Source organism: Rissa tridactyla, chromosome 7 (genome assembly GCF_028500815.1).
Source record: "Rissa tridactyla isolate bRisTri1 chromosome 7, bRisTri1.patW.cur.20221130, whole genome shotgun sequence".
NCBI classification, from domain to species: Eukaryota; Metazoa; Chordata; class Aves; order Charadriiformes; family Laridae; genus Rissa; species Rissa tridactyla.
The window spans coordinates 48648653-48756764 of record NC_071472.1 but is presented as its reverse complement, the minus strand read 5'-3'; the positions used below and the strand labels follow the sequence as shown (position 1 = coordinate 48756764).

Genomic DNA, 108112 nt, shown 5'->3' with positions numbered 1-108112 from the left:
CTGTTTTATTAAAAGATTAAATTTACATTTTAAAAAGAAATATACTGATTTATTATTCAATTATGATAATCTTATTGAAGTGACATGAAATTCATGACAATGGGCTTTATTCTGTCCAATTTCTGTCCTCAGTTATCCACAGGCAATCGGGTTTGCCATTATTTAGAACTGTGCAAGATCACACACACACACACACAGGCAAGCACCATTCTGGAAAGACAAATCCGAGACACTGGATTTCAGCTTGATCCTAACTTTCCCCAGAGAAAGCGGGTTTTCAGGTCTGGGGCTAGGGCTGGATCCAGCGCCTGCCGCGATACAGCCCTTGGTTCAGACCCAAAGGACCCCTCCAAATCTCACTGTCACAGGAAACAGAAAAAGGATTTCAGAATACACCAATTTCATCCCACAGCACAAGTGAATGACCTTCGAACAACTTGAAGCAGGTTGAATTTACATTTTACTTCAAAAAAAAGGGAAAGTACATACATGAGGGGAGAATGGGGTGAACAACAATTATCTGAAACCAGGTTTCTACCATTTTTACCTACAGTTGCCAACTGCGTTTGAGTCAGCAGGGCTCTTGCCAGCTGTCACACACTTGCTTACAATATGAACAGGATTGTGGATCAAAGAAACATTTTCAAAGTTGAGGCCCAAATGGAAATAGTAAGATATCATACACAGTGTAAGTTTATAGTACACAGCATTTTTTTTTTAAATGACATAACGCAACAGCAGGAAGGAGTAGTAGTAGTTAACAGTTACTAACACTAGAATAATCAAATTTGTATGTTATACATATACAGCAACTAACTGCTTTACAAAAAAAGCAAAATAATACAATATATTGTCACATGTATTTACAGTGTAGTAAATATACTTTTCTGTCAAATTTTACACAAAAACTATTTACAGGTGAATATACTGCATTTAAAAAAAAAATTGTGGGACCAACACTAAAAGTGACTTTCTGTGGTAAGTTTGTTGCATAACAATAAGACGTGCTTCATTACATTTGGAAAAAAATTAACCTTAGAATGAAACAGAAAAAGCCCTAAAACCTACAACCCAGTTAGGAATAGAGCACTGGAACGCTCCCAGGTGCTCAGTCCACAATATTTATTTGAAATGTTTCCTGTTCTCGGAAACCTCATGCACGTTAAAGCAGAAACATTGGCATAATTAACAGGTAGGTTATGCACTATTCAAATACTACTGAATTATTTTTAAGTCAGGGAAAATACAAACACAAACAAAATGTTAATCGTCTTTACAGTACTTAACTGTAGTTAGTGCGTAATGGATAACGTGTTCTAAACCAGGGGTGTCAAACATACAGTCCCCATGATGTAGTTATATGGTCCGCATGTTAAAGATCAGATTTTTCTGAATCTTAAGTTTTCATTTCAAAGTACACAGACGCCACGGCTGCAGTAGCCCGCGCAGCAGCGACTGCCCGGTAGTTTGCAGGCTGCCTAAACAGCGACGGAAGGTCGGAACTCTGAGATCTGTCTCCCGCTCGTTAGATCAGGTTTCAAGCCCACATCGCCACCAGCACCCAACTGCTGATCACTAGGAGCATCAACGGGATGAGGAGAGGAGGGAAGCGGGCTGGACTGGGAACTGACAGTGGTGCTCAGAGGAACGAAACAAGAGCAGGTGGAGAATATTCAAAATGGGAGAAGAGAACAAATATAGAGGATGTGAAAAAGAAAACAAAAAAGGCAAAATAACAGCACTGGCTGTTACAGGGAGCAGGCCAAGTGATGAATGTGACAGTAAGGCACTGAGCAACTAATTACTAATAGAAGTTTAATCATTAAAGAAAGGCCATGTTTTCCCCCTTGATCTAAGCACAAGCTCCCCAACTGCTGGGAGATAACGATCCTGTGTATCAGGGTGCACGTGATCCTGAATTAAACCTTGGCCATCGACTGTAATTATACCCAAATCCACCCCCATTGTCTAACATGTTTGACACCCCTGCGCTAACAAAGTCTGGGTCCTTCTCTGAACCATGCAGTGAAAACATTAAATGACTCCCCCTCCTTCCAGGAAATACAATAAATTAAATTTTGTTGACTTACTTTATGAAGATACCAGTTTTTTTCAGCTGGGACTGAGAGCCTGGAGTAGTTCTAGTTCTCACATGATAGGTAATCACTGTCCATTTTGATTTCACGTTATACGTATTTCAAAGACTACATTAATTCTAATTTAGGGAGACTTCTTTTTTTATATAGGCAATGCAAAATATTGAAAGAGTTGCTCTCAAATGCACCCAGTCCAAACAAAACTGATTTGGTAGTTCGTCTGGAATTACCATTTCTGTTTAGAGAAAATCTGCTCGTAGGAGAAACAACTGAAAGCTGTATTTTTCTAACAGCAAGTTACCTTTACAAAAGAGTCTTTTTTCCTCCTACCTACAAATCTTCAGGCTTCTACAATTCATTGTCTTCAGCAAAACAGAAGGGGCTGGAATGAGCTTCGTTCAGTATAACCAAGTGCAAAGTGGCAGCGACGCTGAAGGTGGCTCTTCGCAATTTGATGTATGAGATGAGAACGGTTTTAATTCAGCGACTCCCAAGTTTTACAAGCGCAGCAGCTTCGGACACGGCCCGGGTCACTGCTCTATTCCTACAGTCAGTTCTACCCTCACAACCAGGTCAGTAACCACATTTCTACTGCAGCTCCTACGCGACCAAGAATAAAGAAGTTTGGTTAATTGCACGATTCTTTGTGTTTTTCAACGTATCTATTTCAGGACTGCTAATTCTAAGTTTTCCTCTTGTTTTGGCAATCTATTTGCATATTAAGTTTGTGTTCATAGTTCTTCCAGGACTGTAAACAAATTAAAAGAAATTAAATTGTTATTTTATGAATCAATACAATAAAGGTATTTTTATTTACAGAAATGTTACATTGTTACTGTGTGAATACATGTGAATTATGTGCTATATCAATAAAATCTGAACACTTAGTTGTACCATTCTCTAATAATTTAGCTGTGGAGTTTGATTTACTGAAAGCCACTAACAAAATTGCACTAGAGGATTTTATTTTATAGAGTGGATATAGTTTGGTTTTTTTCCTTTAAAGCCACTTATAGATTGTTAATTTCTAACACACAACAGGGATCTGAAACTGGGAAGTTTAGCTGTTCTGCAGCAGGAGATCTACTCAGCCCTCAAACGAGCACCCCGGTGACAGCCCCTTTTCTCAGCCTCGCTGCTCGCCGCCCGGATCCAACGCTCTGCGCCTGTTCCAGCGCCGCAGCACCCGGAGCACCCAGCGCCGCGCCTCCACCCCCACCAACATAGCAGCATGTCCTCACAGTCGTTCATCGCTGACACGCGACTGTAGCTGGTAAGTCTTTCACAGTGACAGCAATTTCAGTTTTGTGTAACCCCCCCGTACGAACCCCTACAAACTAAAACCCCCTGAAAGTTCTGCAGGACAGGTCTGACTGCAGACCTCTGTACTGATAGCAGGAATTGCACTGCAAACATTCAAACGTAACCTGGATTTGACACAGTGTCAGTTATTTTTAAATTCATGTACCTTAAGCAAACATTACTGTTTTCATATCACTGCTTGGGCAGCACAAAAGCAGCTTTGCCAAACACCAGCTCCCATTGCTGGAAGTTAATTCACTAATTTTCCCCTCCATACCACAATGGTTATTCTGCCAGGAATTTCTGGAAGGTGCGTACTGTTGGGAAGGGCAAAACTAAAGTATATGCGAAATGGAAGAAAGAAGCAATAAATTTTCAACACTGCTACGACGACAGCATAATAGTCAGTTCTCGATGATTTTCTTTCCACTATACAACCTTTTTAGTGCAGTTAAAGTACAGCAAAAAAAAATTTTGCTTTGGAAAAAAAGCCAGTTTGTCCAGTCTGGTCCATATACAGTCCAAGTACGTGAAGCTATGGTCTGGGGAATGAGAGAGATTCATGCAGCCTCCTTGTCCTCTCAAATTTATTGCTAATTACTAGAAATTTAATCTAATCCAACACTTCTGGTTAATCTCATCGTACTGCGGCTATCCTTAGTTTCTTTTAAGTATGGTAAAAAAAAGTCCACAGCTAAAAATCTTACAGCTTTGAATTAAAACCAGGATTAGAGTAACTTCCCCCGGCTCATAAAGCCACTACCTTGAAAAGTGTGCAAACAGGATTAAGGATTAACACTTTCCTTTAGAGAAGACACAAACAAGGCAGATAACAGAAGCAAGGGAGAACCGTCTATGGGAAATGGCTTTCGTGTTTGGACGAGATACGGTTCTGCAGCGTTACAGAACTCCACACCTCCTTCGGCTACAAAGTCCCTCGGGATCTATGTGAGCGGTTCTGAAACACTGGCTTAAATCAAAAACGGAAAGAAATGAAGGCATTAAAATTCAGGCAATGTTTCAAGAGTTGATCATCTGGCAACACGGCTGACAGGATGGGAACTTTAAAAATTAAGTGCAGCATCACAACCGGTGGGGGCCCTTTGCGAGAGGCCCGCGAGTGTCAGTCAGTCTCCAAAAAAAAAGAAAAAAAAGAAAAAAAGATTAAAAAGAAATAGTCACACAATCTTTTTGATGCTGTGACGTTTGAAACTGCCAGCACTTCGCTGCTTTTGCACTTGGCTTGCAGAGCCGTGGCGCATCCTCCCGCTGTTGGAGTGTCCGGCGGTGGGCGAGAGCTCCACGTTCTCCTTGTCGATCCCTGGGGAGACACAAGGACCGGAGTTAACCTCGCCGCTGTTGCCATCCTCTAACTCAGCGCTGTGAGGACGGCTTTCTCTGCAGACACGCCTGGCAGCACGCCAGCCCTGCGCGGGACAACGGCAGGAAAAACCGATGGTGCCTTTGGATGAGGGAGGCGTCGGTGAGCCCTGCGCGCCACCTGCCCACGCTGGTGTCACCAGTCTGGAGGAAAATGGGAGGTCATGGTCCAAATACTGCTGAATTCTGCCATGCTGACAAGTGGCGGTTCATTCAAAACAGCCTTTGGCAACACAAACCAGCAGCAGTGCCGCCTGCCTGGGAAAGCGCTGCAGAACCTGGTCATGATGTATTTAAAAAACCCCAAAATATTATTGGTAGCAGCTTAGCCCCTGTAGGCAGGTGAGCACCACACAGCTTGCCCATTGCCCCCCACCCCACTGGGGCAGGAGAGGAGAGGAAGAGTAAAAAGCAAGAAAACTTGAGGGTAGAGATTAAAAAACTTGTCTAGTAAGTGAGGGATCAGTGGAAGAAGAAAAGAAGAAAAAAAGCAAACCAAAACAAGTGATGCAAAGGCAATCGCTCAGCATCCCCAAGGGGGAGCCCGGGGCCCAGCCAGGTCCTGGGCGGAGGATGTCTGACCGCCCCAGCGTCCCGCTTCCCTGACTGATGGCTGAGCCTCACGCCGCCCGGCACAGAACAACCCCTGCTGGGCTGGGTCCCTCCAGCCACCTGCCCCCGCGCTGTACCCCGGGCAGAGCAGTTCCTGCCCCACGCCGTTCTGGTCACAAAGGTAAAGCACGGCCCCATGCCAGCTGCTCTGAAGGAAGTTAACTCTACCCAGCCAGGCCAGTACACTATGTTAGCCCAATGACAGCTATCTTATTGCAGCACTGTAGTATGAAAAATAATGTTTTCAGGATGAGATGTGTGACCCCCCTGTATTCAGTGAAAACCCAGGCTTTGACCACATAAAACACCTCCACATGCTAAAGTGCGATGCCTGCTCGTACAGATCTACACACTCACCTATACACACAGCGTATCAGACTTCAACATGACTCGTTCAAATAATCTTTTTTTCCTCCCCCTTAAAGTTGCAGATTGAATTTGATGTTAGATTTATCTGTCTCCAACAATAAAAGACAAAATACATTGGCCTATGGGCACTGGCTGATGCGTTTCCATCTCTGCTACTTTCCTGCGACTGTATGAAAATAGACAGGGGTATGAACTGTGCACTGAGTTCACCTAGTCAGCTCTTAAAACAGAACAGGAATTTTATTTAATATGAGAAACGGCATACATAAATGTTCACGTGGCAGATGAAGGGTTCCCCTCCGCGCACAAAGCATTCGCACCAGTATCCGTACCCACTGAAAACACAGAATGAAAGCCCTCCAGGCCACAAAGCCCTTTCTGTCTCTAGTTCTGAAAATGAGCAAATGGAAGAGTTTGACTCAAGTCTCTTCTGGCTTTTGTGTTCTCTAGGAGGAAGAACTGACAGACTGTCAAATCTGTGGGCTTCTTCCAGCCAAGAATCAATGACTGCCATTAAACAGGGCAATGGCAGAGTGAGGAAGGCTCACGTCTGAGCCTGTAGAATTCTGCTGCAACGGCAGAGGCTGTTTCTTGCTACCAGAGAAGATTCGTGTGTATTCAGGTACCTAAAACTCCCCTCAACACTGAATCTTGGCTCACTGTAAAGATCACTGAACATACATAATGTCCAAGTCAATGTTTGGAGGACTCTCGTTGCCAGGAGGGATGGAAGGCTTTGCTGGCTGACTCTGCCTACAGCAGAGACAGAACCAACGCAGGTACCCATTTGAAGAGTCAAGTGTCAAAGTGCAGATGCCAATTATAATGATTTAAACCCTGGCAAATTGCGAATAAAAAAAAAATTAAAAAAAATCAACAATTAACGAGGACAAGTAAAGAACAGTTTTCTAGGCAGGGTGTTAACAGGAAACACAGAAGAGGTGAGTCTGGAAATCTTTACGAGAACTGCCCGTGCGCAAGTTCAGCTCCACTGAAGGCAGGCGGCCGCTGACAGCGCAAGACGAGGATGAAACCAGACAGGCTTTATACCTGTGCGCCTGTACTCTTCTGGGGAGCTTTGGATGTTCTCTGCAGGACAAGGTAACTCTTACTATGTTTTGCTAAAAGAATAACATCAAACAAACCTCAAAAATGAACTGTTTTAGTGTAAACTTCATGCTGACGTGACGACAGCACATCAAAGCCTTGGGTTACGAGCTGCGATTCTCACAGCTTTGGACTCAGTAACTGGAAGATATAAGAGCAGAGACTTCTCTTTAACGCAGACATGCTTCCAATCAATTATTACTTTTATGCTGATGCTACTGTGAGTTAATCATTCCTGTAGCAATACCTTAGTGTAGCTGTCACGTTATTTCTGCACTGAAATGAGTATGACGTGTTTAGCAACACTCTCAACACTTACGGTACGTGTGCAGCATTGGAACGAAGAGCAGCAGGGTGGTTTTATGCAAGAGGCTAAAAGTACAATCAGCAGCAAAAATTAGGATGTCTGACAGTCAATAAAAAGGTTAGAAAAAATCCTACTACTGTAAATGGCATCTCCCATGGTTATGTCCCATTCCTACAAGAAATTGATTCTCATTGGCATGAGCAGAACAAAGAATACACTCCCCATCTCAGGCACGTATAGGGACAATTTTAAAACTCCCGCCAGAAGGTGGCTGCAGGGTACATCATCCTTCCCCTCCGTGCATGGGCTGAGCTGACAAAACCCACAGCCTACCACCTGTGAAGGGGAAGCAACCCACGGGTGCGAGCAAAAAACTCTTCTGCAGCTTTTCCTTATTCCTCCATATCGAAGCAGAAATCAGAGGGTGCCGAGTACCCATTTCACTGAGCTGCTGTGTGCGGCAATTTACTCCAAACAACTCGTGCCCGTTTTCCAGTGGTGTGTAATTAAGTTAACGCTGAATTCCTGTGCATCTACAGAGCTCACATGAAATAGTTCTTTGTTTTAGCTTAATACCCGCAGCAGAGTAATTCACATACCATTCGCTTCTCTATTCCCAAATTGATCTTGTTCTTAGGGATGTAAGTGACTTTCTTCTCCTGCTCTATCACCAGGTATTATTAGCATCACACCAGAAAAGCGACAGCTTAGCACTTACACTGAAGCCATTCCCGTGTCAAAGGATCAGGAAACCACTCCTCATGCCACAAGCCCAACCCTAAAGCAGACCAAGCATATTTCGTGCAAATATGATGAAAGTAGAGTGTACCTTGATGAGGAAGCTGCATGAAAACTGCAGATTTAGAGCAAGGCAGAGAAGCTTCACCGACACAAAATGAAAGAAAAAATGTAAGTGAATAATGTCCATGACAAGGGGAAGGGGAGGGAAAGGAGAAGAGATGATGACAGACAAAACATTTACAAACAATGATCTCGCCCAGCTGTTGCGAGCTGCACGGAAAGACTTTTTTCATGGATCTGCAACTTAGTATTGTAACCATAATAAACAACTCACTTGGCTGAAACTGTTTCTGTAACTCAGTGTGATGAAGTAATTCAGCACCACTAGATATTTGATTTTCTTGTTCAAGTGCATGACAGATTTGCATCCCTTATTAGTCCCATAGTTGCCTTGCTCTTTCAACAAATCCTGTGGCCCACCTTCATATTCTATAATTCTATCCCCAATGATTTTCATCTTGGCAGATATTCGGTCTTCCACTGCTTACTCCCTCGCTCTTGTCTCTACAGTGTAAAGTGTAGAGCAATGACAGCGCCACACACTAGGCACGGCTAACGAGAACGCAGAATTCACGTATGCAGCTATGGAGCTGTATAAAGTGCCAAAAGACCAATTACATTTTTAATACAATTAAACAGCTTAAAAAGCAAAGCACGTTTTATGCAAAGTTGCACTGGTTAACCTGAGAGTTTAAACTAGTGAAATTGTGCACTGATGAACGTGGAGCAATGTAATAAACACGGGATGAAGGAGCAAAATGGAAAGCTCCATGTTGTGACCTGGTCCACAGTTTGTGAAAGCTGGAGATCCCCCGATCAAACCCCAAGTCTCTGTATTCAGATTGCTAGAATGAAGTGAGAATGCTCAAGGAAACAGGCAGGACACTAATAAATCATAGGAAACGATGGGAAAATACCACCTTGATTATACATTAAGCACAAGGCTTTCATAAAGTGGTAATCGCTTAAGGCTGTTTCACAGTAGCTGAAACACCTACTGAGGCAGATTCTTCATACAGATGCCTCCAGTCTGGATACACAAAAATGGAACCATCAGTAATCTCCTGGGCTTCATATCAGTTTTTTAAAATTTAATTTCCAAGCAAACCATGCAGAGTGTCATAAACGCATCATTACAGACTGACTAGTACTGAACAAGTTCCCAGCTCCCTTTGTGGAGACGAGTTCTTAACCAGCCTGTGACAAAAGCCATCTGTTTGCACAACACTTGAAAGAAATTTTTGAAGAGCTGGATTAATTCCTTCCTCTTAGCTAACAAAGGCAGAAGGAATAGAAAGTGAGGCAGAAGGAAGGAAGACATTTATATTGCAAAATGCTATTTTTGCTAGTACAGGGCCTAATCCTGCATCATCACTTCATCCTTGCAAAAAAGAACTGCTGGAGTTGCCTCTGATGCCACATTCTAAATGGAAGGACGCTGCCCATAGTGTACTTACTTTCACACTGACAGCAAGGTCTTTTTTTTTTTCTCTTTAATTTTATCTTTCTCCCTGTTCTAATATCACAGATAATTCTTAGCGGTGTATTAAATAAGAAAGTTTCTATCAAACCACTTTCCTTTTCCGTAATCTTGGTTGTTATCTGTACCTGCAGTCTATTAGGAGTTTTTATACAGAAATATTTCTCTATATAGAATGAATTGCATGACAATATAATACAGTGGCTGCATTATATATTCATAACATATCATGGATATTGCAAAATGTTAAGTAAAACAGCAGTCTTTAAAATGACTTCAAACTCAACTTTTACCCGTTCCTATTCCGGGATCCCAGGCCGGCAGCAGGGAGTCCCTTTCGGGCCAATGCTTTCACTCAGGCAGGAACACAAACCATGGAACAATGGCAACAACCGGTTCCTTTAGGCTAAAAGTGCTATTAAATGAAGTATCAGAGAGCAGGGTAACAACTGTGGAAAACACGCATCACACCTCCTCCTCTTACTTGGGACAATATTAAAAAATGTAATAAATCATCCTGAACTGGCAGGAAACTGGAAAGCAAAGCCTTTTTTGAGTATATTTAGACTGATAGGCATCTTGACATATAATCCCAGAACACAGCATCAGTATTTCAAGAAGGTGATCTCCCCAAATTTGAACAATTTAAGTTGGCTTCTCATGCTGGCAGAAAGCAAGTTGTAATCACTTCTCACTGCGTGAAATAAAAAAAGAAAACACTTTTCCCATGTGACTCAAACACAGAGCCCTGTCTTGCCTGCCGCAGGCTGCAGCTCGTGGTGCAGGTGCCATGCCCACCAAGCTGAACCAGAGCACGCGCAGCGTCCGAGAGCACAGCGATCACCTGGAGGACCAGACTTCCTGACTAGAGCTAAGTATGGCTGAGCAGAGCTTATCTCAGCGTGAGCAGAAACCAGTAAACAGGCGAGTGGAAAAAACCAAAACACTTCTGTAAATATTATACCTAAATGCAAGTGGTTTCTAGTTTCCCATCGAGGTTAGAAACAGAGCAGAAATAAAAGGTCGATTGACTTCAGTGTTCAGAACTGCAATAGTTAAATCATCACTTAAGAAATATCACACATTATAATTTTTATGACAAAAAGGAGTAAAGAATTTCCTCAATATACGAGACACTAATCCGAAATCACTTCAGGAAGAGTCTTCAGGCAGATTTCTCTGACATAAATTCCATTTCCTTCCAATATTTAATTTCCTCTAGCTTATGCTTCATCTGCTATACTGAGTAATTTTCACTCTCTTTTTTCATTTTTCTCCCTGAAAACCTGCGCTGGTAAATTTAACCCCTGCACCTCCCTGTAATTCTCCTCTCCCCACACCAGAAGGAATTTACTGGTTTTATCCACAACTCTTCTTTTCTTGAACGTCTCCCTTTTATCATCAGCAGATTCCTGTATCGACAGGTCTCTGTCTCTGAACTGAGCCACTATTCCATACGTACCTTTGGGAACCCTTTTCTCTTCGCGGCAGAGTTTTGAGCTCTGTCTGATGCAGCCTACGTGAGCACAGTCCATTGAACCGGAGCCAGCCCAGACACGCTCTTCCACAGCGCAGATCTGCACTGTTTTTCCTAGTATGTGCTACCTTGTAGTGCCCAGACAGGTATTATTCTCCTTGCAAAATATCATGATTATATATTTACTTTAATTAATTTTCAAGGCCCCACTGTTGCATGTGTTCCACATTAAGATGCAGCTGTTACTGGTTCTGATGCACTCAATGCCATTTCCTTCACGTATGATGACTTGGGAGACAGCTTTTGTGCTGGACAAAATCCAACATCCGAAATACCAGTGTAACAGCTTAGTAAGCAGCTTAATATTCATTTGACTCAAGAATGCAGTGATGTCTGATCCACAAACACATCCGAAGAGACACCAAGACTGAGTATTTGGCTACAGAACCAGTAGATTGAGTCCATTTCCCCTCCCTGTGCAGTCCCGGAGCAGGTACTGACCTGGGGAGTGCTGGGACGTTGCGAGCGAGGTCATGGAATTAGACAGGTTGAGGTTCGCAGTGATGCTGAGCTGGCTCTGCACGGCGGGAGGATACGGAGATGTGGGTGTCAGGAGAGATTCTTCACTCGTTTCCTCATCAATTCCAGGCAAATACGTGTCAATCAAGGCATCAAGGAACTTCACTATGAGCTCAGCATAGTCTGGGATTTGTGTTTGCTGGGGGGAGGGGGGGGAATAAAATTAAAAATTCTTTCTTTTCTTTCTACTTCCCCGTCAATATAAGCTCTGCCCCAGAACTCACTCTAATATCACACTGTTTTAACTACAGAAGTGAGCCTTATGCTACTAACGTGCTCAGATGAATTCTATGTCTTGTGATTTAGCTGCGCGTTGGAGCACCAACGTGCTTTGTACAGCAAACGAAGGCAAAACACTCATGAACTTACATGTAGGGCACTGCGCTTACCTTGGAAAAGGGGCCAGCAAACCTCCATAGCCCATTAAACCCAAAACCTACAACAACAAATGGAATGTTACCACAACAGCACAGCTCTCAATGCACAGGAAACTACTAGCAAGGAGACGTAAAACGACACTTGGATTTACTTAGCCATGGAAACAAAGTATTTTCATTTGGAGATGCAACACTAAATTTTGTCCAAATCATACATAACGTAAAATTTAGGCATTTTAATATGCATACGAAATACGTAAGTTGTAAAAACCTCAAAATCTCAGAACCGTCGTACAAGAAAATCTCGATGGTATTTTAAAAGGTAAATTTAGCGTGTGAATACACATCTCATTTTAAAAAAGATGTCAACATTTAAGTTTTTCTCAACTGTCACCTGTTGTTATGGATCTTCCTGGAAAGTTTTTCAGTAAGGAGCTTAAAAAAATATTTAGGTTTTAAGTGTTCAAGTGTCACATGAAAGTGGAGCTTGGGCACTGAAAAACAAACATTACTCTATGGAATTTACCAATAATTAAGTCAACTTCTAACTTACAAGCTTAACTTAAAACTCATCATTTACCACCACCATTCATCTTTCGTATTTCTTTAAATTGGTTAGTGGAAACAGAATACTGAGTTTCAGCTTCTTTTTACTCATGTAGACGGTGTAATACTTTTAATATTCGGTGCCCAACGGCAGCAGGCAGTTTTAATATTCCTGTCAGTAGGGTGCGGGGGTTTTAATGTGCAAACTCTTATTTACTAGGATGTATGAAGTTGGAGATGCCGCACAAGACTGACTGACTATTCTATTAGGGCTGCAATAATTCTGAAACATTTTCAGTAGTAAATCTAGCTTAAAATACAGCAGTTTAAAAAAAAAAAAAATAGGAAAAATTATTACTCTGTAGATAGGAAGTTTGGTATTGGGGTGGAGACTCTTCGTGGTAGACAACACTCTGAACAATCCCATGAATTGGATTCAACAAATTCGGATCCTGGCACAGCGATAAAAGGGTATTGATCTTGGAATCCAATAAATTATGCCTGAAGAAAACAGAAGTGGCTTATTTTTTGTCCATTAAATAAAATAAATCTGCAGTTCCCAACTGACTTTAGCAAACAGCAGTTGAGGTGGGATTTTTAAGATCTCGTCATGATTTTAGAAGTAGAAAACAATTCTCATGTATTTTCAGCAAGGACTCTTACGATGTGTAACCTTCCAAAAAATTGTACTAACAATATAACCCATTGAAGCATTTACCTAGCACTTTAAATTGCAAATATTTTAATTATTTTCAACCCAAAAATTATTCACTGGATTTGTGTACATGTCAGAGCTGGAATTTCAAAGGAGTTTTTAAAATTTGTGGGGGGCACTGTCTCATTTGAGCTCCCTCGCAGAACTCCCGCCTGGATTTTTTTTTTGTTTTTTTTTTAATACAAATGCCAGTTACTTGTAATTATGGTTTCAGTAACTCACAGAACCCGTCTGTACTTTGACCATCACTTTATAAAGGTAGCATTATTTCTAAATCATGCACAAGTCAGTTTTAGAAGTCTACTCATGCTAATTTCAGATAGTTTCCCCTACATGTATTGACTCCAGTGAATACTACTTTGAACTGCCATCTAAAGAAATACATCCAACGAGTATCTTGACCTACACTTTAGATCCGTTCTGATACAACATTCGAGGTACTTATGAAAAAACCTGAGTCTGACTGGGGTGAAAACAACATTTAAGAGACAGTATATATTGACTTGCATGGAAAGGCACATGAGCACGTTAAGACGCAATTTGATTCCGGGCAGTATCAAACCGGTGACAAAGCCGTGCTACATCGCCAGACCCGAGTGACGGCAGAGATGATGCCGACAGCCTTCGGGAGAAGCCGGGGGCCGAACAGCCCAGCTCCCTCACGACAGCGGGATGGCGTCTGCCCACGCTCTGCCAACCTGCCTGAAAATCTGACGCTGCAGAGCGAGCGCTTCTGAGACCATCTGTGGCAGCGGTATCTGCGGGTGCCTATTCCAGTGAGAACGTTATATTCATTTAACACAGGGAAAAAGGACAATTCTCAAATTGCTACGGGCATTTGCCTCGACGAGCCATGGCCAGATTGCAGCTGGCAACCCAACGTGAGTACATGCCTTGTACGCGCTTGTCCTGGCCCAGAGACCTTCTGAAGGAAGGGCCAAACCCAGAGTTTTAGATACTTACACAACAGGAAAGACCTTTGGGAAGACAACACTGGCTTCTGCTAAATACTCATACAGAATCCGCTGGTCAAACTCATCAGTAGTGTACTTCACTAATGTCGCCTGTCATAATGTAAAGGATGAAATTAGCATGCTTCTAATTTAATTAGAGCAATTATAGGCTTTATTTGTTGTTGCAGTTTAAGGTTTTATGACTTCTGAATAGCAGAAAGCAGCGTTACAAAATGTCCTCTTTGGAAACGGAATAGTTGTTTTAAGTGTATGTGGGAAACAATAAAAAACGTTGGTAATAAATAGCTTCTATTTATTCTGGCAAAAAAATTTAGCCAGTCAGTTTTTGCCAAAACTGAGCCTTTTTGAATTATATCAGGAAAGGAAACCGTATTGGTACATCTGAAGAGAGCACTATCAGACTGTACCTAAATTTCTAGTTAGTCAACCTCTAAACTCAATTATGCTGGGATTCCAACAATTTTCACTACCAAACTTTGTAAGTATAATATATAACATCAGTTTATTATATAAAAGTAGTTTGTGTTAAAAATCTGCCAGAAAAAGGCAGAATTGTTGGACATGTTCTGCAAAACAATACAGAATAATGAAAATTCAGTATTTGATCTCAAAGAGCATTTAAATCCATTTTAAAAGTGATTTCTAGAAAGTTTGAAGAACGGCAACGAAAGAATAGACTTGCTCATCACAGCGATTCTGATCCACGTGAATTTAGAAACACTGCAAGGAACATGGATGCTTCTTTGGAAGACAGAATCAGACAATAAGAGACAATACACAGAAAGGAGCTTACAAGAACTGTAAGCAGCAGCGCTTGAATTTTTGGGTCAGTCAGAACTTCTTCATCTAGGAGGACATTTGACTCAGAAACAGAAACCTTTCGAAGATGTGGGTGTTGCTGCGGTGATATTCGCTGGGTTTCTGCCAGATAAAAAAGAGCAACTCATCCAAAGCAAAAGAAACCCAAACCAAAATAGAATCAGCTCTTGCACAACAAATCCAGTCATATGCAAACTTCAGAGTTCACCAGCCTTTTCCTAAGGTAGGAAAGCAACAACTATGCCGTAATACCAGCAGCATAGACCGTTACATGGGATGTACTACCAGATGGTAAACAATAGCCCCAATTTTCTCTTTGGTGAAATACAGGCCCAGGGGTGGCAGCCTTTGGCGCTCAGGCAGCAGACTGACGTCGGATACACGAGAAGAACCCTGGTCTTGCATTGCAATTGGGGATGGGGGCACAGGAAGCAGATGTGGGAGAAGATGAAGAGAGGCATTCTAGGCATTGAGGTCCCGTTCCATCTCCTGCAGAAATTTGCAGCTAGGGCTCATTAACTTAAAAGGGCCAAATCTTATTTATCTCACTTCACTCCTGTATGCAGTACTTTGTAGCTGCCGCTTATTCTGTGCCTGCAAACTGAGCAACTCTAATTCAGCCCTCAGTTGCCAGTGATAGGGAAGACTCTGCTCTCCAGAAGCCACTGTTAAGAAAGATATTTCTCCCTTACCTTGTAGTAACCTAGGCAAATAAACATTGAATTTCGAAAGAATCCTTTGTATATATATACAAAGCATTTATAATTAGTATTATTCTTAAAATGTTAGTCCTGTTTCTCACCCATTTCATAATCATTTTCGGCTACTCTCCTCATTTTGGGAGGCGTTGTGATTCCAGATTCCATGTCTTGCCTTTTAGGAGCCTTTGTGTCCGATATCAAATGGTCAAAACTTTTCCTTGTACCTAAAAACAATTTATCAGGAAATTAAAAACATTAAACCTAAATCCATATTCTAAGTATTTCTGATTTTCTGGCCAAGCTACTCTCCTATCTACAATGTACTGATAGGAATCTGGGGACATTTTCACCATTTTCAGGGATGGTAGAGAAAATACGATCACACCATGCCGCTCTCCATCACAGTTTCCAAAATGCTTCACGATACAGATGAGGAAAGCATGCAATTTATTCAAATATGGAAGCTGTGGGCATGCTGTGGTTTCCTGGTCAACACATCACATCGAATAAACATGCCAAAATGTGATTACTGAAAAGGAAGCAGTAATAGGATTGTAATGACAGAAATGTCCCTCTTCTTCCGTCTAGGCCGTATAATGTAAAAGGGCAACCACAAGTTACGCGAAGCAACTCAGCTTGTTTCTCCGATATTAAGACTTTGCTTGTAACCATGATGCACCGAGAAGCCATGAATAAAAATCAGATTGCTTCCAAAACATCTAAAATGTTTTGGGACCATCTTTTCTAGCACAGGACAGAGTATTCAATATAGTAGCTGAGCTAAGGTGTTCTGCTTCTCCACTCTGTCGGAAGAGGGCTGGTGGCAGAAAATTGGCACTATCAATCTTTGGTCTCTGGAATATCTTTTTTTCTTCCTTTCAACACGCACATTCTGAACGTCACTCTTGCTTCCCCCTCTTCGTGACCAAAGGAACTGAGTTAGTCCTGCGAGTTAGCTGTACAGCGTTCTCTAATTTATGTTTTGTACAAACTGCAGATTTTCCTCTGAATCAGAAATAAGCACTTTACGTCAGAATAAATACAAGTATAATTTTTCTCCAGTAACGCTTCCTGAGGTATTCTGTAGACAAATTAGTAAATTAGTTATCTTAATAACCTAGAAGCTTTTTAGTGTTGGCTTGTGAAGGCTGCCCCATATCCAAACTCATGGATTTTCGTGTTCGAGGGCTTATCTGTCCCACTGTCGGGTAACTGGCAGCCAGATGTCTGTCTGACCCCTTTGGTGATGACCATGGTTGATTTTCCTTTAGTGTCCTGAAAGTGCAGAGAAATTAAATTAAGAAAATCTTTACATCTGTGCACATTTAGGCATAAGTTTTTCAATGAGCCAAACTATCCTTTATTAAACCCATCTTTCCTAACAGGTTAGTCTCCCAAAAATATATAGTAAGAAATAGTAATTGCTTGCAAAAATGTCTGAGCTAGTGAAAACTAACAATCTGATATGCATGTAATGATCAAGAGATAAAAAATAAAGCCATGAAAAGAACACAAGCAAATCGGCCTATGAGGCAAGATGAAAGATATTTAATAATCAGCTACTCGATACTGGATGCTAAAAAGACAGGTACTGACTAAAGTGCTCCCTCTTGAGAGAAGCCGGCTCTCCAGGTCACCTCTAGGCCAATTCCTTGGCTTATCCCTGTGCCAGGCTACAAGGTGTCAAGATTTTCCAATGACACCGACCAAGTGATTACTTAATACATGCCTTGAAGCTCTTAAAAGGACAAACAAAACTTTCTTCTAAAATATAAATGGAAAATGAGGTGAAATTAGGTCTTGTAGAAAGAGGTTAGCCAAGAGTTTAAGAGCCTCCAAAGCAGTTAAGCCCTGAAATAGCTTTATGGATCTCAAAATTAAATCTATGGGAATCTGATACTCGAATTTCTCTGTGACTCTTGCTCACAGGATCAGCAGCACATCCATCTGGACCCAACAGCAGAACATGAACCTGGCTTTACCAATGTGGGTTTCGGTGTTCAATATACCAGAGGTTACCTTTAGATAACTTACTAAAGTAAACAGACATTGAAATTTGGATAACTTATCTAAAAGTTAGACAACCAACCTATAGCTAGTGTCACTGTGATGTATGGGATATGTATCCATAGGAACATTTTCCATTGAAACGTCTGTCAACAAGAGAGATTTCCTATGTTTTAGGCTGCAGCGACTTCGAACCTCCTCAGATACTGTCAGCAAAGCTAAAAATTCAAAGAAAGCTAACATAAGTTTTCCACAGTAGGAATACATTGAAGAACGTAAGCAATATTCTATCAATTTAGGCTTTTTACTTAGTACAAAGAAAACCATGGAGATGTAATTACATCTTATTGAAATGTACTGATTAAAAAGTTGGTCATTTAAAAAGAATTCTATTCCCCATCCAGTTACAACTACATGATTTAGACATTTGCTCTCACATGGTCACAATTTCTATTTCTAGACCACTAGAAATGTCAATGTTCTAAGAGACGCACTTAAACCAAAAAGCCTTCAGCCTCCCTGAAGTATTTTCCAAGTTGCCCGGCAGGGCCCGTGCCGGCACGATTCACCCCCCAGACCGCTGGAACTGCTGCACCCCAGCCCAGCCCCTTCTCCAGCTCCAGTTACAAGTTCCCTTTCTGTTGGTACAATTTTATCAACCTAAAACCATAAGAACCCCCACAATAATTCATTCCTTTTCAGTTAGCACAAATGTAAAAGAAAGGTCGTTTGATTATCTTTACCTGCGAGGTACGCCACGCTCTGGGTGTTCACCTCAAACTTGTCACAGTTCCTGTGTTTGTTAACCAGAGCCAGTAGTGTGTGTAAAATCCTTACTGTTCTCGCTACAGTGGTAGGAGAAGGATGCCTGTACCCTAAGAAATGAGGTTAAGAAACCAAATATGGTATTTAATTTTAATGCATACTTACGAAGCATTAATATTTTGAAAATGTTTATAAATGTTTTTCAGCACGTTCTCAGGAAACTTCATTTAAATGGTAAGGAAGCACAATGCTAACAGAAATTGCACATTCGAGACTAATTTTTTTCTGTCCCTCCCCCACAAAATCACATCATTTCAAATGTCTGTGCATACATTATGTCTATTATCTCACAAATCATTCTTGTAAAAGAAACAGTGAGTCTGAACACAGGCAAACACACGGAGAAAGACAGTGTAACAGGGGGAAGTAGTAAGAACATGTCTGTGGGAAACCTGGCAAAGTCCTTTAGTCAAAGAACATTTAATTCCGTATCTACTCCGTGATCCAAGTTACTTAAGATCCACCGCCTATTCTCTCCCCTTTACCCTTGTACTTATTTTTATTTCTGAATTAAGAGCGTTCATCAGAAATGAACAGCCAGGTGTGTTCTTACCTTTCAGCAGGTGGCCCACTAGTGCGAAGTTGAAATTGGAGTTAAAATTTAGCCCAACAAAATGATCCATCTGTTTACAGTGCCACTCCAGCGGCCTCCTGATCTCCATAAACACCTCTTCTGGGCTCTGACGCAGAAAAAATCAAGTACAGGATATCTCAAGTTGGTTTGTTGTTTTTCTGGTTTTGTTCTTTTTGGTTTTTTGGGGTTTTTTTGTTGTTTTTTTAAAGTGACAAAACAGTCACTTTAAGAGTTTACATGACAATAGCAAACACATCTACACATCTCTGTTCCAGTTTAGAACAGAATAACAAGAGCTCCATCTCTACAGCTTAGTTTTACCGTTGATATTATGCAAGTGAAACGATTTCTAATGCAAATTTCAGTTTTAGTTGGTTAACCACTATCCATCAGGACAAAGAAATTTTCTTCTTTTTTAACTGCTTACATAAACTCGGGGTTGGTCACAGCCGATCGCTAACAGCTTACCTTATCATTGAAGACACGGAGGCTATCCAAGGTGTGCAGGTTCTGCTCGAGCAGTGCAGTCCCTGCCGAGTAGAGGTTGACTTCATCAAGCTGCAGTACGGCCATGGCCACCCAGAAAAGGGCCTTGTGCATAGGGGAGTCCTGGAAGGAAAAGGAAAAGCCACAACTTCACTTTCAAGGCAGTTGCTGTAGGTCAAAGACAAGCAAGACCGATGCATTCCTGTCCTTCCTGCAGCGGGTGCTGTCCTCAGCCACCCCACTCCACCAGGACAGACGGACACACGGGCCTGTAGTCTTAGTGCACTTAACAGCTCAACAGCAGAAAGCAAATGAATTTCAAGCCTTTGCCTCCCCCAAAGCCCTTTCTTCACTCTTATATTCCTTCCCTTGCTCACAAAAATGTCAGACGCATGTTGCCGTACAGCAGACCGAACAGAAATGAGTCTTTTGGTACCAACTGGAGAGCAGGTGTTGAAAACAGATCACAGTTCTGCATGTGTAGCTGGCCAGGCAATTCCTGCTCCAAATTGAAAAAGCATGCAGGGAGAACTGGCATTCAGCAGATTCTGGGTCTCTTAAACCACAGATTTTTCTGGGAACAAGTTTTATTCACTAACAGTAAATATACGAGGCTCTTCAGTCACAGCATAGCCATTGGTACGCTGATCAAGTAATGCACATGAAAGGAGCACACAGATGGCCAACTAATACTGGATCGGGTACAACTAACGGTTACTACAAGCCGTGATCTGAAAAGCACAGATTAGCAATCAAACATTTGAAAGCCAAGACTGAAAATGTTTTGGGAAGAGTGAAGGCACTGCCTGTATCGCTCTGGCCCCGTTTGACGAAGCAGAACGTTCTAACGCGTTTCTGAAGCCACTGCACAGGTCCCACATACAAACATCTGACATTGCCCATATGGAGCACTTTCGAGCGTGACTCACAGTAGTGAAGCGTGAACTTCAGATACCACAACACTTACTTATATTTTTGCAATTATACCCATAATTATAATTTTCATTTCCAAAACATGTTCTCTGTTTACTCAAAAAATCCAGTTGTTTACCTTATTAAGAAGGGGCTGCAGCTTGGTGAGTGCTATGACTGTAGCTTCTATTAGAACTTGGCTATTGTAATTATCTGGGCCTTTTAAACAGCTCTCAAGTCCCTTTTAGTAGGAAAAAAAGGATAATTAAAAATACAACCATAATTAGATTTTGCTTTGTAAAAAGAAGATCAAAGCTCTAAACAATAATTGTTGCTCTCAATTAGTTTACAAAGCTTGAGCTCATTTTAAACCAGTTCTCAAGGACTTTTCCAAATGGAGATTTACACAGAAGTGATACATCTATTGCTGAAAGCAACTGCACAACGTGTATTAAAAAAGTCAGGGTGTAGGACAGGGTGAAAAAATTACAGAATAGCATCTTCAGATGCTGTTCAATTAAATTTATGTCCATAAAACTCTAATAAAATGCTTAACGGAAACATCTTTAGCACACTGCTTACCTGCTATGGAACACAAGCTTCTTTAGAAAATACGGAACGTCGCTACCAAGGCGAGCCAGTCTGTTTCAAAGTTTTCTTATATGAATGCCTTGGTCTTTATTATATTTATTTATAACACATTAGATTATTAACTTCCTTTAAAAAAAGGAAGTTGTGAATCATGGGCATGCAGCTAAATGCCTTAACACAAAACTCCACATTTATTTAAATGCTGAACTTCTGGATCAACCTCAGTGTCTCAAATTTTAAACTCAGTATTGAAAACTATTGTTACTCTAGAAGTCACAGCACTGATGAAACTTATTGCCACCGAATCAATTTAAGGTCTATGGGTCTATTACCTTGCTAAGAATTCGGATTATTTGTTTTATTTGTCCATGAGACACGCGTTTACTTATACAGCCGAAGACAACAAGTGCTCGCGGCTGCAGGGATGGGTTATATTGGAATGCAAACCTGTGAAGGAAGACAGTACACTGTATTAAATAAATGTACAACAAATGGGCTGTCCAGCAAGTTGAGAATTCTAAATATACGACACAGGCGGGCAGGGGTTATGTTTTGGGATGCACAACATACTTTTGAGCTAGTTCAGTCCACTGGTCCAGCCACTTGCACGTCGGAATGTCCCTCATACAAGCCTGAAAATAATTATATCAGTGAATACGTGTAACGTTACGAAAAAGTCTTTTTAAAATTCAGAATGTACAGTTATTTTAGTTCTCAGAAGTCAGCCACTTAACTATTGATTACCGCGTCATGGGAGGCACCTCTCACTACTCTCCTGCCTGTAGAGCGTAAGCAGTGCCATTTTCCCTGAGGGATCATTCCTTTCGTGTGGAACCACGTACCTCCATGATCTCCAGCAAAGCTTCGGTAACAGTTTCCAGGGAAGTCAGCGCAAACGTCTCCCTCTCATAGGAACCAGGCGAGAAGGACCTGTCTCGGTAGCTGGATCGGAAGGCGATGACCGCGGCTGATTTCACTTTGCTGATTCCAAACAGCAAATAAAATTTGGGCAGAGAGAACTCGGTCAAGCTCAGCCTTAAAACTTGCTTGGTCTCCTCTGTTGAATAAATTTTTACATATTAAACCACTGAAATTCAATCCATATTTTAAACACTCTGAGGCTCACCCTCCCATGAATACAAGAGTAGATAATCCTCCTACACGTCACTCTGCACATTCCAACACTCTTTTTTTGCTATTTCCCCCCGAGAACGCCCCAAGTGTGGGCTGCTGCACAGACTGCTGGAGTCCGCCACCAGGAAGACGCGTTCTAAAAACAGGTAGAAAGAAACTCATTTAACGGTGTGGTTCCGTGAGACTTCTCCTCACGCGGATTCAGAAAATGGAAACCTGGAGGGTTCCTGCTTTGAAATACCAGCAGTACTGGAAGTTCAAACTGCAATCAAATTCTGCTTTTGGCTCTGGCACTGCAATGAAGAAAGCCACTTAAATCAGAAGAAAATGACGGCCCTGCTCCTAGCACCGCATATTTTTACAATTCTGAACTTCCCGTTCATTTCAGTGTACTTCAAACTCATTGTTTGAACAGGAAGGCTTGCCCTTCCCTCTGTGTGTCAAGGCAAAGCTTTTCTTTATACGTATATATGTGTGTGTGTGTGTATATTTATACAATCACTCTGTCAAGATACATAGATATAAAATGAGCTTTCAGATACTTTAAAAAAAGACAAGATTACATAAACTTTTAATTTTTTTCAGCACAAAATCTAGCCTGGTTTTATACTGTACTTCTGTGGTAAGAAGCGACAGCTACATATTTGCTAATACCAATTATTTTAGGACTGCTAAAATACAGCAGTATGCAAAATACCTGTTTTAACAGTATAACTTCACAATTCCCTTATGTAATCGATATTTTTGTTACCACATTACGCAACCATTCGAAAGATGCACATCAGCCAGTTTTAGCACAGACGTATTTTCTCCTGTCTCTGCATTACAGGAACTTTCTGGCACTTACTTTCTTCTCTTTTTCTAAAACCCGTTATACAAACAATTTACATTATGCACCTGCTCTAAACCAGACAGTCATTTGTTAATTCCATACTCATTTGTTGTAGATCAGATCCTCATTCTGATCTGTGTGTGGGCTGAACAACAACGTGGTCTTTTCAAACTCTCAGAATAGTTTAAAGAGAGAAAAACAACCCAAATACTTCTTCAACAAGCTAAGGAGCAATCAGCTAAATTGAAAATCTGAAAAAAAGCCTCTTACCACTGAAGTGAAGCTGTGAGCAAGTGCAAAGAGAATGGATGATGTTGATGACGAGCCCGTGAGTGGAAGCTCTGAGAGAAAGGGGACCAGTGGCCACCAACAAAGTGACTACGTGGAAGAGGTAGGGGAGATGGGCAGCCACGTCCAGGGAGTTGTTAAAGGAGAGCATCAGCATGTAACGGGCCAGAATAGCAATGTCATCCCACATCAGGTGCTGCTCCAGCGTAGGAGTTGGCGACAGGCAAGTCTTGTCGATTATTTTACACATCCTTCCAATCACCTGGAAAGAGAACAACCATTTCGTTTCACTCGCACGAAGAGCACAGCTCAAAACTTCGGTAAAAACAATTTAACATTGGAATTGTTCTATTGCTTGCAACCTGTTTTATCATGGTTTTGGAATCATTGCCTGTAGTGAGTTATCAGACAGCATCTCAGTGTCACATTGTTATACAAGTTGACATTATTATATAAAAGGAAATTAAAGCAAAGAGGGAACTCACTTTGCTCGAAACCAATTTGACGTTTCCAGAAGCAAGCGCTACAGCTGTGTCTGCCATAACCTCCGCCTTTATGGATCCTAAGCCCCCTGTGGCACTAGTTTTGATGAAACTGTCCAGCACTACGTCAAGGAGATCTGTTATCTATTAAAGAAAAAAAATAATTCCTTTTTTATCAGTCAGATTAGCTTTATTTTTCCCCAGAAAACCACCTTTTAAACAGGCAATCCTTCATTTTTTCAGCTGAAGATGCATAACTATCATAAATTGAAGCATCAGTTTTAGTGATTTGCTATCCTTTTGGAAAAAAGTCCAATGTAAATATCAGAAGTATAAAGATTAATTCCACCAGGTTTTACTCCAGATCAAAGTGCTTCATAACTGTGCAGAAACTATAATTTGGTTTGTATTATTTTTATTTTTTTTCCAATTTAAAGTATAACTATTCATAAAATGCTGAACCTAGTAAGAAGACACAGGGGAAAAAAACATAATTCCAAGAAATAAGCAGGATCTTGTCTGTAAAATATTTTGCTTAGACTACTAGCCGTACATGAATAGAGCTACAAGTAAAACAAGTTTCTTCTCATGTACAGAAAAAAAAAGAGAGAGAAATGTATACCGGTAAGATTCAAATCTGTCCAAGCGCACAGAGAACTGTACATGTAATGTGCCGGCTAAGATTAATGCTATTTCGGTATTGGTTCAAATTCAGTTCTCATTATATTATGAAAACGGTTTGAAATTTTAAGTCAATGATAAAATTTCCATCGACTGCTGTGGAATATTAATCTTTTAATTTTGTCTTCTCCAGATTTACCTTTTAACAGACTTTCATACTGGACATAACAGTCATATTGCTCTCAATGGGATTTAAGCTTTCAAAATACATTGATTATTTTTTTTTTTTAATTTTGCTTTTGGCCAATTAGACCAAGCAAGAAAACGCCCTCATGCATCCATTTGACAGTTCTTCTGCATTCTCGGGGATGCTGGGCTGCATCAGTTTGGATGCCAGTTAAAAAAAATAAAAATAGTATGACAATGAGAAAGTCGATACAAAGCTTGTGAGCAAGCCTGGCCGCAGCAAGTAAAGCTGGTCTCGTTTGCCTAAGCACCTCCTTCATGGGTGGCAGAGATGATGTCAGCTTTGATGAAATAATTACCAAAGATATTTAATTTTCAATTCTCAGTGGGGGCCAGGAACACATTCCTAGAAGCCAGAGCTCATTGATGATTTTATGAAGTATTTTACAGAATGGAAACTCCAGAAGGACTCGCACACTGCTCTCCAAGCAGCTAATACACTTAGGTCACATCAAGATTAATTTTATTTTTCTGCATTAACATTTAAGTGGTTAAAAACTCTATAATCTGCTTACAAACAAAGTGCAATAAATTATGCAGAATTTGTACCTGTCCAAGACTTCCCCATATCTTCGCTTGAATGGAAGGATACATCTGCTTTTCGTTTATTGTCATTGTTATAAGCTTATCAAGAATAGCAGTGACCCGCTGGCGCTTAGCATCATCATTGTGTTTACAGAACCGGACCAGATTCGACAGCCAGGGAGTCATATACTCCAGACAAAGATGTTTCAGTTCAATACCTGAAATAAAAATCCACTTTGTAACACAGAAGCAGCACCGGTCTCTATTTGTAAGTAAATTATCATTTGTGAGCGCTTTTCAGTTCTACTGTCTAAAATAATTACTACCAGAGCCGAGCAAATAATACTGGGCAAACAGATAAGCTTCAAAAAGAAACATACTCTAATAATGACATCCAAGAAACGTCTGTAGGGATCTGGCAAGGAGATGTTGACATTTTAATATCTTATTAAGAGGTGTGACATAAAGATGTGTACATTCAGTATTACGCGGGACTACTGCAGATAATTTCTTTTTAATCTTGAGAATGTATTCTAAACAGCTTCCAACAGTAGTCAGAGCTGTGCTATGTCTGGAAAAAAAGGATGACAAAAGTGGTGCAACAGAACCAGATTTACAATTGAGAGATACAATCAATCTGAAAACATTAATTTTGATACGACTAAAGGACCCTGTAACTCTTCAGTGTACGTATCTGCTCGAGTTTAAAGCTTCACTATCATGGACCTCAAATTTTGACTTTGTTCTGCAATATTCTCTACTCTACGAATCACTAACAGCCTGGCAGAGACCTCTCCAAAGGACTCACTGTGCAAAACTACAAACAGCGATCTATTGTGATCTCTCTGAATGAACTGAATCCTCGAAACAAATGAGATGCCTAGTAAAACTTGTTAGAACATTAATTTCAAAGTGTAAAACGCACTTGCCTCTTTTTTTTTTTTTTTTTTTTTAAAAATCTATTTCATGGGAAAGTGCACATTCAGGCACGGAAAGCAATGATCTTCTCCAACAGACACCATTCCAGTTTGTGAAACTGCCTGGCTCCAGAGGATTACACAACTCGATTATTAGGAAACAGACATAAATGGATAATCTTGAAAACAGCTAAAACAGCTCTAAAGAAGCACTTGCGAGTTAAACTGCTTGTGACTCTGACACGAGGAAGCTTAACTGACTACGCCAGACAGCTGCCAACTTAGATCTTTTCAAATTCACAGTTAGCATGAAGGAATACCAGTGTTACTTACTAGATTTGCTAAATCCAGAAATACACTCCTCCAAGAACTCTAAGGTAAGGTGTGGTTCGTTAGCTGCAAGAGTCTTACTAATAGATACAATAAATAGTGTGTTGTTGGCAGGAATACACAGACCTGAAGTTTCCAGTAACTGGCCCTCAATCTTTAAATTAAAGGTACAGGTTAAGGCACAGAGAAGATTATAGGCAGCAGACCTGTAACAAAGCAAGCAACGTGACTTGTAATAGTGTTCTTGTACATTTTAAAATATATACATTACACCAAGGCATCACAGTAGTAGTACTGACATATTAAAAATAAAATCAATCCTGCCGTATAAGCGATTACATCTAAACCCGAACTTCTTCCCTGCACCAGGTAAGATTCAGAGACAACAACATTTGCCTTGGAGGAATGAAAATTACTCTACTCGCTTTAAACAATTTCTGGTGATGTTAAAGAGTATGTTTGAAGGACTTGAAGGACACGTGAAAATCAAATTACATCAAAAAAATCAAATGTACCTAACAAACATACACTGCAAAGCAGAATAATTTCTCCTTGTAAAGAGAAATTAAGCTTCCTATACGCCTTCAGTTACCCAGTTACAGTCTGCCTGCACCTACAGAAACCTCAAACTTTCTTTATATTAAAAAGTACATCTTATGGAGCTGTGGTGAAAGAAAGATTGTTTTGTTCAAGAGGGATTCGCTAACACTAAGAAAACCTTGGAAAAAAATTCACATTTTTGCCCAAAGTTGATATGAATTGAAAAGATCTGTACCGCAGACTGGGGTCTGAGCTCCCCAGGTTGAGCAGCGCGATGTTCAGGAGTGTCCCAGGGACGTCCTTCGGGCGAATTTTAGTGTGCTGCGGGATGGAGTCGGGCTGGGAGAGCTCCCACCGGGTCCGTATGTGAATGATGGACCTAACGATGGCTTCGCACTCCTGATGCATGAAGGTGAGCGGTGTGCCTTGGTTGGCAATGGTCAAGGTAAACTGGTTCTCATCAACAAGACATATTTCCTCGATTTCCGAGGCATAGTATATATCATTTAGAAACACTGTCTGTCCCAGGACTCTAGTCCGCTCTGCTGACGTCACCTGCACAGCTGTGGACCCAACCTTAGAAAGAGAACAGAAAAGTGGCTCAGCACCTATTGTTAGCAATACAAAGAGAGAAAAGTCTGACACTTCTAATTTTATGGAGATAAATGTATGAAATTTTATACTTCCTAAAGAGACATACTAATAAGTTGTGACTTCTCCTCAAGACAGGAGAATAAAGAAACAGTAAAATCACACTCAAATCCTTATAAAAATACAACAGTTAACTAGGAACAGCGTTAAAAGGACTTACTTTAATAGAAACTTTGGTGTCTTTATGAGCCAGTTTGAGAGCATTGTGAAATACTTTCAAGTCCTCCTCCAACGCCAAGGTAGCCGCTGGGAGCTTCTGCTGGTCGTGCTCGATGTGCTCTGCCAGCTTCCCCGGAGAGTCTATGAAAATAAGCCTTTTGCTTCCTTTCAAACCTGTCAAGAGCCTTTCATGGTATTTGGTGTATTCTCTGACCCAAGAGTTACAGTTATAAATAAAAACCGCTGAGACATTTTCGTAAGCGAAGCCTGGAAAAACTACAAACCATTTAGAAAGAAAGTCTGTTTTAAAGCGATTACTGGGGCCAGCGTGTGTGAGGTCCACTACAATTTCATATGGCTTTGCATAGTATGGCTTCAGAGTTAGCAGCACGTGGTATATCAATAAATCTCCGTTGATCTGACCAGTCTTGAATCTGCAAGAAAACAAGACAGACATTGTTGGGTTTGCATTTTAGATCCACATTACAGACATTTGAGCGATGTATTACACATACTACTGCTATGCTAAACCAGACTGATCTTTCACATAGTTCTAAAAAAACCATCCATCAAAGCAATGACGCTGGACCGGCGGCTGCAGCCTAAAGGCATCTGCTACTGTTCCACCACGCCACACGCCAACCAAGTCTGGTGCCCAGTACGATGAAGCTTGATTTGGGATTCAACTCAACTTCATTTTCAAGTGCCACGCGACCTACCACCGCCAAGCAACCTCCAGGCAGACAGGAGGTTCATTCGACTAACGGGAAAAATAAAATCCGTGCTGGAGAGCAACAGTGAGTGCATCAATTGGATCAAAACTGGATTACATGAAAAGAGCTCAGAGTTTCTTTTAAGATGAAAGTACAAGTCCCTCTAGCTGTCTTTTTAACCTCTCTAGAGATTCAAGTTATATCTACTTTTATATGTGGAAAAATAAATGTATTTCAGAAGTCATAATAAGATTAAGCATCCACATACCAACTTGTTCAAAGGGTCTCAAAGTCATTTCATTTGCTACATACTGCAGCACACTAACACTTGGCAGAGTGTTCCTAAGAATGGGCAGTCCTCTGAGGATCTGTCTACAAAATAACTCTTTCCAGAAAAAAAATCAGATTATATATAAATATTAAGAACCTTTTATTCTTGTCTAATGATTCTCTGAATTTTATGAGTGATCTGCTTAAAACAAGTCCCCCCAGAGTTAGCAGAGCAGACAAAATTCTACTGGGAGGAATTAATTAAAAATCAAACTCAACAGTAGCTCGTGAACATCGAAGGAACTTTTAAAAACCTGCCACCCTTTCAAGCTAGGATGGGCTCAACCCTTTCAAGGCAAGTCAACAGGCCAGGGAAAGAGCTCACAAATACTGTGAGCACGTATGTAGTTGTGAGCGTACTGGGACACCGCTTTTGGTAACACCCAAGGTAAAACCCCTGAGCGTAGGATATCGGAGGAGACAAACTTCATGAGCGTAGAAAATCTGTCTGCCGAAGAGACTTTTTTTCCCCTTGTTTTACTTCCTGTTGTTCGAAGAGCTAATTTGGGCAAGCTGGTGTTTTTCCCCCTCTAACGTGTCATGGTATAGTTGTTACAAAAAGGAAGTGTGTCATCTCTGTGGTTTTAGTTCTCCACTTAGAGTAAACGACATGTAATTTCAGTTACAGATTTGCTTAAAAAATACCAGCATTGCCTAAATCTACTTGCTTTAGGTTAATGGTCATTCGCATCCCAAGAGCAAATATACGCACAAAGACATTTTATTGTTAAAGGATTAACTATCTGAAACATCACGTTTCTTTTGGCTACGTCTTGGCAAGGTAAGTACACATTTTCCTTCTCCTATTTTAAGTTCCACTTCAAAGTTTCTTAGATTTTGTAGAAAATGATATGCAAAAGTATTTTTAAAGAAGTTCAAGTACCTGAAAAATAGTAACAAACTGTAAAAATATTATCTCCAACTGAATTAAGGAAGCTGATATAACTGTATTTTTAGTAACGTTAAAGGTTATTCATAATCAGACTCCCCAGCGTGACCAGTGACAGTCGCTACTCAGCTCTGTTGTTCCTACGCACTGCAGATCCTACTGTGCGCTGACAGAAGACCCTATCAATACCTAGGCACAAAGGCTTGAACTAAAAAGAAAAAAAACCAGTTCTTTAATGATCAGCTCCTTTGCTCTCACAATTTTAAGCAAAGCCCTTAGCATCGGTTTGTTTATTTTTAAGAAAAGCACATCTGGTCTAGAACGCTACAATGAACACTGGACTCACTGTACCCTCGGAGGGAGCAGGCAGAAAGAGATCTGCAGCTCTCAGACAGTGACATTAAACGTTGGAGTGTATCTGTGCCGGCAAACGCAGCTCGGTTCTGCATGCAGAAACTTTATGGGAAATGTGTTGTGTTTCCAAAAAAAAGGCTTTGCTGGTTTTGCTTTTTTTTCCTTTTTAAAATATGCTACAAGGCATCATCCAGGCAACCTTTACCATACAAAGATAAATTCCCTGTGAGCTGTAGTTGATTACTAAGGTGGTTTCTAGTTCAAACTCAACAGTAAGGATTCATCTCAGAATGGAGTTTAATTTTATGTTACGGGTGAGCTGCAAAGTAAAAGATACACATATCTTTAGCTGCTCCTTTGTCACATAGAAAGGGACACCCATCGTCTGCTCCCGGGTTACACTCCGGGCACGTCACCCCTCGCTCTCCCGCAGGACACCAGCACCGCAAGGGGCTGCTGTCTGGATGCTGCCAGGTAGGTAAGCTCTCCCCTCGGATTTTTGGGAGCGAATATAGCAAGTTCTTTGGTAGGCATGCTAAATTTGACTACGATAAAAGAAACATTGTCTGGAACATTTCAAAATTACCTAATCTTACCAATTCACCGATATGCTTTGTTACCTTTACAGTAATAGCTTCAAGAACAAACGTATTTATCCAAACAGCACTGTTCCTTTTGGTCATTCTCTATAGGATTTATATGTGAACCAAATGTAGACTGTAACACTCAAAGGACACACTTTGTTCTGTTGATGGAGACAGGTGAAGGAGAGACATCGCCTGGGATAACGAGCCTTAAGCTCTGCACGTGTCTCCGACACGCAGCCCGGCCGAAGCAGCAGCGGTTCACTGCTCGGCTGGTCTGTCACTATTATTTTGAGGTTATTATCTCAGTACCAGACTGACCTAAAGATCAGTTTCTTGCCCTACAGACAGATTCAACAGGTACAAAACTGAATACCACACAAATGTAAAGCGGAACACACTCATGGTAATATAATTTGCGTAAGTATCTCAGGCATTTTAAAGAAAATGTCACAGTCTGTAGCATGTTTGGGAGAAAAATTTGAGAAGTACATTTGTGATAAATAGCCTTTTGTGCAATAAAGCAGAAAAATTAGAGAACAAAGCTTTTCCTAGGTATTTATGAAATCCTCCAGTTCGCTGTGCTGTGCCCCAAACTGCCGACACTTAGAGGAACATTTTAGATTTAACGTTTTTCACTCAACCATCTTTACAAGCATGGTTACACTTCCCACATTCAGGGGAACACAGGAAAGTAAGAAGCAGTAATCTGCAAACTTCACCTGGGTTTCTCCTTTCACTGTGTAAAAGCAGAAGTGATGAGCTCACAGCTGTAATACGGCCAGCGTTACAGAGGAGGAACCGCCACCGAGCCCGTCTCTACCTCACGCGGGAGTTAGTAGGAAACGCTTTCCTTTCTCTCTTTGCTCCATGTTCTTTTTTAAACCTCATATATTTTCTATAAACCTCAAACTGTCAGAAGTTTGAAACAACCTCTTCCTTCAGAATATCAAGTACTTGAACTTGTCCTCCTACATCCACTAAAAATGAGGTCAAGTTACATTTTTTTTTTCCATCAAAAAGGCTGCTGCCCGCTGTTCCCTCAGAAGTCTGATTCAATCCTCTAAGAACCAGCATTTGCTAAACTAATACCATAATTTGTATTTTTGCAGGTGACTAAATAGGAAGATGAAGACAAAGAGACATAATAAACCACACTTCATCTTCCCTGTCCTGATAATCTCTTCTTTGTGTTTGCAAACAAGTGCAAACCATACCAATTATCCTTGGGTTATAAATGAAACCTGGAACCCTATCAGCCAAAACCGAAGCGGAAGCCAGAACGTAACAGAAGCCAACACAAATTCTCCTCTGAGCATCAATTTCAGCAGCAAAATGACTACTTTTGAAATGCAGAACAGCACCCTGCAGTCCTTATCCTCCACAACGGCCCAAAATTCAACATTTTCCCCCACCAGAAGTGCTGTTTCAGCAGCTGGAGGACCCAGGAACACCAGCAAACCCAAGAGCACAATGACAAAAGAAACATGTGAAGACAATAAGTCTCTTGTACTGATTTGTTTCATTATAATAGCAGTACTTGTGCTTATCTGCACCTTCTTATTTCTGTCAACAGTTGTAATAGCAAACAAAATGTCCTATCTCAAAAAAATTCAGCAAGGAAAACGTCGGCCCAGGAGCAATGGCGATATTCTGGCGACTAACAGTTTATGGCCAACTGCAGCAGGAACGTGGCAGAGGATGCCTAAGGAGACAGCGGGAACCGAACTGATAATGCAAGACTTAATAGCAGGGAGGGATGCTGCGATCCAAAGGAAAACTGATGATGAAACTACTGAGAAACTCACTAAAGAAACAGATAATGAACAGGAAAACAAAGAACCCTTAAAGACACACAAACCCATTTTAACCAATTTTGTAGTTGAGATTTAACTCACAGGTAAAAACTCATCTTTTGTCTTTTTTACATCATTAATACGAGGCAAAAAGTTAGCTTTCAAGTAACAACATGAATGTTAACACAGGAAAACTAAATTCAGGTCTTAGGGGTTTTTCGTTTATGATAGTGAAAATGCTGTAGCAACCTGTAGATCTAGAAGGCAATAAGATGGTGTTAAATAGCTTTTTATAAATAATGGCAAGACCGGTTTTACTTCTTTGACCAGAAACCATGGTGAGAGAAGCTGAACAGGATAAAACAAAAGGACCGAAGTTTGTCCATTCTCAAAGATCATGAGGAGGAAAAAAAAAGGACTGTTAGCCTAATAAACATACCATCCCACCAGGTGCTACACAGCCATAGGCAGGGCGGGATTTTAAGAAAACCATAACTCAGTCACAACTTCAATGCGACTACTGAGCCAGGAACCAGCCTCTCTCAAAACGCTCTTTCAGGTTTTTCCATCAAGGACTTCTTAAACCAGCTTAATAGCTTTTGAACCAGATTGAGATCTGAATCATGTTTCGACTTTGTGTATGAGTATATGAAGCTTGTATTACATGTTAGAATATGAGAACTGTTTCAATTTGTTATCTCCAATAAACTAGCAGTATCAATTTTTAAATAACCTGGTACTATTTCTCCAAGTCAAAATATTACAAAAAATATTAAAGAAGGCATTTTAGAATATTATATTCCTACATTTGCTGAAGGTCAGTAAAGGTCTCCTCTGATGACTAGCTGTGATCTCTTGCATCACGGAAACATCCACACAGAAACACACTCCACTTTGTCCTAAATACAACCAATTAGAACATGCCAAAAATTTCTTCAAGAACCACAACAACTTTTCATTTCTTTATTCCCAGAGAGACCTGATTTTCCCCATATTTCTGGGGAGATGTCTGTATCTGGCCCTCACTAGAGCAGAGCTTTGTTACTTTAAGGAAACACAAGAAGTTTTGCACAAGCTCCTTGTGTTTAAAGAAGATGTGTTGCACCATGGCTACAAGTGTTAAAATTGCAGAGTGACAAAGTTCTAAACATCCCGGGCACCTGTAGTAAACATTTCTGACACAGGAGATGGTTGTCTGAGTTTGAAAGAATCAGGACATAAGACTGCATCCTCAATTCACCTTCCATTACATCACCATAAACTTAGCTGGAAGGGCAGGTCAAGAAACCACAGAGGAGCAGAGAGAAGACAGTATTCGGGGAAGCCAAGAGAGCGCAAGATCTCAAAAACCACACAACTGCCTGTGACAAAGGTGGTTTGTGTAGCAAGGAAGATAAAACTGGATGAAGTTTACAAGCTTAGCCCAGAGCTGGGAGTCATTAGAAAATAAGTTCATTGGAGATGGAAAAAAAAAAAACCAAACTAGACACCAAAACCCAACTACAGGGCAAATTCCAATTAATCTTGCCACAAACCACGTATTCAGACCTTAGAGGTCACAGGGAGGAGGCCCAGCACACACCGCACAAGTAGAACGGGAGGACGGGGCACTACCTCAGGCATTTCTACAACATGAGGAGAAAGGCTGGGAGAAGAATAAGGGCAAACTGTGACAAATGGTTGAGGACAACCCAGTGCCTCCAGGAGATGAACTGAGAACATCTCCCACTGGTGACAGAGAGAGCAAAAGGGCAGGGTTGGGGGATGCTGCACTACATTTGCCTTTTCCTTCCCCAAAATGACCATGAGCACAGGAGGGAACAGCAGAGACTGTGCAAGTACTAAAAAAAGAACCTGAGATAGCAAAGATGAGAACCTAACCTGGTGTAAAACCGCTCACTGCTTGGTAGGTAACAGCTAAAACAGGAGAACGAAACCCACAGTTAGCCAGCCTGCCCACAGGAACACAGTGGGCAGGAGGTTAAAGGGGGAAACCAGAAGGGTCATGAAAAAAGCAGGCAAAAAAGGAAAGAATCACAATCGTATCAGTGTAAGGAAGGAAGGAAAAACAGGGAGGAAAAAGAACTGTCAATGAGGTGGGAACTGTGGCAAAAGATAGGTGGAGACGCTGCGGGCTGAAGAGGATGGGGATGAGACGAAGGAATCAGACAAGAAACTGAGTCATAATGTGAGTACAGGATCAGGATTTGGGTTTGCTGCAGGAGCAGGGAGAGTCTGAAAAAGAGAACTAGTGCAAGCAGAAGGGGGACAGAACAGGAAAAGCAGGAGGAGATGAAGAAGTGCAGAAGGATCTGGCAGTAGCTGCTTGGCACTGGCAGAAAACACTTGCAAAATGCTGCGAGGACGTATTTGTGCAGGTTTCTTTTGGCCAGGCAGCCTTTCTAGGCAAAAATGCTCAAGGAGACAAAAGTAAGTAGTTTGGGTTACACAAAATGGTACGGACAAAGACAGACAGTGGGAGAAGAGCTGCCCAGAGAGCACAGCCCGCCGCTAACGACGGCAGCAGGTACCGAAGCTGTCCAGGCGGAATAACAACACGCAGAGCAGGGGCCGGACAAGAGTGGAATCTGCAGTTATCTGCCTTTCCACGCAACTACAGAAATGAAGATGCATAAGCAAGCCAGCACCCTGTAATCAGATAGCATTCTATGACTCACTGTAATGAACCTACGGTTGCTTTTCCACTAATAAGCATGACAGCACACCAAACCCACCACTGAAATTAAATCAGTAAGATTCAAATCCAATCCAAACTTGCATAATTTTTGATTCGCACAGAAGTTAACTATAACTATTTTCAACAGACAAACAAGTATTTATGAATTTCTACATAAAGCACAATGAATTTCTGCACATACAGGACAAAAGCCACAAACATTTAAATATTTGAGTCTCATAAAAGCGACAGAGCTGAAAAGTTCGCTGGTAAAGCATGCAAGCTCTGCGATAAGGCTCTTAGTAATCTCCCAACTCTTGACACTTCCTGCAGCAAGTGTTGATAAACTTCCTCTTCAGCTGCAGAAACCTCCTTCAACATGAAACGAGCCATTTTAAGCTGCTTGACTTTCAGCACACGGTCTGTCCGTCTAAGGCTTCAAGCAAAACAGACGATGCTTGCTTGATAGAAGACAAATGTGCAGGTAAGAATCAACTTCAAGATGGAAAGGCTTAATATTTGTATTATTTGGTCTGAAATGGAACCGCACTCTGTATGTCCCAACTTCAGGGTGTATTCAAAGCTCTTGTTGAATGTCTGTATCTTAAAAGTATTCGGGCTTCAAACACGTGTTCTTTGATGTTGCTGCTGTGAACCATCATAAACTCTACATGTAATTATTATTTGACTATATTTTGAAAAGATGGGAGCAGAATGAAAATTAAACTGAATCACTTTTAAACTGTTATAAACCTTACACAGTTTAGATCATAATGTTCTCAAGAAGCATTCATTTACTGCTCATAGGTGTTTACACTGTTACCTCAGAAATTTAATTTTGTATATTTGTAAACCCACAAAGATTTACGCATATTAATTTCCCAGAAACAGCTTCACATGACTAGCATTATAGTAACTAATAAATTAGCTCAAATTGTATAAAAGTAACTTCAGATAGAAAAATGCTATGTAGTGGATGTATTTTATATTATTTATTTCATACAGGGACATTCAGAGACCTGACCTCTGAACAGTAGAAGAAGAAACCGAAATCTGTTTCATGCCAACAACTTAACACAATCTCCTCCGTTATAAAAAGTCTTCCACATGCAGGAATTTCATTATGAAAGAGTTTAAAATCAGAATGCTGTTCCATCACAGCATCGGTATTTGGAAACTTTTTAAAAATTATTACACTCTACCCTTAACTGATGAAGAAAGGCAAGAACAGGAAATAAGTTTAAGAGAACCGTAAAGAGCCTTTCACTTAGGTCTCGGCTTATACCCATGAAAACAGGACAATTTTCTTTACCCATGACAATCCTGTTTGTCAATACAGCTGGGACTGTTTTGTATTTTGTTCCAGGCCCATAACCATTTACATGACAGATAAATGTTGCTTTGAAACACCGTTAGAACTTCTCTGCTGATGCCTTTTTCTGATAAGGTGAAAAAAAGGTAATAATAACCAAGACATTGTTTTTTAAAAAGTCACTTAATTAGAATGATCAATGATGTTGAAAATCGGCTTGTTGTTTGTAAAGTCAGCGTCAAACCTCCTGATTTTGCAAAAGGGAACAGACGTGAAATTTTAACCATTGGGTCTAATATTTTCACTACTATAGTATTAATGTAAAATTGCCTGGTGTCAGTAGGGTATAAAAATACAACAAACGCGTTTTTCAAGTTAATATGTTCTCTTTCATTCCTGCTATAGGAGAGGACATATTTAAAGAGGCTGCAGCAAAATGGCCAACAAGCACCTAATACTGATTCTCTTCTATGGAGAAATCTGGAAATCGCTTTCTACAGCAACTCCTCAAAACGTTTCCGTGAACAGAAGAAATGCCAACACCAGTATGAGGAGTCCAAGAGCAGAGAAAGCCCCTCTGTACGCATTGCAAGCAGCAGGACCCCCTTCACACAAATCCGGCGGAGCACTGGCTGTTACGACACCGCCTCCGTTCCCCAAAGCACAGGCAGAACCAAGCGATGGCGGCTGGATAGCAGCACTGATAATTGGCATCATTTTGCTTAGTATGATAATGGCTATTATTATAATTCTCCTGTGGAAATGCTGCAAGAGGCCAGTTCATGTTGATTCCAATTGGGCAGGTCGCTCTCCATTTGCGGATGGAGACACACCAGATGTCTTCATGGACGCTCACCAGGCTACCAAGCGTTCTTCAGTTTTATTTATGTTACCTTGGAAATGGAAACAAGACACAGCCCTACAGCAGGATCCCACTGCATCGGAGAAACCATCCCACTGCGCTGCCAGCCAGGAAAACAGCCAGGCGCCTCCACCAGCCGAAGACAGCTCGGTGGCCGGTGTTTCCAAGCCGGGTGCCTCTCCAGCTCCCAGCACCGAAGCAGCAAGCGCTGCGCCTGACTCCTGTCCTCACCCAGCGGCTTCACCCGACTCCCTGGATCTGCCACCTCCCCCCGACTGGCTCAGGGAACCAGCTGGGGATCAGCGTTCAGATGGCAGCAACTGCCAGGAATTGCCTTCAGAAACCGAGGAACCGCTGCCCCCACCACCCGAGCTACTTATTCAGGAGATTGAGGAACCACCGCCCCAGCTGCCGCAGCCGGAACAAGCCTTTGGAGGCTGCCAACATTGATGGCCAGCATACTTCACTTTTTTCTTAAAAGAAGTATTCTTCTAATAAGTGAAAAAAGGAGAAGCTGGTGCAGGCGAGAACAGTGAGACCGCAGCACGGGCACTCCCCCAGGGTTTCTTAACTTCAGCTTTCACAAAAGGGAACAACCTGCTTCTGCCTGAAGCAAATAATTTCAAAATACAGCACAGATTGGATTGTGCCCGCTGGTTACTGTCACTTGTGAGTCCAGATTTCAGAGAGTACAGAAGACAGAGTGTGCATACCTCTGTGTTTGTATACATATATATATGTATACAACATATATATGTATGTTACATATATATATATGTAACATACACAGACATGGAGCTTTCAAGAACCAGTACAGCATTAGAGGTACTCTGAGCTTCTCAAAATTGTTTGTTCTGCAAGGCTGTGTAAGAGAATGCAATGAATTCAAGTTAATTTTAATAAAGCTTTCTAATTCAAAGATGTTTTGGTCACTTAAAGCACAACTGAATATTTGCCTAGATACAAAGCTCTGAATTCAAAACAAAGTCTATATGCCTGGACATGTACATATCGTCTTTAATACAAAGGCCTGTTTTCTGCATGTGACAGGGTAACAACCTGGTAACAACGGACTACAGGGGTCTGAAACAAATCCTCCCAACAGCCATCAGTGGTTCTTTACCAATAGCAACAAGATTTCCTTCGGATCAAACATTGCCAAAACATTTACTGGTGTAAAACCTCCAGTCACTTCCCACTATCTGGGGTGGTAAAGCAGAGAACGGTGCGAGTAAACAGTTACACAGTGGTCTCTAAAAACCAAAATGGTTTCAAACACCTGAAGAACAAGTACAAAAAGGCCTTCTTTTCCCTAAATACTTTTGATTTTTATAGATAAAACAGAAACAGTTTGCAGACCACCCAAGCAAATGATCAGCAGAACTAGCTGCGTGCCTTCAGTAGTTTCTTCCTCTGAAGGAGTATTTTCAGAGTGCACACAGTATTATTAATATAAACCTTAAAAATTAATTTCATGTTGGATGGATGTCAGTTTCCTTTAACTCAAGGTGTCTAAGTGCTTTACGTGTTCCTTTCTGGCCCTGAGGAAGCTCACAGGCTTGTCTAGAGCCGGGCACTTTGATAAGCTAACTTCTTGCTGGGAAGCAGAAAGGTGGTCTCAGAGGCAAATTAATTAATTTTTTTTAATCACTATTGAATGTTTAGATTTCTGGAAAGAAGCTGCTCCACGCTGAAGCTGGCCTTCCGGGACATCTCTGCAAAATGGCAGAGTTTGTAGTTTTGAGTCCCTGCCTCGGGGAGGGAATCTATCTGTGCATGTGGCACAGAGCACATGTTTGCACATATCATAACAATAAAGTTCAAAATCTTTAAACTACCACTAAAAATTTAAGTCGTGAGTTATGCAAACGCAATTCTAGGCTGCTGTGCATGCAAGGGACATAGGAAAAGATATTTTCAAAGTTTTCTTACTGTTTATATAAGCTGTAAGATCATGCATGCTTAAAGAATAGCACGCCAATTACACCAAGATTTTTTTAAGGCTTGTTGCATTACACCGTGTTAAAATTAAGAGCATTGTAAACTACATCCACTTTTACCATATTGCTTGGAGAAATTCAGATATAGATTTCCTACAGAAATCTGTAAAATCGTACAAGCTGAGCTATTATACCGGACAATATAGTGACAGCCTGATCTGAGGAGTAGAAAACGGAGTATTTGAAAATTATGAAAAGATTTTCTGGCAGCATAGCTTAAAAAAGCTTGAGATATGAAGCCTAAATTAACGTTAACTTTTATTGCAGGAGGAGAGGTTAACTGAAGGTAAAAAAGAATGAAACTTAACATGACTTTTTAAATAGGAACATTTAAATGGAATCATAGCTTCATCTAAAATAGCCTCCAGGAATTTCATTCGGTGCTGTTTATGTAGGCAACCTTACGTGTTATGTTTTGATGCATTAAACCAGCCTAAAAGACGGATAACGGAGAAGTTAACCGATCCAAATTACAAACCCCAACTATTTTCCTGACTGTGCTTGCTGTGCAAGAAGCGGGAGGCAGCAGCTCCGCCAGCTCTGCAGTCTGCCAGGCAGCGCGGATCAGGTGGTTGCGGAGCCCCCGGCAGCAGCAGTACGATGCAGCTGAAGAGGCAGCACAACCCACAGACGGCAACTGGAGCCAGGCTCCAGAACAAGGCGACCTCTAAGCTTAAATCTCCCGCAGAAATGATGTGCTGATATTGCAGAAGAGATTACGGTAAGTTTTGGGGGGGGGGGTGTTGTTTGTTTTGTTTTTCATCGCAAAAACCTGCTACAAAATTAGAGACAGAAATAAGACTGAAATTATTAGTTGATGACAGATGCTTGCACCAGAAATTTGCTGCAGTGTCAGAGATTTCTAACTAACATTAATTCAGCTTTCAGACATGTGTTACCAGCTTTGAGAATGTAATTACACTATAATAAGGAAAAATAATAACGTGCATGTTAATATGAACGTGGAATTCGGGTTTCAAACTAAATTCATAACAATTTAAGATGTATTGTAACCAATTCTACTTCAGCAAATGGCATGCATGTATGGGGGGGACTGCTACATTACTGCAGAGATTTGTAAAGCAGATCCAGTTGACAGCCATTTTTTCATCCTGTATAAAAGAACACATTATTCCAAACATAATATAGGCTTGAAATCACTAAAAACAAGAAGCAGACATTGTATAACATTTGGAAGAGACTTGCATTTTCGGAAGAAAGCCCTCATTTGAGCTTGAGGGGGAAAGGGAGATGAAAAAACAAGTCTCATTCTGCCAGACAACATGACAGTCTATGAAGGGATGCTTTGTAAAGTCTCTCTTGAACAATTCTAAAAAGGACCGTGCCACAAAGGGGTTTATTGATATTTTTTACTTAATTTCTCCTGCAAGTGGTCATTGCAAAGACAACCCTTACAAAGAAATAAAATATATTACACGGATTTAAAGGGTGTCGTTTTGGTATATTTATTTTCAGGCAGCAATGGAGTACCAGACACTGAATACATCTACCTGTCTGCTGGTCCTTCTGTTTTTCATACCCGCTGTTTTGGGTGTCTGTCCTTCTAACTGTACATGCTCAGGAAACGACAGGAATGTGGACTGTTCAGGCAGAAACTTAACTGTACTGCCACACGGACTTCAAGACAACATTACATATTTAAATCTGTCCTTTAACCAGTTCGTAGATCTCGATCATCAGCTAACGAGATTCACCAATTTGAGGACCCTTGATATTTCAAATAATTGGCTCAAGAATGTTCCTGCTCAACTGCCCAAGTCTTTATGGGAATTATATGCCATAAACAACAACATTAAAGTTCTTCAGAAGCTTGATACAGCTTACCAGTGGAATCTTAAAGTGCTGGATGTTTCCAGGAATATGGTGGAAAGAGCTGTTCTGATCAACAACACACTGAGCAGTCTCAAGTTTCTCAACCTCAGTAGCAACAAACTTTGGACAGTTCCAACCAACATGCCCTACAACATCGAGACGGTGGATCTCTCCAGCAACTTCTTGTCCCAGATACTCCCGGGAACACTGGTGAGACTACAGCACCTCACAAGCCTCTACCTGCACAACAACAAGTTCACGTACATTCCCGACAAAGCTTTTGACCAGCTCCTTCAGCTGCGAGTGGTCACGCTCTATAACAACCCATGGTCCTGCAGCGATAGACAAAATATCCCCTACTTGCTGAAGTGGGTGCAGGACACGGCCGCCAGTGTTATAGGGGCTCCCTGTGCCAACCAGTCTGGGCTTTGGCTGGATGCCACCCCAACCCCAGCAGCTCCCACAGGTACAGACTCCAGCCTCATGATCAAAGGAATGAAGGCAGCAGACAGAGCTACTTCTCCAGTGGCAACTGAACCAACCATAATGACAAGAATGCATAAACAATTTAAAGCTAAGGAGGTGACTAGCTTGGCAACCTTAAGCCAAACCGTGCTGTTCACGAGCACGGACCGACCGCTGCTCCTCTATCCAGAAGACCCGACAACCAGGAAAGTCAGTTCCCAAGAAGCAGCAGCCACACACACCATCTACATCGCCGATTCCACCCAGCTGAACTCCAGCCTGCCGGGCCCAGCAGGAGCACCCACCACCCCCATGACTCTGAGCATCACCAGTGGAATGCCAACAAACTACTCCAAAATGCCTCCAAGCACAACCGCTACCTTCAGGAAAGAGGAATCCACTACAAACGCTCAGAATACTCACGTGCCCTCCAAAGCAAGTATCTGTCAGACATATTTGTTTTATGTTATAACGCTTAATGCGGTGGCAATGTTTATCGGCTAAGAGCTTGTATCTTGTGAAAATTATCGAGTTTATTCCTGTGATACATAGCTGGAGTTAAGACATCCAGGTCAAACAATGAATCACAACACAAGAAATTCAAAGTTCTGACTCTGATCTAAAGAAAATAACAGTTCTTCATTAAAGAAGTGCACACTAATGTCTTGATACTAAGCTGCTACTTATTTTAATATGTCTTAATTGAGTAAAACTAACCTATGATTTTGTTTTTAAAAATGTGCTTATTTTGTATTTAAATTTTTAATTTTACCTGCACAGAATAAAACATCAGAATTTTAAGTACTGATTTCACGTATGATTTTGTCATTAAACAACTGGAAAAAAATAGAAGGCCTGTATCATATCTGCATTGTCTTGCTTGACTTGCCAGTGAGCAATTCTTGTAATATAGCAGCACAGATCCTTTGTAAGTTATGGCGACATGCAAAAGGAAGGGAAAAAAATAAAAGAACTAAACCTAGCTGTTTCACTAATCAGAAGTTATTCCTGAGAAAAATCGCTAGCATGTGTATCTATGTTTGCTTCATATGTATTAGGATATTTTAAATATGAAGAACAACAGTTTTGAATTTAGGAATTAAATATGACAATGCCATGATGTCTGCTAAGAGGGTGTAAACTGAGACAGCAACATGGTCCAGCTTCAGCATGGGGAAAGCGGCAGGGGCTGATAGCTCTTTGTGCTCCGTCTTGACTTAGAGACTGCAGGCAAGTTATTTCTCACTCTCCATATTTAAAAAAAAAAAAAAAAAGAAAAGTAGAGGAAAACACAAGATGTTCAATGCCATGACGCTCTCCAACAACAAGGAGTTATCTACACAAATTAATGAAATGGAACTCCTTAATTTTATTTCAAGTGACATCCAAAAATCAGAAATATTAATGTATTATGCTTAAAAGAATACCGCTAGTCTGCCAGAATGTATCGAACTACTACTTTTTGATCAGTAAAATTAAATATCAGCCAATTTCTAATGCGAGTTACGTAACAAACCAATTAAGCAATTAGTTGTGAAGCTGTCATTGATACAATCCTTGAACCTTGTGACTTTTAAAAAAAATTAATTCAGTCCATGGCATTGAACATGCCCAAATCCTTGCTTTGTAAGGACGAGCATGAGTGGTATTCTCCTTGACATCTGCACCATCAGTGAGTAGAAATAGTTGCACGCATGGTTCTGTTCTCTCTAGGAAAATAATTTAAATTATGTGGCAAAGGTACTCGATATACTACAGATGAAGTTTTGCAAACAGCATGAAATGAAAACTGAAGAACAAGTTCATTGAAAAAGTATTATTCACTTAATATTACAAATCTTTATACAATGTTTTCCATTCATTTCAGGCCATTTAATTTCCAGTTATTGTAGCATGAAGGTGCTGCAAAACCCAGAAAACCTCACTACTGAGACTGGAGTCCTCTACCTACTTCTCCTAGGTGTCCATGAGGGCTGTAGACCATTTACAACCACTGGTATCAGAGAAATCACAACTTTCCAATTGTGAACAGTATTTCTATAACCAGAAATGTGTTTTAATTTCTAACAGTAAATGTTACACAATGAATTTGTACAGTTATTTCATTGGCATTTAAGCAAAAATAAAGTTATGTTTGTATTGAACTGAATTAGTGACGGTGCTTCTTTTCAAATAAGCGTAGTAATATCACTGAATAGATAATACTTTGTTATACAAACCCATTTCAAGCAGACATTTGGCTCAATCTTCATGTCTTATGTGGGGAAATTATGGTTCAATCAAATTATATTATTTTGACACTGATGTATCCCTACTATTGTTGACTAATAAGCTGAATAGATAATAGTAACATAGGGTCTACCCTTCGGAACTTGCAAACACCTAAGGCACGTCTCCATCCACTAGAAAAAGGCAGCTCTTTCTCCCTCTCACGAAAAGACTCTCCATGTTTAACACACAGAAAACTTAAAAAAAAAACAAACCCAAAGACTGACATTTCATGTACATTTTAGGTAGACAAGAACTAGTTATCCAAGTCAAAGTTTAGACAACCTAGCCCATAAGCAGTGTGTGCAGGGTACCTCCCACGGCCAGCAGAAGTGCCTCAGGATATAACGTGGCTACCAGCAGGCTGAGAGAGTTGCCCACTCGCGCAAGTTCCATATGCCTTCCTTAGGTTAAATAATCTGACATGAACCAATAAATTCCACTAACTAGGATCAATATTTAAAAAAAGTCACTGCCTGCCGCTCTCTCTGGACAGACAATGTGTTTGCCAAGTCCTGACTGACTCAGAAACAGCAGCAGCCAATTACCGCATTCAGAACTAGCCATTTCCTAGAATTCTCTCATTCCGAGGGTTTCATCCCCCCCAGTCTAAGGCAGCGAGGTAGGACAGGTCACAGAACGAGATGCTATGACTAAACCGCCTGGAGTTGAGGCAATTACATGCAATACTAAATGTGCCTTTGCTGAAGAATTCAATACAGGATGCCAAATTCTATTGGATGCAAAAAACCTCCACGGAATCAACTTTAAATGCTCTGAGAAAGCCTCACCCATAATGAGACCAGTCAGTGAACAGCAACTCCATGAAAAACACAGTTTTCCAGGAGTTGTTTGGGGCAAATCGCAAGTAAGTCCCCATACTGAATGACTTGCTACCCAGACTTCCAAGCCTTAAGCATGCTGATAAAAACCTGGAAGTGGAAAAGGGGGTGTGGAGTTTTCCAAACGGATGTACAAGACCAGGAAGCCAGGGAAGAGACAACTGCAGGCAGGAGTGACAGTGAGCTGGCACCCCCCAGGGCTAGCGCCAGGCTCCCCGGCCGAACCCGGCCGCTGGAAGTGCAAGCGAAGGGCTGCTTAGCCAGACCGCTTTCAATAAAGCGGACTGGAATTTAGGTTTCCTTGTATTTTTCTGGAATACAAATGAGTTGATAAGGGAGTAGCGAGGAGGCAGGCAAATGTGGGAGTCGTGCACTTGTTGCTTGGCAACGGCGCAGTCAAACTGAAATCACACCAGCAGGCAGGGGTGCCATCGCCTCCCACCAGCACAGCATCCCTCTGTGCTGCTCTACACGCCCTGGTCATCCAATCCATGATCAATATAAAATAATCTATTCTCAGAAAAATTACTTTTTTCCAAAATAACTATCTAGCACCTCAGGACAATATTCAAAATACCCAAAAAAGGTCTAGCACACCTTGTACCAGAAACATGTCTGCTTCGGAAAGGTTAAAATTGCTGAGGCATAGCTGTGATATGAAGCCATAACTCAGAGGTTTGTATTCCTATTAATTAGCTTGAGATGTCAGCTTTAAAACTTATTGGCAGTACTTCAGAATCAATATGTATTGATTTCTTGATCATTTAGTAACAGAACAGGGATTAAAAAGCAGAAGAGCAGTGGCATCGGAAGTCAGGCTGTTGCCCAGGAAACAAAATGTGAAGAAAAATGACAGAAGGGATTAAATTTCGCAGCACAAGAAGGATATAAACTGATCCAGATATATCAGTAAAATGACTCAACAATGCCCTAGCAACAAGATCTCACAGTACCAAAATAAACCAAACCCCAAAAAACCCCCAGCCTGCTGCAAGCCCTCAAACATCCCGGCGGCTCTGATCTAAACAGTCCTTCCACATTTCACACTATAAAAAACGACTTCTGGCTCTGAGCCACAAGACAAACACCGTGAACAGGCACCACTTTCACCACGTCCCGATGGGCAGGAAAGATGTCGGAGCATCATCCCGGGCGAGGCTGGGAAAGGCAGCCTCGCGGAGACAGACCAAAGAACTACATAGCTGCTGAAGAGAAAGCAAGCAATAAAAGGGGAGGGAAAGGCAAGCTACCTTCCACCTAGTAGCAAAGCATAACAATACTTTCATTAAATATCTTGTACCTGGGTAAAACGTACAGAAATCTGCCCCTTACCGTCCCTTTATGAAACACAGAACACTTTTCTGACTTGTACCATGATCACTATGGTTCAGCAGTGATTTTTCATCTTCCTTTGAGGAAATGAGGTTTGTGTTCACTCAAAAATCCCGGGGACGTAGTTTATAAAGCTATTCTATTGAAGACAACTTTTCAGACTGTTAAACTGCCAGGTTTCACAGACAAATTTCAATATACATTCATAACGGAACAACACACTGATTACGATAGTTACACTGGGTAGCTACTGACACAATAAACACGTGGCATCCTGCTTTGTTATTTATACACCAGCTTCATTACGGCCCATCACTGCCTTGTCCAGACTCCGAGCGGTTTCCTCTCAAACACCTGTGTACAAACACTCACCCGCTGAGCTGGCACCTTTTGCCAAGGAGTATCGCATACCCAAATCACAACCAGTATTTAAAGATGCTAACGATCGCAAACTTTCTCAGATAAGGAAGCAAGCAGAAAAAGTTGAGTTATTTGCAAGTAAAGGGCATGAAGGTATCAGTCATAAAATCTCATCATTCTCACCAAAAGCCCTTATGCAAGATTATGAAAAGCAGATTCACCTGGACTTTATAGACTTTATGGGATATTCTGCAGAATAGATTCTATTTCAGAGTTATAAATCATTGGGGAAAAGTTCAGATACATTTTGCTTTCTTCCCTACTTCTTCATAATTAGAGCTTGTGTTATTCAGTATTCCTTTGATTAGCATCAGCTTACGGATTCATTAAGCGTAGAGCTGACAAAAAGCACGGGCACTTCATTCTCCTTCACTCTAAAAGGTACCAGCCGTATTACATACGCTCTCTTATTTCTTCCACCTTTGGACTTACAGGTAAAGTCTTCTTAAGAGCTAGCAGCCAAACAAGTGTTTGACAACTTTCACAGCAACAGATGTCAGAGATGCAAGCATTTCCCCCCTACACTACCAGCCTGAAAGCAAGTGGTTTGTCTTGGGTTTTTTAAAGCATGAACCAACCCTTTGGCATGCCTGTACGAAATTCCAGAAGAAGGAAACAGTTTTGACAATTTATTTTACCTGCCACATTGATACTGAACAGAAGTTTTGTTTGTTTGTTGCTCTGAAAAATCAAAAAAAAAAAAAAAAAAAAAAGAAATGTGAACAGATATATTCATTTGTTGGATCTCCAGTTGCATCCTGGCTAGGAAAACAATTCCACCACCAAGTCAGAGGTTATATTTGTAAAGGTTCTTCAAGGCTTGCTCATGATTTTAACCTCTAACCTGAATTTGACATAAGATATTTTTATTATCCAGTGGTAAAATAATAAACTCTTCCAATCATTAAAATCGTTCCCTAGCGGAAAATTTGGAAATTTAGAAAATTTCTGAGGGGAAATGACAAAAGCCAGACGGTATAAGAGAGTATAGATTTTCTAGGAAAGTAAGTTTGTAACTCAATTTACAAAGTCAAAAGCACTACCAGAAACAATGAAAAACTGTGAAAATTAATAAAACTAAGGATCTACAATTTTAATTAATTGAAAAAATCTTACATGTCTGTTGGGTATGATTTTCATTAGAAATATGTAAATTCCAAGAATGTCTTATTTGCAAACGTGTATTGACTATTTAAATTGCTGAATACAAACAGAAGATACTGCTAAGGAAGTGGTTTCCTCTGTTTGTTTTCATCTTCTCATATGGGTTTGCAGAAGGTTCACCACTGATGACATCTCAGATCATGACCATACTTTCGCCAGAAGCAGCACCATCAATGAAACTGCCACCGTTTTACCGGGAGCAGCAGCGCTAGTACCAGCAAGGAGCACACCACGGGCAGCGACACCGGCACCACCAGGAGAAGCTCTTCCCAGCCTTACCCCAAGAAGCAGCTCAAGTGAGAGCTCCCCAGGGACCAACACCACTCCTCACCAGGCCACAGATAAGCACATCTTGCCACGCAAGGGCACCACGAGCAAGCACCCCACTGCTGCAGCAGCCACCCCACAGGCATCACAGACGAGCACCCCACTGGCAACAGGAGCACCAGGAAGAGCCAAAGCCACCACATGGACTCTACCAGCACTGGTGCCACAGGCAGCTCCACCAGCATGAACGCGGCTACCACCAGCGGCACCAGAAAAAAACCACATTGGAAACAGCAGCAGAAGCAAAACCAAGAGCCCCACTGGCACAAAACGCATCGGCAATAATCCAACCGTGACCATCCACCCAGGAGCTGCCAGCATCCGTGAGTGCCACGCCGAGTCGGGACTCCCACTCCCACCATCAGCACTGGTGAGACCTTCACGGACCCCGGCGGCACCACCGCACACCCCGCCTGTGCCAAACCCGTGGTGCCACCACTGCCAGCCCACACCTCACCAGCAGCACCACTAACAGAAGCCAAGGCACCAGCGACATGGCACAGAGAAAAGGTACCATGGCTCCAACCTTATCTTCATGGTTCTGTCTTCGATTGCACTTGGTTGTGAGCACAACTTTCCTTAAGAGTCTAAGAATGACTTGTAGTAATGAGTGTAATTACTATGGAAACAGTTTTGAACATGCTGTCCTCCATGGATTTAATAGCGCGGTTACTTAATAACTAGATTGAAAGATCAAGTTTCAATTATATTCTTACTCTAGTTCAGCTTTATCATTGCAGACATTAATTTAAATGAAACGACTAGTTTATTTAATTTGTTTATGTTTTATTTAAAAAAAAAAAAGAGAGAATTCTGATTTATTTGACCATAAACTGACTAATATTGACCATGAGCTATTCCGAATTCTTCAATACTGCAGCGTATGTTACTCATTGTTAATGCATCAATGTCTTTCAGAGTAGGGAAGACTTAAAACTTTCAAAATTTTGTCTTATTGGAAAAAACACAGTCTTCTGCAAAGTTCAAATGTCAACATCTGCTTTTCCTATTATTTCAGTGGTATTTCCACAGATCTCAATCGTTTCCAAAACATGGTGGTGTTTTCACTTAGAACACACTGGTGAAACTGAAGCAACATCATGGTGTTGTCTATGTGTGAAACTCCTAAATACCTGTATTACTCTTTAAAATGGGATACAGGGACAACTTTGAGAAATTTTATCCCATATTTTAGCTTGTTACTCATTGTATACTTCACAAATTGAAGATGCTAAAATCTCTGATAAAACGTTAAGAGCAACGTGGTGTAGGTGCAGTTTACTTGAGACAGTGGAAGATTAATAAAATGTATTTAAAATTTCAGCTATTTTTCCACAGAAAACTAGACAATTCTGATTTAGAAAACAATTCAAAAATACTGTCACCAAAATTTAACAAATAAGCTCTTTTCAGATTCTTGTTTGTTACAAAGTTGGTGTCCCTTTCTTAGATACACTTGATACCTTTCATTTTATATGTTTATTTCAGATAGGGAAGGTGAAAGATTCCTTACCGCCGAGCAATGTAGTAGAAAACAGGATTGCCAGCTTTTGATGTCCCAGCTTGGTAGAAAATATTTAATGTTTTCAGTGCTTTGAACTCCTCTTTTTCATGTACCTGATGCCTAAAAAGCAGTACATTGATATCAACTTTTCGCAACTGCCTTTCAAAGAAGAAAATTTTTAAAATAAAAATACATTCCAACCCCCCTTTATTTGTATCTTTAAACAGAAGTATTACGTTCACATGATCTCGAGCCTTTGTTAAATCACAAACATTACTGTTGTCTCCAGTTCTCAATTTAATTTTTGAAATTAAAATCTACTCAGAAACCTAGAAGGTATATGTAGACCCAGCTTTTTAATCTTCCCTGCAAAACAAAAGCTGAAGTCTTAATAACTGCTTCTACAGCCTGACATGCTGAAGTCTAGAAACCCACAAGGTGTGTCCCCTCCACGATAATCTCATTACCTTGTCATAAATTCTTCAAATTTGGAACTAGTGAGATTTAAACTGGACCAATGGGTGTCTGCCACGGGTTTGTGCTCAGGAGGACCCAGGTAGGCAAGGAGAGTAGCCATCTTGTCAAAAGGTCGTCTTCCAACAGCCTTATGGTCCCTAGAAACAGCACATTACTTAAAGGAAAAGTCCTTCTTTACTCAGCAATTCTTATTTTTTTTGCCCACTACTCTTCCTTACCTTGAACAGGCTGGATTTTCTTTTTTAAAATTTAAGGGGTGGGGGGGGGAAAAAAAAAAAAAAAAAAAAAGGTGTTCAACAAAGAAATAAGAAAGATGTCTGTTACACACAGAACAATTTTACAAAAGACAAGACAGACATTGACAGAAAACTATGTACTTGCACAAAAGGCTGGCAGCAAAGGGGGCAGGAAAGATGTTGGGTGTGTTCCCAATAATGACTTATCAATAAGACAAAAAAGTTTCCAAAGGTAAGATTTTCAGCCACAATATTCTTCTCAGTAATAATAACAAAAGCATCCGTAAGTATTTCCTAATATTAATTTCCCATCAGCAACGCCCCTCGTGGTGGCATTCCCGAGCCTCACCTGTTGCTGGAGAGGTACTGCCCAATTTTCTCCTGGTTGTTCCACAGCAGCCGGTGCAGAGCCAGGACATTGCCGTCACTGATGAACGACAGGCTGTGATTGACCGTGTCGCTCGCTGGGCAATCAGATGCGATATCAAGGAAAAACCTAGAGTTGAAAACCAGTAATTGCCATCAGCGTGGATGGGAAATCAGCCCGGCAGACCCAATGTAAATCAAAGGGCTCTAACAACATTTCCCCGCTTGCCCTTTATCCGAGACAGACCCTGCGCACGCGTCCAGAGGGCCTACCTTCGCGCTGCATCAAAATTGCTTTTTACAAAATCATTAAAAGGCCGCATATGTTCTTCTTTTGTAAACAGGACATGGTTGGCAATACTCTGAAGTATCTAAGCAATAAAAAGACGGTAAAGACACATAAAGTTTAATGCACTAACTGCTATGGGAGCCAGTGTAACTTCGCTATCAGAAATACTCATTTTAACCTGTTGTGAAACCTCAAGACAAAAAAAGCCAACAAGGCAAGTAATTCAAAATACGTTCACTTTCAAAATATTTTCTTTTACATACTTTTAACCACTAGAAAATGACTTCCCTTATTTATGAACTTTATTCAGCTTTAGACAAGGAAAATAAATTGTCTTTCAAAACTACCATTAATTAAGTGTTACTATTTCTTCTGGAAAGCAGAGAGACATGTAAAGGCAACAGCATATGCCTGTTTAAAGAAAACTAAAATATCTCAACATTTAGAATAGATCACATAGACAGGCAACATAATTTCTATGCCATTAGTAAGCCTTTTTTTAATTTTAATTTTACAGGAAACAATACCAACTAAGATTAAAGATAGGAAAAATCACTACTTTAGCACTAGTATAAACGTAGTATCTGGCTGCCGTTCTTCTCACCATGCTACAAGTAACATTGGTTTCCTTCTTTGTTTTTAAATAAGGTTAGAAGTTCAAGCCAGGAGCCAGAAGGCATTCGCTCACCTTATGCAGAGTTTTGGCAAAATGTATTTTTCCACCCAGTCTGTTCCCCAGTTACACTGCTGGGAGCTATAGCATTAAAATCCTGATGGATAAACATGGCATGGAAACTGCCCTTTAAATAAACACGATGCTTGCTACCAAAAAATACAAGTTCAACTAAATTTTCTCATACTAGTCAAAGAACAAACTAAATCAGGGAAAAGATATAATTTGGCCAAATAAATAAAAATATTTCTTGATTCACCTTTGACATCAGTTTCAATCCCCTTTCAATTCTTGGTGGAGGCTTTTTATCTAAAATCCCTGCCTCGTAAGGGGAGACGATCGCAGGATTGATGAACCGGAGGAACATCGCACTTCCAACCGCTCCAATGCTGTTCTGAGGAAATCGCTGACTAACCACCTATGAAGTCGAGAATTATAAAGAATATTTTTGCATTAAAGGAAAGGGAAAGCCAGCTGATAAAAAGCCTCGTATGGTAACCCAACTTTAAGCATTGTTTCCACACCAGTCAAGCCCTCCTGCCTCAGCAGGTCTCGCATGGCAGGACACCAGAAGGAAGGGAAGCAAGTGAGGGGCGGGGGGGGCTATGGGGCACAGCCTGGTTCTCCTCCAGCTCTCGGGAAAACTTTCTTGCTAGGGTGAAGTTGCTACAGTAGCTATCGGTCAAAGATAAGAAGGTCTATTTCAGAGTTCCTGGCCCTGAACCCCAGCACCCTGCCACCGACAGTGCAGCAGACAAAGGCCGCGGGCTCCCACGCAGGTGTGCACGGTTCTCCCAGCAAATACAGATCATTCTTTTTAACGAGTGGGTCTTTTACGTATTCGTAATTTCACTATTGATCACAAGAGAGTCTCCAGCTATAAGACTTATGCTGTAAAGTTTCAGGAGTAATTTTGTAGAAATTGCTCATCAGAACCATCACGTCTCAACAGATTTGCCCCAGGGGGAAAGACAGAACGAGGCAGAGCCGAGCGGGCAGGGTCCTCCTCTGCCTCTACAGACACTGTCCAAAGCCACTCAGCAGCAACCTGCCAGAAGAACTACAGCTGAAAATATTATTCTTTGCTATCTAGGAAAAAAAAGTTTTCTGAAAATGTTATGCAAAAAAAGAAGCCTCCATTCTTTTTAGGAAATCCACCCTGTATTACTAAGAAGATAGTCTATTCTCTAGACACCTTTCATTTGACTTCGAAAAGTCTGTTAAAGATAAAGCTCCCTGACAAAAATAATGTTCTTAAATAAGCTACATGTGGTTCTATAAAGATTCAATATCTGTATGTGTATTTTCTTATGAGTAACAACAGTTAATCAAAACAAGTCAGTCTGCCTTTTCACAGAATAAGAATTAGCAAGCTTCGTATTTTCAGTCATATTGTTTAAAATAAATTAAAAACAAACCAACCCCATTTTACTAATATAACTCAAATCATGCTTCTTAAAACTGATAAAGCCATTAGTGCATACATAATATATCAATAATTGCTTTGGTTCAGTAGCAACTTCATTCAGTTACTTGTAATGCAATTACTGATAATATTTTCTTGTAAAATACTAGCTTGCACACAGATTTTGCATTTAAACATGATTACTACTCTGCTCAGTTACAGCAAAAAATAAGGGACTATTTAATAGAAGTCTAAATTTCCATTCTGCCTCGTTTCATTCACACTTTATATTTTGAGGTCACTGCCAAAGAAAAGTCTTAACTTTTAATGACATCACTCTATCACAACCTACATATCCAATCTCTTTACCACAGCGAGTTACTTAAAATGGGAAATCTGCTTTTCTCAGTAAATAAATACAAGTGCTAAATTGTATAGCTTAGTCACAAGGCAAACAAAAGAAAATATATCAGAAATAAGTCATACAAGGCTCTTTTCTTTTCAGTAACCAATATACATTAATTGTTCTTCTCCCAGGATGCAAGCTGAAGTCATCTGCCAGAGCATTCAAACAACTAAACAGACTCAGGTTTTCCCCCAAACTGAAGAAAGCGTTTTGTTTCCGCATTGTTTTTAATTTGAAGATGGTGGCAAGGGTAGAAGATCAGAGTATTAAATACTAAGCAGTAATGTTAAAAATGTCTGTCGTTTACTCAAATAGGCACACAGAGAATATTTTAAATATAACTTAATTCCAGTGTTAATTGAAATGAAAGCTATTTTGTGCCAGAATTAGTAGAATGATTTTACAGTGAGGTCAAATAGACTGAAGTGAAGATGTTTTGAACAAACAGCAAAAGATTTCTGTTGTGCTTTGAAAGAAATGGCTAATAAAAAGGTCTCCAAACTTACTGATTTTTTGTTTTCCTTTTTTTCTTTTACGGTAGCTTTATTCAGTAGAGAGTGGCAAGTTGCCTACAGAACAGAGATGAGCACAAACAAGTCACAGCACCAACTACATACAGCAACAAAAAACCAATGTTGACTTGTACATAAATTACACAGTAAAATGTAACAAACATAACCAACAGAAAATGAAATATATAAACTAAAGACTGATGATGGAGTTTTTATTCCACAATTTTATTACATCTTATTTACAAAGCACTAAATACAAAACAAGCAAATGTTGCGTTTCAATCATTTCTACTATTTCTGGCTAGATTAAAAGTCAAACCACATTAATGTGCTCATGATACACAATATTGGGCATTAAATAGTATATTCAGCTTTCAAATATATTTCACCATCCCCATATAATTTTAATAGTAAAAATAGTAAAGTGTTATACCTTTGAAATACATATTACTTTTAAAATAAATTTAGAGTTTTAAATCTTCCCAATGTTTCTCTGTGTGTCCTTCAATTTAGTTAGATCTGTGAATCATCATGGTAATTACTACTTTGAGAGCTAAACACTGCCATAAAACACTCTGTGGAAAAAGGAAGAAAAAAGGCAGCGGGTCTACATTAATTCATTATCGATTTCCAGCCAAGATACCCGACTTGATTGTGCTTATTTCTGCATTGCCTTTAAATGCAAAGGGTCCCACCAAGAAGCATCACATTCTCCCCCATTTCACAGCAGGATCCGGGCAAAGCCAGAGCCCATCAGCCTCCTGCCCTGCACCCCTCAGGGGGACACCCGGAGCCCAACCCTACGTCCTGCGCATGGGCTGTAAATCAGCATCGCCAAGGGGCCCTACCGCACCCAACCCCCGGAGCTGGAGCAACAGAAAGCCAGCAGTATTTAGCAGTCTGCGAGCAAGCCTGCACCAACGGCTCAGATAATATTTAGGGTATCACCAAACTGGAACTGAAAGGGAATTTCTACAACTTCAGAATGTGACACAGTAAGAAAAAAAAAAAAAAAAAAGTCAGTAAAAGCTATTCCACTAACCAATCTAAATTTAAATAGTTCAAATTTGTGCAGGACCTATTGATATTTAACCAGCAGCACCTCCGCCAAGTCTCTGACTTTGTATAATTTCTACAGAGGTAGGTTCTGAAGCAGCCATATACACACTTTATTTGCCAGGCTATTGCATTTAAAGCAATTAACATCTCCATCTCAATTAAGAAAAATCATGTATGTTTGTGTGCGTTCTACAAAATAGAGCACAGTTTCTCTGTACAAGTTGCTTTGATGAGGCTTGCTGGTGGCCACACGTTACCTGCAGTGAGCAGGGCCAGACACACCAGGGGAACCGTCGGATGGGGCTCCCAGCCAAAAACACTTGCCAGGGCCCTGACCGCTAACAGCTACACCCTGAGAGCCAGCCAAGCACACCGCTCCCATCACGCTCCTACAGCGATTAACACAGCTGCAAAGCATTTACGGAGCACACCTGATGAGAATTTTTTGCACACAAACTTACTTTAACACTCTAAGTGTAAAAAGACACTGCAAAATTCAACCTCAGTTACTCTGACACTGTTGCTTGGGATGGAAGACGTCACCTTATAAAAAAATGAAATTACCTCATAAAAATCACCTATTCGGTTCTTGTGATAAAAATGGATTAATACGCTCAAAAAATCAGATTTTAATTGTACTTTCTTTCAGATAAAGGCCAGACTTCAAAATCTCTGAAATTTGAAAGTACAGAATGAATTATTCCACTATTTGTGTTGATCAAACATTTGTACCCAAATATACGTATTACTAGAAACAGTTAAGGTGGAAAATGTTGAAACTGAGCATCAGTTAATACCACTTGAATATTTGCCAATAAACCATCCCTTTCAGGAGCAAGTTACCCTTGTTACCAAAAAAATGTAAAGGCAAGAATAAAGCCAGTAGAGTTGACCCACTTCCACAGAAGAATCTCTGGCACTGCCCACTGGTGAGTACGTTTTAGTAATTCCCTCTCCTGTATGAATTACAAGTGGTTTGCACAGAAATAACTTTTAGCAACGTATCAGTGAAGTGGTGGTAAATCTGACACATCCCAGTAACAGCGTAGCAAAGCAATTCTAGGAAAAGATGTGGGACAATGCAATAGCAAATAATGGAAGCAACAACTAAGGCCAAGGGAAGCACATTTTCAATAACACTTAAATACACCCCCAGTCAACGTCTGTGAGACTGTGGCCATTTGAACTTGAAGAAAACTAATTGCCCTCCTCATTTTGCATTAAAAAAACCACGCCAAACCCAACCAAAAGAAACCCCAAACCCAAAACCACCCCCCCAACCTCAATATAACCACTGTCAGAAAGAGAAACCAATGCCTTTAGAAGCCATTTATACGAGGTGTTAACAGCAAAACCAAAAGCACATCGCTTGCACGCCTAAAGCCTTCCAACAGCTCACAACCACCACCCAAGTTCCACAACAGTCACAACGTACAATTCACTGGTTTTCACTTCCAGCTTCTGAGAACCGCGGCAGTTGTTGCATTTATTAATACAGAATTATAAAAATATGACTAGACTACACTACATAGATTTTTTTTCTTATTATTCATAATTAGTTCATACATCTTGGAAAATCTATTTTCCTCGCTTTCTTTAGAGCGGAGATTCAGACTCTGTGGTTGAAAAGCCAACAGCTCTTCCACAACGCTTCTCTGAGACCACAGCTCACACCCTCTGCATTCTCCAATGGGGCTGGCTGGAAATTGCCTTTCCTCTGAGCCTTGAGGGCAGCAGTAGTACCCCCCACTGGAATTTTTAACAGCAGCTAAATCCACCAGAAGCACACAAAGAGCATCCCGGGATCAGCAGCCCGTGGCCAAGCTGGTGGAGAGCAGCAGAAAGGGGCCAGGGCAGAAGATGTCAGGATGGGGCCAGGGAACGCAGGGTACAGGAGGCAGCCAGGAGGGTACCGCTGGAGTAGAACTTACTCTACAGAGGACAGTGCACCACTCAGGAAGGTTTCTCCCCTTTAAGGATCATTTAGGAATGGTACCAGAAACAAGCACGGAGAGGGTGGTCCCAGCTTGGGAACCTTCCAAAGTTTGGGTGACAGCACTAAAGTTTCAGCCACAGGCAGAAGTCAGTCTTTGTAATCTGACCCATTAAAAGACCTCTATAAATACTGTGTCTCCCAGATTCTCCTCCTCATATTTACCTGCTGAGTTTCTCAATACTCTGTGTTTGCAAAATGTTAGGTCAGCCGCTTAATGGGAGTACAGCAGCCCTTTGCTGTAGAGCACACTGAGGGCAGCAGGACCTCCGCCAGAAGGTGCTGCCCATAGCAGCTGGAAGAGATTTTACATCATAGACCAAAATGTATTCCTGAGGCATCCTACCTCTCAAATAGATGAATTTCACCTATCATCCTCAAAAGCACTGAGCATCTGCAGGCTCCCAGTGACAAGGCTAACGCTATTTACCAAACCGTATGCCAGTGGACCTCCGCCGCAGTACAAATTAACAGCTTCCCCTACAGACATCCACAGTAACCCAGAGACTCCGCTTTCCGAACGCGACACTGCGTGTGATCAGGATAAACCTGAATGATGCAGCGTCTTCACCTCACCTGCAAGCAATCTTCTTTAGGGACGCACATATCACCACAAACAATTCTCTACCGAATACAGCCAACAGCATTTTATACATCTATATTCTTCCATTATACTCAGCATCAATACACAGTTTCTAAGATTTAGGACTTGTAACTACTGTGGTCCTGCTGAAGACCATACAAGTTTTTTCTTACGAGGATCTTGCATCCTTTCTAACCTGCTTGTCTATCAAAGGCAGAAATTATAAGATTGTGCCCACCTGTAATGAATGACTAAGTAATATTCCTAGAGCAATGACCTGAATAATACATTTCACAGACAATTTTTGGAAAAATTTACTTCAGAGAGAAATGCTCTTGAAGAAATTGCCTATTTTTACACAGAGAAAAACTGTCTAGAGTCAGTAACTGCAAAAGTAGCAATTTTATTCACAAAGTTAAGGTTTATCAACGGTGTGATCCATGAGACTTTTAGATAATTAACTTTATTTCTGATTTAATTGATCCTGAATAAAAAGTAAACAAGTACACTTTCTATATTCAAAACACAGTTTTGCATTCTCTCAACCCAGCAGTGATTTTTTTTACTCATATTTTTCCCCTTTTCCTGCCTTCCCTATAGATGGCCCATATGATAAACTGACAAAGGCAAGTATAAACATTCCCCCCCTAATTAATCTTTATAGTCTCCCACAGAGATGCTAAAGCACAGATTATCACTGCCTTATTAGGTCTGAGTCCCTATCTGTGATTTCACTCCTTTAAAAAAAAATTTCAGTCACCTCCTGAATCTAACCCAAGTCTTAAAACACCACTCAGTCCCTCTGTTTAGGTTCCTCTTCCTTAAAGTATGTCTTGAAGCCACGTAAGAAATGCCCACTGTGTGCCCACTACTGCTCCAAGCTCCAAGCTGCTAGAATTATAAGAACAAACCCCAAAGTTTCGGGGCAGGCAACCGCTGCAGGCATACCTGGTACAAACAATGGCACACACTGCGAAGCTGGGGTGGGAACTCCGAAGAAGAATTAATGATTGCATGAAAAAACTTTTCTGTCATTTGCAAGAGACTCCGCTGGTTCTCTTCAAGGCTTTCTGTAGGCTCCAGCCTGAAATAGACCCACATACGTATGACCAGCAATCAAATAAACATCCTAGCAGTACTTAGAGGTTTGGTAGTGACCTTACTTCCCAGGGTCAATAGAAATCTTACAGAAACACTTATGATCTTTTACGCAAAAGTTTCCATCAGTATTTTAAACCACGTGAGTTACAAATATAAGGGCATTTAAAACACAGTAATAAACAGACAGCTGTAAGTGGGATTCTCTCACACCACTCCATATGAAGACATGCACACGTAATTCCAACTGATAATTGGCATTATCAGTTTGATGATGGTTTCCCCGAAAGGAATTTTTGAGGTAGACGCAGATATTTGAGAGTTAAAACTATTCATAAGAAGGCCTGTCTTTTGGTAAGCTACTCAAAAGACACATACTTAACAGTTTTTCTAAGAGTTAATTGAAAGCAACAGAACAACAACTACTAAATCCAAGTCTTGAAATGATAGAAGAGAAATTAAAGTAAAAAAATTACACACAATATGCACGCATCCATCTCGCTTCTGTAATTAATTCAATGACCTAAAGCAGACGCTCACTGGTACTACTGGAAATACCCACATTAGTGGCCTACACAGAAGTAAGAAGTAGGAGAAGATGTGCCACAAGAGCCGTCTGTCTGCCTTACTCCCTCAGGGTTAGAGGACATGCAGGAAAACTCATCTCCCTGTGTGGGGCAGCTCTGTACAATTCTCCCTGGGTGTAAGGACTGCAGATACAATTAACATGTCTGGTCAAGTAAGGAGTCGAAAAGTATGAAAGTACGAGAAAAATATTTGCAACAAAGGGAATCCCGTTATATTTAAAATGACTGCAAATCGCGTTTACAAATAAATACATTTGCTTCCCCCCCTGAATCTCAAACCTTGTTGGATCCACCTCAAAGCTAACGTGCTGCCATTCAGAGGACGTGATCACGGTCCTTAACAAAGGTTCCAAAAGCTTTTGCAAATACGTAGCACCATATACCTGTGTAGAAAGAAAATCAGAAAAGGCGGCCAGATTAACATAGTAATTCACAGGAACACTCCAAAATTCTCTAAGTGTTAAAAGAACCTGAAACCATTTGGTGTGTTTTGGCATGAGCCAGATTTCTGTAAAACTGATGCTTCTGTATTATAGTCTCACTTCTGAAACGTAACTGTGATCAATTTCTACAAGTATTTTAATTAATTTCCACTTTAGAGGAGACCATAGGTGACTTTAATAACCACAATAACCAGATGGGATTGTGCCTTAGAGCACACTGACTCAGCACTTCCTCTCTGTACACAACTTTTTACAGTGAAATGGAAGCACAAACAAGACTGGAACAGTCTTCGAGCTGCTACTGGCCCCAGACTCACTCATATAACAAAACAAGTCAGAAGTTTAAAGAGCCCTCCTATGACTGAAGATTATTTAGGAAAGAACTTTAAGATAACTAAAACTTTTACAAATATTATCTGTTTGTATCAAATAAGTTATGTTTTCTAAATAACTAATAATCTCTGTTGAAATCTACAAATCTTACAAATGTTTTTGTTACTGCGACCAGTTTTCTTCTTTACAATGCAGAATATACAGATTAGACAAGATTTATGCATTTATTGCCTTGGAAATTTTCAGGAGGACTAAATGCAAGCTTAAGCCTAACTGGTTGAGTCATGAAGTCCTGGCAAAAGGTGAGTTCCAGGAGGATTTGTACTTTTTAGTTGGGTCTGAGCATAAGAGATCCACAAGATTTAGTTTATCAAACATTAAAACATTAAAAGCAGAACTCCCTAAACTTAACAGGTGTGAGAGCTGAGACTAACTTAAACTGAGCCCCAAAGACAGCTCTGTACGATTTTCATCTAATCCAGTTACTTCAGTGCTTAACACCACAGACTGGTAGTTTGGCATTTTTATACTACTAAACTTCTCCTGTTACTGAAGTGATCTGTAGCAGAGAGAAAAAATAGATAATATACCTTAAAACAGAAAGTCATTATTTTACTGGCTAAACTGTTTCCTCGGAAGAGCGTCTGCATGGAATCTGCCAGTTCAACTTCCTTTGAAAACATATTCCAGAGCAGCTGGTAGAGCAAGTGTCGGGAATCAAAGAGCGTGACCAGGACTCGAGCTAGCTCATCCTTAAAAGAAGCAATGAAATATTAGTCTGACTAGCAGTGAGCCAAAGCAAGTACAAAAGAAAAGAATTATGAAAAAAATACCAAGTTGGTACTAATACTTTAAGTGTGCTCTGGAGTCTTGCATGTAAATACCAAATTAAGCATATATAATCTCTCTTTAAATCTTTCCTATGCTATTACTTGTCTAAAAGTCTGCCTCATGATACCCAGTCATACAAATTCAGAGTGGTTAGTCCAGAGAGATAAGCAGTTATTCTGCCGTATAACAAAGCCCAATTCATCTTGCTAAAATCTAAAGGAGCAAATACAGTTCTGTTTGTCAGCATTCCCGCACACACAATAACCAGCCCAAACAGATACATTTATTACAATAACTGTATATAAAATTATTCCTAGCCATTAACTAAAAATTTACTATAAAAATGCAGTTAATAATGGACATCTGACAATTACATTCAGTACATTTTTCAAGGACATACTCAGAAAGGCTAGCTATGATGAACCGTAGGTCTAATCTCTCTTTAGCAGACTGTTGTTACGCTCTCAATGTTTGCACTAATTTTTACTTCAGATCTTAACGTTTTCAAAAATGTAGGAAATAAAATGCGTGAATCGACTTACCCACTGAGAACAAGGCACCACATTGGCTAAAGCCATAGCAATAGGAAGCTCCCCCTGATCACCCATCATTGTAACCAACTCCACCAATCTCTCAAACCGATCTGCTAGCACTGTTTCTGCTAACGTATCAAATTCTGTCCCCTGCTGCAGAATTTTGGTGAGGACTTCCATAAACGTAGCTCTTGTTTGGAGGTCTTTATGATAGCCCAAGCCTGATTAAAAAAACCCAGAACTACTAAGGAAGGTGTAAAAATAAATTAAATACCAATGTCTTCATTATGTATTCATTTATGCACAGTTATCTCTAACTACTTTACCTATTGAGTGCATAAGACCACTGTCCACATTTGCATTGAGTAAATTTGACATAGCAAGAACAGTGCAGTGCCGCAGCGAAGCCAGTCTTCGAGACATCCCACGCTTCCTGCCACCTGTTTGTGCACTTTCATCCTCAACTTCGCTACAATCATTTAGAAGGTTCATAAACAGTGTGAAATATCTAAAGAAAAAGAAGACGACTTGGATAAGTAAAACAGATTCTGCAAAAGCAACCATCTGAAAAAGATCTGCATACCGTAGCAAGTAGACAATAAGCCTCGCAAAAAATCTCGGAACTGCCCCAAGTAATCTTTCTCGCAGCATAGTCCAAACTTTTAAAATGTGTTCTAACAACCAGAAATGTGTTGTAACACCTTCCTAAAAGTTGTACGCAAATTTTCTCAAAGCCAGCAAATGAATTTCACAGGTGTGCCCTTCCAAATAGATGTCTTAAAAGCTATTTTAAGTCCCATGGATAAAAACATAATATCAAAGCAAGCTAATCAATCCCAAGCATATATCTGCATTAAGCAGAAACTAAGCCAAATTTTATTATTTTCTAAATGAAAATGTTTCCATAATCCTAGGAGGCAGAGATCTGTGAAATGGGATATATGAGAGGCAATTCCTGTTTGGTTAATAAAACTATTTCTGCTAGAAAAAAAAACATAGTTTGTAATAAAAGTCATATGGTGCATCTACATAAAATCATTGTATAGAAAAATAGTTAAAAGTCACTATTTACTTAAGAAATAACTGAGATTTTGCTTCCATCAACTCAACACCATCTCCTTCTTCAGGCTGTAGTGGAAGCCCAGCAAGAAGAGAGACCACTGCTTCCATACTCGCTTGGTCCAAATCTCTGAAAAAGAAATTTTTAAGAAGCTGTGAATTAGTTCAGCAGAAGTAGTTCCTCCTTCCCCTTGATCATTTTCCCTTCCAGTACCAAAGTCCCTTTTCCTTATATACCTAACTGCAGCTGAAAAAATCTTTTAAAAAAAAAAATATTCTAGTAAAGCTCTGTCCATCAGGAATAGAGCTACTACACTTCGTGGTACAGGTTCAAGCAATATATCTACTAAGGACAACAACTGGAACCTAAATTTGTCATTAAAAAAAATGAAGCATAAATTCAACACTACAACGTTTGATGATTTTATTCTTCAGAATGCATCATGTGAAGATCTAGCTCTAGCAAACAAAGTGTTCAATCCTAATGCTAAAATCAGAAAAGGTATTAAAAGGAATCAAATAAATTCATTAGATGTAAAAAAGTCCAACCCAAACACCTCAGGAGCGATGTTAGTTAAGACTATGCATTAAATATCATTCTGTTGCTGCTCACCAAAACTGAAGGTTTTTTTTTGTCTTTTCCCTAAAATTGCTACCACTAAAGGAAGTCCACGTGAGCCTGCTCATCTGTGGATATCAGATGCCACCAGCATCACTGTTAGCAACTCAGCACTAGGTTTAATAGCATTCCTTCTTACCTGGTCAAGCATTTCACATCCTCATCTGTTGCCTGATTAGATGTTCCCATAACCCAGTCTGTCAAATACTCCACCATTTTGTTCCTGTTACATATAGATATATTGCTTTAGCTTTGGGGTTGTTTGGTTGGTTTTTTTAAACAACCCTTCCCACAAACACACTTACTACTGTTGGCATCATTCTTAATAATTACAAATTCAGTGTAATAACCACTTGAATCACCACACACTGAAGATGAACTGAACTAATTTTATTATACCAATTAATACCCCAGTCTGTATCACACACAAAAATTCTACATTTGTTTAGTATTCCCACAAACAAAATAAAATTTTAATGCAGCACTAGGCTCCAAATTATTCTGAAGACAGCAGTACTATAACCTATACCAGGAATACTTTTTAAACATGAAACCAAACAAAATTACACTTGTCCACGTTACACTATCCTAGAAGTTATATAATGCAATACTTACCTAAATTTCATTTCTTGGCAAAATGAAAGGTCATCTCTCCTCTCCATCATTACTTCTACTAACTGACATAGCTTAGTTTTTATTTGAATTGCATGCACCAAATTTCCAAGCACACGCACATACCTGAAGAAAAAAAAAAAAAAGACTGATTAAATAATTGATGCTACTTCGCAGCACACGCCCACACGTCTGACAAATCTTTTCAGCTCCATGCTGGAAGCTTCCCGCTGGCTGACCAGCAGACTTGCAGAATGGGTTAGCAAGTGATGGGGCTACATTTTTATATTTTCCAAGTGAGGAAGCCAGCCCTCACAGCAGCTGAAGAGAAGTACCAAATTTCTTCTGGACAAAGAAGTTTTCTATTAGTATAAAATTGAACAGAAATGTACCCTTCAGCTGACTTTTAACCACTAGCACCGTTGCACAGAAAAGAAACCAGGAACGCTAACACGAATGGGCCAAGCCATGGAATGGTTAGTTCTTTAAAGAAATACTTTATCCTACAGTATAAACAAGCTCCACGATTACTTGAAGTTTTCAGAACCATAAGGAGGAGGATGAGAAAATCAGCTGCTCCTTCTTCATGGATGCAAGCAGAAAAGATCAAAACTAGAAGCGTCTACCTTGTTTTTTAAACATATTACTTTGTATAGGTAGGTCAACAGGATTTCTTACCTAACCAGATTTAGCATCATTGTCTCAATACTAGCTTGTCCCAGATGCTCTGAGCTCCCTTCTGTATGATTGTCAAGCAAATTCTTCATTATAGCAATGGTTTGCTCTACAAACTGTGTGTTGGTCTCAGTTAACAAAACCTACGGGAAGAAAATTGGAAGCCTTAATTCTTAACACGCAAACCCAAAAAAGGGTTATTTATCAAATATACGGCAGCATTTCAAAGACTTAATTGAAAAGCATTTTTCTAGTATCACCTAGCCAAAAGAATTCCAATATATGTCAAGGCTAAATATGTCAATACTACCAGCCATAACGATTGTGAGAACATTCTCACAGATTCTGTACTCAGAGTTCACTTCAAATTCAAGAATGTTTTCAATTATTTGATGTTAAGTATAGCCTGGAATCACAAATACAATAATTATCAATACATGCTGTCAAATACAATCACAACGCTTGCAGGTTTTTTGAACTAAACACGAACAGATATCAATTTCATTACTTATGTGAAAGACAAGACAGATGCTTTTCATTAAGACACAAACGTGAAGGAATATATCAACACTTTACCTGTCCTTGAGAATCAAAAAACTTGCTGATGGTATTCTTCAGTTTGTTAAACAGCATTGGATAAAGTGCTGGACTCAACTCCAAACCCACCAGATCTTTAATATTGGTCCGTATCTGAAGTCCCACTTTCTCATGGTTGCAGACCATCAGCGTCAACAATCGATCAATGAATTTGCTAACAGGCGTCTCCGTGTTCCCCTCGGTGGAGACCATAGATATCATGGAGCCCTTGCGCTCGCTGACAGGGCCCATGGGGGGGCTGTAGGTGGCCAACCCTGCGCTGCTGCGGTGCTGCAGGCACACTCCCCCAAGGGCACACAAGAACCCCGTCATGTTGATCCACTCCTGAAGAGAATCTGTGTCAGACAAGTCTATGGAGCCACCCCCGCTGACGTGAGACATTCGTCTCTTAACAATTGTCTTATGAAGACTTTCAGCAACCTGAAAAAGAATGGTGGAAGATGAAATCTCTTCAATTAAACAGATCAGAATTTTAAAGTATTCCGTAACACCTCCTACCATTTACAATTCCAGCCTCAAGAATTTTCTAAGATTCACCTTTTATAGTTCAATTCCCTGCTCTGCACCAGGATAAAGCATATTTAAACCATGACAGCCAGCAGCTCGTTTAAAAACGTCCAGTGAAAGGGATTTCATCATTTCTCTAGTTGTATTCCAGAGTTTTCACTATTCTTTTTTCCAATTTCTTTTTAATTTTTAAGCTCAGCCTCCATCCCCCTCACAGCAATTTAAGTCAAATTACTTCTCGGTCTCTTAGGAAGCACAGTGGACAAATGATTACCATTATTTTTCTGGAATACTTTCATTGAGCTTAAGTCTGCCTACAAAACTAATCTTCCAGATTAAAATTCAATTCCTTAAAATAAATAAGCTTAAATTTTTAATTTCTAAGGGTTGAACCTATGGAAAAAATTCATAGTCACCTGCCCATCTTCCATTTTGGTCTTTGGATAGTTAAGGATTAGTTTTGTAGCTTGTTCCCACTTTGCATGTGTATCCTCCCAGGCCTAAAATAAGATATATCAAGATGTAACTTCAAAACTACTTGTAGCAACAGTATTTTCCGTTTTAAAAAAAAAAAAAAAAAATGCATGCAAAGAGCGTATGAATTCAGAAGAAAGTTTACCTCTGTGTTGCCAGCAGTCGGATGTTCAATGCGTCTTAGTAACGCCATCACTCTTTTCTGAAGAGCTGCTCTCCCTATAAAGGGGCACAGAACATTTAATCAGGTTTTTTGAAAATCCACCTATATCAAATATGAGATCTTTGAAAGTAATTATTTAATTAACAGAGGAACGTATCCCCTTGAAGTGTTTAGAAAAGGATTCCTCTTGTCACGCTTCAAAATCCTCGTGAACTCAGTCATCCAAATTCTCTGCTCTTTCTAGCAATTCCGAATAAGGTATTTCAGTGAAAGCAGGAGTAGCAATTAAATCAAGAATATCAACCTGTTTCAGGAACTCAGACACAAATAATAGTCTTATTATACAGGTCGAAAGGTATTTCACAGATTCATAGTTCTTACCTGTTGACATCATATTGCTAACAGATGCAAATTCCATGAAAGTATTGTAGTTTGGCAAAAAATTATGCACTGAGACTTCATCTACTCCACATCTGATATCTGCTTCCTCACAGAGGTGACGGAAACAGGACATTGCAACAAGGACTGCCTCAATATCCGGGCTCCACAAAAACATGTATAAGGCGACTTCCAATTTTGTTTGGGCTTGGCGACAAATTGGTGTTCCGCTGCATCCTGCTGTGCTTTCCTTGGGAAATGGAGAATTCCAAATTTGGTAATATTGCTTATGAATATGGCAATTTCATTAAAATTCAGCCTTATCCAAATTGTTCTTTAAAACTGCTTTTATTCCAGCAGGAATAAGCAATTCTAAACAAGATCAGCGTTCTTCCATGAACACAACGGCTAAGAACCTGCTCCGTGTATTTAAGAAAATCTTATTGATCCCAGAAAAAAACAAAATTAAAGTTTTGGTTCCTAAAAGACATTCTAAATATCCTCTTCACTTTTTTTTTCCCCTGCAGCTAGAACTGGTAGTAAACTTAGGCTTCAGAAACTTGTCTGTCAAAGGGTATACCTTACTGAAATGCTTGATTGTATGATCCTTCACAGTACATTCAAACTGCATGTGATACTTTCCAAAGTGAGATTTCAGATTTATTAACAACAGACTAACATGTAGGGATACTATGTGCAATCCTAAGAAAAAAGTTATTCACCATTTTAACTTGAAAAAGGTGTGACTTTTTAAAGTCTGAAACATCATTATTAACCAGCACGTTAGACGCATACATTATGTAGGATACAGATGTCTTTTCCTCCTCAGAAATAATTGGTTTTATTTTTTAAAACTACTCTCAAAGTAATTTAATTTCCACTTGCACATCGGTTTTTCTCCCCAAGTGTTAAAAAGAATTATTATCATATATTACTTACCATGGAAGAATTCCCTTTCCCTTTCCTGAGGGTAGCTCCTGGAGCACAGCGAATCATCTCTTCATGGTCAAGAGAAATTTGACTAGTTCCACCTCCAGAGACATCATAAAGGAAGAGAAAGTGGCAGGAACTCCTATCTGATTGCTATCAAGAGATAGAACAAAAGTAAAGAATCAACTTATTTTTCAAAAAGGGTAAGGAGGATAGATTTCGGGAAGGTAAGAAGACCTTCAACATTTACACAGTACTTTTCACACTGGTGCTCTCAGGGCTTTATGAAGTTACCCATATTAATGGTATCTAAGAATATTTCCCCTTAAGAAATTATCTGGAGAGTCATCTTCAAAAAACATCACCTTGAGGTAAGCACAAAATGATGCCTTTTCCTCCCTTTCTTGGAGCCTCCTGAAAGTCCGATAGGCTTCTTGGGTTTACTCCACAGAATAAATACTAACATAAATATGACTATAATTTAGATGTAATTAAGCCTAAAAAAGCCAAGCTCAGGAGTACTGTACATTTTATTCTATACATTTTACATTAGATCAGAAAAGCAGGAACTGAGATTGTGAAGCAGAGGTCTAATAAGAACATTTATCTTTTTCTGATCCTGATACTAATGAACATGCTCTAAGCACTAAGAGGAAAGAGATTTTTAATTACTTCTTAACTGGAAGGAGAAGCATAATATTAAGCATACTCTCTACTTGAAGGACAGTTGATTTCCACTTTAGAGGCCAAAAGTAAAAGTCTTGCTGAATAGATAGACCAGAATGCCTGTGGCCCTCAGCTGCAACACGTGAGATTATATTTTACAAATATATGTTAAACTGGAGATACCAAAGAAGAAAACCTACTACTTGGCATCAACACAGCCAAAAGCTCAGTAACAGCTACTACAGTTGAAAACAGAAAAAAAGGAAAAAGTCATTTAAAGGTAAAATCCTGCTGCTGAAAGAAGACTTTTTAAGCATGCTATATACGACACATGAGATAGCATCCTTCTCATGTTAGCACAGCTACTTTCAGGTCAGATAGAAAAAATGGAAACCCTTTATTTTTTCTACTAGATCTTTAATACAGAAAGTAGTATAGCAAGCCTGGGTTTAACTCTAGTAAGTATAGCATTACAATGTGTGCTTGGTTTGGAAAAAGTCTCTTGAGATGATCGGAAAGAAACAAGGCAGAATTCTAGGACTCACATGAACATGAGATCCAAAAAGAAATTCGATTTCGTCCATGAAGAAGTATATTTTATCATAACTAACTTTCCCTTTTCCTCACCTTGTGGACTATTTCTCTTTGTATTAGGCAAATAGGTATCAGGCACCAGGTTTCTGCGAAACATACATTTTCCAGGCAAGTAAGACAACCTGTGTAGCTAGAGTAAAAAAAATAAAAATAAAAAAACCAACCCTAAACCTAGCTTTGCTTAACAATTCCAATCAAGGGTGCCTCACAAAGCACCGTCCCTCTGCAGAGAGGAAATCAGAAAATGGGAAGTGTAGGTGTAGCTATTAAATCTCTTCCAATCATAAAAATAAACTGGTAAATAAAGGGAGTGACAAAACAGAGAGCAATTCATTTTAATGATCCTAACAGGTAGATGTTAACATTTACTTACTTTGTTTTTTAGAAGAAATTTATTCCTACAGATGAGAATTTCTCGCAGCCACTTGAGGATTTCCGTACTGCTGAGCATCTGATGACTAGTTAGTTTCTTGCAGATATAAAAAAGCATTTGTGAACTGCAGCAAAATGAAATTCAGCATTAGCTTTACAACCTAGTAATAAAATGTTTGAAGATATTACAACATTTCACATAGAAATAGGCAATTAGCATGAATATCCTATACATATACTAGCACGTATACATTTAGAATGTACAATAGATATAATATAGGTGAGTACTTTAAACGACAAGCTCCCCTCTGACCCTTCCCACCGCCCAGCTGGCCTCTGCAGTTCCCTAGAGGAAGTCAAGCGATGTGGGTACTTGTCAGAAGTGCGGACTCCAGGGCTGTCGAGTCAGAAGTCCTCCCTTTATCCACAGAACAGATACAGCACAGACAGTGGCAGTACAAGTTTACCTACACTGCTCTGACAACGTGTCTCAACTCTGTTCTGGAAGGAACACATCTAGGGATGTTCCTTCTTCATATCCATTCAGGCCTCACACTCTCTGTTAAAACTGCCAAAGGGTCCAAATTAGTGTCAATTTTAATGGGTTTTTCCCCCAGCCCGAACAGACCACAAACTCATTTCTACCATTAGAAGTTACAGCAATGAGTTTCGCCTAGGAGGGCTCAGCCCAAGCCCGTCCCCCAGGCAGCCCCGCGAGCCCCGTTCAGCAGTGGCACAGGCCAATTTGCTGATGCCAGTCAGAGCGTTCCTCCTGGATTCCTCTAGAACAAACATCTGTACCAATTCAGACTAGGTCCCCAAATATTTCTTTTAAAAATTGTTTAGCTCATGCAATCCTTAGAAATCCAAGTTTACAGATTCCTATTTTTTGGTTTAGCGCTCTGTGTAATTCTGACTTTTTTGGAACATTATTTTCCTTAATATTCTCCAAGAAATCAGCCACAACAGCTGCTGTGAAGTCGTAAAAAGCAAGATGACTTTAACGAATAAAAATTCTTTAAATACACAGGAAAGATAAATGGAGATCCCACGTCAGAGCAAACTACTACCTTCTTGAGGTGAGGGCTTCAGAGCCAAGAGCATGTCCTCATTTGAGGTAAAACAGAACCAATTTTCTGTTTTGTAATTTTACTTTTTAGCTGGGCAAATCCACACTTCTGGAATTGCTCAGCATTACCCTCCCTCAGCCCCAAAGAGATCAAACAGAATTTAAACAAGTAGTAAACATTTGAATGAGGTGGAAAAATCTCTAACTTTTCAAACTGATTATAATTTCTACACCTTAACATCAGGCTGAAGAGAGTCATTAAGCAAGCCAGAAAAATGTTTGTTATATTTGTTAAATTCATGAAGTATAAGGAAGATAAAATGTTATTATGAACACACATAATAATTTTGACTACAGATTCGTGCCGATGTTGCACAGGTTTCCCAAAACATTCACAGCTATTTCAAAAGAGCAGACAAATCAAAGCAGCTATTTCTCTAATTTACAAAAGTTAACTCACACACCTAATTTCCCAGAACGTTTCTATAGGTGCATCAGGGTTCCATAAGTCGATGCTGTCTAACTGGTGTAGAACTAGCAAGGCCTAAATCCAAAACAAAGTATTTTCACTTAAAGGCAGAAATGTACAGAATACATCAGCATAGGCAGAGAAACAGGTGCAATCACATGGTAATTAGTTGTTTTAAGAACAACAAAAGACATAAATAGCATTTTATATAGAAGAACAAGAGTTCATTGTTGGTCCATGTCAAAAGCATTTCATTTTAGTCTTTATTACACACTTATATAAACCAAACCTAGAAGTTTTACTTTGTATTTCCATACTAGACGCATAGACACAATGTTTTTAGAAGACAGGTTTTGTCTTTAACATTTACTTAATGTCCAGCTGCACAAAAATTAACTTAACCAATCCTACGGGTATAAACTTCTAGTGGCAACACCAAAACATCCATAGTTGAAGCTCTTTGCCAAGGCAGGAGAGGCAAATACTTTGCTCTTTGTAACCATTTTGGCGATTTGTTAGCTTCTCCAGTCAAAGAGAAGCGGGAAGATTTCAGTAGCCTTGGGGTATCCTGTATGCTCTCCATCCCCCCCACCTCCCAGTCACGCAGGACCAACTGCGAGGAAAATGTCAGCCTTTTCCTCACAGCCGTTTAGAAACACAGCGAGAAAGGGTGAGATTGATGGTGTTCTCTGCGAGGATGGAGCAGAGGAACTGTCAAGCTGCAGCTGATCGACATCGGGGAGGAACAGGCCACATTATGAGGTGCAGGTGCTTTTTGATATTTCCTCATAGGCCTTTCCTGCAAAACTCTCAGTGCAGGAGACATTTAGGAAAAAAACCAATAGAGAGCGAACTCTGAGACACAGAACTCCACAGCTAATCAATACTTCAGAGCTGCTACAAAAGCCTTGATTTGTCTGTGCGGTAGTCATTTGGCATGAAGACCATTCCCCCCTTACCTCCATGGCTTCTTGTGCTATATCTGGCATGCTGGATTGCGGAACGAGCTGCACAAGGCCCGTAATTAACTCCGCCGTGCTGCCTTGCGTCTCAGGCCCTTGCTTCCTTGGATTCTAAATAGCAAAAAGGAAAAGCAAGTTTAAGTTGTAAAACTTTTTTATGACTGACCAAGTTACCGACTGCTTCAGAGGCATTCCTGTAATTAAACTAGGTGGATTTCTGGATCTTTAAGAGAGTACTTCATTTTTTATTTTTTAAGCTATGATACTCCTTGCATATCATATCTTTGACAGAATTTAAATATTTTTAAATTAAACAATAAACAGACCTGAGAAAATGGAAGATCTTTCCACTCACTGAAATGATGACTAATTTCCCCCCCCTTATTTTAATTTTTTTCTTCTTGTATTTCCCGATCCTCCCCCACCCCCTGCAGAGTTACAGAGCTTTATTCTCCCTTTCATTGTGTTGCTCTGGTTCTGTACAATTTCTTACAGTTTCTTTTTGGTTTTGTCTTTTTCGTTTGAAAGCATAGAAGCATTATAACCAGAGAAAAAAAATGAGTAGGGAAGTATCCTAGATGCCTAGATGTTTTTAATTTTTATTGATTTAGTGGCTTCAAAAGTAAATTTTACTATAAATGAATAGTATGATATACTTACACACAGCAAAAGCTTTGGATCAGCATGGATCAGTTTTACCAAGGATAACAGCAAGAACTTGTAGCTTCTGGTTTCCAAATCAGTAGGTTTTTCTTTAAATTTAAGGCTTGTCATTTTCTCCTTAAATGTAAGACTCTGATGGAAGGAAAAAAAAAAACCAGTCATTGTCAGTAAGGTACTCTACACAGTAATTATTATTAAACATCCTATGAATTGTATTGATCTTATAATCTACAATTAATGAAAAAGTTCAAAAGTATATAACATCCACTGAAGTATGGTCACATAGCCTTCTACTTGAAAATCTCCTTTTGCATATGCTATCACTTTATTATAGCTTTAAAGTTTCCTTAAGAATTGTTTTAGTGAGCTGCACGTAGACATAAGAAAAGTTTTTGCATAAGAAACTGTGGCAAAAGAAAAATGGATAAAAGGGACAAAAAGAATTTACAGGGATTTTCTCTGGTCTGAGAAAGAAATAAAAATAAATGTTTCCAAATAAGCTTGAATACATGAGAGGGCGGGGAACTTTTCTCCAAAGGCAAAATATTCTCTTTATTTTCTGCCATAATCACAGTCTGGATGATAGCATTTTCATCTCTACGGCCTCTGAAAAATCCACCTTTCAGTTTCCACAAGGTACATTGTGCATTGCTTAAGTAAATAAAAAAAATAGATCTCACTTCATCTGAAAAATCAGTAAACTACTCCTGTGCCAGCCAACTTCCTTGTGGGAAATGGAGGACATTCTAAGTACGTACTGAGCGTTCACATAACGTATTCTGGTTTGACTCCAGTGTGAACTATGTCATGTTCTACCACTGCTGGTCACACAACAGAATGCAAGCAGCAATGTCTGACCGATACGTTTAACAAACAGTCATTCAGCGTTGGCTGGGAAATAAGTGTATATGGATGCTACCAGTCGTAAGGATTTAAAATACTGAGTTTATGCTTCGATCCTACAGTGTGCACAACCCTTCAAAGCAAACCCTGTTGTATGGCAATCAACTGCAGTTTCTTGATCACTACAAAAATAATTTGGATGCACACTAAAGTCTGTGAAAAATACTATATATGTGTGTCTGTTTATATATATACATACACACACATATAAATAAATATATAAAAAAATGTGAACTTGCATTAATTGGTCCGCAGTATGTCCAAAGACAAAAGATTCTCATTAAGGGAATTCTGAGAAGAGGCACATGGCAAAAGAAGCTGATTCGCTTCTGTGAAGTGATTTATTTACTTTACACAATCAAAACTAAAGACTATCAATAAACAAAGACAGGGACCTGACTGCTCTCTGCAAATATATCAAGGGGATAAACACCAGTCTGAAGCTAACAGACAACACCAGAACAAGAACAAATGGGGATAAGTTAGACATAAATAAGTTTAGGCTGGAAATTAGAAAACAGTTCTAACCACCAGAGCGGGCAGATTCTGGAAGAGCATCGTGATGGAAAATTAGGGGGCAGAAAGAAAAGAACAGAACCAATAAAAAGCCTTTCCCTCCAGGAAGGAGCTGAAGTGGTCGTGAGAGGGATGGCCTGGCCCCTGCCAAGCAGAGTGCTGAGAGGTCTCCTCCAGCCCTACTTTCCTGGGTGAAACACGCTACCCCATGGAGCGACTGCAGCGGTAACTATGCACAGAAAAGGCCGAGCAAGGAAAGGCTTTTCTGCGGTAGTTACAATGGGTCATACTTACAGCAACAGAGGCCCACTGCCATGCAAAACAGTGACTGGTTGGCATCTGACCGTGTGAGCGACAGCCGCCATTAAGAACGGAAAATAAGAAGCAGAAGACAAAGCACCACCAATCAATGTCAGAGTTGCCAGAGTTGCTATTTTCTCAACAGATTAATATATACATGTAAAAAGCAAGTTAAACATGTTGTGGCTTTCAACTAAAGGTATTTTGATCATTTGCTTTCATTTGAGAAGCCAATAGGAGTATTTTCATGTATCATTTTAGGCCTTCTTCTAAAACAACCAATGAAGTTCACTTGACACATCGAGAGTCCTAAATAGGAAGTTCAGAAGAAAGGCAACGCAGCTGCATGTGAACTTACTGAAAAAATTTGGATAAACTACAAATTTGAATTTACTCAATATTTTTTCTAAGACAACCAAGAATATTGACTTTATTTCATACTGGTTGAGAAATCTTTTACTTTGTTGCTGTCACCAAGACCAAACAGTCAACTTGCTCAACGGAAAGCAAGCAAGACAAATGAAAAGAAGAAATATTCATGCTAATCATGGTAAAAGCATTGCAGTTTTCAGAAATTATCTTCACATACAGAATGCTTTTGTTTTTCAGATTAAACAAGAATGGACATATTACCTGGCCATTCACACAGCAAGAAAGCTTAAAATGAAGAATTAGCCACAGAGGACAGTTACAGAAGAAATATTTCTATGTTGCCAGTTTAAAAGCAGCATGAAAACTGAGATACATCAGTAACTGGCTAGAAACAGTCAGTCAATACACCAAACCTGCAAAGTTCACAGAGCATGTATGGCTCTCTGTTGCTTTTTGGATTGCAATGTTCTTCCCCCCTCTAGTTTCCAGTCTAAAGTTAATGAATAAAAAAGCTGAAATGGAACGGGGATGCAGGCAAAGCAACAGGTTTGTGTTTTAACAGCTTGTTTAAATGTCTTACCGGAGTCATGCGAATTGCTGGATGTGCCCCGCAGCCCTGGATGGCTTTATGGAGCGTCTCGCTGAACATGCTGCGGAGCTCCATGGAATGGCAGTACACAGCATCAATCCTGGGCCACCAGTCCAGCGCCGACTGGAACGAAAACACAGGAATGCTCAGACCATAAACTGGCAACATATGAGTTAGAGTAGGATTTATTTTATACCTCTAAAAGTTGCAAAAGCTGTAGTATAATTAACCTTTACATGAGTATTTTACACAGTATTACCAATATGTTAATTTTGTTTTCTCACCTCAACTCATCATACTTAAACAAGTTGTAACAGAAGCAGTACTTCCACCTTAGCTCCTTACTATATTACTCTGCTTTCTGAACAAGCACAAACTCTGAAACTATGAATGCAGGAAACCACAGTAGATTTCAGGATATTGAATGCTAGTAATACTTCAAAACAAATAATGTGCACTCAATTCATCGTGATACACTAAACAAGATAGAAAATTGGTATTTTAAGTGCTTGATAATATCTGAAAAGCTGTATTATTCCACCACAGATACACCACCACGTCTACAGTAGCATTTTCTCCCCTATTTGTCAAAGTGTCTAAAAGGGGAGGCACTTTGTTTAAATGTTAAACAAATGTTTAAAAACAAACACTTTTTGTTTTTAAATATAGTGTTTTCATTACAATGTTGGGATAAATTAAATAGAAAACGTTATGTAAATTACGTAAAGCTGGTTACTCAACACTGATTCTATTCTATTCTACAAGAAGGGTCGGAAGGAGGATCCGGGGAACTACAGGCCTGTCAGCCTGACCTCGGTACCAGGAAAGATCGTGGAGAGGATCATCTTGAGTGAGCTCTCACGGCAAGTGCAGGGCAGCCAAGGGATCAGCGCCAGCCAGCATGGGTTTAGGAAAGGGAGGTCCTGCTTAACCAACCCGATCTCTTTCTAAGACCATGTGACCCGCCTTCTGGATGCGGGGAAGGCTGTGGACATTGACTATCTGGATTTTAGTAAGGCCTTTGACACCGTCCCCCACAGCATTCTCCTGGAGAAGCTGGCGAATCATGGCATAGACAAGTGTACTCTTCATTGGGTAAAAAACTGGCTGGATGGCCGTGCCCAGAGAGTTGTGATTAATGGGGTGAAATCCTCTTGGCGGCCGGTCACCAGTGGTGTCCCTCAGGGCTCAGTTTTGGGGCCAAGTTTGTTTAATATCTTTATCAATGATCTGGATGAGGGGATTGAGTGCACCCTCAGTAAGTTCACAGACGACACCAAACTAGGTGGGAGCGTTGATCTGCTTGAGGGTAGGAAGGCTCTACAGAGGGACCTGGATAGGCTGGATCGATGGGCCAAGGCCCAATTGTCTGAGGTTTAATAAGGCCAAGTGACGCGTCCTGCATTTTGGTCACAACAGCCCCAAGCAACGCTACAGGCTTGGGGAAGAGTGGCTGGAAAGCTGCCCAGCAGAAAAGGACCTGGGGGTGCTGGTGGACGGCCAGCTTAACATGAGCCAGCAGCGTGCCCAGGTGGCCAAGAAGGCCAACAGCATTCTGGCTTGTATCAGGAATAGCGTGGCCAGCAGGAGTAGGGAAGGGATCGTGCCTCTGTACTCGGCACTGGGGAGGCCTCACCTCGAGTGCTGTGTTCAGTTCTGGGCCCCTCTGTACAAGAGGGACGTTGAAGTGCTGGAGCGTGTCCAGAGGAGAGCTACCAGGCTGGTGAGGGGGCTGGAGACCAGGTCATATGAGGAGAGGCTGAGGGAGCTGGGCATGTTTAGCTTGGAGAAGAGGAGGCTGAGGGGAGACCTCATTGCCCTCTACAACTACCTGAAAGGAGGGTGTAGAGAGGTGGGTGTTGGCCTCTTCTCCCAGGGGAATAATGACAGGAGCACAGGAAATGGTCTGAAGCTGTGGCAGGGGAGGTTTAGATTAGATATTAGGAAGAATTACTTTACTGAAAGAGCGGTCAGGCACTGGAGCAGCCTGCCCAGGGAGGTGCTTGAGTCACCATCCCTAGACGTATTTAAGAAACGTCTAGATTTGGCACTTCAGGGCATGCTCTAGTGGCAGAGATTGTAGGGGGGTTTTTTGTGTGTGTGTGGTCGGACTCGATCTCAAAGGTCCTTTCCAACCATGAAGATTCTATGATTCTATTTTCTATTTTTCAGGAAAGTATTTCTGAACAGTATAAAAATTAAAGTTGTATTTTACTGACTTAAAGTACAGTAACACACTGAAGATAAACAACTGCACAAACTTTCAAAATACTTTTGGCACTCAGTATTTACTAAAATTTTACGCTGTTTGTATTCATACTCGATCAACTCCCTGAGCAAAGCCACGAGGCCAGCTCCTCCCCTAAGTTCCCGTGTCAATATACTAGGAGTAGTAGAAGGTGGTGTAACAATCTACGTCCTGAGGGCGGTTTTCATTTATCAATAAAGCAGTACCTATTAGAAAACCAGAGACTATAAGACTCATTTATCATCCCACATGAGAGGTATTAAAAGACATTTGTATTGAAATTTTATTTTGGAATACAAGCTCTCAAACTGGGAACCCAACTGGTGGACAGCATGAACAAAGATGTCTGTGTCCCTCCTTATTAGCAAGCAACGCTTGCTGTGCGGATACAGGCAACGAGATTTGGTCTACCATTCACATTGTATTTAACAAGCAGATACTGATCTGAATAGAAGCCGCAGATTGCTGGGTTGATTAAATACTTTCAGAACTTACATTTGTGATTATTCGGTGGAGTGAATTTACCAGTACGTAATGAAATGTTGATGGGGAATTCTGTGCCAAGCAGATCTACAATAAAAATACATAAAAGACACTTAGGAACATCTTTTTCTTTACCATCTTTCTTATCACGCTGAATAACATACCAGAGCCTTTTTATTAAATTGACAGCTGTCAAATCTAAACATGAGAAAGACTAACCGTCTAAGAAAAGATTTATGAAAACATGCAGACATTTATTACTAAGGGTTATTTATACAGTTGAACTTATTTATGAGCTTCCAGCTGCTGTTAGCACATGGCTTATAACTGACAGGTCATCAATAGTATATGGAGAATGACTTACCAGTAGGTAGTGTTCTCACCTTAAAGTGTTGGTTATTATGAGGGTTTATGCGGAAGCAGGAAACTAAGCAGTCAATCATAAGGTCCACATCCGCATTTTGATTGCCTCTTGAAAAAGGTTTGCTTGGATTAAACAGCAAATTCTATGTATTTCAAAAAAATAAAAATATATAAATCAGATACCAAGATTATTCTTGTCTACTTTTCAATACAAAACTTCCCACTGAAAAACACTACGGTATTCTATTAAGGAGAAATTAAAAGTTTATTTCAGTATTTTAAAATCCTAGTTTCTCCATTGCAATTAGGAAACAGACATTTTTACCTTAAGATCTACCACCATGGACTGCACTAGTAGGAAAATGACGGAATTATCTTCCCAGTTGATGTAGGTAGACGCTTTGCACAGTTTAACACACGCAATAGCAGCACTTTCCGTCAGCTGTCTGCTCCCACTGTGGCCTGCAAGTGCTTTCCTGAGATTGTCCAGGAACAGTTTCTGCAGAATTCAAAATAGGAATAGTTACAACCAGAGCTTTGGTCATCTGCGGTCAGGACTTTTAGATCCTTAAATATTAAAACCAAACAACATTGCATTTTCTGATCAGAAATCATGGGCATTGGGATTGCAAAAAACAACTTGATGCAGCATTCTGGAGCAGTTATGTTTATTACAGACATTCAGTTTGAACGATCTAGGGCAATCAGAATGGCAAAAAGGTAGATGGTTGTTTACTCTTAACCGTAATGTTTGCAGCCACATCAAATTCAACATCTGCTACAGGGACTGCAGTTACGGAACACGCAGTACACGCTGCAGAAGCCCAGATCAGTACAATATAGGCCAGCTAGAAGCAACGCTAAGTCTGTTACTGGTGGGGGCAGGGGAAAATCACATCACTAGGATTCAAATCTCCAAGGAGATGTAAAAGTTCTGAAATAACATTGCTTGGGACATAGTATCTGCATGAATTATTGACAGTGAAAGAACATATGTTAGGTGAGAACTTAAAAAGGGTGCAGAAATTTACATATGGAATTGCAATGTACTTTTTGGGCAGGAAAGACAAAATAAAATACACCTGAAATACAGAGTAAGCAGAGACAAGCATCCTCTAGAAATCAGAACCAGAATTCGCATACTTTTCTTCTCTTACCTTGTTCATTTTAGTTTCCTCTACCACATCCTTTGCAATATCTTGGATTATCTCTGGACACAGGACCAGGAGTATGATTTGCAGTGGCCAAACTGCTGCTTTACGTTTTGTGCTTTCAGCAAAGCCATCCACTAAGTCAAACAACTTCTCTGCACAATCTGCATAAAATACAACCCCAAGTTCAAGACCAACTTTAATTATGAAAAGGTAAAGAATAGCTATAAAGGAGCAGAAGGATAGCTCCACCTACACAGAAAAAAGTTCTGTTTTGCACATTACTGGGGATGAAATCAACCCAGTTAAAGACACGGTCTTCCTGAAAATATCGTTTTTCCTCTTTTTGACTAGAGACAAATACAGATGATGTTCTCGTAAGTTTTTTTTTCCCCTGTATCAAGATGAAAATTATATATTTAAAGAGTTGCCATCTTTTGGGGTTTATTTCTTTGTGTTGCAAACCACAAAATGAATCCCTTTAAAAGGTGAGTCAAGAAAGAAAAGAGATAGCAATATACCCTTACTTGCCCTGACAAAGGTTGACAGAAACGTGTTTCTTATTTGCAGGCTGCACAAGAAGCAACGAGGGCACAAAATGCAAGTGAGTGTGGAGATGTCTGAGAAACCAACTTTTGAACGCAATGTCATTTGTTCTGCCTTACCAGCCATATCGGTCTGTGGGGTTTGGTACAGCTTTGTGAATTCATCAGGATAGTTTTCCACCCAGTTCCAAAATGCCTGCAGATAAAACATTTTCATGTTCCAGAGCTTAAAGATATTTTTTCTGAATTATGTATTTAAATGAAGAGAGATTTTACTCTTACTTCTAATCATTCAACATTTCTTGCAAAACATATGCATCGGTGATTCACCAACATATATTTCATTGTAAATGACCAAATTGCAGCTATTGCTAAACTAGATAAAGTCTGCAAATAAGCAATGAAACAAGATAAATATTAAAATACCTACCTTTTCAAGACTGTTGATAACAGCTAACTGAGCTACTTTCTTAAGGGCTTTAAACTTGAATACAGTCTCTGTAAAGGTAAAACATTTCTGCATTTAGAAAAGAAACTTGGTTCCAAAAAGCAACGCAGATTATAAAAGACCCTTGAAGCGCAAAGCAATTTTTAAACCAAAGTCTTTATGCTACTTAAGTATTTTTAAATATTTTGGTATATATATGACTATTTGGAGTAAAACACAGCAATAAAAAGATATACATATGACTACCATTGTGTCATCTCTAACTAGCCACATTCAGGCAAAAATATTTCAAAACACAGGCTCAAATCATACCTTGCAAGAGTCGTTTTAGTTTTGAACAATCCACACTGATGTACTGTAAAAGTTCAATATCATGAACATCAGCATTATCTTCTGAACAAACAGTCAGTTCCTGTAATCTAAAAATATGCAAAGTAAACTAACATCTCAATCAGATTATGTCAGAGAGGTATGAACACATACCTATGAGTCTGTACGTTTGCATAGCAGGGGAATATTATATGATCTCCTCACATAATATGATCTCCTCAGCTAAACTTTTCGAGGTTTAGAAATGAAAGTCAGACCTTGCATGATTAGGAGTTAATACCACAGTCTTATTCCATACTCATACTGAAAATGGATCTAGAAGTACTAGTGATGAGTCTTACAAGATACCAATACCATCTGGTGACAGTCTTTCTATGCCCAAGATCTGCCTAAGTCCTTCTGTTATCACCATACTGTAGCAGTAAACTTGTCATATTTCATCTAAATATTAAACTCATGCAATCATGACACCTTTAGACTACTGCTCCATAACAGCAAGTCTTGCCCCAGCTAATTTCTCAAGAGTAAAGCCGTGACTGATGGTACTTAATATCGCTGAAGTGAACTACAACCGCTCTTTGTAAGCTAAAGAAGCTCCATGTTTTTCTGGCCTAAAGAAATAGGGTGAAGTTTAATCACACCATTTTAAACACAACGGCAGCTTTTCACACTTTTGTATTAGATGATTTACTAAACATCTCATCAGACGCTAAGCCACTAATAACTAAATCGTATGTTCTCACAAACTGAAGATTGCCATGTCTCGTTCCAAAGCTACAGATGTGTTTTAGACATGGAATGTGATTTCCAGTACTACACACAAAAGCAGTTCTTCATTTCTCCAACACCAGGGAAACTTAACAGCCCTCGCTGGGAATGGGAAGGTCCCCACTGCTCTGCTTTTCGTGCCAAAAATCCCCCAGCTGCTGCACAAGGCCTAGAAATATGCCTAAACAGGAAGCACAGGTCAAGAGAGCAGCACCGCTGACTGTCGGCAAGCTGACCCCCGTGGAGATCAGCAACAACTGGGCAAATATTTAACTACTTATGCACAGGCCATCTTGAAGGGAAAAACAGGTTAGGGAAAAGCACTGTTCCACCTCAAATGGACGGTCAGAAGGGGGTTGGAGCTTGAGAACTAAACCATGCTACAGATATATGAAGAAATATAGATTCACGGATGAGATTCAAAGACTGACAAAAAATTCCAACTGAAAAATACTTCCTATAAAAGGAGCAAAAGAAATTGTTTCCATTTCCATAAGCAACAAAATATAATCAACCTATTGAGTAAAACCACATCCTTCATGCTAGCTGCCAAGTCTATGTTCCTGAAACAGAAGTTATTAAAGGCTCTGTAAAAGTTTTTAAAATACTTAAAATTTAAAATCATTGAATAATCTTAGACTGACTTCTAAAATGCAAATATTTTCAAAAACATTGGAATGGAAGTGTTTTTACATTATAAGGACTATATAAATCTTTGTTTCAATTAAATTGACATGCTCCTTGCTATGGGACCACATAAGGTTGCCCAAGGTCCACTTTTAATAAATCAAGGATGATCTTAGCTCTTATCACACATTGTTACAGCTAAGCTACTTCAAACAACTTTCAAAAAACATCAAAGTATTTCAGTAATAAAAAGCTTGATACACAACTCTAGTGGACTGGAAACATTCTGAAGCATCAGAGACACCTGGAACAGGGCAAAAAGAGCAGAGAATAAATGGAAGCCTTGGGTCTATCTCTCTTCTCACTTAGCAGCAAAGACAGTTATTTTACAGTGAATGTGCTGTGAAACTCAAGTCAGTCAGAAGTCAAATGGGTCTTTTCCAACAACTAACAAACAGTCCAGCTGTTTTGTCCCCTTCAGGCATAAGATAGATTTAACATAAAAGCCTTCAAGCAGGAAAAATTAGGAAGGAAAACAGCCTTGGGGCTCCAACACAGCTGTAGACAATCAGAAATTTTGCATTCTAAATTGCTAAGTAAATGGATAAAAGCCATTATCTTCAGCATCCGTTTTTTCCCAAAAATCCTTGCACCCACCAAGAACTTACTCAACTTATTCAGCTGAGCTATCATTACTTTCACTCTAGGATGGCATTTGACTTGTACTTAAGGCAACAGATTAAAGCAGCAACAAATGCAGCTCACAGGAAATATGCTGGCAGCAACCTAGAACGGATACAAAACAGGTTTGTTTTGTAACCTGAAACTCAAGTAAAATTTTGAAAGGTAGAGGGAGTTTCACTGAAGAACTATCTTATTAAATATCATTTAAACAGTTAACTTTTCTGAAATTGGGAAAACTAGAATTCATGACAGCTGTTCTAGACACCAGTATTTAGTAGATTTTCTAATACACTCAGTCAGGCTACTGAAAAACACCTACCTGGTGGAAATGCGGCTGAACACAGCATTGAAGTTATTGCAGCTAAGAGAAAACAGAACCCCAGAGGCAGAATTTCGCAGTTCAGCTGCATGCTGGTTCCCTTCACGGTAAGTGTGGATGAAGTGGCAGATTTCTGGCAGCAACTGTTTTACCAGCATGGTCTCGTCTAGTCGCATGGTGTCCTTTGGTTGCTAAAAAGAAACATTCAGTCTTTCATGAAATTCCATTTTGAAGGTTTGGAGGCAAAAAAACGGAGCATCTGCCACTAGTAGGCACAGGACCTGAATCTGAACTTCTGACTCTGCCTACAGGCTACCCCTGAGCATACTGTAAGTCGTCTACACCGAAAAAGGCTTCTTGCCATTTAAACAATAACCCATATAATTCAAACCATCTTATATTTTCAGTTAAGTCTCCAAAATATGAAGGAACACCAAGTTGATCAATGTCATCAAGTATCAATCAAAATATCAAACTAGTTTTTCAAGTAAAGCACATTTCTGTTTTGACGAATGCACGCTGTTGATCTTGCGGATCAACACTGGAGCAGTGCAGCATTAACTATCTTGGCTTTGAACGGAAGCTCAAAGGGCAAAGCCCCACCCTTACTTCTCTTTTGGGTAGTATTCTAACCACTATATTTTGACAGCAAATATTTTATACAAAAAAAATGAACCGAAAAAGAGGTGCTTCTCCCTTGCTGTTGCCTGGGATTGCTCTATATGAGTCAAAAATGGCTTAACTTTCCTGCAAAAGAAAAATCTCATTTTTGCCAGTTTGCACAGTATGAGACATAAGGAAACTATTTACAGAAGAATTCAAAGTGAAACTTTGCTCTACTAAGAGCAAGTTTTAACAGAAGGGTCAGCATTAAAGTTTTCTAAAATTCTACCCATGAATTTACCATAGGGAATTGGGAAGTTTCAGCGACTCCCACTTAGTTGACCTGAGTCCTGTTGCCATGAGAACTTGATGAAACATTAAGCAAGAACAGGGAGCAAGAAATACTGCTGAAGATATCACAGAACACAACACTCTTTGTATAGGACTTTGGCTCAGTCTTATTAAACATATACTGGCTCAACTTGCTCTCATCTGAATTGACAAAGCAAGAAGTATTCAGCACAATTATAGGCTGTTCAAATATCATCTATCAGGAGAAAAAACACTAAGGTTTCAAACAATACACATATAAGAAATATTTTAAAATAATTATTTTCCAAAATTAAAAGAGTTTTTTTGACTCACTGCATCAAAGACACAAAAAGTGCCAAAAAGAGGTATTTACCTCAGGTGTAAATGCTGAAAATTATTCTGGAAAATGTATTTACCTGGATCGTTTGTGAATTTAGAAGAATTCACAATTATTCAGATTGCTTTAGTACTGTAATAGAAGATATGCCACTTGACAAATCTAACCATAATAAGGTCATTACCTTATAAAGAAAGAAAAACTTCAAAAACTGTTGCAGGGAAACAGCAAAGAGCTTAGATGATTTCATGACATTCATCCAGGAATACAGCTCTAAAAAAAAAATAATTCCTTTCCTGTTAAAGGAATGAACCATTGCAAACGTTGCTCACAGCAAAGCTTGGCTTTGCAATTACACAGCTTAGCACAGTGAGTTGTACAACCGTTCACATCCCAGAGGTACCGGGAAACTGCCTCGCAGCACAGCTCTGACTGGAAACCTCAGCACTGGGCTCCCAGTGGAAGTCTGGACATGGTTAACTAATGTAATCTAGGAAACACCTGCAAAAGTAATCTTTAGAACAGTGATAGCAAAGTTTCTGCTGTATGTACACAAAAAAAAACCTACTTCACCAAATTAAAGTTTTAAGAAATTTAAAGAAAAATGAACACTGTATGCAGGAAACTTACCAGCATAAAGCTTTTACTGAATTACCTGCTACTTTTAACATGATTTACTATCACATTACTTCTTTGGGTTTAGTTGCGGGATGAAAGTGTTTTCATGCATCTATTCAAAAAACACCGAGCAGAATACGCCACAAGCATTCAAGGCTTATAAAAATCTAGCAAAGCGTCAGAACCACATGTAATCCTTCATTTTGGTTTGTGCCTTCCCTTAGTGCAGTTCACACGTGTCTCTGAGTACAGTTTTCTGCAATTCTTCTTAACAAATTATTAAAAGAAAATCATTACTTATAACTCTACAAGTTAGTTGAGTAGTAAGAAGGACAAATTCAGAAGTTTCCTTGAATCTATTTAGCTGAAAAAACCACTAATTTTAGGCAAGAAAAAAAGCACCCCACAAATCCTTAATTTATCGATTATATCAACCACTTGCATTTATAGGAAGTTTTAGTACTTTTTAAATGGCATTAATCCTACTTCACTCTAAATCAGACGAGTTTTAACTTTAGTACCAGTAATAACAGACACGCAAGCATTTGACTTGTCGTCTCCAACTCATTCGATTCCAACTTAGCAATTGCTTATGCAAGCCTACTCACCCCTGCCAGACATTTTTCCAGTGTATCCAAGATAATCAGCTGAGACAGATATAAATTCTTTTCAGCAGTTTCTCCAAATATTCTCTAGAAGTAGAAAGGAGATGGGATTCATCTGAGACACAGAAATGTGACTCGTAACCTATTCAAGTAACGTAGCAAAGTGGCACAGTCAGTTTCAGCTCCTTTACTGCTCTGCTTTTGAGCTTAGAAATCAAGCCAGCAAAAATCAGATTAAAGTAGGAATTAAAATCTCATTGCTGAAGAAATATCTTTGTCCAGACCGCAATGCCAAATCTAGTAAGGAACAAAGAGTTACCGCAAAGTAAGACTGGAGGTACTCTGCAGCCCCACACCTCCATCAGGCCTGTGATTTAATTCAGAAATGAAGGTTATACCTTTTCAGAAACTATTTTGGTATCAATTACTGCTGACTCTTTTCCGATTATATGTTTCATTGCCAACATCTTGATAGAACTGATGTTACACCAAATCCATACCGACAAGCTTATGACAGTGTTGCAAAATTTAGCACAGACCACAGGAAGAAACAGGTGAGACCCTCCAAAGAGACACCACGCTTCAGACCCAGGACGAAGGCAGAATTCCATCGGCTGTTTACGCTAGCACCCAATTCAACTGCCAACAATAGTGACTAGTTCCAGCAATATTAAGACAGCAAAATAAAGCAGAAAAGATTTAGCCAAAAAAATACTGGTACTACTGCCTACATGTGGAACACGTGTAGAAGCCACCCAAATGAAGCTGTATTTTAAACCACGGGAGAGGTGAGCTCAACTAAGTCCAAGTTTCGGCAGAGTGCAAACCCTCAAGATGGCTTTCTAAACGTCAGACCATTATGACAGCCTATTGGCCTGGTTTGTTTCCGCTATAGAAATCCTTCAAAAGTACTGCTGATTCATACAGTACCTCAGTCCATCCAACATAAAAAAATGTTAAGTCTTGCTCCTCAGTGCAAAGCAAACATTGACTTTTTTTATTGACATTTTTAGCTAGGTCTATCCAGATCTATATATCATATAGAGAACCTTGTCTTTACTGTATAGTTTTCTTATTTATCAATCATCTTACACATTCACACACTCCTTCAAGCCTATGGAGTTTAATCAAAATAAGTTCTCTCTCAAAAGGGATTACAGGTAGCTTTAAGCAGCCCAAAATCCCTAGCAGTAGGGCAACCTGTGTTCTGATTTTATCAACCCTTTATAGTGTTCTAGCAGATGCACATCTCTACACAGCTGACATCCAAAAGAGCTCGCTGCAAACTGTCTTACTAAAACCATTAAAAAAAGGTACCGCTAGAGTTTGGCCAGTTCTGTTACCTGTTTGTGGAGATTCCACATGATCACAGATCACACGGCTTCAAAACTCAATGAACTAAACTTTTCTCATGACAAACCCAAAACAGATCTTCATGAAAAAAGAAAAACAAACTGCGTCTTTCTCCTCATAAAGGATTCCTAAACTTCCCATTTACTCAACTTGATGGTAACAGTTGTATTCCTAGAGTGGACACATCGGACATCCACATTCTTTTTTATTCTTTCTAGGTTTCTCTTCTCTCTGGTTCCACTGAGATCTATTTTAAAAGACAGTTTTACTGATGCCGATGAGTCAAATATTTTGAGGGATTTCAGGAATCATTCCACGGTTCCCTTGGAGGCAGAACAAAAACCAGCCCGCAGAAGGGAACCATCTACTAAGACACCTGGCTCTAAAGATTTCTCTTTGGGAACTCGTAGAAAAACCACCTTGAATCTCATCCCTTCACACCAGTGTCCTACCCTCAAGTTTCAACATTAAATGGTTTAATGAGAGGCTGAGATCCGTATCACGCAGTAAATGGAAGAGATGTGTATCACTCCACGTTTGTCATTCACTTTTCTTACTGACTAGTAAGGTATCCCTTTGGAGGTACGAGTCCATAGTGGCGGTATTAGACAGGAGATTGTTTTCAAAGATTTTTCTTACAAGGTTCTGACTGAAATTCATCTGGTTGTTAAAATATATATATATATTTTATACACACACACACTAAAACATTCAAGCAGCCTGGAAAATTCAAACAGCTTAGGTTTTAAATCCTTTTCCCTTTTTTTTCCCCTTCTTCCTTTCCCATGATGATTCCTGGCAGGTGATGCTCTGGCAGGACAGAAGAGGGGGAGAACCCATGGCTATGGTGGTGCCGGGCAGCTCCTTAGCCCTGCTGCACTCCTCTGCACCACCCCAGCCAACTGCAGCATCTTCCCGTGGCCTGGAAACATCCTCCCTCGCATCCCAAAAGCGGCGCATTCTACAGGTACCTAAACATTGCTCAGAGCACCCAGGTACCTTTATGTACCCACTCCTTCGCAAGCCCCACACCGCCCCAGCCCCAGCGCACTTCATGGCTAACAGCGGGCTGCCCTTAAGCACCACCTTCCTTAGATCTCTCTGCCACAACTACCTCACCTCATCTCATCACCTTTCCATGTAACACAGCTCGGTGCTGCTGGTGAACTTCAGCACATGAGGATGAAAAGAAAGAAATGAAGTGTAAAAGGCAAGCCACAATTTGACTAAATCTCAAGTGACTCTCTGCAGATTGTATAATATCAATAAATAACAACCATTTTGAAAAATCACCCAACGATCCAAAATGAGAAGACTTACCATGTTATTAACATTTTTTAAGATATTAGTGAGACCACTGATGACCAGGGAAAACTTGTACTTGGAAATGTTTATGAGACATTCCTTGTTGTGCTCCGTACTGACTTTGGTGTGGGTGTTCTGCTGGCCGGCCTTTATTGGAAGCTACAAAAAGAGAGAAGCATCGTAAGCCTTTTTACATTGAACATTACAATTTTAAAGATGGGTTAAAAATTTTTGAGGCCCCAGAAACAACCTTGAAAAACATTCTATAGGAGACAACTACAAGCACATTATTTCATTTTCTCTACAGTCATCTTTCTATTAGTTATCTATAAAGCAAAATACTGAAGTTCACCTATTCCTTTTTCAGAATTGAAACTAAACCTCTGTTTGTGATAAATTTTCTACAAACCAAACGTCAAAGCAATCAAAAGGAGCTGAAAAATGCAAGACAGAATTATCAGAAGAAAAGTTTCTTTATTTGAAAAATTAGCTTGTTAAGTACCAAAAATCTTCAAAAGGCTAATACCTGCAAGCAAAAACTGCATCTTGAAACCTGAGAGGAGGGAAATCACAGCAGCTCACAAAGGAGGTGAGCTGGAAGGCGGTAACAGCGGTTCCGTGTGTGTTCTCTACTCCTTCGCAGGACAGAGCTGGCCAAGAGGGACAACCGAGTCCCAGAAGGAACCGCCACCGCCAGCCTCCACAGGCCCCGAGGACCTGGGCTCCTTGGGTCCCCTCTCAAAGACACCCCACCATCACTGGGCGATGGAACCGCAGCCTCAAACCCACTGCAAGCACTCGCGAGCCAGGCACCGCTCCTGAGCCCACCTTACTGCCTTTGCCCAAGAGCCAGCCATAAAAACCAGACCGGAAACACATCTTTTCCAGGAAAGATAAGATTCAGAGTAACCGCACAAGACGGAGATGTTTTTCCTGCTGTGTGCACACCAGGCACTTTGTTTCATGCTGTACCCAAATTCTTCGAGGGTCACAAACGAGTCACTCCCCAAGCACGCACTCTGTCCCCTGCACGCTCCTCGCTGGAGCTGGCCCGCTACGAACCACCACCAAAAACGAGAAGCGACTCTCGGAAAAATCCATTTGACTGTGGATTTGTATTTTTTAAAAGCGAACAAGTATGGGAACAAAAAAGGAATCAGTATTATCACTGCTTTTTATAATTCACATGTGCCATTTGTATTTTAAAGCATGACCTAGGAATTCACTATCTATAGAAACTTCAATTGCTACTACAAGTTTTAACCAATTTTGACTCCAATTCTAGATAAATGTGTATTCTGAAAGACACCGATAGCTCAAAGTAAATGCCACAATGTAATATTTTGCATTAGAAAGCGTATCTTTTAAAAAAAATGTAAAAAAAAAAAAGAGAGAGAGAATTTAAGAGAGGTTAAAAGAAGAATCACAAGGAATTACAATCAGCTTTACAGCGGCAAAATGCTTGAAGAGCAACCTTCCAGGTTGGGGGCCTTGGCAGATTTGGTGCGGGCACCTTCCATACTGTCATCCAGTCAAACTGCTGTCAGCGGTCACGAACATCTCTGCCAACCATTTGACATCACTGTCTTTGTAAAATGCTAGATAAATTGTGTCAAAGAACCCCAAACTTGGAACATTTCTTTCAACAGTTTTGACTGTGTCATTAAGCGCAGCCTACTTAACATCGACATCTTCATTCGTAGGGAAATGGACCTCTTTAACACACTGTCTAGTTTTTAGGCCCAAGTGTAATTCCCGCTCCATATAAACTGTGGTTTCGGGTTGAAGTATCAGTTCTTTTGGTACCACAGACGAGGATCACAATGGAGACTGGCTGTTTTTCCTAAGAGAACGGTTGACCCAATTAAAAAATGACTGCACTGCCATGCTGGTCACAGCACGGACCCAGCAGAACAGCGAGGTCCCTGGGGAACCCCTGCTCTCCATTCAGGCGGTGCCTTGGGGCTCTCCAGCACCAGGTGCTGCATCCAGGGAACCACACCACAGGCTCACCCCTCCCCAAGAAGGTCTTTTGCTCTTCTCCTGCACAGCCTCCTATAGCAACGACTTCCATAGGGCAATCAAGGCATTTCCACTTAATTCTGTAATTCTCTTGCAAGTGTTCGGACTGTAATGCTGTAAAACAGCGCGATGCATTTCAAGATGCTCATTTTAAAACTGGAAAAAGCAGAACAAACAGCATTTATGACTCAAGCTTTGTTTTCATTGTTAGAGGTTATTTTTCAGAAGTCATTACTGGAAGATAGATACATTTAATTAAAACTTTCTTCATTACTAGTACTTTTTATTTGAATTTTCAAGTCTCTGTGCTGACAACATCAGAAAAGCTCAATACCAGTGAGTGATGAAACACTTCAGAAGTGCCTCTCAAAGAACTGTGTCACAGCTCTAGTTCTGTATGCTGCCATGCTACAGAAACTTCGCATTACACCCTTCTGGAGCTTCCTGCCACAACCACCGCTGCAACAAGGTCACCTAGAAGTAAAATTGCTTTTTATACTACCATTTAAAATAGCAAACTATATAAAAAGGAAATATTAGCACTGTTGGGTTGGGTTTTTTTTATTTCCCAGCTATTTCCTTTGTGCACTCCGACATGCTGGAGCACTGATGTCCTCTAACAGAATGCAGTGCCAGTGTTGAGAGATCGAAACGAAATTATTTAACTTCTATACAAACATCCATCCATATAAACATTACAAGGAAAAAAAAGGAAAAATAAATGGAAAAAAAAGTTGAAATTTTACTTTCATTGCCTTTAATTTTATTTTAGAAATAAGAAAGTCTGACACAAATGGTTTCCCTAATAGCTTTTATTTGAATTAGAAACGGAAATTAAAGCACAAAGCTTAAATATAACTGGAGTTTCAAACTACGAACACATGCGCCATGTTGAACTCATCCCAGTTTAGCAGAGGGATAGTCTGCTAATCTAATTCAGCTATTTACACCACTGAAATAGGAAGCAACAGTCCTTGTAACTGCACTGGTGCAGGCACAGCCCAGGCCGCGGCACGCTGCCGTACGCCCCTGCCTGACCCAGTTCCACTGCGTCGCGCTAAGGTGTCCGTGAGCTACAGGGCAGGGAGCAATGGCATCTGGGGCTATAATTTGCCTTATTTTATGCAGTGGACGGACAAAATAGGTAGATGAAATCTGGAATCTTTCCAACTATCAAATTTTAAACCTTCTAAGATCAATTAAAAAAGAACATTGCTGCAAAAGACAAGGAAAAGCCAATAAGTGGCGGAGCCTGACAGGTGCAGAAACACAGGGCAAGACCCAAACGCATCCCAAATTCAGGGTACAAGTCGTCTTGTGTATCAGGTACTGCTGAAACAACTAAAACAGCAAATCTGTAAGATGAAGATCCAAAAAGTACCATTACAGTCAAATTACAAAAGCTGGCTTTGAAACTTTAAAGTGCTCCCACAGAACTGCAGAGCTGTTAGAAGAGGAAAGCGCTACGGTATCTGATAGCAGGGAAGACTGCCGTGTCTTTGGAAGTGGCCTCAAGTTAGAGACTGAGGTATCCAAAAATGTGCAGTTAAGGAATCCTTATTTGATATTAGATGTTAATTATTAAGAAAAATGTGTGTTTTCCATGTCTGTAGAAGAGCTATCAGCACCTATTTCAACTACCCTCTAATCCGATAGGATAAGGTACAATCTTTTGCTACACATACCGGGACATTGATTTGAAACCAACAACACTAATAGGCTTGAAGGTCTGCAGGACACTGCATTCAGTCTGTTGAGAAAGGCTAACATTAAGCCATGGATTTTTCTTTATCACCTGTAATTAATGAACACCAAGTTTAATCGCCTCTGTTTAGTAAATGACTGTATTAAATGTTCTTATTTTCAGAGCTTACGGAGCAAGATTAAGTGCTTTATCCCTTCAAACAAAGTCACTATTTCAACTTTTCTGTGCAAGACGCAACTTTGCAGAACATTAAGAACCCAAAATCTGACAGATAAGCCTAGTCAGGATGACGGCGGTTGAGACCACTACGGTGACAAGCCTGGTATCGCAGACAGTGGTCACTACAGCCCCGCACAGGTACTGGGTGACCAGCTGCTCCGAGCACCAGCCCAGCAGTGGCCGGGTGCTGGTCCCCCTCGCTGACCCCAGCCCAGAGCAGCACCCGGTGTAACCGGCCTTGGGAGCGGGCAGGGCGGACACGGTGGGGATCCGCCTCAGGAAGGGGAATTCTCCGCTTGTCCGTAACATGCTGAGCATTTCCAGTGAGCGCCTTGAGATGCCTGAATGCATCTGAGCCTTGTGCCTTTGATTCCAATTCAGGAAAAAGTAACAAACATCCAGAAAAAAAAAAATCTCTGGTGCTACCCTGAACAGCATAGAAATCTACCTAGCTTTTCCCTTTCAAATAATTTCTTGGAACTTCTTCAGTAGATTGTAACACACAGAGACACTGGTGAGAGACAGAAAATATACACAGCTCCACTCAGCATCAGTACTGTCAGAACCAGATACAAACCTCTCTAAAAATCAACAGGTATCTTCCTCTCAATTACAAACATGCACTGCATCACCTTCTAAAAAGGCAATGCTTAGCAAAAGAACCTCACAACTGAGCCTTCAGAATAACACAGAACTCTGAAAATATTTTATCCGCGTTGCTCTAAAAAAACAAAACCAACGGTATTTTCAAAAGGTTAACTAAAAGTTGGTACTGTGAATAAACGTGTATCTACCCATACTGTTAACGCAAGCCGCTGTGTTAAATAAGGAAGGATTAGCAACTCATCTCAATGCTATTCAACAGTTCATTAATGGACTCAGGTAGCATCTGCTCCACGTGGGCCATCCCTTCACCTATTCTTTAGGACAGCACCTGTGTGCAGTACAGCACTTCATTTTGAAATACATTACACACACTGTTTTAGAAAAATAAGATCAAAGCTGCTTCAGGTTTACCTTAGAGAAAGATGAAACCGTACTTAAGAGCAGTGGTTGGGTCTGTCTCTTTTCCTGGCTCCTGTGGAAATCCCTTTCAGACAGAGCAGGTGTGGAGAAAAGTTGGGGGAGTGCAGCTGGCAGAACTCGCATGAAATACTTTAAAATACATCTTATTACTACTAGCAATTTCTTAGCAAGCCAAGATGAGAAACAGCAATGAAAAACACAAAGCTGGTACTTGCAGACAATGCTTTTGCAGGTCTCTGATTCTGTATAGATGTCAAATGCCACAGAGAGAATTAACAGAAGGGGGGAATATTTGCTTTAATTTAATGCCTTTTAATGAAAGTAAGAATGGAACATTCCTACTGGCTTTCAGTTTTTACAAAAGCTTTCTTAACCAAACGCAATCATATCTCATAAACTACAAATGGGGAGCCTAAACCATAATCCACATAATGAAGGGCTTCTTTCTTTAAAGCATAATCACTTAAGTCGCCACAAGTTTATACAGGATTAATACCTTTCATTATATTTGATAGTTTTCAAACAGTCTAGATTCAAATGGTTTAGGCAGTAAGGTTTCTCTGACTATGGTTACAACTATTTCTCTACTGTAGCAGCCTTCCCATGACTTCAGTCTCTAACACATTTAAAAATACTATAAAAATACCGTACATAAAATTGTAAGTGAACATTTCCATAGGAAAAAAGGGACAAGTTTCTTTTACAAAGACCTGATTATGTTTGAAACCACAGAGAATTCTACTAAAACATAGCCTAGCCTCCTTGTGCTCCTGCAGCCTACACTGACCATTGAAAGTTTTGAAAAACACAATAACTAGTCCTACGTACAAAATCGGTCCAGAGGTTTCATACGTGCTACCTAAGAAATGTGATCTGGCCTCCCATGTACCATCAACAGCGTCTTTCTGCACCAGCTGAAACCTCCACGCAGCCTTCAAGGGGAGCCCAAAGAAGAGTGCGCTGCAGCAGTCGTAGTCTCGGGAGTGAGCGCAGCCGGGCAAGACTGGCAGCGTATTTGAAAAACTGACTCAGTCAGCCAGTCATTGGTTAATTCATAGAACTGTGCTTGCCAGTCATTTTAGGCCCACAGAACTGTACACACAAAAGCAGATTTTGGTTAAAGCAGCATTTATAACAATAAACAAGAGTAGACAAGAACAGACTGGTTTGCACTGATTTTTCTTGTTTTCAGTACAGATTAGCATTCTCTCAGTTTGTTGGTTCATCTGTCTTAAAATGAATTCAAGCACTCAGCAAATGAATGAAAAGCCTGTCTACGTCTATAAACTCTGGTGAATGAGGGTTACATTTTCCTCCTTTGTAAAGGAAGGAAGAAACCTTGGAAAAAAAACACCCAAACCTAAACAACTCACAACAAACATGAGCTCCCCTTCCTCACTCAAACGTACCACGGACATAATAAGCAGTGGCTCCCCGGTGCTGAATCAAGAGGTTCCTGCACTTAGACGGGCAGAGTGTGCAAAAACTCAAAACTGCATCATCACCACTAAAATAACATGCACATATTCAGTATATTTTTATGAATTATGAACTTGATGCTTAAATGAGCAGTCTAGAATGTATCCAGCGGATAACTTAATAACCACAACCACATGACCACCCAATAATGACACAAGCATAAGGAGTTACAAGAAGCGCACAAATATCACCATTGATCGACTATGCATTTAGCAGTCGTGACGGTGTCACTACAACCTGGCGTTTGGGGAGTCAGTTAACAACAGTCACCTTTCCACCGTGAACACCACTGTCAGAGTAAGCAAGGCAGAAGAAATGATGTACTAAAATCAAACAAATAAAATGGAGAACCCCGAGTTGAAATTAAGAAATGAGAGAGAAGACTCCTCACAATAAAAGTAGAGAATAACGCCTCATCCTTGCATCACTGTTTCATTCATTTGATGATACAATATTTAAAAAAACAAAACAGTTAAACAAAAATATGCAATAAACTACTCAAAATTTTGTATAAACTAATCAAAATTTTGTAAATAGCACCTATCACGCAAGCTACACTATGACTGCAACAGTCAATACCATATTTGATGTATATTACCCCTGCAACTCCATCTATAAAATCAAAACAGCTTTCTTCCTATCAGGAGAGGATTCCTCCCATACATCTATCTGTAATTATCCCATAAAACGTACAGAAAAGTAATTCTGGTTAAAAAGCTGAAGTTCTTAACTCCCAACAGATGTTGGCAAGGCCGGTTCTACAATATACATAACAAAGCAAACGACAAAGCCTAGGGCCTTTTAACACCAGTACACAAAGAAACATTTTCTTGCATTATTGGGAGTATAATCAGTACCATGCTTTTTAAGCTTATGGAAAAAATGATCTATGACTCAAGATAACGGGGGGGGGGGGATAAGTTAACTATGCAAATATGCCTAAAATGTATTGGGAAAATCTGTACCATTTTAATGTCGAAAGACAAAGTTTGATATTTTCCTTTTTTAAATAAACTCCATTTGCAGCAGTTTTAATATAAATGAAGAACATAACAGCTTGTTTTTATTCAACCAGGCCACAATCTTTCTGTGGGTTGTTAAGAGCCAAGCATCGCTGAGAGGGACATGAGATTATAAGGCAGGTGAACAAAATTCAACCTATCGAACCAGCTGAATGTTCTTGAAACATGTTACAATGAGCAGGGTCTCACAGAGCTGTGTCTTGTGTGACACAACGCCTGTACTCACAGGACAGCAAAATGAGGCAGAAAACACAGAAACTGATCATTCAGCCTAAGGTGAGCTCACGCTTCCACATCAGGGAAGCATCTTGGGAGTAAAAATGCAGAGTCTAAGCACTAGGCTTAGCCCCACTGAGAAAGTCATGCCACCTAATCCCAGTAAGCAGTTTCTGCATGTGGATCAGAGAAATACAGAGTCTCCGGCCAACAAATCCCTCTTCCTTCCATTCAGAAAAATCCTTCTCCAAACTGGCACTGACTTTTGCAGAGAGAAGTAAATACCTACCACTATAACGACACTGGCTAGAAACCCCCCTTCATCCCATACAATCATGCTCCCAGTGATGTGGCTGAGATTTCCCACTGACAGCCACTGCTACGTTATGGGGAACGAGGTGGAAATGCCTGGGCAGTCTCCCGTGGTCCTCCTTAAACTCATTCTTGAGGCTTTACACCTCCTTTCTCACGAGGAAGATGGTGTAAAGCGCAGAAGTAAATTTCACGGCAATGTCTACGAAAAGCAAACACGCTTCGGCAGGGGTGGGGGAGCAGAAGCGAGGAGGAGCCCGGCGCCGCAGCCCCCGCTCCCCGCGCAGCCCCGACGCCGCACCCGGAGCAGACGGGCACCGGGGAGGCCCCTCGCCGCCGGGCCCGGGTGGCCGCGGGGATGACAGACCGGCGGGCGGCCCCGGCCCCACCCTGCCCGGCACAATGGGCGCCGCCGGCCGCCGCCCCCGGCCGGGACCGAACCGGACCCGCCGCCGAGCCGGGCGCCCGGGGACCCGCTCCCTCGGCAGGGCCGGCGGCGGGGCGGGGAAGGCAGGAGGCCGCGCTCTCCCCCGCCGCCTCCGCCACCGGGCGCGGGGCAGCCTCCCCCGCCGCTCGCCCCCTCCCCGCCCGCAGCCCCCGGCCCGCACAGGCCCTGCACCTCCGGCAGCGGCCCGCCGCAGTCCTCCCAGCGCCGCCCCTGCTCCCCCGCCAGCCCCGGCCCGCCGCCCCTCCTCGCGGCCGCCCCCGCTACCTGCTCGTCGAAGCGGTTCACCACGGCCTGCACCCACTCCACCGGCTTGTGGGCCGCCATGTCCCCCCGCCTGCCCGGCCAGGGAGGGGGGCGGATCCCCGCAGGGCGGGCGGCAGCAGAGGCGCCGGACGAGGGGAGCGTCTCCGTATCCCTGGCGCGCTCCGGGGCCCTCAGCTCCCCGCGGCCATCAGCGCCCAGGGCCCGCCATGACACCACACCGGAAGCGGGAGCGCAGCCGCCGCCCCCGCCCGCGCGAGCCGCAGCGCCGCGGCCGCCGCACCAGGGGGAGCGCCGAGAGACGGGCGGCGGCGGGGCGGCGCCTGCGCGGCGGCGGGGACGCGCGGCGCCTGCGCGGCGGCGGGGCGGGGTCGGCCCGCGCCTGCGCACCCCGCCCCCGCGCGCCCCGCGCCTGCGCCGCAGCGGGACCAAGGGGGGTGGCGCATGCGCCCTGGGGCGGGGGTCGGGTTCTGTGAGGGCCGCAGCGGCCCTGTCGGTGCTCGCTCCCGGGGCTGTCCCGTTCCGCCTGCGCCCCGGCGGCGCCTCTGGCCGCTGCTGGCCCTTCCCCCGGGCTTCGGCGCCGCCGCGCCCCCGGCCCCGGCAGCAGCGGGGATCGCATCGCCGGTGGCCGCAGCCTGCGGCCCGTCCTCCGGTTCCCAGCGGGAGCGGAGGAGCTGCCGGCTGCCCCGGGGGTAAAGCGGCCTGGCCGGGCGGTTCGTCGCCTCCCACAGGGGAATAACGGCGGTGGCGCCCGGGGCCGGCGCAGGCTCTCTCCGGCCTGTGTCCATGTTCCCCACTGGGCACCCTGCGGGGCCGGGGGAGAGAGAGGGGCAGAAACCCTCCCAGGTTAAAATGTAATCGTGTAAGCTACTTTACAGAACAGATGGTTGTTGTAAAAGTCGGCCTTGGAATTATTTATTCAATGCATTACCGTCAACCAAATTTCTATCCTTTGGCCACAGATGATAAGGGAACGTTTCGCCTCCAAAGTGCGGGTGTGCGTTCGGTGTAAGGTTTCCGTAGCACTTCAGGGGATGATTTACGCCTTCTCTTGGCAGAACGACGAGGCGGTTGGCAGATGCTTACTTCACTCGAATTGCAGTGGCCATTTCAAAGCCACGGTGCTTGACAGAGGTCTACAATTTGGGTATTGCACACAGACCGGAATCTATATTTTACCTTTTAAATGAAAAAAAAAAAAAAGAGTTTATTCTTTAATAAATTAGTTTGTTTGCATTTAACGGCTTCTGTTACGTCTCAAGGCTTCCCTGCAGAACTCCAGCAGTAACTAAAAACCTGTCACGTAGCACACACAAACCCTTCCCCAGCCCAGTTAAACAGCTCCCAGCCAATTGTTTACTCTCTGTGACTCAGAAAAGTAGGATACGCGGATAACAAGACAAATAAACATCCACTTCCAGTTTCCTTCTTGGGAATGTTAATTTGTTTTCCTTCTGGGCAGACCGAAGCACAAAATAATGTCCTTTCATGCTAGAGTCAAGTTAAAATTCTGACAATATAAACAAAGATGCAACTTGAGGTAAGACGTCTTGAACACAGGACTTAAAATTGACAAATGCACAGTGAAGAACTGAAGAATAAAATGGATTTTCTTTCTGTTACTCCACCCAGCAGGGGCTTCGGTTTGACTTGGAGACTCTTGCTATTATGCTATTACCGGTAATAGCAATACGAAATATATTCTGAGGTACGTATTCTTTCCCTGTAAATAACAATTAAATTCCTGTAATTCAGACTTACAGTATGAACAATTCCATTGCATTCTAGCAACAAATTCAGGAACTGGGTTCATAGCAAATATTTGAAGAGGCAGATGTTTTACAAAAACATGAAAATCGATTGCAAATACTTTATTTAAGAAAAAAACCCGATTAATTGGTTGAAGAATAAATAGCAGTATTCTGTCTGTACAACTTGTGGTACTGTCTTTCAGGAAATGCAAAAAGCATTCTGATTTATACAAATTGTGAAGTCTAATATTGGTCTGTTAAGTGCACTGAATTTTGTATTATTCATTTGCTGTGTACAATAAACTAGCTGTGGTGTAAAGGCTATTGATTCCTTTGCATTAGAGTGCATCATAATGGCCAGCATTAATATGTTTCAAAAAGATTTTTAAGACTAAATGTTGTCTTATGTTCTAGAAAAGACTTCTAATGTATTGGGTATATATACTCATATCCAAACCAAACCTACATGACATGTGGATATATTTGCTTAATTACCAAAATCTGAAGTGAGTTGGGTGGCGAGTGAAGCTGGTCCCTGGGACCTTTTCTAATGGTAGTTGTGCGCCTGAGCACAAAGAAAGGCTCAGCAATAAGCACATCAGCAAAAGAGCGGTTTGCGTCCCCACACCATTTTACAAGCATTTGTTGTTCTCCGTGACATTCCCCTCCGAACAGGTAAACGATTACTTCAATCTTTGGGAAACAGGATGAGGCTGGGTGCGTTCTCCAAGAGCTGCAGCTCCCCTGGCGTTCTCCTCTGGCTCCCGGAGATCACAGCTGGGTTCACTCCACTGCGCACCCAGAAGGGTTTGGGCTGGCAGAAAAGGCTTCGTCATTGAGTATGAAAGCCAGAAACAAACACAAAACACCCAATGGATTCAGTGGAGCCAAAATCTTGCCCAGAACTGTTTATTACCTTACGATTGAGCAGACCCTGAGGGCTAGGGCTCATCCCTTCTCCCCGTTCAGTACAACGGTCCTCGGGCTGGCAGAGAAGGAGGAGCCGGAGCGTTTTGCAGAGGGCAGTGACAAACAGCTGGAAATGGTAATGCCTGCGGCCAGGTCAGCTCTGTCTGGACAGGGTCTTGCAGTTTGAAACATCAGCCTTAAACCCAGCCTAAAATGGTACAGAGTGAGGCCTTAGGCACAGAGGCACGCCCTCTGCCAAGGCAGCCTTGGCTGGAGATGGGATCACTGCTGCCCTGGACCAGCACCTTCCACTGCAGGGATTGCGTGAATGCTCCCTCCTCCAGACACGGTCAGCCAGCTTCCTCATCCTCACCTTCCTCATGGCTTGAGCTAAGCTGGCTTATTCTGCCGATGGTAGATCAGAGGCCATGTCTCAGAAGAATTCACCGTTTCCCCATTGCTGTGCTTACAGTGCCCATCCGGCACAGCAGTGCACAGAGAGCTCGCCCTCCGCTGACATCCCTCCCAAATTCCCAGCAGACAGCAGTTCTGGGATTGCTGGAGGCCCGACCGCTCCTGCTGCGCCCTTCCTCCATGAACTTGTCAAATCTCCTTTTTCAACTGTTTATACATTTGACCTCTAAGCATTCCACAGCAATCAGGCAGGAATAATATCCACTTAAGGCAATACAGCCACAATCTTCATAGGGATCTCCACATTCTGCCAAAATCTAAACAATAGTAATTCACGCAGGGGGTAGGAAAGGGCTTCAGCTTACTGATATGCTCATGACAAACACGTCTCAAAAAGCCAGAAAGAAATCAGGGGTGATAAGATTAGCTGAGAAGCATCTTGGGAACTCTTGACTCAGGTAGAAAAAGACAGGCTATTTCTTCCCTTCAAAATTTACTAAACAAAACAAACAGTGCCTCTTCCTGTTTCTCACAGTGTTTTTCCCAAAGCAAATCTGTTCCCTACATTCAAACATGACTTGCTGTAGTATTCCCAGATTTTAGACAGGGGGAAACTTCAGAGGTTGAACGGCGATGTTGGAAATTCTCAAAGTGTTTCCCCCAAACTCTTTGGAAAATTCTGGCCAGTATTTGGTCAAGCTCGTTCTTTCCCAATGCTCTCTGCTTCCTTTTAATTGTTTCCTCTTCTTCCTAGGCTCAATACAAAGTGCCCTGAGACCCACTGTCCTAGAAGTGATCTGCTGTCCTAGAAAAACACACAATATCTCTGCTATTAATTTTTGTGCTAGACCCTGTCTGTTGGATCCATGAAAACACACGTTTTGTCCTCCAACAGGCAGAGACACCTGACAGTTTATAACTGCTAGTTAGATATTGTTTGAAGCTAATCATTCCAAGTTCCCTAGCTCCAGATAAATTCTGAGTTGTGCTACTATTTCTTTCACAGCTCTTGACACTCTCATGCTTCTGGGTTATTTTGGTGGATTTTTTTTAAGACATTTTAGCAAGAGTTTCTTAATGCACTTCCTTAAGCTTATATGTAAACTAAAGAAATTACAGCTTAAGGCATCTACAAAGTCTTGTCAGGCTTTAGTGTGAATACCAATGGTTTTTTCCTTACTAAAAATTTCCCATTGTGGCTGTCAGAAGTGGCAGTAGCGGTAGGAGTCACACGGACGAGGAAATTCCCTGCTGTGTCTCTGTTCTCTCTCAGCGTAGATTTAGACCTACTAAAACCTGAGGAGCCAAGCCACTAGAAGTATGAGTTGGAAATTTATCTATGTGAGAACATGAAATTTCCAGATACCGATGTTTCTAGTCAAGCCATAAAATGCCACTTGAATCACTTCCTTGGAGGTATTCTGGCACTTCTGCTCTTTGCCTGAGTCAGAGGATGGGGAACTGGATGAGAAAGTCGAGGCAGACAGAGAAAATGACCTGGCCAGATCTGTAGTAAAATCCACACTAATTCCCAACTCACTGGCTTTGCCCTTTACTCCAGAGTAAAGGTGTTGATCCTCTGTCATTAGCTAGCATCATTTAACAACACGACTTCCAATAAAATTCCCTTTAAAGCTAGACGCCCTTAAGCATTTCCTTTCTTTCTGACGTATTTTACTCTTTAAGATTCAGTTAATTTCTAGCTATCACCTACAATTTACTCAGGAGATCTACGCCTCTTTTTTATTGTGCCTGAACTGGCTCTTGGAGGTGACACTTCTCTTGGCTTCTTGACAGACAATATGGATTTTTCCCCTCCCACATCTTTATCTTTTGCCTTTCTCTACTTTGTATTTTCAACTCCAATTATTTATTTATTAACCTTTTTTTTTTTTCTCCTACACACTAAAGTCTCCGTGTCATACTTTGATTTCTTCTCTTCATTCCTCCCATCCCACGTTCTCGTTTTCACCAGCATTTGTCACGCATTCCAGCAGCGGCTTAGTGATACTTTTTAATTTTTATTTATCAGCTTTGGTCCAGAAACCTACCATCACTTTGGAGACATTCCTCTGTAAGGCGCATGTTTGGTTTCAACTCCTGATAGAGAGGGTATCATTCTGGAGGAAACGTGCCAAATCTGGGATCAGCGTCAAAAATATTTTCCTACCATTCTTAAGTGAAGCTAAACAAGCAAACTTATTAAATGAGGAAGGAAGGGAGGAAGGAAAGGATCTGCCAAGTTTTTGGTAAGAGGTGACTTAATACCTCTAAGCTACAAATGTCTTAAACGTGGGGTTTAATCCAAGAGCTGGCGGGCTCCCAGCGAAAGCTTCAGAGCTCCCTGGCAGCTCCTGCTCCATCGAGGCGCTCCGTGCTCGCTCCCTCTGCCCGCTCCCCAGCAGGACCTTGCTCCATCAGCTTTCTCCATTAGAGGGCATTAGAGGCCACTGAAATCCCTCAAGCTTGAACTAACTGGAGGAGAGGAAAATAGTCCGTGGTTTCTTTTCCTTTGATAAATGACCGGTGGTTTTGTATTCTTTCCGGGACATGAATCTTATTGACTTATCCGACGTGTGCTGGATAGATTTCAAAATGGGGAGAAACTTCTTCTGAAAGATTAAGCCGTGGATTTTTCTTTTGTATCCTCTGCTTCCCAGTTCCTCCCTGACTGCAATAGGATCTGTTAAATAGGAGGAGAGCAAGCAAATGATCCGAGTAGATTAATAGTAATCACAGAATGATGGATTATACTTTAGAGAAATTAGAGTTTCTATACAAAATATTCACACAGGAACTTTTATCCTGGAAAGACTAATCAGCAAAGGATAATTAAAATTGTAGTACATAGTTTCACACAATAAATTTCTAAATGCAAATATTTCTGTTCCAGTAGAAAACTCATTTGGGTGCAAAAGACCAGGAGTTTAATCCCTGATACTTGGACTGATACAAAGAAATAGTCCATTATCAAGATGTCATAAGAGCTCAAATATTCTAAAGGAACTGAATGGAACGGCATATTCTCTGAAACTGAGACTTACGCCATGCACTGGAAATGGATAAAGATGTATTAAGATGGTGTCTGCTATTTTGCCTTAGAGGTATAAACAAGCTCTTTGTCAAATCCTAGTTGAAGTTTGCTTGATCACAATCTCTCCCAGTGTACGTGTTTATCTTCTAAAAACTTCAGAGAATGAGATCATTTTGTGTATCTACTTTTTGCTTCCCCTAGTAAGCAATGCCTTTCCCAGATATTACAGACATTTGCAGAGGTTAAGTTACTTAAATATTATAAAGCGATATTTTAATTGTTCTGGATGACTAACCAGCCCGGCCTAGATTATCACATTGCCCCAAAGGATAATTCAAGGTTATCACTTCCTCCCTCCGAAATTCTGTTTCCTTAGTCATTTATCATACAGCAGGGGTCAAAAAGAAGAGAGATTTCACAGGAGAGGAAGACCAGATAGACCTCGTGACTGGTATTTTCTGGCTTCTTTTCTGTGTGATCTCATACAAAGGGCGGAGTTTCAGTCACAGGAAGCCAGCTGGAGGTCTGGCCTGTCACCGGGATGAGACCAGGAGAGACAAATATGCAGTGAGAGCTGCAGGCCAGTCAGGAACCTCTGGTGCTCTTTCACCATAAGGCGTTGTCATTAGATTTGGTCTTCCAGGTGAAGTGATTGTACTTTACTTCCTAATGGCACTCAAACACTTCAGCATTGTTTTTCTCCTTCATAACAAATCAAGAATATTGCAGATATCAGAGCTCTGTTACTGGGAAGGTGCAGATCAACTCCCCGTTACCTCTCTATAGTGGATACTACTATAAATAACACAAACATTTACCTCCTCCTCTTGGTTGTGCTGTGATTAATAGTTTTCTACGTTTTTAATCTTTACCTGAGCCTCATATTACTGGATATTCCTGCAAGTTTAGTAGCTTCACCCATTGACACCACCAAGGCGTGTTCCTATTCTCAAGCGTTATGTATCCATCTAAGAACATCCCTCTTAAATCTGTCAGCATCACTGTCCGATGCCTTTTAAGCAAAACCGGTTACATTTGCACCCCTTCTCTCCCCCTTGGTCACAGAGCCAGCTAACCTGCTAAGGGTCCGTCCTCCTGCAGCATGGCCCACCTGGGAAGATACAAGCTCGTCCTGCCTGCGCCTTGCCAGGCGATGCACATTCACTCCCCTTTCAGCTTCCTTACATCTCATCTCCATCTACTCTACATCCTGCAGCGTGTAACCTGCACAGTGTTTCCACTGTAAGCAACGCTCCTTCTGGGTAATGCCTTATCCTTACTTCCCCAGGCAGGATTCTCAGTAAAATCGTATTATACTTGCTTGAGTGCTTGTCTTCATAAAGCTTTCTAGTGCCTCGTGATCTGCTGTGTCAAAGGCTACTCACACCCAAACGAACCTACCCAACCAGTCACGGATGAATGCCCATCACTCAGATGAACTGTGAAATTAAAACCAGTATCAACTTGCTCAGGGACACAATAAAAGTCTGGGCTTGATACTTTTTTCCCCTTGACGCTATTTAAAGCCCCATGTAATTTCCCTTAACTTCAGTGGAATTATTTCTGTTAGATCAGCTGATTTTAGATTATAATCACACAGCCTCAGAGCCTGGATTTGGATTCAGTAACATCAGCACATCGATAAAGTACGTCTATTGTTGGAGTGTCGAAGATCTAAGCTCTGCTGACACAGTAGCATCCACACCGCACCCCTGCTCAATTCAGTGATGACAAAATACCTGGTACCAGAAACATGATTCACTTATACAGATGTGAGTCAATGGTTTAGCAAAGATCTGCATCAATTCACAGTTATTTGTACTGTTATTTTAACTTACTTTAAACACAGACGCTGTACAGCACACAGAAATGCCACTGGACCAGCCCATTCACCAAAGATTGCCTTTTTTCCCTCCTCTCTCTTCTTAAGTGACCAGGTGTGCAAGAGGGACTGAAGGAGGAAAGTGTCTGATGGAAAGATAAGTCTTTAAGAACTGGGAGAATCTCAAGACCGGAATTTAGTTTTCTGCTTCTTAAACAACCTTTTTGTAAGCCTCATGTTAGCCTGTATGAATTTATGAATATAAAGACTCTTTGTTACAGAACAGTTTTTACCAACTGCTGCTCTATTTCCTTCCCATGAGTCACGCTATTAGCTGATGCTGCCCTATTTAATTTCAACTGCTGCTTAAGCCCACACAAGATTTTCTAAAATAAAATTTAAAAAAAGCTTGGTTGAAATAGACATCAAGTGGTTTGAATGGATGTTATATGGTACTGCCCTGCAGAGACAGTACATGCTGGTTTGCTGGGCTTCCAAATAATGCCAAACAGCATGGAGTCCTCGGGTGCAGTGTCCTAGAGCTGCTGTTAAATGGAGCTGAAAATTGAGAATGAAGCTTACCTAGGACAGAAAAGTCACAGTACTACTGTGGATTTGAAAATCCCTAAGCAGAAACTTAGGAAGGTAAATTTTAAACCCATTGAAATTAATTAGACTTGAGGCTCATCCTTTACCTGGGTTACAGATAAATAGATAGATAAGCAGATAGATAGATAGATAGACAGACAGACAGACAGATAGATAGAAGGTAGGTATTTGCTAAATTTATAGACACTTGCTAAGCAACCAGGGGTTCTATTTTTGCTACTGTCTTCGAAGCATTGCTATATTTGGCACTGTGCAATGGTTTTATCAATGGCAAATCGTGACCTGACTGGCACTAATGTCAAGACCTCAGCCTAAAGTAATAATTAACTGCCTGTCTGCTACCTCATAGTAACATCTTACATAAACTTAGGAAGCAACGCAGAGGCCTACAGTATCACTTCCCACCATCTTTTCTTTTGCATAGCTAAAGCCACAAAGGAAAAGGACAGCAGTAAGGACACGTTGAGGGGAGTTTCTTGTCTCTGAGAAGAGTGGACTTCTAATTATTTTTAATCCTTAAAGGAAGAGCCCACCTGGCACGGTGAAGGACCCCAGAGCCATGTCTCTCTGGTGAACACCATGTCTACATTTGAACTTTCCTGGTGAACTCTTGGCTGGTATCCAAATGTAGGTCCAGTATTTCTTTATTTTTTTTTTTCATGATCTTGCCACATGGGCAACAAAAATGTTGGAGAATCAAACTGCCGGCCACCAGTAGCTATTGTTGCCCTAAACTTGAACCTGACTCTTTAAGGATCTGGGCACTCATTAACCCATTTTGCAAGGCACTCATTAACCCATTTTGTATTTTTGTAATCTTTTTTTCATTATGGGTGTAATCCTGCAGTACTGCAGGTCCACAGATTTCCTAAATATCATCATGTGACTTAAAGCAGTGGTGAAACAAAAACATCACCTCTGCCTTACTTGCAGTTGTAACAGGGGTTGAGAAACAGGAATAAAGCATTCCAAAGCTGCAAAGGGCAGGGAAAAATGCCAAGTGCTTTCCAGAGTATGTAGTATGACAGGAAAAGCCAGCTCCAAAAGAAAGGAGAGAGGAGGCAAGAGGGAAAAATACTTCCAGGGAAGGGAAGGGAAGGGGAAGGGGAAGGGGAAGGGGAAGAGAAGGACAAAGCTACACCTGTGAAACACACAAGCTTCCCCCAGCTTAATCCTGTAATGGAATTGCACTTAAAATATTTTGCTCTATTAGACTGGCAGAATTGAAGCGGTCAATTCATCTTTTCCTTCCATAGACAGAAATAGTTATGCTGCTATAAAAGTCTATTTCTATTCTGAAAAGCAAACATATTATGCAGTTCTGTGCACTTTTACAGCTGTAGAGCTGTATCTTTATCAGAATTTCCACTGGCACATTGATCTAAGTTTAAAAAAAAAAAAATTTACACCCTTTCTTGACACAGTCATGGTAGTACAACCTTCAAATATAGATCAAAAGGGCATTGATTGAGCTGTCTCGTGAGACAGAAGGCTTTATCACACTAGCATGGGAAAGACTCTAATTGCAGTTTAAAGATTAGAAGCTGCACAGACACAAATTGAGCATGAGTGAGTCTGCCCAGCCTCCACGTGGCAGCTTTATCACCCTTACGCCGGGGTTGGGTAACACAGCTCTTCACTATACAACCTGCGGTTTGCGTTGCAGGAGCTTGTAAGGGCTCCCACTGAAACCTAGATGCCTTTATATTGGGTGCTGTACAAATAAAGATTAATAAGAAATCCCATCCTTGCAACCTTAAAAGTTGAAAGAGGCAACAGTGGAGAGGGCAAACAGAAGCACAGCAAGCCGGTGTGACTGAGTCAGCGGTCACGCAGCAAGTCAGTAACAGCCACGAGCAGTGTCAGTCTCCTGGCTCCCAGATCAGAGCCTTTCTGCTGGAAAACTGTCTCCTCACCAGATCCTCGGAGAACAGCTGAATTGTCTCTAGAAGGATGTAGGGTTGGAGCTTAGCAGCATAAGTGAAGATAAACACTAATTCGTAGCTTCTAATTTGGGCACTGTAGCAACAAAAAGTGAGTTTACCCATTTTTTATTTACTACTATAGCAATGGAAGTTACTATATCATTAAGCTCTACCCTGATATTGCTGTATTAATTGACAACACTGCCTTGTGTATTCCAATGAACACCGCTATCAGCCTTCTAATTGTGCTGTAAACCATGTCTGGTGGCACAGGATGTTTATACCGTGTGACGTTGCCTCACTGCCTGACGAGGCACCATCACCTGATGCCACGGCAGCAGGTCCTGCATCAATTCTGCCACACCGGCCATGGGACCAACGGCTCAGCCGAAGCCCTGGCTGCTGCTGCAGCGTATGACGAAGTCCTCCCCTCTTGTATATCTGCTCTTCTGCACGTCTGCAGCTGATGCTTTGCCATTTCTCAAGTGACACTGGGCTGTCACAGAGCACGGGTGTTGCCTGACTATACAGGTGTCCCTGCAGCAGACAGAGAGGTCTCAGCTGAGAAGAGACGACCTGGGGAGATGAGCAGGGCTAAAAGGACAGTCCCTAGGCTGAAGTACTGGGCTCTGCCTCTGGAGGAGTTTTACTTCTATAGGCTACTCCATACAAACTTTGGTAAATCCTTGGTCTTCAGTCTCAATTTGCGTATTCATCTATAAAACAATGCTATAGAAAAAGCCATTGTGATCTTTAAATCTTTAATGTAATCATTTTCTGTGTGCAGGAGTACAAAGTGCTACTACCATCACAGCACAGGATGTCTGACTGAAAAAGCAGCATTTATAGCCCAAATTCTACAGTGTGTATTTTTAACATATCGTGTCACTGAATTAGGATATGTACTTCCTGTTCATGTCTGGATTTAGGCTTAAATTTCAGGGCTTGCAAGAATACTCCCTCTTCCCTGTGTCTTTATTTAACAGCAGCCTCTCCTCTTTCAAAGCTGCAGTGACCAGACCATTCCCAGCGCTGAAGAGGCAGCAGCTGCTGAGACAAAATGTTCAGCCACGATTACATTTGTCCTGCAGC

General features: G+C 40.9%; 4 protein-coding genes and 1 long non-coding RNA gene across 18 annotated transcripts; 4 read left to right on the top strand and 1 right to left on the bottom strand.

The window, feature by feature from the left end:
* Nucleotides 1-2230: 2230 nt before the first annotated feature.
* Nucleotides 2231-96847, bottom strand: NF1 (neurofibromin 1). Of its 13 annotated transcripts, XM_054210157.1 has the most exons (60): nucleotides 96560-96847; nucleotides 87862-88005; nucleotides 85192-85275; nucleotides 82714-82904; nucleotides 80298-80404; nucleotides 79968-80035; nucleotides 79658-79733; nucleotides 78999-79156; nucleotides 78167-78340; nucleotides 77862-77984; nucleotides 77491-77565; nucleotides 74739-74870; nucleotides 73781-73825; nucleotides 72065-72199; nucleotides 71402-71515; nucleotides 70438-70517; nucleotides 68906-69029; nucleotides 67282-67425; nucleotides 66346-66592; nucleotides 65947-66020; nucleotides 65744-65827; nucleotides 64800-65240; nucleotides 64227-64366; nucleotides 63552-63674; nucleotides 63076-63159; nucleotides 62331-62447; nucleotides 61585-61766; nucleotides 61268-61479; nucleotides 60485-60646; nucleotides 59398-59501; nucleotides 58382-58517; nucleotides 53793-53855; nucleotides 51735-51893; nucleotides 50787-50884; nucleotides 50497-50643; nucleotides 49902-50048; nucleotides 49444-49554; nucleotides 27764-28196; nucleotides 27188-27528; nucleotides 26416-26618; nucleotides 25190-25383; nucleotides 23777-23917; nucleotides 23274-23553; nucleotides 21880-22094; nucleotides 21608-21669; nucleotides 21370-21484; nucleotides 20586-20687; nucleotides 19517-19657; nucleotides 19028-19154; nucleotides 18393-18524; nucleotides 17732-17867; nucleotides 16760-16917; nucleotides 15744-15866; nucleotides 14916-15043; nucleotides 14112-14212; nucleotides 12792-12934; nucleotides 11900-11946; nucleotides 11433-11649; nucleotides 8003-8053; nucleotides 2231-4719 (listed from the first exon to the last, which is right to left on the bottom strand). In XM_054210157.1, the coding sequence occupies exons 1-60, from the start codon at nucleotides 96617-96619 to the stop codon at nucleotides 4577-4579; spliced, it is 8598 nt and encodes a 2865-aa protein (XP_054066132.1). In that variant the 5' UTR covers nucleotides 96620-96847; the 3' UTR covers nucleotides 2231-4576. The 13 variants fall into 13 exon arrangements, 12 of the variants coding, with proteins under 12 accessions (XP_054066132.1, XP_054066120.1, XP_054066127.1 ...); XM_054210145.1 differs by lacking the exon at nucleotides 73781-73825; XM_054210152.1 differs by lacking the exons at nucleotides 73781-73825; nucleotides 96560-96847 and adding an exon at nucleotides 84150-84238 and having other exon boundaries at nucleotides 87862-87998.
* On the top strand, nucleotides 2533-8446 carry LOC128913110 (uncharacterized). Its single transcript, XR_008467842.1, has 4 exons — nucleotides 2533-2668; nucleotides 3138-3369; nucleotides 6210-6860; nucleotides 7848-8446. It is a non-coding gene; the product is annotated as an uncharacterized LOC128913110 (long non-coding RNA).
* EVI2A (ecotropic viral integration site 2A) lies at nucleotides 29365-33202 on the top strand. 2 transcript variants are annotated; one of them, XM_054210162.1, is made up of 3 exons: nucleotides 29365-29590; nucleotides 30421-30522; nucleotides 31745-33202. In XM_054210162.1, exon 3 carries the CDS (start codon nucleotides 31761-31763, stop codon nucleotides 32523-32525), a length of 765 nt encoding a protein of 254 aa, XP_054066137.1. In that variant the 5' UTR covers nucleotides 29365-29590; nucleotides 30421-30522; nucleotides 31745-31760; the 3' UTR covers nucleotides 32526-33202. The 2 variants fall into 2 exon arrangements, with proteins under 2 accessions (XP_054066137.1, XP_054066136.1); XM_054210161.1 differs by lacking the exon at nucleotides 30421-30522 and having other exon boundaries at nucleotides 29368-29586.
* EVI2B (ecotropic viral integration site 2B) lies at nucleotides 35432-38890 on the top strand. Its single transcript, XM_054210159.1, has 2 exons — nucleotides 35432-35589; nucleotides 36823-38890. The coding sequence occupies exon 2, from the start codon at nucleotides 36854-36856 to the stop codon at nucleotides 37727-37729; it is 876 nt and encodes a 291-aa protein (XP_054066134.1). The 5' UTR covers nucleotides 35432-35589; nucleotides 36823-36853; the 3' UTR covers nucleotides 37730-38890.
* On the top strand, nucleotides 38923-42817 carry OMG (oligodendrocyte myelin glycoprotein). The gene is made up of 2 exons (XM_054210158.1): nucleotides 38923-40000; nucleotides 40756-42817. Exon 2 carries the CDS (start codon nucleotides 40762-40764, stop codon nucleotides 42079-42081), a length of 1320 nt encoding a protein of 439 aa, XP_054066133.1. The 5' UTR covers nucleotides 38923-40000; nucleotides 40756-40761; the 3' UTR covers nucleotides 42082-42817.
* Nucleotides 96848-108112: the final 11265 nt, after the last annotated feature.

Excerpts from the sequence above, each read along its gene's own strand:
- EVI2B (XM_054210159.1), top strand. The coding sequence starts at position 36,854 with ATGGCCAACAAGCACCTAATACTGATTCTCTTCTATGGAGAAATCTGG.
- EVI2A (XM_054210162.1), top strand. The coding sequence starts at position 31,761 with ATGAAGACAAAGAGACATAATAAACCACACTTCATCTTCCCTGTCCTG.
- OMG (XM_054210158.1), top strand. The coding sequence starts at position 40,762 with ATGGAGTACCAGACACTGAATACATCTACCTGTCTGCTGGTCCTTCTG.
- NF1 (XM_054210157.1), bottom strand. The coding sequence starts at position 96,619 with ATGGCGGCCCACAAGCCGGTGGAGTGGGTGCAGGCCGTGGTGAACCGC. Across the intron at positions 85,276-87,861 it reads TAAAAAATGTTAATAACATG|AGAATATTTGGAGAAACTGC; the intron begins GTAAGTCTTCTC and ends TTCTACTTCTAG. Across the intron at positions 67,426-68,905 it reads AATTTCTTCTAAAAAACAAA|CAATCAGATAGGAGTTCCTG; the intron begins GTAAGTAAATGT and ends ATCTCTTGATAG.